This window comes from Cydia amplana, chromosome 1 (genome assembly GCF_948474715.1).
Source record: "Cydia amplana chromosome 1, ilCydAmpl1.1, whole genome shotgun sequence".
In the NCBI taxonomy this organism is placed as follows: domain Eukaryota; kingdom Metazoa; phylum Arthropoda; class Insecta; order Lepidoptera; family Tortricidae; genus Cydia; species Cydia amplana.
Genome location: NC_086069.1, coordinates 23,054,090 through 23,169,790, shown reverse-complemented (window position 1 = coordinate 23,169,790; position 115,701 = coordinate 23,054,090). Strand labels below are relative to the sequence as shown.

At 39.2% G+C, this 115,701-nt stretch overlaps 7 protein-coding genes across 7 annotated transcripts; 3 read left to right on the top strand and 4 right to left on the bottom strand.

The window, feature by feature from the left end:
- Positions 1–7,635: 7,635 nt before the first annotated feature.
- LOC134654497 (WW domain-binding protein 4) lies at positions 7,636–21,609 on the bottom strand. The gene is made up of 7 exons (XM_063509944.1): positions 21,606–21,609; positions 20,937–21,034; positions 20,387–20,578; positions 19,503–19,638; positions 18,947–19,046; positions 9,257–9,433; positions 7,636–7,886 (listed from the first exon to the last, which is right to left on the bottom strand). Exons 1-7 carry the CDS (start codon positions 21,607–21,609, stop codon positions 7,688–7,690), a joined length of 906 nt encoding a protein of 301 aa, XP_063366014.1. The 3' UTR covers positions 7,636–7,687.
- A 159-nt stretch (positions 21,610–21,768) lies between these two features.
- LOC134650610 (ATP-dependent RNA helicase me31b) lies at positions 21,769–29,639 on the top strand. Its single transcript, XM_063505564.1, has 8 exons — positions 21,769–21,900; positions 22,311–22,537; positions 22,623–22,704; positions 22,866–23,072; positions 23,818–23,989; positions 24,450–24,600; positions 25,677–25,872; positions 27,089–29,639. Exons 2-8 carry the CDS (start codon positions 22,470–22,472, stop codon positions 27,539–27,541), a joined length of 1,329 nt encoding a protein of 442 aa, XP_063361634.1. The 5' UTR covers positions 21,769–21,900; positions 22,311–22,469; the 3' UTR covers positions 27,542–29,639.
- Positions 29,640–33,798: 4,159 nt separating this feature from the next.
- On the bottom strand, positions 33,799–54,711 carry LOC134651823 (E3 ubiquitin-protein ligase TRIM9). Its single transcript, XM_063506941.1, has 10 exons — positions 53,673–54,711; positions 53,470–53,565; positions 52,518–52,751; positions 51,037–51,184; positions 48,852–48,878; positions 47,096–47,238; positions 42,122–42,260; positions 36,492–36,725; positions 34,558–34,730; positions 33,799–33,949 (listed from the first exon to the last, which is right to left on the bottom strand). Exons 1-10 carry the CDS (start codon positions 54,348–54,350, stop codon positions 33,815–33,817), a joined length of 2,007 nt encoding a protein of 668 aa, XP_063363011.1. The 5' UTR covers positions 54,351–54,711; the 3' UTR covers positions 33,799–33,814.
- Positions 54,712–55,205: 494 nt separating this feature from the next.
- On the top strand, positions 55,206–56,942 carry LOC134654004 (uncharacterized). The gene is made up of 3 exons (XM_063509376.1): positions 55,206–55,461; positions 55,765–55,874; positions 56,220–56,942. Exons 1-3 carry the CDS (start codon positions 55,395–55,397, stop codon positions 56,769–56,771), a joined length of 729 nt encoding a protein of 242 aa, XP_063365446.1. The 5' UTR covers positions 55,206–55,394; the 3' UTR covers positions 56,772–56,942.
- A 1,374-nt stretch (positions 56,943–58,316) lies between these two features.
- LOC134651585 (acyl-CoA Delta(11) desaturase) lies at positions 58,317–73,450 on the bottom strand. Its single transcript, XM_063506694.1, has 6 exons — positions 73,217–73,450; positions 66,060–66,432; positions 64,860–64,990; positions 63,005–63,210; positions 59,895–60,080; positions 58,317–58,569 (listed from the first exon to the last, which is right to left on the bottom strand). Exons 1-6 carry the CDS (start codon positions 73,223–73,225, stop codon positions 58,338–58,340), a joined length of 1,137 nt encoding a protein of 378 aa, XP_063362764.1. The 5' UTR covers positions 73,226–73,450; the 3' UTR covers positions 58,317–58,337.
- A 2,344-nt stretch (positions 73,451–75,794) lies between these two features.
- LOC134651391 (probable glutamate receptor) lies at positions 75,795–101,059 on the top strand. The gene is made up of 9 exons (XM_063506491.1): positions 75,795–76,392; positions 77,191–77,392; positions 77,653–77,823; positions 78,703–78,920; positions 79,460–79,671; positions 83,516–83,667; positions 86,712–86,831; positions 92,375–92,541; positions 100,946–101,059. Exons 1-9 carry the CDS (start codon positions 75,894–75,896, stop codon positions 101,038–101,040), a joined length of 1,836 nt encoding a protein of 611 aa, XP_063362561.1. The 5' UTR covers positions 75,795–75,893; the 3' UTR covers positions 101,041–101,059.
- A 2,309-nt stretch (positions 101,060–103,368) lies between these two features.
- On the bottom strand, positions 103,369–115,115 carry LOC134651886 (acyl-CoA Delta-9 desaturase). The gene is made up of 6 exons (XM_063506997.1): positions 114,930–115,115; positions 113,312–113,442; positions 111,891–112,096; positions 110,031–110,216; positions 104,614–104,720; positions 103,369–103,628 (listed from the first exon to the last, which is right to left on the bottom strand). Exons 1-6 carry the CDS (start codon positions 115,075–115,077, stop codon positions 103,432–103,434), a joined length of 975 nt encoding a protein of 324 aa, XP_063363067.1. The 5' UTR covers positions 115,078–115,115; the 3' UTR covers positions 103,369–103,431.
- Between the last annotated feature and the right edge of the window lie 586 nt (positions 115,116–115,701).

The following is a 115,701-nucleotide window of genomic DNA, read 5'->3' as shown; positions in this document are numbered from 1 at the left end:
AGATTTACCTACTATAAAAATATCTATTTAGTCATGTTTAAAAAGAAACACATGCATTTTACTTCACTCGTATTCGAAATAAAAAGTAGAGGTTTAACTCGGGTGAAAGGCATCATTTCAGCCTCCCTCGGACTATTGGCGCTGCCAGCGACCCGCTACGGACCCACCGTTCTGTCCGTAGGTGCTTCTCGCTACAAAGCGGAAAACACGTGTAATCGGCTACGCTCGTTGCGCGTAGCTCGCGCTGGCAGTGAATGTTTTAAGTGAGAAACACAATTTGCCCTTAAAAGACATGAACGATAATTTCGACTAAGTACCTATAGGTACGCATGCTACTTACTGATGTGCAATGAAGATACAATAAATCAGGTATATATATTAGAGTATAATCAAAGGCTCCCATTGGCATACTGATAAGGAGGAAAACCACAAGGCCTGAGACGAAAACATTGCGTCACCACTCAACACACCAGTCAACACCATACCATGCGGTCATGGGGCTGCCATCTCACGTAGGTACCTAACAGGTATGCATGCTAAACAGGTACCACAATATATCTGCTTATGATGTAAGTTGTAATAGAGTAACTAGTTGTAATAATAAATCATCCGCTTGTCATTCATTAAAACAACTTTATAATATTCTTATGCAAGTAGTTATCAACATATTAATTTAGATTTTTTTTTAATTTAGTAAGCAGAAACGTCTGCGATCGATGCTATATTAAGGTTAGAATAAATTTAAAAGTGGAAAAATAATTTAAAATTCCAATAAAAACTAGCAGGAGTGCTCTAGTACATGCGTCTTTTGAACATTAACTTATAGCACATATACCTACATACTTTTTCCAAAACTAGGTACCCAACACACTTTAATATTTAAATAATTAATTTTAATATAATTTTATTGTTAAATGCGACAGCGGAAGTAGAAATACAAACTGAGAAAACTTTAACTGTCTGCCAATTACGATTTTTGATAAGAGGCCGCTGACAATATAGCATATGTATCGTTTAAAATATATAAATAAATAAATATTATTAGGACATTCTTACACAGGTTGATTAAGTCCAACATATACCTACATATAAAACACCAAAGACTCAGGAACAAATATTATACCTATGAGATGACAAGGGCCAAATTGGTGGGGGTAGTAACTCTGACGTTAGAAAGTCGGCGGTAGGAAGTTTTTTTTTCTTTTAAACATACCCTTATTCGAGATGACATGAACGGAAAGTGACCTAAAATCTGATTTGCCACATGTTTGCCACCTTACTGAGACGGACGGATGACGGATAAACAGCGAAGGCTTATAGCCAATTAAAATTGGGGTCTATAAAATAAATATATACCTAATACCTACCTAATACCATATATCTCGTAAAAAATCAAGTTTAGTGTTGTAACCCAGTTAGTGCAGGTAAGTAGTAATAAAACGAAGTTTAATATTATGATAACAATGTATTAGCAATCATTTAACGCCATTACAGAGAAATAATGAATCAGTCAAGGCCCATGTTACATTAAGAACTAGACACAATATCTTGGTAGGTACCGTAAAATGGGGTGAGTAGGCTTCGCGGGGACAGTTGGGTTATGAATGGGGAGAGAAGGTTTGAAAGGGGGGTGAGATGGTTTTTTAAGGCTACTGCCACAAAAACAATGCATTCCAATTTAAATTGGAGCTATAGTAATACTCATAATAAAAAAAATCGATCCAACAATCTTCCAAAATCACCTTTGTATGAAAACCCAACTCACCCCAAATACGAGGGACTACGGGGTGATGTGGGTTTTCCTGTTTATCGTCAAAGTTATGAAATGGAACTACCCAAAATAAAATAAAAACGAAAATACAAACTTCCGGAACACTATTATATACACCATTCAGTTTGCATATGTAAAAATAAAATGTTATCGAGGTTTGAATGTCAGTTTTGCACCTACTCACCCCATTTTACGGTAACAACAATTCACAATTGAAAGTAAATTAGGTATTACTTACTGTTTTGTAAAAAAATACAACCACTAGTTATTAAGAGCTCTTACATTATGACCTAAGGGCTGAGTGTAACAAACAAGTACACTGGTTGTGAGGCCTAGACCGAAATTAAATAATATATTAGGTACATTACACTAGTTATAAATTGAATATAAAATTATTAGGTAGGTACATCACAGGTTACTTGAATATACATAACTTACATAAGTGTCTTCGCAACACAAATTTGTTTATGAGTAAGCATAAACTCTCGAGCCTGTTAACCGTCGATTATGTCATTCGCAAAAAGGAATTACAAAGTAGGTAGATACCTACTTCAATACGGATGTTTTCGTACAAAATGTTTTTTCATATTCGAATACCTAGTAAAATAGCGATAACTCATAACCCATTTGTCCGACGAAGCCCACTCAAGCTACTCGGTCTAGTAGTACGCGTAGGGGTAGGAATACGTGTAGGCGTAAGGGTAGGAGTAGGCGACAGCGCTGTAGGGAGAGACGTAAGCGGGCGCGTAGTAGCCGGAGTACCCGTAGTCGACCAGCACCTGTGGCTTCGCCTCTGCAGGGCTCAGCGCCAGCACCGCCAGAAGGCACACGACCAATGCCATCTGCTCAACAGAACAAATATGATAGAAATATAAAGGTATTATATTCTAGTCAGACGGGGTTCAGGCAGACCGAAAAGTTGATGGCGGGCAACTTGGACGCATTTTATCCGGATTGGCGGGAAAGTACAAACGACAGGGTTGAGTGGAGGAAACGAGGGGAGGCCTTTGCCCAGCAGTGGGACACTTAACTAGGCAAAAAAAAAACTAGTCAAACTATATAAGAGTACCTAACCTTGTCTGCCTATCTGTTTAGTTTATTATCTTTTCACAGCAAAACTACTAAAGCGGTTTTGATAAAATGTAATATTTATGTAGAATGATATTTTAATCTTAAGCTTACGGATGAACTATGACTAGGTACTTAATTTTATAGAACAGATCCCTTGGTTAGGTGGGCCCCAACAGACCAAATATGAAAATTACCTAATACTCAAACTGATTTATAGGTAGATGAAATTTCGTATTCAAATGCTTGAATACTGAAATAGACCGAGGATATTTTTATTCGCAAAATAAACCTATAGGAGGCAGCATAAAGATTAACATTTAACCCATTGAGGTATATAACAAGAGACGACATCTCGAACAAAATGTTTCCGCACCTCAGAGAAGTGCATGCATGCATGCGAAGCCGAAAATTGTTAATAAAGACGCCACGAGTATTTTTTGACTCAGTTAAACAACGTTGCATACAATACGACCAAACATTTACTTTGAAAACTAAATAATAGTAAATCAACAGTTATTCCATTGCTTACCGGTGAAATGTTATTCCATCCCTTTTATTATATTTTCTTGTGCTATTGTTGCAACTTTTTAACACGCACGAAGGCATTTTTTAATTATTATTTTTTTAATTTTCTGTACATGTGTGGCATCTCGTCAGTGGTCGGTGACGTACTAAAAGCAATGAAGTGCATGCACTTCTCTGAGGTGCGGAAACATTTTATTCGAGATGTCGTCTCTTGTATATACCTCAATGGATTAACCCCGTTATTTATAAACGCGCTAAGTACAACTACAAGCCTCAATTATAATCGTTTGTCTTAATCCGTCATTTCGATATATGTATATATAATTGTAAAAAGAGATAAAACATAAATTAACTAATCGAGGCTTGCAGAGCGTTTTTACGAATAAGGGAGATAATAATTTATACAAGCTGGCAAATGAATGAAAAGCAACTGCTTACGCTACTTGTAATGAAATGGTAATTTTATGCGCTCGTACTTACGTACATATCTACCTATACCTATTCAAAACTCGACCTCATTCATAAATTTCATAATTAAGGGTAGACAAACTATTTCGTGTTATTGTTTAATCTAAACCATTCTAAACATAACATGAACAACAGGTTAACATTATTATTATTAGGTAAAAAAACCTAATTACTAATTTTACCTATACATTTTACAATAGGTAGGTATAATTAACCGCCTGCGCCTCAGATACATACAAAATTACACACTCTCAGTCAGGTATAACGAGATAGCTTGCAAAAATCGTTAAAATTTAAATTAATGTTTTTTTTATAAACTCGTAATACCTAGTTAATAAGTATTTATAAAAATCGTCAAGCGTGTGTGTGCCGTCACGCCGACGCCGTGTATGTTTGTTTACATATACCTACAATACCTACGTGTAGAAATTACAATAATGTATAAAAATATAATACTATTCAAACTTTATGATATGATATTAAAATTGCTTTTGACATCTTTAAAATATTTAGGTAACTTTATATCGTAGGACTAAAGTTTAAAAACCATGAAATTGTTAAATTAAATTAATGATTTTAGTAATTTTAATTAAGTATTTAATAAATACATATGCTTACCAATTTCATCATCGTTAACGTGTGGTTTAAAAGCCACCAAAGCCTGCTCTAGCCTGCACTAGACGGGATTGCTGCTTGATATGTGTCAGTTCCTCCCGCCGTATCCTTATATACGCGACCGGGGTCCCTTCGTGCGCGGACCACTAATGCCCGCGTCCTCCGTTCAATGGTACCGGACTTAAACGCACACAATGCCACATTAAGATATAACCAACCCATAACATTGTAAAACAGGCGATAATACGCTTTATATCAAACGTGATAAGTGTTTCGTAGCATCTGTACCATCATCTCCATATAGGATCCGGATCGCGGTGACAATAGATCAGTGGACATTCGACACGCATTAATCGACACAAAAAATTATATAGAGATATCCATATAATTGATCTGTCATGAGCATTGAGACGTGGCCGTAGGCTCTTTTGTAATGAGATGTTAGATTAGATTTATAACGATGTTTTTATAGGGTCCAGTTTGAGAATCGTTTGTAAGTATTCAATCTAAAGGTACCTACCGCCAAACGATCGGTATACCTAAGCGGAGCTGAAATTCTTAGTCCACCGCGCCAAGTGAGGTATTCCCTAATGCCTATCTAAACCGAAAAATATGGCCACCATGCATTTGCCGTTTAGTTGATAAAGCAAATATTACCTAAGCAAGTTAAAACTATGTAACTAAAGACCAAAAGTTGGGGAATCAATCAATAGGACAACAATAGTAATACATATACTGATTAGTACCTACTTACATAAACACAAAGTGAAACATACTTACCTAGTCTATTTTAATCAGGGCAAGAGAAACCGTATGAGGAAATTCTTTCTACCTATGTGTAAGTATTTGAGTTAATTTTATATATGCATTCGTTTTACTTTTGTATTGTCATTTATTTTTAACCGACTTCCAAATCTAAAAGGAGGAGGTTATCAATTCAGTTGTATGTTTTTTAATAGGTATCTTTAAGTATCTCTGTTTATTTTCCCTACAAGTCGTCGTGTTTCTCTCGCCCCGTAGTTTCTTTTACCCCACCTAGCCTTACCTATGATCGCACAATGCTCCAAAAAGTTTACGAAAGTGGAACAATAAGGTACCTAATGAAAAACATTAGGTATTACTTAAATATTTTATTCTCAATATATTAGTGAAATTGGCACAGCTGGGCAAAATACTATATCATTTTTGTCTCTAAATATATATTAGATCTAAATTTAGACAAACAATATTGTGTATGAAAACTCTTGAACTGAATCTATTTTTCTAATTTTATTCTACTTTTAAACATATCAATCTAGAAATATCGTATTTACCTACACGCGTCATAGGCAATTGTGAATGCGTAACGCATCTCCAATACATACCTTACGATAATATATTCGTATCTTACTTATTCTGTGGGTTGAGCTCGTATCGAAATATTGGAAGTATGCGGATCTGGGGACACCCAAATGACAAATAAACTAAAATTGTAGGTATCTAATGAAACACATCCGCTTAAGGCGAAATATGCCCGGCTGAGTTGTGGTGTTTTTAATTCCCACTAGTTACCACCAAGTTGTTGCCACCATATATCAGTGGTAACAATAGAGAACATTTTCTCACCTTTTACTTCACTTCATCTTTTTCTCAATTGTTACCACAGAAAACAGATGAGAAAAAAATCTCAGTTGTTACCTCTGGTTGTTACCAGAGTTGTTACTTGGTGGTACCTAGTTGACCTGGTTACATCTAGGGAACATATCAAATTACTTATGAGTGGATCTGTCACACCGCGGGGCCCTCGGGGTCTAGGACGAATAACATGTATTTATCGAGAGTAATAAAATCATATTTGATAAAAAAAAATATTATATTTTTACTTAAAGCATAATTATTATGAGTGATCAATCATCATCTAGCTTCTGCCGCATATTCCGTTTGGGATTGTTGAGTTTCCTCTTCTTGAACTGTACCGGGCCGTGGCCGAGCGAGTCGACGCGCCGCTCACCGAACGTGGCGCGCGCCTCCGGCTCCATGATGACGGGCGGGGGCAGCACTTCCTTCTCGGGTTTCGGCAGCTGCAGGTCGATTTGCTTTTTTTTTTTTTTAATTTTTTTTTAATAAACACAAAGTGAAACATACTTACCTAGTCTATTTTAATCAGGGCAAGAGAAACCGTATGAGGAAATTCTTTCTACCTATGTGTAAGTATTTGAGTTAATTTTATATATGCATTCGTTTTACTTTTGTATTGTCATTTATTTTTAACCTACTTCCAAATCTAAAAGGAGGAGGTTATCAATTCAGTTGTATGTTTTTTAATAGGTATCTTTAAGTATCTCTGTTTATTTTCCCTACAAGTCGTCGTGTTTCTCTCGCCCCGTAGTTTCTTTTACCCCACCTAGCCTTACCTATGATCGCACAATGCTCCAAAAAGTTTACGAAAGTGGAACAATAAGGTACCTACCTAATGAAAAACATTAGGTATTACTTAAATATTTTATTCTCAATATATTAGTGAAATTGGCACAGCTGGGCAAAATACTATATCATTTTTGTCTCTAAATATATATTAGATCTAAATTTAGACAAACAATATTTTGTATGAAAACTCTTGAACTGAATCTATTTTTCTAATTTTATTCTACTTTTAAACATATCAATCTAGAAATATCGTATTTACCTACACGCGTCATAGGCAATTGTGAATGCGTAACGCATCTCCAATACATACCTTACGATAATATATTCGTATCTTACTTATTCTGTGGGTTGAGCTCGTATCGAAATATTGGAAGTATGCGGATCTGGGGACACCCAAATGACAAATAAACTAAAATTGTAGGTATCTAATGAAACACATCCGCTTAAGGCGAAATATGCCCGGCTGATTTGTGGTGTTTTTAATTCCCACTAGTTACCACCAAGTTGTTGCCACCATATATCAGTGGTAACAATAGAGAACATTTTCTCACCTTTTACTTCACTTCATCTTTTTCTCAATTGTTACCACAGAAAACAGATGAGAAAAAAATCTCAGTTGTTACCTCTGGTTGTTACCAGAGTTGTTACTTGGTGGTACCTAGTTGACCTGGTTACATCTAGGGAACATATCAAATTACTTATGAGTGGATCTGTCACACCGCGGGGCCCTCGGGGTCTAGGACGAATAACATGTATTTATCGAGAGTAATAAAATCATATTTGATAAAAAAAATATTATATTTTTACTTAAAGCATAATTATTATGAGTGATCAATCATCATCTAGCTTCTGCCGCATATTCCGTTTGGGATTGTTGAGTTTCCTCTTCTTGAACTGTACCGGGCCGTGGCCGAGCGAGTCGACGCGCCGCTCACCGAACGTGGCGCGCGCCTCCGGCTCCATGATGACGGGCGGGGGCAGCACTTCCTTCTCGGGTTTCGGCAGCTGCAGGTCGATTTGCTCCACTGGTCTGAAAATATTCGTGAGATCACGTTCTTGGCTTCACGATGTCACTATCTTCCTCGGCTTTTAACCACGGCTCGTGGGAGGGTCCGCTTAGCAACTAATTTCAAGAATTGACGATGGTTTTTACGAAAGCGACTGCTATCTGACCTTCCAACCCAGAGGGGAAGCTAAGCCTTATTGGGATTAGTCCGGGTTCTTCATACAAAGTATTGACAAGGTATGGGCAAGGTAATGCCTACAACTTCTGGTACAGTACCTGCGGCGGGGAAAGTTTTTTAAATGTCCGGTAATATTTCGCGAGGTAAAAATGTCGTTAGTAATACTCTCACTGACCCAGTAGGTAATCTAAAAGAAAAACCCTGAAATCGCGAAAAAACGTTCCAAGGGCAACATCGAGATCTTAATCAGTCAAAATGTAGGTATCTAAATTTGAAACAGACAAAGACATACAATGCGAGTTACACATTAATTTGTCGTTGCACTCCTTGAAGTATAACTATAAAGAAGACAAGGGGGGAGGGGGGAGATGACCGAACGGGATGGTCTTATAGAACTTTCAGTAGGAGTAGCAGTAAAAGGGCTATTATTGTTTGCCTTTTGTCATAGTCTCACTTGAAATTTTGCCTACTTCTAAAAAGTCCTAAGAATTGCGTCAAAACGTTAGACGTCTCGTTCCTCACCAAAGCTTGGTGGGCAAGAATGTACCCGACTAAATTACGTAGGTTGTTTTCGGTATGTTATCAGAAAATATTAAAACGTGTTTTTAATTTAGGTACCTATATGTAAACGCGAGGTATGTTCAGTCCCACATAGGGTTGCCAGATCGAAAGCCGCTATTATCGGGAAAAAATATAAATTTTTCGGGATTTTGGGCCTTAAGTCGGGAAAAAAACCTATCAAATTAAATGAATTGTATTAAAAACAACGATATTTTACATTATTGGCACTGCGTCAGCTGCTCTGCCCAATCTCGCCACGCGCGCCCCGCGCGCGCGCTGACGGGCTCGACGCGGGTCGCTTGCTCGCTCGACGACAGTTCGGAACTTGAAATGATTGTTTTATAACGTGAAGCTGTTTTTCGGGACAATTTTCACTTCGTCGGGAATCGGGAACACATGCTAAAAATCGGGAGAATCCCGCCGAATCCCGACCATCTGGCAACCCTAGTCCCACAGGAGCGCACCGCACGCGTATGGCAACTCTATAGTTCCTTAAGTATATTTTGGCCCAGGGCTGTCTCATTGCAAACATAGAGAAAATCATACTGTCTATGTCTGACGCTAATACTAGCACACGAAATAAAGGGATGAGTATATTTTTCCTTGCTCTTACTGACAGAATGTGTTTGCCAGCCTATAGTTTAGTTGCACTCACTTGTTTTGAACGGCCTGCCACGTGCCGTACGGGTTGGCGGCGCGGGGCTGGGGCCCGAAGTGCGCCGCCGCGGGGGCAGGCCGGGGCGGGCGCTCCTTCCTGACGGACAGCGCTCGCATGCTCTCGCGGGCGAGGTGCGCCTTCGCTTCCACTACGGCTTCTTTGTGTTTCTGTTCTCTAAAACAATATGGAGTGTATCATTTATTGTTATAAAATATACATGTCTTCATACCTGTGCAGTAAGTATGAATGATGCTTTGGAATAATTCCGAGTGATGCTTTTAAGTAAAATTAACCAGTAAAGTGCGTGTTAAGTACATCAAATAATGGAGCGAAGTAAATGTTTCTTGTACAGTCAGCTGCAATAGTTGCTAAGCGGGCCAAGTGTTCAAAATGATCTTGACGTGACTTTATTGTTAAGAGAATATGAGTGCGTCAAGGTAACTTTGAACACCTCGCCCGCTTAGCAACTTCTGCTGCTGACTGTAGGAATCCTGTTTACCAATTTTAAATTCACATTTTGTTTTTATTATTAATTCTCCTAGTTGCAGTAAAAGTACTCACTCTCTATAATTCCGATTGCATTCATATTGGAGACACTTTGAATGATTCATGAAATAGAGCCAGGACTGACAGATGAACATACAGACAGATTCAGCAGATCTCTTACTATACAGGGTGGATTTTCTTTTTGGGTCAGTGAGGGCAGCTACCAGATCCCGTGCTGCTACGAGAAAACGGTCTAAGAAGACCTTCCCTCGATTTCAAATTAATGAAGATTGGCTTTTACAGAATTTGGAAAAAACATACAGGGTGCGAGAAAAATGTCATTTTCGACAAACTTTTTTTTTGATGCCAATCGATCCCATTCCTATTAAGGATCAAAAGCTTGTATGGAACCAAAAAAAAATTCCGGCTAGAAAAGCCACAAATCGAGGAAAACTTTTCCCATACAATTTGTATGAAAATGAAAACTTTTATTTTTCAGATGCTGTTTTTGTATGCCAATCGATTCCATTCCTATCCAGTATCAATAGTTTCCTAGGGGTCAACTTACGGTAATGTACTAAAAAGCCACAAATTAATAAAAACTTTTTCCGTACATTTACTATGGGGAAAATGTGAAATGTTATTCTCAATTTTCTATCTCGCCCATCAGTCCTACAGCAATGTCTTCATACAGTATTATGGTCCCTAATGTAACAGAACTGATTGGCCAGATAGAAAAATGTGAATTTAATTTCACGTTTTCTCCATAGTAAATGTATGGAAAAGTTTTCTTTCATTTGTGGCTTTTTAATACATTACCGTAAGTTGACCCCAAAGAAACTATTGATACTGGATAGGAATGGAATCGATTGGCATACAAAAATAGCATGTGAAAAATAAAAGTTTTCATTTTCATACAAATTGTATGGGAAAAGTTTTCCTCGATTTGTGGCTTTTCCAGCCGGAAATTTTTTTTTGGTTCCATACAAGCTTTTGATCCTTAATCGGAATGGGATCGATTGGCATCAAAAAAAATGTTTGTCAAAAATGACCTTTTTCTCGCACCCTGTATGTTTTTCCCAAAATCTGTAAAAGCCAATCTTCATTAATTTGAAATCGAGGGAAGGTCTTCTTAGACCGTTTTATCGTAGCAGCACGGGATCTGGTAGCTGCCTTCACTGACCCAAAAAGAAAATCCACCCTGTATTTCTTATAATGTGTACCTAGTATTTTTCGTGTAAATATGGTTTTGATAAAATTATTCTCAGTATAAATTAGTCATCGTAAATAGGCTACATTGCTACTAGTCAAATCAGCTTCTTTTTTAGAACTGTCAAAACGATTTGCTAATATGGAATTTATATGAAAACGAATGTAGTGACTGTCGCGCCAAGCGCGATGTAAGCTGGTAAGTGGTATCAACCAGGTTACCTTGTCATGTGGCAACACTGACAGCCAGAGTGACAGTTCTGATGGCGGGAAATAAAGGTACGTGCAATACGTCAGTGGGCGTAGGACGGCGCTGGGTGTACTGAGTCGGTACATGGTGCGCCGCCACTCGGTAACGGGAGCCTGCCCCGGTGAGTGTTTACACACATATTTATGCTTATGTAATCGACATCCTAGCTACATGAGAGTGGAACAAGGGGTTAACCAACGGTCCTTGATTAACGTAGTTTCACTAAGACGTAATAGTCCAATCTCGACATTGGACTGGGAAGCCCGGGGTTTCCTGGAGTGTGCATCGGAAGCACACAGGCAAAGCATGTAGTATGGTCGGTTATGAGTTGGAGTACAAGGGTCGGGTCTAGGGGGCAGGCATATGGAGGACCCCGTGGGGGCAACGCCCCCACGTCCAGGTGGTGTGTAGGACACCAGGGTACTAGACGGTAGTACCTAGTCTGGAGGCGAACCGATCGTACGGGACGGGAGAGTCACTCTGGAATAGGCCAGTAGACTGCACTCTCATAATGATACGAAACGTGCGATGCCAACTCGGAAGTAAATTTACTTGTACATGTAACAGTGTGGTCGTAGGTGACCCCTTCTCCTACTCTCATGTAGCATGGTGTTATATGTATTTATGGTAATATTTTGTTGCCCACGCGAATCTATACCCAATTGGATTCAGGCCCGTGTATTATATACATAGCTGGGTATAGATGGCGCGACAAAAATGGTGGAGATGCTGGGATTTCTGATGATGATGGGAAGCCAGATTAGGTTTGGCTATTCCATCTGTAAATCCCTTTTGAAGGGCCTTGCAGCCGAGATTGTCAAATTAAGTTTTGAATTGGTTGAGCTCAAGGTACCCGGTTGACATATTTTGTTTTGAAAATATGTACGTAATTAATCATTATTTCTTTCACAGCTTTCAACGAAGTTTATTAAAGAAATAAACCCTGAATGTTGTTTTAATTTTATAGTACTAATTTAACCTTTGTTTCACTTTAGACGTAAAAGGGTGCACCCTAGGCTAGATTAAGTATAATGAAATATTACATTAATGTTATAATTATACATTCGTTCTTGTGTAATAATTTCTTTTAGGAATTTAGTCATAAGGTATTTTTTGTGTTATGTTGGCCATCATACCATTTATGTGATTGTGACATAATGGTTTTTATTCTTATCTATGCCCTTAAGGGTACGTTCGGATTTCATAATTTTATTTTCAGTGATAAATGAACGAGTTTGGTAAGGAATGTAGATGAAGGGCAATTTATAATTACCCTTTGTTAATTCGGTTACTTATAATAATCTTTAATTATTATTTACATTTAATTAGATTTATTACGTGGTAAATTTACCGATAAGTCGAAAAATCTTCCGGACGTGAATGAGAATTGGAACGCACCACCGCGCATTGGCAACTCCGGCAAGACCCAACAAGTTGAGAAAAAAAACGAAGAAAAAACGGAATTTTCGCGGTATTCAAAGTTACTTGAGCGAGTGGTGTCTTGAAGTTTCTTGTTAAGTTCATCATTTAGTGTGTTCGTGAATAAATCAGAGTGTTGTGAGGATTGCGATCTCAGTTCTGGTAAAAGGAATTATTCCCAAAGCGAGTTGCAGCAGAATTGCAGGTACGGATGAGTTGTGATGAACTTGGTTGAGTCGCCATGAAGCTGTCGGCTTCCCGGCGGCAAAGTTTATCTTCGAATTATCAGCAAATATGTTATATTCTTTTGTAAAATGTGGTATTATGTGTACATTACAGCTGCACAAAGAAGTAGGGAATGTACCTGGCCAGTTTGAGACGAGTTTTGTGACACGGACACGCGTATTCATTCCTCCGCCCGGAACGAAAAAAGAAAGAACTACGGCATCACGGTTTTCAGGGTGAGTTTTAAACAATAGATACGTAATGATCTATTTATTTTGATGGGAACATTCGACATGAAATCACCTTATAAGACAACATTACGCTGAAGAAAGTAAATGGATGCACGGTAGTGGCTCCGCCGAGACGAATACTACCTATATTTTTGAATTAGTTATCTTATAAAAATATAGCATTGACTAGCCATGGATGTAGCCATGATGGTTTTTTGCACCTTAGACTGCAGTGTAGGCTAACTGGCTGTGTTAATTAATTTCAGCTGTCACCATGGCAAGTTTGCACAGTCGGGTTAAGCTGCGCCATGAAAGACTACAAAAGGTGACTGCGGACTCTCAAGCACTCTGGAAGCAGTTGCAAGCGGAGGGAGCTGTCAGTGAAGAGGAGTTCACAGAAATCCACTTGAAACTGAAGCAATGCTTGGGGACCTTTGAGAAGGAGTTATTTCAGTACTTATGTGTTGTACCGGATGCAGATGTTGTTGGAATGACTCAAAATCAACTTAAGGCTGAAGATCTATTGACTGAATTGGAAATTGCATGGCAGATTAGCAAAAGGCGGAGTGAAACTGTCAAAAAATCCAAGCTACCTGAACTAAGCCTTCCAACGTTTTCGGGGGACAAGTTGAAATGGTGCGAATTTTGGGACCGGTTTGCTGCTAATGTACACAATAGAGAGTTACAGGAGTCTGAGAAGCTAATGTATCTTCTGACCTGCCTAAAGGGCACGGCGCTTGAAACAGTTTCAGGAATAGCGGCTACCAACGCGAACTACTCCATTGCGGTGGAAACTTTGAAGCTACGTTATGGGTCAACTGACACTGATCGACGCACATTATACGGCCCTCAACAACCTCCAAAAGGCAGACTATACTAGTGCCAGCTGTCGGAGTGTCCTGGACAGTGTTGAACGGAATATCAGAGTGTTGGAGAAACTCGGGGAACCGGTTGGAGGTAACCATTTAAGAGCATTAGTGTTGTCAAAATTCCCAGAAAAGGTGATACATGAGCACCACCTCATCGGTGAAGGTACTGACTTGATGGCAATCAGAAACAATTTAGATAGAATTATCACGGCAATGGAAAAGTCAGTACCAAGCCAAGAGTTCATTGCTGTGCCTGGCAGTAGCACAACTGAGGCGTTGCAAGTCCGTACAGAGGAGAGGTCTCAGAATAGCCGGAAGAGGAAACTTGCAGGAAATGCTGGAGCACCACCTTCTAAGCGAGCCAAGAGAGCATGCTTGTTCTGCAACCTGAAGGGACATCTTCTTCTTGTTAGGGGCTATATAAGGCTCCAAAGCCTATGTATCACTGCGACCATCGCTGATCTATTGTGATCCTGAAGGGACATGCTAGCAGGGACTGTCGAAAATACACTACAGTCGAAGCTCGGCAGAAGCAAGTAACGGGAAGGTGTCTCCACTGCCTCCGACGCAATCATATGGCATCGACCTGCAAGCGCAAGATTGCTTGCTTCCGCTGTAAAGGAGACCACCTACTTATATTCTGTCCCAATCCGGCCTCAGATGACCGCAGTGGCAACTCTTTAGAACCCTCACACTAAAAAAAGGAACAAAGGCAGAATCTACATTGACTGTGTTAGTCAGCGGTGTTATATTACTCTGGCAGCTGCAAAAAAGTTAGACCTGCCTACCCTCCAGGAAGACCTACTCATTTTCACCTTCGGAGCTTCTGAACCTATGGAGACGTCGACTCCCTCAACAACAGTCGACATCCAGACGAAACGTGATGTTAATTAAAGACAAAGTTCCGGTGACATCCGTCAAGTATCCTGGAGTGTCGACATTGTTGCTGATGATGATACAGTTGGAGAGGTTGTTGATGTACTCATTGGGAATGACTACTTTGGCGCTATCATCACAGGAAGAAAGATCCAGGTGTCCGAAGACTTTTGGTTATTGGATACGGATTTTGGATGGGTGCCTTCGGGGAAGCTTACTCCTGAAGAAAGAAGTGGAGAACTCTCAGTGGTCACATACTGTCAATGTCACACTCCCAGTTGCACATATTTCAGTGAGCCAGATCTGCCTTTAAGAAACATAGATGTAAGGTTCTTATGGTCATTAGAGAACCTAGGGATTACGGACTCTCCAAAGGCTACGAGACAAGAAGAAGCAGTCCGTCACTTCAACGAGACTGTGCAATATCAGGAAGGTCGGTACTTAGTGAAATGGCCCTGGATTGAGTACCCACCAGATTTGCCATCAAATTTTGGGTTGACCTTAGGTCGATTGAAGAGTAACCTGAAAAGACTACACCTCCAGTTGATTAAGGAGTATGACTTGATCTTTTTGACTGAGAACCACTTCAGCACAGATCCTCCGATAGACACAAAATGAAAAGTTCTACGGGCTCTAGCACATGTGTATGACCCAGGTGGCTTTGTATGCCCACTCATGTTGTCAATGAAGCTGATCTTCCAGAATATCTGTGAAAATAAATGTAGTGGGATACAGAACTACTTACGAAGATGACACAGTCTGTAAAGAATGTCATGGAAAGTCTGAAATCCATAGTAGACACAGAGGTGCCTAGGCACATCGGAACAAATGCCTCAAGGAGTGAGCTTAAGTACCACTTGCACTGCTTCACAGATGCCTCCAAAGATGCATATGCTGCCGTTATCTACCTTAAAGTGATTGAAGACGGTCAAGGAAAATCAGTCTCCATTTTGATGGCAAAATCACACGTGTCACAGACCAAAGACGAAGATGAATTGAAAATTCCCAAACTAGAACTACTAGGATTTCTGATTGGAAGCAGACTCCTGAAATACGTAAGAAACCATCTTGATCTTGACATAGAGAAAGAATATATGTGGTCAGATAGTTTGGTGCTACTTAGTTGGAGGTCATACAAACTGCTCCCACCCTTTGTTGCCAACAGGGTAAATGAAATAAAGCGTGACCATCCCAACACAGAGATGTTCTACGTACGATGAGGCACATCAGAACCTTCTTTCTGTTGGGGAGGTCCTGGGTGACGACCCAGGTGAGCCGACACAGGAAGTACCCATTGGTGATGACGCTGACCAGAGCGAGGCCCTGGAGCAAAGAAGTCCCAGTGATCCTGTTGAACCAATGGACGCCCAGGACTTGAGTATACCTACAGAGAATGGTGAATATCCTACTGATGAAAGCATGGAACTTGACAATCCTGACAATCACCATGAAGTAGGCATCCAGCAGCAGACCATCGTTGGCAAAAATATGTCAGAGATAAAAGATCTACAAAGCAAGCACTTCCAAGAAGAACTAGATGGTAATAGAACACACTTAGCACGAAACCTAGATCTCTTTGTCGATGTGGACGGCCTTCTTAGGTGCCGTGGGCGTATGGCGAACACCACCTGGAGCTATGACATGAAGTATCCGATACTACTGCCAAAGAATTCTGAGTTCACTGACAGAATCATGAAGGAGACGCATGAGAGTAACTACCACGTCGGGGCTCCATATACTTTGAGTATCATCAGGGAAAGGTATTGGATACCCCAAGAGAAAGCCCAGGTGATGAAGGTGTTGAAGCGATGTACCCAGTGTGTCAAACACGGCGGCGGGCCGTATCGTTTACCAGCCACACCGGCGCTGCCTTCAGAACGAGTCAATTACAACAGACCCTTCACTTACACTGGCGTTGACTATCTGGGACCGCTGTTTGTGAGTACCCAGACTGGTAAAGAGAAACGTTGGGTAGCCTTATTCACGTGTTTGACAGTAAGAGCGATACATCTGGAGATCGTGAAGGACCTTTCGGCTGAAGAATGTCTCCTAGCCCTGCGACGGTTCATAGCTGCTAGAAACAAGCCACAACGGATATACTCAGATAATGCGACTTGTTTTAAGTTAGTCGCTGAAATGGTACAACAGCCATACTGCGTTGAGAATAACATCCAATGGAAATTCATATGTCAACTAGCACCGTGGCATGGAGGGTTTTACGAGCGGCTGGTGGCATTGGTGAAGCATTGCCTTAAAAGAACCCTAGAAAAGCACCTTCTCAATGATACCAGGTTACTGACGGTGATAAAGGAAGTGGGAACAGTACTTAACTCAAGACCACTGACAAGAGTCGGTACAGAGGTGGAACATGTTCTCTGTCCGGCAGATTTCTTAAGCCTAGGACAATGTTTGACTATGAGACCATCTGCCGCGGATATTCCGACTTGTAACACTGCTACAAAGAGCGACCTGTTTGAGAGCTGGAAGAGAGGATGCAATATCCTAGCGGAATTCAAGAGAATGTTCGTCATGCAGTATCTTGCTAGTCTGAGAGAGAGGTACAACAACTCACCCAAGCAGCCTAGAGTTAAATCTCATCGATCACCACAAGTAGGCGACCTTGTACAGGTTAAATCGGATCTCAAGAACAGAAACCTCTGGAAAGTGGGGAAGATCCACGAGCTGATCAGGGGAAGTGATGGTGAATGTAGAGTAGCGAGGGTCAAGGTTGACGATTCTACTTTAACACGTTCCATTGGCCATCTCTACCCGCTGGAGGTAGATGACGAGACGCCTGAGGTAGAACCTGTAGCAACAGGCTCGACTGAGATTGAAGAGGACAGCAAGGAGTTGAAAGTTCCAAACAGCATGCCTGTGCCCGATGAACGATGAACAACCGGCGGTCGACGCGGATGATCTGGCTGAATGTGACGTGACCAGTCACATTGAAGTCCCAACACCAGAGGAGCAGCCAGAGGAAAGAGGCGTCGGCAGAAGCAAGCGGATCGCAGCCATTCGTGCCAGGGGTAAAATCCTGGAGTGGACGCGACACCTGCTCGCCTTGCTGCAGTAACCTTCATTGTCCTCGGGACTGTCGCGCCAAGCGCGATGTAAGCTGGTAAGTGGTATCAACCAGGTTACCTTGTCATGTGGCAACACTGACAGCCAGAGTGACAGTTCTGATGGCGGGAAATAAAGGTACGTGCAATACGTCAGTGGGCGTAGGACGGCGCTGGGTGTACTGAGTCGGTACATGGTGCGCCGCCACGCGGTAACGGGAGCCTGCCCCGGTGAGTGTTTACACACATATTTATGCTTATGTAATCGACATCCTAGCTACATGAGAGTGGAACAAGGGGTTAACCAACGGTCCTTGATTAACGTAGTTTCACTAAGACGTAATAGTCCAATCTCGACATTGGACTGGGAAGCCCGGGGCTTCCTGGAGTGTGCATCGGAAGCACACAGGCAAAGCATGTAGTATGGTCGGTTATGAGTTGGAGTACAAGGGTCGGGTCTAGGGGGCAGGCATATGGAGGACCCCGTGGGGGCAACGCCCCCACGTCCAGGTGGTGTGTAGGACACCAGGGTACTAGACGGTAGTACCTAGTCTGGAGGCGAACCGATCGTACGGGACGGGAGAGTCACTCTGGAATAGGCCAGTAGACTGCACTCTCATAATGATACGAAACGTGCGATGCCAACTCGGAAGTAAATTTACTTGTACATGTAACAGTGTGGTCGTAGGTGACCCCTTCTCCTACTCTCATGTAGCATGGTGTTATATGTATTTATGGTAATATTTTGTTGCCCACGCGAATCTATACCCAATTGGATTCAGGCCCGTGTATTATATACATAGCTGGGTATAGATGGCGCGACAGTGACGGCACGGTAAACTCACCTACTTTTTATATTTCAATCCGATTTATTAAATACAAATTGTGTTTAAAAATAGCTGCTGTGTCTGTTTTTCTAATAATTATCTGGTTCTTTATTTCGTGCACGATTTGAAATAATTTATTTTGAGTACAGGAAACATCCCTATTGACTATAGTTGTCTGAATTTTAGTTTAAGATAAAGATTATTTCCAGTATTATAATAAAGCCCATTAAAGCTTACTTTTGCTTTTTCTTAATCTTCTTTGCATCCTCTTCTTTCAGTTTCTCTTTTTCCTGATCAGCAAGTGATAAATAATGATCTGGGGGATCCCATGTAGTTTCTGAAATAAATATTAAAATATTTAGTACCATTTGCGTATAAAGTGGAATAATATTATGCTGCATAATGTCAAAATGTTCTTTACTAAGTTACCAAATATACTATGATTGCTTTAATGAAATTGCATTCATTCAATAAATTCATAGTACATTTCGCGTATAAAGTCCATGGATTTGGCGGCTGAGGGTGCAGAAAAGTAGGCACTGCACGGTGTAACCTGGCATATATGTAGTTGTAACTAGGAAGCAAGTAGGACCTCATTTTGCTTCCGTGAACTTCTTTGATCTAACTGGCAATTTGATATATAATTTACATGAATATTTAGAATTGTTTACAAGATGTTTAAGTAATATCCCAGCTAGCAAGTTTATCTTGCCTTCTCTTGCCACAAATACCTAGATGTTTGAATTTACTATTATAGCTATGTTAGTGAGACATCTATACTTATTTACCGTACCATTGGTTTCTGTGTTCCAAAAGTATGAACCATCATCAGTTTTGACCTCATGCCAAACTGGAGCGGGCCGAGCTTGTGGAACCACAACTGGTTCATTTTTGTCTGAGGAGCTTTCACCCAACATGTTGTTGATACTCTGAAATGTAAGACTAAATTTACCCAATCTAAGTGCACAATTAACACCTTTACTACGCTTCCAGTGACTCGCTAGTAGTTCACTGTTCGTAGGCGCTTTTCGCTACATACGGTTTTTCCCGTGTTATCGGCTACGCTCGTAGCGCGTAGCTCGCGCTGCCACTGAATGTGTTAAAATCAAAAGAAACAATGTCTTGCATGTTGAATATCTGAATGCATATTTCCATGCATATAGACAACATTTAAAACAGGAAGTCTTGATAATAAACCAGAAAGTAGTAGCAGAAGATAAGAATTTTAAGAAAAAAGGTAGGTAGGGTAGGCATAGGGGTTATCAGGTCAGTTTTTGTGTGGTTAGTCATTTATTAGGTTTTAATGCTCAATGATGGACAATGTACCTATTATTATTGGATTACTTAGTCTCTAAGATGTTGGCTATTATTGGCCATTATACTCTCCATCTCCGCACAAAACGGCTATGATGGTCTAATGAATTTATTAACTGTAGTAGTTTTTAGTCACATTAGACCAGTGGTAAAAAACTAAAATGTTTTCATACTTTTAGCCTAAAGTTTGGTCAAGTCATTTGTTTTCTGTACCATTTTGTACCTAGTCACAGTGACAATCATATGAGATGTATAGCAGCTTTTATATTGATAAGGCACAAAATGGTACGTACATAAATATTAATTCCTTAAATATACACTCCTTAAATAGGTTTATTTACCCAGGTAAACATAAAACAGTACCTGTGAGGTGAGGTCTGCGTTATTTTGTACATCCTTCAAGTAGGCAGCCATAGCAGCTGCCTCCATCTTTTTCATGTCATCATCAATTTTCTCTTTTTGTTTAAATTCTTTAGTGCTTTTCTTTGTGATCTGGGATATATGTTTTTGCACATTTTCTTTGTGACGTTTCCCTCCTTCATGAAAAGAAATTGACTGAAAATAATTCACATAAAAGTAAATAGGTATGGGTAGTAACTCTTAACTAACCAGTACGGTAATTTCTTAAACAACATGTTTTTATTATAATGATTGTCCAGTCTTACCTGTTAATATTATATGTAAGCGAATCTGTAAAAATGGGATAACCGCAGTGTAGCCTCGTAAGACACAGGGCAATTTTGACGCTTTTGAATTTGAAACTTTCTTTTGAGTTCAAAACTCGAATATAATTTGTACTTGTACTAGTACACGGGGACTTACGAGGATAGGATAGATAAGATAAGCGTTTTACGGTCCATACGGACTGAGCATTGGGAGCTTTGCTTAGTTTGAACTTTTAAGTATTACTTACAACTTTATTGTCAGCAAACCAACATTTACAAAATTCACAATATTTGCGAGCTTGAGATTTCCAGTATTCTGTCCTGGAATGAAGAAAAGGAGAGGTTACTTATTATTAAATACCACACTTTTATATAAGTAACATTTGGTTACGTACATTTTGCTTAAATACAGTTCACAGCGCAAACAATTACTGAACTTGTGTATTTTTAATAAATGTAACTGCAGGATTAAATGAAAATATGTTTAGTTAGATAAATCAAAATGTTTCATTACACTATTTACAATTTTACACTAGTTAGTTGTGTCAAATGTCATCTGTCAATGTAATATGTTCGTTCGAATATCAGCTCTTGTTATTTATTTATTTTGGCATGCAAAGTACAAAAAAAAGTAGACTTCATCATCTTCATAAATACGTGATAATAAAGGTTTTTTGTGGTTGTGAGGAAAAGCTAGTAAATTATTGCATATTTATCAGTCTTACTTATTTGGATTGATTTGGACTTTGGAGATGGTAAAAACAATAAATAAATATTATGGATGGTTTCCGAATGACGTGCCACAGACAAGAAAATAAATTATATGTTAAGGAGTCTACAGACGTTTCCACAAATGGCATGCGATTTTATAGCCATAACACACTACCGCACCGCACCAAGGTTACGGAGCGACGTACCCATAAGTGAGAGCGAGAAAGAGATATGTCGTTCTCGCCCTCACTTATGGGAGTGGCGCAACAAGGTCGCGGTGCGGTGCGGTAGTGTGGTATACATGAATAGGATAAAAAATCAGGTTGAGCACTACCCACTACGGTACAAGTTTTTAGAGCACAGGCAACCCTAGATGTCTATGGTAAACAGATTGTTGTCATTGTCAGTTTTCAAAAAAGAAAATCTTGTCTTTGGTGAATTGTTACTGTGATGTCGTCGTCGAGTATCGAGTGTCGTCGTCTTTTGTAAAGTTTTATCAAGGTAACGTTTGTTTATTATTAGTCACGAGAGAAAGCGTACTTTCTAATACATTATGATAATTAATCTAGTCTCCTTTAATTAAAGTCTACTGTAATAATTGTAATATTGGATGCCACTGGCGGGCGGCCATATTAAAAATTTAAGGCGAAATTTACAACTTGCACTATTGAATCGCTATAAATCTTCTTCATCGTAAGCCTAGGCTTTATTAGTGTTTTAGTAATTCGTTTTATGCATATAATACTATCCCTTTAATGTAATAGTTGTCCGTTAACGATTTGTATTGATATTTTGCGTCAATAACATTTAAATTGTATTTATAGGTATCTTGATTGTTGACGCGTCTTGTTCGGTTCTAATCTAATTTGAAGTACCGTTATGTAGTTGATAACGTTTATGTCTTGTTTCAGATATTCCTGGACTTAACTTGGTGAACGTGATAAACTTCTCAAATAGCTTATGTATCTAAAAGTGACTTGTAATAAATTTTGTTTAGTGTCGGACTTGGACAAAAAAAATTGTGATCTGTTTCTAATTTTAATTACCCCTAAGTGGGATAGTTTGGCAAAATGATGACCGAAAATAGAATTAGTTCAAGTAATCACGTCGGTAACAGTATGAGCAATCAGAATAAGGGGTCTGTACACTTTCCTTTGTTGGGTTCGTTGTCATATAACGGAAAATTTAGATGCTTATATTTATCCGTTTGTTTAAATTTTCAGAGATGTCGATAAAACTGTCGACGACATCGGTTGGAAATCAAAATTAAAAATACCCCCAAAAGATAGAAGAATAAGAACTAGTGTAAGTGATTTTCTTGATCTACCTACTACAAAATAAATAATCATGCGAGCACTTGGTGCTAATGTGACTAAGAAAATTACACTGTAACATTATCTTGTAATTAAAATGAACTAAAATTAGCCAAAATGTGTGTAGCTTGTTAATTGTATCTCTATTTTTAGGATGTCACTGATACTAGAGGTAATGAGTTTGAAGAGTTCTGCTTAAAACGAGAGCTGCTGATGGGCATTTTTGAGAAGGGATGGGAAAAACCGTCCCCCATTCAAGAGGCTTCAATCCCCATTGCACTTAGTGGTAAAGATGTGCTCGCTCGAGCCAAAAACGGTACAGGCAAGACTGGAGCTTATTGTATTCCAGTTTTAGAACAGGTAAATTTGTAATTATGATAAATTTATGTTTGGGTAGCCAGCCCTGAAATCACCCTACTTAATGTCTTTACCATAGGATGAGGCAAATATTAGAAAGGGTGACTGACTAATGTTAATTTTCTGTGTTTAATTTCATCTTAATTCAATACTTCACATATTTTTAGTTGCTACAGGTACTTGGATTTGTGCAGTATTTTTTATTGTTTTAGTCTATTGGGATATAAAAATTAATTACTGCCTGGAATCTGCGACGAGGGTTCTTTTTAAAAGTATTAGTATTAGTACTCATTGATTTATGAAGCTGACACTGATCAAAGAAGTGTCAGTTTTACAAGCTTTATTTTATTGAGTAAAACCTTTTTTATTTATCTCATCTCTAAAATATTCTGATAGTTCTTATATTTTTGCAGATTGATAGGACATTCTGTCACTTCTAAGGAAGTCATTTAATTCTTCTTAGCTTTGGTAAATTAGCATATATCTATGGTGTTTACAGGGTTCCATAGTTTTATATTATGTCCTATGTTATGTATGTAGTATGCAAAGAAATGAGAATTATTGCCTATTCCTACTATAGCATTTGTACTGTACCTGTGCAAATGTTTTATCCACTATTTTAAATGATGATACTTTTGGATTCCCCTTCATTTTCCATAAATGAGAAAAAACAGTTCTGATTCAAACAATATTTGTTAAGTTGTCATCATAATATACCTTTTCTAGTCTAATAGGTATTTTTTTTTAGGTTGATCCTAAAAAAGATGCTATTCAAGCTTTAATTGTGGTACCAACTAGAGAGTTAGCACTTCAGACATCACAAATTTGTATTGAACTGGCAAAACACACAGACATACGCGTAATGGTAACTACAGGAGGCACCAACCTCAGAGATGATATTATGCGTATTTATCAAAATGGTAAGAATTTCAACATTTTAAACTTACGTTTAAAATTTAAAAATTTTATAGATGTGTATATGTTTAGATTTTTTAGATGCTTGTTTGTAAAACTAAACAGAATTTATATAGGATCCTTTTATACCCAGAAACTGTCCTAGTAAGATGGGAAGGGAGTGGGATCAGTTTAAACATTTCTAAGCTTAGAAGTCACAGGCCTAGCCTACAAAGCATATTTTATGTTTATATATGTACATTTACCATCTGCATTTATTTATTTATTCGTATAGCAAAAATACACTCGTTCATAATAGGTAACAGGTGCATATTTGCATTAAAACTACTTTATTATGATGATATTTATTGGATTCCCCTTCACTTTCTATAAGTGAGAAAAAACAGTTCTGAAACTTAACTGTGGTAGGTTGGTATTTCATACTGAAGTAGTGATCATATTCTAATTGTTTTTTTACTATTCCAGTGCAAGTGATTATTGCCACGCCAGGCCGAATGATTGATCTCATGGACAAGCAGGTTGCTAAGATGGACCAGTGCCGGATGCTGGTCCTAGATGAAGCAGACAAACTTCTTTCTCAGGACTTCAAGGGCATGCTGGATATGGTTATTTCAAGGTCAGTATTTCATTTGATATACAGTACAATCTCACTAATGCAGACATGAGAGGAAAAGGTAGACTAATGGAAGTTAGAGCAAATCTGCATGTAAGATTATATAATCACTCATTTCGCTCTGTGCAACTGATTGAGTAGAGAGAGATGTCAATCAATCAGATCAGATACATACAGCTATAAGTGCGACCAAGATGGCGAGTCACGCGATACGATCCCGCCATGTTTTTCCGACACCCTCTGAATTATTCTGAACCTATTCGCAGTCTCACTCGCTCATCACGCTCGGCCGGCTCATTCGAATCATGTGGGAAAGAGCGAGCAAGGAACACTGAGACAGATGAGTTACTGAGCGAGTTAAATCATCAGTGAGTTGAAGAATGAGCAAGTTCAATCAAAAAGATACTAAGTTTATTTAAATCGCTCACTCGTGAACGACGTAAGTCTAATGCGGCTTTCTAACAAAAAAGGGTCCTAATGAAAAGCCACATATGCACATTTGTTTTTTTGTTAATCAAATCCTTGAAACCCTAGCATTTAAACATGTTAGCCTTTGTCATTTCAACCAGGGATGTTGCGAATATCCGCATCCGCAACCGCGGAACTTCCGCATTATTTTCAACATCCGCATCCGCATAAAATCGATGCGGATTTAATGCAGATGCGGATGTGGAACAGGTCAGTACAGGAACGTCTTGGCATCGGCGTAAGTGCTAGACTGCTAGGTATTTAGTTATTAACCAAAAAAACCTATTAGAAATGAGCAGTCAAGCGTGAGTGGGACTTAATGCACGGAACCCTTGGAACGCGAGTCCAACTCGCACTTGGCCGGTTTTTTGAAATAAAAATTACTAAAATGTAATATTTGACGTTTTTTATGGTACTATCTTGACATCCGCATCCGCGGATGTGAGCCTTTAAAAATCCGCATCCGCGGATGTCAAAAAATCGGCATCCCCAACATCCCTGATTTCAACAAGATATTTATTTGTTTAAATAAAAATGAAATGGAATATCTATTTAGTGATAGCCTAGGTTCTCTACTGTACAGCTGGTTACTAATAAAACACACTTCCCAGATTACCCAAAGAGCGGCAAATCTTGCTGTTCTCAGCCACGTTCCCATTGAGCGTGAAGCAGTTCATGGAGAAGCACTTGAGGGAGCCGTACGAAATTAACCTCATGGAGGAGCTCACGCTGAAGGGAGTCACACAATATTATGCATTTGTACAAGAGAGGCAGAAGGTGCATTGTTTAAATACCCTATTTTCAAAGGTGAGTTATTAATAACGAATTTTATTTTGTATGGTAGCATCGCCCACACTTTTAACTGTACGTCGGTCGCCTTTTGTAATAAGGTCCACCTATGTACAGTCTGTGCAACGACATATTCTTTAGTTTTTACTGTTACTGAACATGATTTTATTTTAGTTATTTTCACCCAATTTTTATTGGGATACTGCAAATAGGTATAAGTTTTTACAAACTGCCATTATAGTACATTACAGATAACATAATATAAATAATAAATCAGCAATATTCGATAACCCTACTAAATGTTATCTTTGCTATCAGAAAATCAATGAATGCATGTAACTTACATAAGTGTAGTTCCCTTTTAACTGTATTGAAAATCCATTACATTCGGTTTGCGCTGTCATGCTACTGCATTTCAAGTTGATCCAGGCGGTCTAGCATGAGTTGCGTTCTCGCGTGCGAGTCCATACTTCAAGTCGCGCCAGATGTATGGAGTCACGCGCGCGCCAGATCTCAAACTCGTCAAAAGGCTTCCTAAAGTCGCTAACTAAAATGCGGCGGGACATGAACGGGGTGGTAGCGAGGCCGTGGAGTCCTGCATCCAAGTGCTCGTGCAACATGCCGCGTTAGCGCTTTGCTCACGCCCCGTTGTAGTGTGAAGAAGCTTATACTTCACTTGCGACCCGCCCCGGCTTCGCACGGGTTAATAAATTATACATAAACCTTCCTCTTGAATCACTCTATTAAAAAAAATCGCATCAAAATCCGTTGCGTAGTTTTAAAGATCTAAGCATACATACAGACAGACAGACGGCGGGAAGCGACTTTGTTTTATACTATGTAGCGATTAGGCGTGCCTTGAGCGAGGCTCGTGCTGCTGCTACTAACGTCAAGATGCGACCGCACATGGGGTGTAAAACTTTGGGGTTCTATGTATATTAGGTCGCATAATAATTGATTGTCCTAATGTAATATTACATATTAATTGTTATTGTGTTGAAACTATTAACATTTCTGAAATATTATAAAAGAAACCTAACCTACCCCATTCTACACAACCTATGCAAAATATTTTCGAAAATACATTCTGTTCCAGCTGGAGAAAAATTATGCGAAAAGAGTTATATGCGTAACATTACATTAGGACAATCAATTATTATGCGACGAGATACGACCCCAAACTTTGGATTTAACTTTGATTTAACCTTAATTTTATTGCATCGTTTTGTTACAGTTACAAATAAACCAGTCCATCATTTTCTGCAATTCAACTCAGCGCGTGGAGCTGCTGGCCAAGAAGATCACGGAGCTGGGGTACTGCTGCTACTACATCCACGCGCGCATGGCGCAGGCGCACCGCAACCGCGTGTTCCACGACTTCCGCGCCGGCCTGTGCCGCAACCTGGTCTGCTCCGACCTGTTCACCCGCGGTATCGACGTGCAGGCCGTCAACGTCGTCATCAACTTCGACTTCCCGCGCATGGCCGAGACTTACCTGCACCGCATCGGCCGCTCGGGCCGCTTCGGCCACCTCGGCATCGCCATCAACCTCATCACGTACGAGGACCGCTTCGCCCTGCACCGCATCGAGCAGGAGCTGGGCACGGAGATCAAGCCGATCCCGAAGGTCATCGACCCGGCGCTGTACGTGGCGCGTACCTGCGAGGAGGAAGACACGGACAAGTAACCTGCGACGCGCTCGTGCCCGTCGCCACTCGCGTCGCTAGTGCCCGCGCCGCCGACTGACTGGTGAATGGATTACTATAAAAACATAAAACGAAAAACTTATTTGTAAAAAGTGTAATGAATTTATTGTAACGAAATGTGCGTGTAAATAGTTTATCGTGAAATAAGACTTTAAACCTGGAATGGGTTACTTTTTTAAAGTGTATATAAAACGAACATCGGGACTTGCGAGAGGCGTCTACGTTCTTTGTCCATATTGGATACTGTGCGTGAATTCCTATATTGTTAAAACGTAAAATATTTATCTGAATCTGTGGAAGTCTACCTAGATTTGTCAGTGAAATTAACATAAATTGTGGTAGACTTTGGACAGATGTTCATGAGGATACTTGCCCATATTTCGTACAGTAGAGCTAGCGCCGGTTTTCTTTTACAAATGAATTTCTAAAAACTTAATTCTGTAATATGGGCGAGTATGAAGTCTAGCTCTGCCGATCTGTCAAATTAATATTGTGATAAATGATTTTTTAAAACCAGTGTCAATGACATTGTCTTTGTCTGCTTGGGACAGTGTCTATAACATCAAGCCGTGTTTATATTTCATATTAATGTCGTTAAATTATTTTCGAGTGTAAAGCAGCTAAGTCACAGTAGGATAACTTAAGATAGTGTAAGGTTTGGTAGGCATGTCTAATGTAACAAATCAAATCTATTTTATAATTCTTTTTCTGGTTTCTGAGAGAAATGTTCACACAACACGGGCCAAGAAATGAAGTGATTCGAAGGACTTGTAATAAATTGGTGGAAATGATAGATGCAGCTGGCGCCTACCTTACCTTATGGGGATGATTTTTTTGTTGAATTAGATGAAACTGTGACTTCAACGAGGCTGGGCAATGAACAGTACCGCTGCGGCTTGCGGTCACGGTACATTGCTCGGTCTAGGGGAATTTTAATTTAGAGAGTATTTAGTTTTGATTATTAAAGTAACATGATATTTTGACTCTCTGGGGAAATTTATGGGGAATGTCAAGTGAAGAGTTAAAACGTTTGGTCTGTATTTTCAGTCAGTAAGTAGCTAAATGTAAAATTGTAAAAAAACTGTGTTCAGTATAACTTGGAATAAATAATTTCCTATAGTGTGGCACTGCCTTTCAACGACTTGTGCCCGAGGACACTTGACCAATTGGCTAGTACCTGATCTTAATTGTCAATATTGTTGCAGAATTCTGCGTAGGAATTATAGTAGTATTCGATGTTCACACTTGTAATTTGAAACTGTCACTGTAAGTTTTATTAACATAAATAATGCTGACTTGTGTAACACAGTGTAAAAGAATTGTGCTATGTTCATATCTTCAGTCGGAAGTTCGTAACATACTTTGATAAAATAGTCCACTGATGATTTTATACTTCACTGTGTTATTTTTTAAGGAACTTAAGAAAATGATGTATCTATTAGATTTAATATTTGCCTTTTTACTTTCGAAAACATAGTCAACAAATCTATTACAGTTAGCTCTGGCATGTGTTATAATAGTATGAAACAAGAGATTGTAATGAATGAAAGTGGTTTTTGTTGACATGAGTGTAAATGTTTATACCTACGGTAAAACCGTTACAAAGAGGCGAAACAATATAAGAAAGATGCAGCAATGGGAACTATTATTTGTCTGTGATAATCTTCATGCTGACTATGTTTTAGGTCTATCTGAATATGGGTTTGATTTGGTCTTCCGATATGCTAAGTTAAGTAATGCCGTGAATCAAGTGATGTATGTTTGATGGGGATATGTTACAGATAGACCAAATGATATATAGATCGTAAAGTACCTGTATCCTTGAAACAAACAAAAATATACTGAATTGAACATCCAGTGACAATTTGACAATTAACCATATCAATCTAGATTTTTTTATAACTCATGTAATTATTTACTTAAGAAATCATGCCTTTATTATTATCTATCTATACACTAGCATTTTGCAAATTTAGTGTTTTCCAGTGGCAGTGTCGTTAAAATTCTGTGATTTTGTTTTTGATATTAAAAAAATATATTATTGTTGAAAATTGGCCAAAATAAACTCTTCACGCCAAATGTTTGTTGTTTTGATTCACTTAGCCTTCGTATACTTGCTTTTGAACGCGAAGCCTGTACACATTTTGCGATAGAAGAGTGTTACGGCCATTGACATATAATTATCTCAGGACTAGCCTAAGTGTAAGGCCTGAGTGGACGCTCGGAGCGGAGCGTTCGGCGGGGCGTGCAGCGTGGCGTCGGGCTCACAAGGGATTTGAGCAGCGTGCACTAAGGCCGCTCCTATACGTTTGCATTTGTTTGACATGCACGCCGCACGCCCCGCCCCGCTGCACGCTCAACATGAGCGTCCTCTCAGGCCTTACACTCACGGGCAATAAGAATGGAGCATAAATGGGGCCAGTACAGCGGTGTGAAAACGCTGCAACGCGATTGGTTGATGAGTTCGCATCACGCGCGCGCGGCCGCGCGATTGGTTCCAATTCGTGAATGACCGCTGAAATAGTACCATTTTTAGTGCACGTAAGGCCAGTCCTGAGATATAAGTCAATGGTTACTTACGGCCAACCGCCGATGGTAAGGGGGCATGGGGCTGCGGAAGTTCGCTTAGCTTATATGTTAAAAAGCTTTTTAATTGAACGATTGAAATACGAGAATTATGATTCTCACGGATTCTCAACAAAATCGAGCATAACCAATTTCATTCATCGATATGTCGCAGTCAGATCGTATAATCCGCCGTGTTACGTTACGGCTAGCCGTTTTCAAAAACGGGCGTTTTGAAATGCGGCGGTTCGACGATTAGCCGGATTGTCATTGCGATACGTTCTTCAATAAGGCGGCCTACGTTTAGCCACATCGTATCTACTATTTAGATTGTAGAGTGACCAGACCAGCTATCATGCTCGTATTTTTATCACCTGTCATGCTATGCGTCACTTTCGCACTTACATATTTGTTAGAACGTGACAGCCATGGTGACAAATGATAAAGAGCCGGCCATCATAGCCCGCCAGTTCTTTCGGCCGCCTAGAGGCCGCCTACGTAACCGGAGTTTGACAATGTTTGCAATTTAATTTATTTTTACCATGGTCCCACCGCACTAAGTGTTTTTTTCCCAAAACATTTTCCTCACAACTTTAAATAGACGGAGCCCCGTTGCGGCCCTTTGCGGGGCTCCTATTTCTGGGCGGTTTGCCCTTCGGGGATCTGAAGCTACCTAACGAACCTACTTACCTACCTACTACCTACGCTTTTTTCCCCAAAGTGTAATGTTTTCACGGACGTCTCACTAAATCAATAGGTAGGTTCGTTAGGTAGTTTCAGATGCCCGAAGGGCAAACCGCTCAGAAATAGGAGCCCCGCGCCGTCTAGTTAAGTTGCGAAGGAAATGTTTTTTGAAAAGAAACAGTCCGACGAACGTCTAATGCTAAAAAAAAAACGAAGTTTATAATGACTCGCTGTATTACATTACGGCTAGCCGTGTTGAAGAACGTATGGCGCCGAATACATTCCGGCGGATTCTCATTCAATCCGGCTAATCGTTAAACCGCCGCATTTCAAAACGCCCGTTTTTGAAAACGGCTAGCCGTAATGTAATACGGCGGATTATACGATCCGACTGCGACATATGTCCATAGTTCGTTTTTTTTAGCATTAGAAAGAAGGTAAGCGATCTTGACGTCTTTTAATTGAAAAACGCTTTTTGAAAATCAGTAACTATTGTTTATGAAAGCTGAAGAATATAAATGATCGTATTAGATTGTTTACCTTTTTTCTAATGCTAAAAAAACAAACTATAGTAGGTACTACTGCAATTCTTTGTAGCATATCCGTCAAGTGGATGGAAGCTAGAACTAGACGGTAACTAGCTCACTAACCCACCCCTCTTTTTGCGTCGGGGGTTAAAAAGTAAATAAAAATAACGCAAGTGGTCAAACAAAATAGCCATCCAGTAAGGTTATTAAAATTTATTGTAAATCAGTCGCAATAATCATTAAGTACATTAACATAAGAACAACACACATTTCCGCTTAAATAACGCATTTACAATACATTAAAATTCAATCATTTAGGACCAAGGTACATGTTTTAAGAATTCAACAACACCAATTCTTTGATACTTATACAAAAGATTGTTGGTGTCTCATGACAATGGCACAGTTTTCTTTTATAGTAAGATAATAAATTATGGTTAAGTTTTAATTTAAAAGGCGGAAATAATACATTAAATTACACATTCATAAAATAAATAACCTGCACCAGAAGTAAGTACAAATAATGTATTGTAATTTCATTAGGTCGGTTGGACATGCACCTCTAAGTGTAAGGCCTGAGTAGACGCTCGGAGCGGAGCGTTCGGCGGGGCGTGCAGCGGGGCATCGGGCTCACAAGTGATTTGAGCAGCGTGCACTAAGGCCGCTCCTATACGTTTGCATTTGTTTAACATGCACGCCGCACGCCCCGCCCCGCTGCACGCCCAACTTGAGCGTCCACTCAGGCCTTACACTAAGTTTGTTTTATTAATTTTACATTATTTTCGGCTGACTATCTACTTCAAAACAATAAATGATTAGAACACACAAATTCAATTATTTCATTTTTTTTTCAAAAGTGTATATTGCGTTTAATTTAAATATTAATTGCATTAGGAACGTGACAAAATGAAATGCATTTGTACCTTCAGTAAAGAAATCGAATTGACAGAATTGTTTATCGATGTAAATGTAACTTGTGCTGTAACTACTGCTGACTATACAAAAAATACAATGTAGTAGCTATTCTAGAGATCATTATTAAAATAGAACAAAATAAATTATAAAAGTAAAAAAATAAGACGTGAGACATCGTTGGCTACGTTCAAACGGAATGCAGTAATAATTTAAGTATAGTACAAAAAATAAATAGTGATGAAAAAATCTCACCACGTGTCTGCAACACACATTAAAAAAAAAATTAATTAATACACAATACCAGGTGGTACTCAAAATTAATTGTAATTTTTACGGAGGCTCGCATAGTAAACAAGATACCTATATTTCAACACACCAAATTGTAAAAGCTCTCTTAACTCTTGGAAAACAGACAATTCTCGTGTTGGTGTGGTGAAAAAAATTAAATTGAATTTGGTAGCAGTTTTTATAACCCTCGCAACGCTCAAGAATCCACTTATCGAACCACTCGCTACGCTTGTGGTTCAATTTAAGAATGTTTCGCTTGATAGGGGATCAATATTACCGCGTGGGGTTAAACACTAACTTTGCTATTATTTTCTAATTGATTTATTGTTTGTCAGTGTCTAATTGATTAACTTACCTATCTGCAAATTGCAGTCAAATGGACCGACTATAACGGAACAGTTATATGTTTACATATATTATACGCACACGATAAACGTGATATTTTCGTGTACTCAACACTTACTTGCTATACCTGTGTAGGTAACAATATATATTATGAAAATTTACTTACTAATTAAGTTAGTGTTTTAACTATTGGGCGGGTATACATGTTCAAATAATGAAAATATAATAAATTCGATATCTAAGTACCTAAGTTAATTGTTCAATATGAATGATTAACCAAAAGAACACATTTTGTCGCGCTTCTTTAACCATGTACGCAGCCTGTGGTAGTCTATAATTATCTGAAAACGCTTTCTAGCGCCTTGACAATACAGACATGTTCAGATAATTGTGAGCACCTTGGCGGCTATATCTGATGGCGACTACTAGAATACACCACGGGTAAAATGTCTTCACTGCATGCATCATAAACGCGTGTTTCGACTAACTGCAGGCTACGGGATACGTGATTATTAACCTTTTGGACGCCAATGACCGATATATCCGCACCGTAGGTTCAACGCCAAAGACCGATTAATCGGTCACAGACCACAGAGCAACATAGACCTACGTGCATATGCATAAAGTTCAATTTCAGTTTTGACACTTCGGTGACGTGGCGTCAGCGTGCCAACTTTTGTGTTTGACACGGCGTCGAAAAGGTTAAAGGACTTATAGTCTGTCTCTTGAAACGTTGAAAGGTTTATAGTTTGCCTAAATTCTGTATAACAGACCATCAAATTTCGAGACACGGTTAGCAGTTGATGATCGGGATGGATGGTTCTCTTGTCGAAGGCGCCAGGTCGGCGGCACTCGTGGCGTCAACGTGTCGGATCCGTGTCGGGTCCGTGTCGGATCCGTGTCGGGTCCGTGTCGGATCCGTGTCGGAGTTCACTCGATAGCGAGCTGGTCCAGCAGCAGGTCTGGCGGCGGCGGCAGGCCGGGCTGCAGCGTCACGGCCACGCCGCGGTTGAGCGACACGGCCGGGTAGAACGCGCCGCGGAGGCCCGTGAACGCGATCTCGCCCTGCAAACGGTCATTAGCTTATCGAGTGGTCGGGACTGAGCTTTCAAAACGGTCGTTAGTAACCTGAAGATCACAAACCAAACCGGAACCCTGACGCAAAATACATTCTCCTTTGGAGAACAGAGTCGCAATAGGGTATTTGACACATGTTGAATTTTATAACTAAATCTAGTTAAATAGATAGAAAAGGAGCAATTTATTACAATACAGCCCATCCAAGAATGTACAGGATCATAAAGTAATATTAAAAAAATTGAAATAATACATCTCTGCGATTTTTTCGTAAAAGTATTGCAGAAACATATGAAACATCAATAAATAAACGCGATTTTAACTGGTAAAATATATCACGCGCTACTTTCAATGAATGTGCGTCCAGAAACGTGAAGTTACTACAGATTCTGAATATGAACATGTGTAGCTAGTAGCAGCACGTAGGTAGGTGCGTTACCTGCGGGGTTATTCCCACTAGTTACCACCAAGTTGTTACCAGTGGTAACTACTGAGAATTTTTTTCCCACCTTTTACCACTGGTAACTACTGGGAAAAATTATTCCCAGTAGTTACCAATGGTAATAACTTGGTGGTAACTAGTGGGAATAACCTACCTGCGGGGTGTCGTCGACGGTGAACCGCAGCGTGCCCCTGCCGAGGTCGAGCAGCACGCCGACGGCGGCGCCGCGCGCCACGCCGCCGGCCGCGCGGCCGCCGTGCGCGCCGCCGTGCACGAACCAAGAGCGCCGCGCGTCGATGTACATCGCCCAGCCTAGCGCGTCGCTTCCTGCACATACAACAAAATAGAAGCAAATGTGAACACCTACTTGTCAATGACAACTGTCAATGGTTACTGGATACAGGCAATATCAGCTGTCACAACTGCCTGCCTACTTATAGAATAATAATATGATGTTAATTAACATGATGTTAAAATATTTTCATTAAGGAAACTGTAAGTCTAGTTTTAAGAAAATTTCCAGTGTTATATATAACTATAAAAGACTGTTTGTTTCTTGAATAAATAAATAAAATAAAATAAATAAATAAAGCCGAAAGCCGAGAAGGACAAGTCCAGTAAGTACCTAGACTTGGCTCACGAGATAACCGCCATGTGGTATGTTGATTCGACGATCATTGTCCCGATAGTTGTTTCAGCGAACGGTCTAATAGCGAAGAGTCTCGACCAACATCTTGAGAGACTCTCGCTAGGTGGTTGGATCAAGGGCCAGATGCAGAAGGCGGTGATCTTGGACACGGCGCGGATAGTCCGCCGGTTCCTGTCTCTGCAGCCCTGACCACCGGTAGCTTGGGCCTTGCCCCGCTGCTGGCGGCACCCTAGGTTAGGTTTTTTATAATGTGTTTATATGTATTTTGTATTGTTTTTGTAAGTGTTTTTGTATTTTATTTTTATATCCATATTATAAAATAACCTAACCTAAGATCAGAAATAAATAAAGTGTATAATAATAAATAAGCAGCATAAAAAACTATGATGCACACTTGACACTCTAGATCAGGGATGATTTTGGTTAAATATCCAGATGTTATTAGTAACTTAGCGGGGTCCAGTTATTCCATAAACGAAGAAAAGTACATGTAATGGCGGCAATAATGCCACCAAGGCATTCTGTACCAGTCAAACATTGGGTCAAGCAGAGACGTGTCATCACTACGATTTGCCAATATGAATACGAAAAAGTATCTGAAAAATGCTCATACCGAGTAAGTTTAGCACGGAAAGAAGTCTAAGAAATAAGTTTTTGACAAAAAATTCATTTTTGGTACAAGCTTTTATCACTGACTGTACTTTTCTTACGACAGACAACTAATACTCATCGAGACAATTCTAAAAACCCCTAACACAATTAGGTTGCGTTGTTTCATCACAGAGTTCCTATGGCCACCTTCTGTCTCCATCATCAGATCAGGTCGATGGTACCATAATATTGCATCGTCACCCGACTTACATGTGTATGCAAAATTTCAGCTCAATCGGAAACCGGGAAGTGGATCAAATTTAACTTGCAAGATTTGATTACAGACAATGGGACAGGTTTTTTTTTTTCTCTTTTTATCTGCAATCGGCTGTTTTAGCCATAATCAGATGTTATGTCTTTTTTGAGGGTTTTGAGAGGTATTCCATTAAATACTCTCTCTTGACTTTGATAGTATTTATCTTCTAGTGCCACTTAGTGCCTCTGGTCTAGTCGCAGTATTTGCCACCTTTTCAGCCTACTCGGATTGTCATTGGCGTTTACCAAGTCCCTTGCAAGTTCGTTTGTATGTTTTTTTAGTCGTTCTTTGTACTTAACACAATATCTGTTAACTTCCTCTTTGATTGTTGGAATCTTTAGGTATTCATGTATCTCTGTATTCTTTGCAAACCATGGTGCACATGTTACAGCCCTTAGGACGTTATTCTGAAACCTTTGCAGAATCTCGAGGTTTGAGTTACTGGCCGTTCCCCAGAGTTCAATCCCATATGTCCATATGGGATAACGGGACAGGTGAAACAAAATAAAAGCTTGTAAAAAAGATTAGTTACCGAGCATCTTGTCTTTAGCGACGTCGGCGCGCGCCACGCCGAAGGCGGGGTCGGCGTCGCCGTCGTAGTGGTCGAGCACGAGCCGCCAGTAGTGCACGCCGCGCGCCAGCGGCTGGTCGGCGAGCGCCACGCGCGGCTGCCAGCCCGCCGCGCGCGCCGACAGCCCGTCCGCCGACAGCGCCAGCCCCTCGCCCGCGCCGGCCGCGCAGCGCAGGTCCCACGTGAACCACGCCACTGGACAATACGGATGATGACACATGTTGAATTTTATAACAAAATCTAGTAAAATAGATAGCAAACGAGGAGTTTATCACAATAATGTGGATATTGAAAAATTACAGGACCAGGAGGAAGACCGTGACGAAAAACGAAAAAGACTTGTTAAGAAAGAGACAGGTTACATAATTGTACTTAAGACGATAGGGACATATAGCGATCGAGACGAATAAAGAATGAGTGACGAACACAGAATGAGACGGACATAAGAAATGAACGAAAAACGAATGGGACGAATTACGCTGATACCGTTTTTTTTAACTTCCAAAAACGATAAAAGTAAGGGTACCATTCGATTCCTTACATTTCATCCAAAAAAAATTGTATAGTAACTATATACATAAACGCATTATTTCACCGACAAAAACGCAATTTTCTTGTTTTGTCCATACTACAAGATGGGCGATGACGTCAAAGCCTCTGGCCGTTTTATATAGGGCGTTTCGCAAGTGAAGTGGGACTGTCGGACTTTGACTACAATTTCTGACTTTTGTGTTACTTTAATGTCCCATATAGACATTTGATCCTAAAAACAAACCCGATCGATTGATACCATAAAAAAAAAATTAGTCATGTAGCCTATTTCACGCATGTTTATATCGCTAAGGCCCACTTGCACCATCCTACAAACCCGGGGTTAAGCGATTAAACCGTTAACCAAGTGTCAAATTGTACTGGTAACCATGGTAACTCCAGGTTTAACCGGTTAACCCCGGGTTAGTGAAATGGTGCATGTGGCCCTAAACTAAGCGTATAAAATTAGGGAAAGGAGGCAAAACGATGACAATCAAATTTGAAATATATATTCAGTTCAGGCTTAAGCAAACAGGCCCCTGGGTGTTGCAGCGTTAGCAGAACTCGGCGATATGGTTTCGTTCTCGGAGTAATAATCCAATATGGAGTGGTGACACGCACTAATTTCTATGTGAAAAATTCTGCCGTTTTCGGCGCGGGGGGCGAGGAACGCACACAAATAATGTAAACACTAATGCATTTTTTGCATGCGTCGCTACACACGCACACGACAAAATTTACAAACATTAGCATAAACTATATTCACACAAATACAAGAACAAACACAGACAACCCTGTCCGTGAACGAGATGATGTCAGTTCTAAGTAAACGTAGAAGTGCGAGGGACTTGTCGATAATATTGTCGATATTTTATTGGCTGAATTTTAACTGTCTGCTTTAGTCAATTATAACCATTAAAAACATTACATGTAAAAAGGTGCAAGTCTCGCAACGCTTCTACTACAAAAAAGTTTTGAGATGTAATGCTAATTTGAAACCAAGTCGGTTATTTTAATCAGTGCCAGGGGGTGTTAAAACCGTATCAATAAGATATCTTTAATTTGTAATACGTATAATGACTTGGCCATCGCACGGCTGCATAATGACAAAAGGATCATCGTCACCTATTAAAAATAATTCTAATTGAACATAACGCTAGCGCTAATTGCAGTTTGAGCATTACACATATTTACGAGTACGGTACGAGTAAAGCATTATGTGCGATTGTCAAGTCATTGTATGTATTACAAATTAAAGATATCTTATTGATACGGTTTTAACACCCCCTGGCACTGATTAAAATAACCGACTTGGTTTCACATTACATCTCAAAACTTTTTTGTAGTAAAAGCGTTGCGAGACTTGCGCCTTTTTACATTAATGACCTGCCTAAAATATTTAATGAAACGTGTGTAATGTTTGCAGATGATATCTCTATTATAACATCTTGTAATGACAATGAAAACCTATGCGCTGACCTAAATAACATACTCACAAAACTCACACAGTGGATAAAAGAGCACAATTTAGAAATAAACTACACAAAAACTAAGATGATGCAATTTAGACCCAGACAAAAAGATCCCTTGCAAATATCATTCTCATTTATGGGAACCCAAATCGAGTGTGTCGATACTTTCACGCTCCTCGGATTAGACATCGACTCGCACCTGAATTGGAAGGCACATGTGATAAAAATTAAAAACAAACTGTCAACATTCATATACGCCTTAAGAGAACTAAAGAAATGCACCGACCTAAGAACAGCCCTCAATGCTTATTACGCATATGCCTACTCGTGGTTAAAATACGGTATTATACATTGGGGTGATGCTACAAACATTGAAGATTTGTTCATCCTTCAAAAAAAATGCGTACGTATTCTTGCCAACATCAAAAGCCCAGAGAGTTGTAAGCCGCTCTTTGTAAAACACAATCTACTGACCTTAACATCAATCTATATCATGTAAATTTGTTCGGAAATACCCTCAATTTTTCACAAAAGTCGATGAACAACCACGACGATACCCCGCGAGATACAAAAATAATTTGGCAATTACAACAAATACTAATTTAAAATTGTACCAAGCAAGTCCAAACATGATGGCTATAAAGATATATAACAAGCTCCCAGATAAATTAAAGAACGAAACATCTGAAAATAAATTTATACATAAACTTAAACAATTTCTATTAAATAAGAACTACTATAGCCTTCAACAATTTATTGATGATACCGAAGAAAAATGACAAAATAACGTCGGTCTGCCTCTATTCACAGCATTGTAATGCCCCTCTGGCCCTACGCATAATAATTTCCATTTACAATAAATTTATTCATTATATTTATATTTTAGCTTTATAACATTATTGAAATCAGGATCTTAAATTGCAAGTTGACAATTTTTTAGCATTAGCCTATTATTACAACCTACACAATAAGAAACGACCTCAATGAATTAAAATAATAGCTATTAATAATAAATTGACAAATTAGTACAAATAACCATTTGGCAATATATTGTGGACGCTATGTACTTAGACTTAGTTTTAAGCTTTGACGTCATTTATTTTTAATTTTTAATTTAATTTATTACTAATAAGTAAATGGTATTAATGTTATTATGCTGCCTTATAGACTAGCTTAGAATAGAATAGAATAATAATACTATTGTGTGCCCTAACAGGGTGTCATGATCTGACCATATACAATGTAACATCTAATGTACATGATAATACAATATGAAATAAATGAAATAATGTTTTTGATGGGATCTCATCTCTTTTTGTAGACAGTCCTTCTTTCGGGTACTCATACCCATACTATGTATACACATATCATAGCTAAACACATCTTTATTCGTACTCACATCGTACATACATCGTAGTGTACCTTTACCTACTATTTGTAGGAACTGCAACAGTAACTTTGTAATAGCATATATTTATATGGAATTACAAACTTACTTATGCAGTTCTTAGATATTTAAAACGTGACTGATATTGCAATATTTTTAGGTTTTCGATGGCTTGGTAAGCTGAAAACTACTTATGTTTAAAATGTATTGCATCTTTTGGAAATCTAAAAAAATAAATCAAAAAAACAATATATTTATAATGTTCATATAGATTTTATCGATATTGGTTTTTATGGTGCCCCATCACTAACTATGGTAGAGTGATACCAGAGTAATAAATTAAAAGTGCCTATTTATGGAAAATGACGGCAGTAAATACCTTAAAATAAATAAATTACAATACAAACATTGGACATGTCAAATAAAAAATATACGATAGAAACTAAGACAAAAATGAATTTTCAAACAGTAGTAGGGTAGGTGCGTTAGTTTTCGTCCAGCTCTAGTTTTCGTCCACTTGACGAAATTGAATATAAATCTACATTGCTGGGCCACTGGGTCACTGACACACTGTCTGACAACGAGGACATCGAGCGGGAGCGCCGAGCGCTGTGTGTCCGCTGTAACATGTTATCCCGCAGGTTCGCACGTGGCAGTAAAGAAGTAAAGTTAATTTTGTTCAAAGCTTTTTGTCAAACTTTCTACACGTGCGGTCTGTGGGCTAATTTTACGCAGCGGGCGTATGGCGCTCTGCGTGTCCAGTACAATGATGCATTTAGGATGCTGTTTAGGTTGCCGCGGTATTGTAGTGCCTCGGCAATGTTTGCTGAGGCTCGAACAGACTGTTTTTTCACCATAATGAGAAAGCGATGCGCGTCACTCCTCAATCGCAGCCGAAGCAGCACGAACAGCATCCTAAGTACGCTGGCGCAGCGTTGGGACTCGCCCCTGGTCAAGCGGTGTGTGCAGCTACACTCACCTGTTGCTGTTCCGCCGCGAAAGCTATAAATGTTTTGTTTTGTTTGTTTGTTTTGTCGTAATTATAATACTAACTATAGATATAAGTTATTGTAATACCTAACCCTATATATGGACTACATGTTCGAAATAAAAATATTTCATTTCATTTCATTTCATAACAATAACTATCTACATACCAAATTTCAACTAAATCGGTTCCGCCGTTATCGATTTCCCATACAAAATTCCACCCCCCTTTTCACCCCCTTAGGGGCTAATAATTTCAAGTTTTTGAATTTTTTTGTTGTTTGTGGACTAATACTATCTCACATACCAAATTTCAGCTTCGTAGGACTTCAGGAAGTACCCTAGAGGTTTTGATGATCAACAATGAGTGAATGACTCAGTGACGAAATCGGGGTTTTTTAGACATTAATAAAATCCAAAGTATAAGAGCTATGCAATTGAACATTTTTATGCTTAATAAGTCCACTATTGACATCATATCCCGAGAGTTTTGTTCATCTGGTATAATCCAAACCCAAGTTAAGAGGGTTCAAAAAAAATGACGAAGCGCTTCGAGAAAAGGTAGGTAGTGCCCTTGCGCTTCGCTTTGCTCGTCTTGGCGGGGGCACTACCGTGCCCCCAGATTCAGTTCAGGCTTAAACAAACAGGCCCCTGGGTGTTGCAGTGTTAGCAGAACTCGGCGATATGGTTTCGTTAGTGGAAGAGCAGCGCCACATTAACATTGAATGCAACCTTCCACAACAGACCAATTTCACGTATTTTCACGTAAAATAACCGTACGTAAGTGCATGTTTATAACGAAGAAGGATAAAGCTAAAAAAAACCGGCCAAGTGCGAGTCGGACTCGTGCACGGAGGGTTCCGCACCATCAACAAAAAATAGAGCAAAACAAGCAAAAAAACGGTCACCCATCCAAGTACTGACCCCGCCCGACGTTGCTTAACTTCGGTCAAAAATCACGTTTGTTGTATGGGAGCCCCACTTAAATCTTTATTTTATTCTATTTTTAGTATTTGTTGTTATAGCGGCAACAGAAATACATCATCTGTGAAAATTTCAACTGTCTAGCTATCACGGTTCGTGAGATACAGCCTGGTGACAGACGGACGGATGGACGGACGGATGGACGGACGGACGGACAGCGGAGTCTTAGTAATAGGGTCCCGTTTTTACCCTTTGGGTACGGAACCCTAAAAAGGAAATAGTTTATATACCTGATGAGGTCTGAAGGCCGATAATCTCGCTGTAAGGGCCCTCGCCGGCGCCGTTGAAGGCTTTAACTCGCGCGCTGTAGAGCGAGGCGTAGTGCAGCCCGTCCACCGTGCATATCGTCTCGCGCCCGCAGTACACCTCCTGTATCGTAAATTCGTAACATTGATTAATATAGATGGTCAAATGAGTTAGTCGGCAAAGCTTAGGGCCTTAGACTTTAGAGCTATTTCAATTTTTTTTTATTAGAACAAAAAAAAGGGTTTTAGAGCTTAACGTAAATTACTCTGAAAGAGTACTTCTGTTTAAAATTTTGCTCGTGGCTAATAGATATCCACAAAAGCGGCCAAGTGCGAGTCGGACTCGCCCATGAACGGTTCCGTATTTGGGGATTCATGACGTATTAAAAAAAAACTACTTACTAGATCTCGTTCAAACCAATTTTCGGTGGAAGTTTGCATGGTAATGTACATCAAATATTTTTTTAGTTTTTTCATTCTCTTATTTTAGAAGTTACAGGGGGGGGGGGGACACACACAATTTACCACTTTGGAAGTGTCTCTCGCGCAAACTATTCAGTTTAGAAAAAAATTATATTAGAAACCTCAAAAAAATGATATTAGAAACCTCAATATCATTTTTGAAGACCTATCCATAAATACCCCACATGGTATGGGTTTGATGAAAAAAAATTTTTGGGTTTCAGTTCTAAGCAGTGAAAGCATATAACTGGAAACCGCCTTTGGGAACATTACCGTTCAAATTCTCGGGCCAAATTAGCACACATACACAATTACGCCTACATTTAAATAAGACGATACGTTTACAGAGCCTGTCTCTATTACACTAACGTACACAGCTAAGTGTAGATGAAATGCATATAATGTCAATAACTACCAATCAGCGACATTAATCCGCTAATAACCTTCTTGCTGTACGTACTGGCCGCTGAGAATTCGCGGTTCATATTTGATTAGAATATGACTTGGACAGGGATAGGTTTATGCCATACATTGAAGAACCAGTCAAATAATTCACGTATAATAATTTAATGCAGATTAAAAGATAACTAGTTAAAATGTTGTTATGAAATTAAATGACAGACTAACTCAACATAATTAAATATTCATTGTTGTAGGTATAAATGTATTCCGCTATAATAAGTATTTTGTATATTTTATTATCAATCTGTATGGCAGTGCGAAGTCACGTTCAGAGCCCGTACCATGAGTCACTGACAGTGTCAAAACTGACATTTACGCTATCGAGAACGTAATTTACTTTCTATACATCTCGTTTGCACTAATATGCGAGTACGAGCGAGATGTATAGAAAGTAAATTACGTTCTCGACGGCGTTTGTCAGTGCCAAACTGATGGTAGCCGTACTGGTATAGTCTGTCCGTTTTTCTAAGATCAAGTACGCCATAGTAAATGTATGGCGAACTTGATCTTAGAAATCGGACAGGCTATACAGCCTGCAAAATTTACATGGGTAGGTACACGAATCGGGTCAAAAACATTTGAACAGGCGGAGTCACAATAAATCCCCACTTTCAGTTCCAATGGAAATATTTTATATGTATATAGCCGGTCAAGCAAGTTTGTCAGTAGAAAAAGGCGCATAATTACAATTTTGTATGGGACCATAACCGTTCGCGCGCTTACATTTTCTAAATTCGCCGCTCTTTTCTACTGACGGAAATGGCTTGAGAGAGAACCTACATATATGTGACAGTAGAGGGTGGATTAAAATGATCAACATTTTGAGATAATGTGTGTATTTGTTAAATTAATTCAGTGAAAGCGTGATAGAAAAAATGTATCTACATATAGGAGACCGGATATGATTATCTCACGGGTTATCTCATAAATAGAACATTATATATCTTGCCAGGCATCCACTCAATTTCATGTCTCTCTAATTGGACAGCTTTTTTCCATAGTTCTCTGCGAATAGCATATTGTGGGAATTTGAATGGAAAGTAATGTAAAATGACAATACCAAATTTGATTATTAATTTGAAATAACTAGGTAGTTTTTTTATAGCTCCATCTCATGAAATAAAAAAGGAAAATACTAATCTGTAAGAAGGAATTTATTACTACATTTATAATTACAGTGGAATCCGTTTATTATGACTCCGCTTATACTGACCAACCGCTTACTATGACGCAATTACTGTGCGAAGTTTGGTTTTCATATGAAATTCTTTGTGACAAAGTCGGATAAGATAACTTCGACCTATAAATACTATTTTTATGGAATTATGTCCGGTTATACTGACAAATTCGCTGGTTTTCGTGGCCGGCCCCACATCTTTCCCTGCGAGGACGTCTGTGGCGTTTAAATTGTTTTAGTTTTTACTCTCGGTGAAAGTTGATAATTGGTATAAGGTTAATAAAACTCATCTCTCACAAAATTGTTTGAGATTAATTTGGAAAAAATAAAATAAAAAGTTTATCAACTATGCTTTATATGACATCCGCTTAGGATTCTACTGTATATAGAAAATACCTAAACCAATCATAAGTTAATAAAATAGTCTACTTCATTTGGCATAAAACCATCCCTATTATCCTCGCAATTTAAAAAGTCGTATGTTGTTATGAAAGTCGTATGCAGTTGTTACGTTTTAGCTTAGCACGGTAGTATTGAAAAAATGTCGTCATGTTTATTCCAAATTTTACTGAAGTTATCTGTTTACTACAAGTGAAAAGTGATTCCACTGTCCTTGATATGAACTAAAACAACTTCTGCACCACTTCACGACACATGAAGACATTTTTAATTACAAAAAAACGTAGTTTTTATAAACCAATTTAGCCATCCGTCACTGACTGTCATCTCGGCCGCACTGAAGTTGCCAATCGAACACTCTGTAAGCACTGCCTACAATCGAATACTTTACGTTGGGTCATAATTGAGCGGACAGAATACTTCCATGGTTTATATGCGTTCACTGGTTCTAAGTATGGGGAACCCCCAAAAAAAATTTTTATTTTTATTTTTGTGTGAAAATCTTAATGCGGTTCCCAGAATACATCTACTTACCAAGTTTCAACAGTATAGGTCTTATAGTTTCGGAAAAAAGTGGCTGTGACATACGGACGGACGGACAGACAGACAGACAGATAGACAGACATGACGAATCTATAAGGGTTCCGTTTTTTGCCATATGGCTACGGAACTCTAAAAACTAGAATGAATGCAAGCTTGCAGGACCAAGCGTCGCTGTACACTCCCCTATTCTAAAACCGGTTTAAATTCATAATGAGTTAATGACAGGTCACGAGGTTATCTCTATTATAATTTAGCCCCTCGTTTTGTAAAATTTGAATTTGGATCCTGCAATCTGAACCTAATCCTTGCATTAAGTACACCTACTTATTTCACTAGACTTATATCGACCGGGATATGAACTATATACCGGGTTCATCTCCCGGTCGATATAAGTCTAGTGAAACTAACCGTGAATCATTCAAAACTGTCACCTACATTTTTATTTAAGTACAGAACTTATTTCACAATGTTACCTGATTAGTCCGTTATGGTTTAGTTTAGGTCAAACCTTGCAAGCAATCCAAATCCCGTGTTCGATTGAGCCTAAACTTAGCATAGGTACGTAGGTAAGGTATGCTCTCTACAGTCTACATGTCATACGAGGGGCGTTCAAAATATTCTCGGTATTGATATCTTACGACCTCTTCTAAAATTTCTTTCGTTACTGGCCGCTAAGGTTTATTCATTGACATTAAAAAAAAGTATAATTCGAACCGAGATGGTCTTTTGTTTTTCTGCAATTGCTGAACAAACATGAACATCATGTGCGAATTGACAATGTTAACTAAATTAGAACATCGATGCGTGATAAAATTCTTGACAAAACAGGGTAAAAATCAAAAAACCATAAAAGAGGAAATGGATTGTGTTTACCGTGAGTCTGCTCCTTCTTTATCTACCATTCAAAAGTGGTCAAGCGAGTTTAAACGCGGAAGGGAGAGTATTGAAGATGACCCTAGACCTGGCCGGCCTGTAGTAGCTACTTCACAAGAAAATATTGATAAAGTGGAAAAACTTATATTGGAAGATGGTCGAGTGAAGGTAAAATCTATAGCACAAGTAACCAATCTCTCTATTGGTACCGTACATGATATTATACATGACCATCTTAATATGTCAAAAGTAAGTGCAAGATGGGTTCCGCGAATGCTGACTCGGCTTCAAAAAGACATGCGTGTAGCTTGTTGTTCCGATTTTATTGACCTGTGCGGTGAAAATCCTGATGAGGTGCTGCAAAGAATAGTTACTGGAGATGAAACCTGGGTTCATCATTATGACCCAGAGGGTAAACAAGAGTCCATGCAGTGGCACATTAAGGGTTCAGCTCATCCCAAGAAGTTCAAGGTCATCCCTTCAGCTGGCAAGGTCATGGCCACGATATTTTGGGATTGTGAAGGAGTATTACTAATCGATTATAAAGAAAAAGGTGTAAATATCACAGGACAGTACTACGCTAACATTCTACGTCAATTAAAGGATGTAATTAAAGAAAAGAGGCGAGGAAAGTTAACCAAAGGTATTCTGCTTCTGCATGACAACGCCCCCGTCCATACTGCTCATATTGCCAAGGCAGCTATTGTTGAATGTGGGTTTAAAACTGTTACTCACCCACCGTATAGTCCGGACTTAGCCCTCAGCGACTTCTTTTTGCTCCCCAATCTTAAAAAGGATCTGCGTGGAAATAAATTTTCTGACGATGAAGCATTGAAGGCGGCAGTGGAGGAGCATTTTTACACGAAAGATAAAAAATATTTTTACGAGGGATTAAAAAAAATAATTGATCGATCTTTTAAGTGTATGAACATAGGGGGGGAGTATATTGAAAAATAAAAATATCAAACTTTTCGTACTTGTTTGTTTTCATTCTCATACCGAGAATATTTTGAATACCCCTCGTATGTGTATAGTGCACTCACCCGGAAGGGCCCGCCGCGGCCGTCGTCCAGCTCGAGCACGTACCCGCGCACGGCGGCGGGCGCGGGCGGCGCGCGCCACGCCAGCGTGCACGAGCACCCGCGCGCCGCGCACGCCTCCACCGCCATCGTCGGCGCGCCCGGGGCTGCAACACGACCATAGACTAGGAATCCTCTAGACTGAGTTTAGAGCAATTATTTCATGAAACCGATGCTGCCAAAAATACGGGGGTGCGGGGGGACGAGGTGAGCGAATCCCGTGCCGTGATTGGTCCGTTCAAAGACACGGACCAATCACGACACGGGATTGACTCGAAGATGGAGTAAAACTACCGTATGAGTGGCAGAGGGGGTAGCGTTACTATGCTCAGTCTAGAGGATGTCTTGTCTGTGAACACGACACTTCATTTACCCTTTCAACGCCAAGAACACCCAAGTCCGTGGCGTAGGTAACCTTCACACTTTCAAGGTTAACATTAGCTCGCTTGCGCCTGGGACCTTGGCGTGTCAGTGACGTTTTATGTTTAAGTATAACGTAAATTGTTTAAAAGGGTTAACGAAGGACTCTTACATGGTACAAGACTATACCTTAGGATAAAAATCCTTCCAATCATCAAATGTCGTTTTCTCCTGGGCGCTTTATCAGTTCATGATCATCCTATACATGAGTTCCAATTCCAAGCAAAGAGTAATAATCTGTATTTCTTATTAAAATCGACGACGAAGAAGCGCTGGTGGCCTAGCGGTAAGAGCGTGCGACTTGCAATCCAGAGGTCGCGGGTTCGAACCTCGGCTCGTACCTCGTACCAATGACCACGTACCAGTCGCTTTTCGGTGAAGGAAAACATCGTGAGGAAACCAGACTAATCCCAATACGGGCTTAGTTTACCCTCGGGGTTATAAGGTCAGATGGCAGTCGCTTTCGTAAAAACTAGTGCCCACGCCAATTACTGGGATTAGTTGCCAAGCGGACCCCAGACTCCCATGAGCCGTGGCAAAATGCTGAGACAACGCGAGGAAGATGATAATTAAAATCGACGGCTCGACGCTTTGTATACGAGCACTGATCCGGAGTGACGATATTCGCTCATTACATCGTATCAAATTGCAAACATTAAATCTTCCAAAACCGATTAATCATCAAATCCGCTAATCAAACTCGTGAGAGTAATACATAATATAATAAACATGACACTGATACTTGTACGCGCGGGCTGTAATATGAGATCAGTTACGTATAGGTACGTATGTTGAGTGTGGCCGAAAGCCAGCCGCGCGCGGTTATTTCGCGCACTTCGACCTATTTACCTAATTTCAGTTCACAAATGAGCACAAACCACAGGTATTCCTCTGTAGATTGTATAAACAAGATCGTTCGTAATAATATTTCTATTAGCTTTATTTATTTTCGATTTGAGGTGCGTTAAAATGAAAAACCGTTGACTCGTATCTTCTGAATGAAATCTTTGCTTGAATTATTTTCCATTAATACATTTTCATGAAGTAGGAGAATATAGATTATTCAGATATCAATGCGAAAATAACGGTCTGTCTGTTTGTTGTTACTTCTTCACGCCTAAACCGCTGAACAGATTTAGATGATATTTGGTGTGGAGATAAGTTTGAGGAAGGGCATAGGATAGTTGTTTATTAATCATTATTTCACGCAGACGAAGTTGTGGGCAAAAACTAGTTATTTATATACAATTTAATCGGAAAATACAGAACACATATTGTTCTATTCTGCATATCGCCATACCTGAGGATCCCATTTCCTTTTCGTCCGCTGCATTCCAAATGTGAGCATTAAAATAGCACAAAGTTATATTCGGCAACCGTTTTATGAACAGTTTGTTGTTAAAACGGGTTCATCTTATTTATAAACCAGATTACGGAGTTTCCTGTTAAACAGACTTTGACGACTGTTTATAATCGTATGTAAACTTCGCCCACCAATAATTTCTCACACTAGCTGTGACCATAATTAGTGTGATTATTTTGTCAGATATGCCAAAAATGCAACAGTATGCACCCCTGTTTAACAGCTTGAAAATGTACATGCTAAAAAAATATTATAATTAGTGTCCAACTAAAACGTGATTTTTTGCGGACCGATCAAACTTTGCATGGGATTTTTTTGTTTCAGTGAAACCAAAACTGGAGGTTCGGCTTTGACTTACTTTCGGCCGAAACCGGAACATTAGACGTGTTAAAATCGTTAAAAAAAGACGTTTTTATTTGAGACATACACAATATGAACAATGAAACACTTAAGTCGTACCTAAATTACGGCGCGGCCGAATGGTTCGGCAGTTTTTTGGCCGAAACCGAACCTTCGGCCGAAACATGATTATTATGCCGAAACCTGCTAAACTCCTCCTAAACTAATTATAATGTAATTTGTAATTACAAACCTTGTTCTCAACGCAGGCTTAGTTAATGGAAGTGACTTTTCTCTGAGGCCGCTCCATTGATGCTGCTGACGCAGATGGCGGTGGCCTCAGCAACTTGCACAGCGTGCTGCTCGTCTCTCGCGTCCGTGCTGACAGCTGCCGTCTCTCTCACACACACGGGGGGGACTCACGGATGCACTCGACGAAGTTCATGGCGCGCACGGTGCGCAGCACGGGCTCGATGTCCAGCGTGAGCTCGGGCGGCTGCGGCGGCGGCTCCAGCGCCGCGCACAGCGTGCCGCTCGTCTCTTGTGCTCGTGCTGACAGCTGCCGTCTCTCTCACACACACGGGGGGACTCACGGATGCACTCGACGAAGTTCATGGCGCGCACGGTGCGCAGCACGGGCTCGATGTCCAGCGTGAGCTCGGGCGGCTGCGGCGGCGGCTCCAGCGCCGCGCACAGCGTGCCGCTCGTCTCTTGTGCTCGTGCTGACAGCTGCCGTCTCTCTCTCACACACGGGGGGACTCACGGATGCACTCGACGAAGTTCATGGCGCGCACGGTGCGCAGCACGGGCTCGATGTCCAGCGTGAGCTCGGGCGGCTGCGGCGGCGGCTCCAGCGCCGCGCACAGCGTGCCGCTCGTCTCTTGTGCTCGTGCTGACAGCTGCCGTCTCTCTCACACACACGGGGGGACTCACGGATGCACTCGACGAAGTTCATGGCGCGCACGGTGCGCAGCACGGGCTCGATGTCCAGCGTGAGCTCGGGCGGCTGCGGCGGCGGCTCCAGCGCCGCGCACAGCGTGCCGCTCGTCTCTTGTGCTCGTGCTGACAGCTGCCGTCTCTCTCACACACACGGGGGGACTCACGGATGCACTCGACGAAGTTCATGGCGCGCACGGTGCGCAGCACGGGCTCGATGTCCAGCGTGAGCTCGGGCGGCTGCGGCGGCGGCTCCAGCGCCGCGCACAGCGTGCCGCTCGTCTCTTGTGCTCGTGCTGACAGCTGCCGTCTCTCTCACACACACGGGGGGACTCACGGATGCACTCGACGAAGTTCATGGCGCGCACGGTGCGCAGCACGGGCTCGATGTCCAGCGTGAGCTCGGGCGGCTGCGGCGGCGGCTCCAGCGCCGCGCACAGCGTGCCGCTCGTCTCTTGTGCTCGTGCTGACAGCTGCCGTCTCTCTCTCACACACGGGGGGACTCACGGATGCACTCGACGAAGTTCATGGCGCGCACGGTGCGCAGCACGGGCTCGATGTCCAGCGTGAGCTCGGGCGGCTGCGGCGGCGGCTCCAGCGCCGCGCACAGCGTGCCGCTCGTCTCTTGTGCTCGTGCTGACAGCTGCCGTCTCTCTCACACACACGGGGGGACTCACGGATGCACTCGACGAAGTTCATGGCGCGCACGGTGCGCAGCACGGGCTCGATGTCCAGCGTGAGCTCGGGCGGCTGCGGCGGCGGCTCCAGCGCCGCGCACAGCGTGCCGCTCGTCTCTTGTGCTCGTGCTGACAGCTGCCGTCTCTCTCACACACACGGGGGGACTCACGGATGCACTCGACGAAGTTCATGGCGCGCACGGTGCGCAGCACGGGCTCGATGTCCAGCGTGAGCTCGGGCGGCTGCGGCGGCGGCTCCAGCGCCGCGCACAGCGTGCCGCTCGTCTCTTGCGCGCGCGCTGACAGGATGCTGCCCACCTGTGTACAATTATCGCTATGTTAGGGGGCAGTTGCCCTAACCTTTTTAGTGCTATCAAAAATATTATGGTAGTTATCCATACTGCTATGTCTCAACAAATATAAAGAGTTCTAGGAATATACACACGGCTGTTGAAGTCTATATTGGTGCAGGATGCTATTTCGGTAATGTAGCTCATAACAAAGTATTTTTAAAATAAAAAAGGTTCATAAGGGGCCCTAGCTAAGATGAAATTTGTCATTATTGTTAATAGAAAACGCCAATCGTAACATAAATAATGTACGAAAATAGTCACGTTACGTTACGTATCCCGATTTTCTTGGCTAGGCCCCCTGGTCTGCCTTAAGAAACACTTTTAAGGTAATCATCTTTTAACCTTAAGACTTAATTCTCTTTGCCTTAAGTCACTGGGACACATGATGGTATCATTTTGATGCACTATACATAAGCAAAACAAGGCTCGATTGTGGTAAACCTCGCCTTTTAAGTACAGATATATATGTATTGTACCTAATTGATATATGACTCACTTAGCTTATTTTAATCTGTCTAATCTAAACAAGAAATATTTGTTTATGTACCTTTTCCAACATAACAAATATCTATCTAATACATTATTCGTCAAAAACAACTTTGATAATATTGAATAAACAATAAAACATAATAATAATAACCTATACAGTGATACATTATATTCAATACATTACATCCATATAATTCGTAGCAAAGCATAGCTTTATTGATTAGCCTGAATAGTGATTTGATATTAGATATCAGTGACACATATTGATAAACAATCGCTACACTACACACGCGCCTTCAGATATCAGACTATAAATTTAGCTATGACTAGTATTCTAGGCTAATGTTTACTTTATCTGTTATGTAAAGATCTGTTAGAGAATTCCTTTATACTGATGACATAACACGGCTTTGTATCAAAGATGGCCTACTTATTACAAATACCTAATACATTATGATACACAGTATCCTTTATAAATGTTTTGCATGGTCGTTATTAGTTTATTTTATTCTATTCTATTTTTAGTTTGTTTAAATTTTAATAATATATTTTATTCTCATAAAATTCTATGTAAATTTTCTATAAGTGTCACTTACCTAACCGAATTTATTTATTAGTTATTGCGTTCAAAAGTTACTGGACTACTTTAATCTTTTGTAATGGTGTATGTGTAGCACCTGTCAGCATCTCAATGTACAAATGTTGCAGCACTTAAGCTTGTCTATTCAAAGCCTGGGCGAATTCGGTACGTACGCTTACCAAATTCGCGTAGTGGCACGGTTTTCAAGTCTGTTAATTCTGATAATTACCTGTAGGAAGGCAGCATGGTCAGCCTCCTTAAGTGCCTCAATGGAGAAGTGCAGCAGCGCCGTGGCCTCCCTGAGCTTGTGCGAGGCCTGCGCGGACCTGGCCCGCGCGTCGGCCGCGGCCTGGGCGCGGGTCGCCCTCGCTGCCCGGACCAGCTCCTCACGCCGCTGACCCAGGGCGCGGGATACCTCCGCGCATGCTTGTTCTATCTGCCGCTCTAGCTCGGAGCATGATTCCTATGAAACATACATGATATAATGCATTATACTATGTATTTATTTAGCTAGCTAGGTTATGACCTATGAACAAGTTTATATTTAGTGTATCAACAAAATATTGCCTCAATCTCCATTATAATATAAGATCTATGATGCAGTTCCTTTTCCCTAGAAAAATGTCTTAATGTAATTTGGCAGACCTATATATAAAAAGGTTTGTTTTTTTTATTTATTTTGACTTTGGTCCACAGATGAGATCAACAATTGCTAAGCACATACAAATAATTATGTAAATTTATTTAGATGGGTACTAATATATATTAAGTGAATTGTATTCCACTTTAAGGCTCATTTTAATTCCATTAAATCAGAGGCTTAATGGCACCCAGACTAGTTATGAAATCGATCTAATAAGAATTTATCACCACACCAGCTTGCAAAGGATCAGTTTATTCTTCAAAAACAGAGTTACATTTTATTTGTTGGTTTGCTTGCTCAATATTAGAATGAGGGGTTAAACAACAATTATGCCCCCTTGTAAAAAAAAATGTAGTCTATATTAGATATAGATGTATATTTAATATTTACCCATACCCATAATGATTTATGATAAAAATTCTATTTTTGTTAGACAAGTTTGGTTCATAATTATGGTGTTATTTAAATGCTTGAATACCCACAGTCTACACAATTGCAAGGAAATACATTAAACCATGGATAACTGTAGAATACTTACACCTACTTGTTCACTTGAGCCTTTTACTACTTGGATATATTCAGTCATAGCCTTGGCCTTCTCTGAAAGCTGTTGTAATACTTGTGAGAGTTCAGTCTGAAAAAAATAATCTGTTATAGGATATGAGGTAAAGGTACTGAACAACACAGAGCACAAAAACATTACATTGTAATGAATGTTAAATACAATATAATGTAGATTACCTTATGTGCTCTAGCAGCACTTGATAGGGGCTGTGTGACATGTGAAGAGTGCCTTTCAGCCACACATCGCTGGCACACAGGGACTAGACAGCTGTTGCAGTACAGCACCGGTGGTGAGCCATGGTCAGAGCATGTTGTGCCCAGAGTTCTCAGCTCGTGTTGAGCAAGAGGGCCACGGGTGGGATGCCATGCATCCCTGCAGCCAGCGCAATACCGGACCGAGCACTGCTCACACCGCACAACTGCCGCTCGGCGCTCCCCCTCGCACATCTGACAGGCCTCCTCTGCCGGCGGGGCTCCGGCCACGCCACCGAAACGCTCAACAATAGTTCGCATAACGCGAAACGGCGGAAGACCTTCAGCCCCATTGTCATCTAGAAACACTTGCTTGTTGCATGTAGGACATGATAAAGTGAATGCGGCGCTCTGGTACGCAGCGGCGGCGGGCGTGCCCGCGAAGCTGTTAGGCCGCGAGCCGCAGACCACACCGCTGTCCGTCTCACTCGACACCGACGCCTTGTCCGCCTCCTGATAGTCAGTCGATGAAGCACCGTCATTCTCATGTACCGGACTTTGCAGATTCACCCCACATAAACGACAAAGAGCATGCCCGCAGGGCAGTAGCACTGGTTCTCGGTAAAATTCCTTACAAACGAAGCACCGTAATTCTTCTTCCATTATTGGGCCTAGTACAAAACGTGTTTCCTGAGCACTGCACCCATCAAATTCCGCTTATTATAGGTTTGTTAACGAATTGCTTATTATTTTTTCTAGTGTTGCAAAATAGTAGTAATAAAAACCAGGGTCACTGGTAAATGCCGCGGCCCTCATGGACGTGATCATGTTGCACAAAACTTTGTGTTCCCTAACTAATAATTATATTAAGACGTGTAGATTAAGTAACTAGTATGCTGTAAGTACTAAGTCAAATTCTTCTTTCGTTTATTTTATCTTAATCAATTGTTACACCTGTCATGAACTAAATACTTTTATAAAAATAAACAATGGTTACAACATAATAACCCAAATGTAAGTCGTTGAATGAATTTGAATGAAATTACTGATTGACTGAACTGAACGGTTTGTAGTCTATGGTCTGTAGGGATGTGAAATGGTTGGGATGGGAATTGAATGGAACGATTGAAATGAGCGCTTTATTGAATGTGAAAGTAAGCCCCCTCATACTCGTGCGCGAATCGAGTCGAGTTCGCAGATATAGTTTGTCAAAGGACTGTCTCATTTCAAACATAGACAGAAAGAATCATACTATCTTTGTCTTACACTAGTACGAGCACCCAAAAGAAAAGGATGAGTATAGTTTTCCTGGTTCTTACTGACTGACAAATTAGTTTGACCAACTATAGTTTTGACGTCTGTGAATAATGGAATCTACAGACGTAACATTATCAAATTTTCCGGGACACCGGACAAGAACAAAGTCGCGTATATTGCTATCTCACACTGACTCGCTATGGCACATTGGCATGTTTTTTGGGTGTTTGTTTGTTATTAACCTTTATTGTTGTTTTGACACTGACGTTCGAAGGAGTTGCGGCTTGATAAAATTATGTTTTTACTACTTTTCACTTGTTATACGGTAACTGTATAACGTATTTCATTAGTTAAAATATACCTTACTTTTAAGAATTCATTGTTAAGTTAAATTGTATTGCGACCACATTAAAAAGTAATAGGATTTCAACAACTTCAAAACCAGGAACAATGGAAGCCCTATCATCAGATGATAGTTGCGATTCCGAAATGAAGAATATGAAAAGTCAGCTAACCGGTAATCATCCGTCCATTTTGCTAAATATAAAGTAGGATTATTCTTTCTACCTCAGAAATGCGTTGTTACTATCTGACGGGTTGTTTCGAACATGCTGTAGGTATATAATATATAAAGCCTTTTGTACATATAACTCATCTAATATTTTCATAGAATTGATTTTCTTAGTGAAAAAAAAAAAAACTAGCGTTGACATCCTTTTTAATTTTTTTAAAACAACTGATTCTGGGTCTCGGGGGGGGGGGGGGGGTTGAAACAAATTTCCTATTGACAACTTAAAAATTAACAATTTTATTTTTGCAGAGTTTGGATTAGAGGATGAAAACCTAAGCAAAGAAGAAATGAGTGATTTATTAAAAGCTTTGAAAAATTCTAAGTCAACTGCTGTGGAGGATGAAATCTCTCGACAAAAGGTGACAACGGCAAACAAGCTTGGTCTACCTCATATTAGCTAACACTGTGTCACACAGCAGTTGCTTTCCCTGTATACATAAATAAGCAATTTACTGTGTAACTGGAGCTACCTAATTATCAATTACAATCAGGAACATCTAGTTGCTATACTATGACTTGATCAATTTAAATTATTTTTCTACTGATAAACTCCACTTCAATTCCCTGTTAGGAAGCAGTACTAATCATTCAGGATGCCAGCTGTAGTTGCATTTATTTAGTAAATATTTTTGTCATAGGTATTTAATTACATAATTAACTACTGGTTTATCATTGGCCTCTTTACCCTACTTGTATACTTACAGGATGAAGTGATGGAATGCGATGCAGCACCTAGGAAGCAGATGAAGAGGAGGTATTTAAATGTAAAGGACAGAAGAATGCCATGGAGTGTGCTACCCAGCAACATCACGCAGGCCGAGAAGGCCCAGGCCCTGGCTGTTTACATCAAAATGATGTCCATAAACAACTACCGCCAAGCTAGACTCTCTGCTAATTTTACAGTGTGGCCTCCTCCAATTCAGATTGTGGAGGAAACGACCAGAGTTCAGCCTGTCCGGTCAACAAGAAGCGGACGCTCTGTGCCTGTCTACGCAGGTTTTGACGATGACTCTTCCGATCTAGATTTTGTTATTACTAAGACTAAAAAGAGAAAGATCTCCAACAGTGATACAAACGATAAAGATGGAGTATATTCTAATAAAGTGATTAGTTTAAAACGTAAACCTTCCAAAGATGAGAACATGAGGCCAGTAAAAGAGCAGAAAATGAATGCAGTCCAGGAGTGCAATAATGAAACTGTTGCAGGAAATAGTTTAAAGCCTAAAAAGGAACTTTTCACTTTAATTGAAGACTGAACTTGCAACTTTGGTCCCTCAATATAGTTATTGCTAGTTGCAACTAATTTAATTTACCCAATTGTTGTAAGTGTGGTGCATAGAGACATACAATACCTATATGTTATTATTTTATTAGCTTATATAATAAAGAACTTAGTTTGCGAAAATAAAAGTTCAAAATTTGCTAAATGGTTTGTTATTCTACAGGTTTACAGACCAAAGATGAGAAATAAATAGTTTGTAACTCCAGAAGGTAGCTCCTATGTGTATGTCCTTAGTCAGATTATATTTGGATGGATAAAAATTATAATTGGGCATGATACCATTATTAGAAAAGGATGCAGAATAATATTATATCAGTAAGTAAACACTTTACTTGATATCATTTTCGATGACACTTTATTTGACATTCATTGCCAATTTGCCAGCAACCCGCAAGGCTGGTTCTTTGTTCGTAGGCGTTAGTAGTTCGTAGGAGTTATTTACTGAGAGAAGATGGCATGTGCAACTGTTCTTAACTAGGTATCGGGAATCGGGAACTCTTATAAACAAGTTTAAATACCTACTCTTACCTCGGTACCTATTACTTCGTTTTTTTAGCATTAGAAAAAAGGTAAACAATCTGTTGTTAAACGCTTTGGGTTATTCCCACTAGTTACCACCAAGTTGTTACCAGTGGTAACTACTGGGAATTTTTTTCCCACCTTTTACCACTGGTAACTACTGGGAAAAATTATTCCCAGTAGTAACCACCAACTCGGTTTAGACTTTAGTGGTAACTACTGGGAATTTTTAATCCCAGTAGTTACCACCAAAACTTTGTTAAAGTTAAATACTAATAAAAACAGTATAAATATCGAGTGATTTAATAAATAATTGTTAGTCGATTAGTATTTTAGTAAACTGCCTTAAAAGTGACCAAAAATATTGTTAAATAGTTTAACCGGTACTAGTACAAAAACTATAATATATGTAAGAATAAATTTAATAATCCGCTTAGATTATTTTTTAACTGATTTTATTAGGTAATTCAAAATCACTCTGTATTTATACTCTTACTATTTATACTGTTTTTATTAGTATTTAACTCTAACAAAATTTTGGTGGTAACTACTGGGAATAAAAATTCCCAGTAGTTACCACTAAACCGAGTTGGTGGTAACTACTGGGAATAAATTTTCCCAGTAGTTACCAGTGGTAAAAGGTGGGAAAAAAATTCCCTGTAGTTACCACTGGTAACAACTTGGTAGTAACTAGTGGGAATAACCCAACGCTTTTTAATAACGTGCGTAACTGCTACTTAAAGCAAAATAATGTAAAATGATCGTACCTATACGATTTATTGGTAGACAATACATAATTATTAAATTTTTTGCAGGATCATACATTTAGTTTTAATTTCACTAAAAAGAAACAAAGGAATGTTTAAAATAAATAGGTAAGTATATTTATAAAAAATAATTCAAATAAAAGTAGAAAAACTTAAGTTGCGTTTTCATTATGATCGGACAGCTTAGGTAATCTATGCGGACATTGAGGGGGGGGGGGGGTGTACTCTTGTATGGGCAAGCGGTCGCACACTAGTTATTGTTTGTGTTTTCTCTCGACCACCGCCTTTATAAGTTGTGGCGAGGCTTGTTTGAGGTTGTGCGCCCAACCGATCTTCGCGAAGCCGTCCAGCAGCAGCGTGGTGAGGTTCAGGGAGTAGGCCAGCTCGGCGGCCTTGTAGTCCCACGGGAACGTGTGGTGGTAGTTGTGCCAGCCCTCGCCCAGCGCGACGGCAGACACGCCCCAGTTTTCAACTGGCGTGATATTCCTAGATATTTATTTTTAAACTTAAATAAATAAAGCATGGCACCTAAAACGCTAAAATTTCAATAGGTGCAATATTGCTTGTTAAATGCTATATGCTGCGGGCATTACTGAATTGCATTTAATACTATTTTATCTTGGAGGATACAACTAAACGGAGTAGCCATTAACGGGCTTTCCCCTCTGTCGAAAATAGGCGGCCAACGGTCAAACACAATGTATGGACTGACGTTTATCTGACATGGCTATTTTTACGTTACGCATACATTTGACGTTCCCCTTCCCCGCAAAAATCGGTAGACTGTTTTGTACAGAAAATTACAGACATGGCGTCTCCGTTTGATTATATCCTCCAAGTATTTTATACTACAACAACCTATGTTCATCTTAGAACTATTTTTTTTAGATAGGTAGGGGAGACCCGAGGTGAGTTAACTCAGAGGTAAGGTGAAATAACGTCAATTTTGCGGTATTTATAATCGTCTTGGGCAAGGATGCATAATCATTGAGGGACCAGTGGACGGTGAGACGTTACTAAACATCGTTTTTTCCAGCTCCATAGCAGTTATAGATAGATGTCTCAAAATTGACGTTGTTTCTGCTTGACTGTCATGTCGGGACTGTCTCCCCTACCTATTTTTAATTTATACCGATACCTACATCACCTACACGTAGGTACCTAATAAATAGTAATGTACATACCTACCTACCTAGTCTACTGTCACTACTCTCAGTGACGTGAATCGTCAGATGTCTTGTACATACCTATTATGGGCCCGACACTATCATGAATAATGACATTACTTTGAAAAAATGACATTTTTAGTGATAGTGTAGTGATTGGCATGAAGGAATGACGGTAAGAAATGAAGTTATTTTAATATCTTGCTTCAGTATTTGAGTTATGTCAAAGTAATGATACTAGAAATGACAAATATTAAATGTGTACAACACGCGAGAGTTTAAAGTGTTATATGACAAATATGTTACTATTGACAGTGAATTGATTAAATATATTGCTTAATAACGGGTTAGGCCCACTTGCACCATCCCACTATTAGTGGGATTAAGCGGAAAAACCGTTAACCCAGTGTAAAATTGTACTGGTAACCATGGTAACTCCAGGTTTAACCGGTTAACCCCGGAGTGGTGCAAGCGGGCCTTAGCAGGCATTACCCCTTTGATAGCCAAAGTGTCAACTGACGCGGCTACAGACCAATGTCAACCTTCGTGCATTCCAACAAGGTTCACGATGACGTGCCGTGAACGATAGGCCTGGCGTTCACAGCGTTATACAAGAACTATTATATAATCTGTGGTTATACTCACGGGTCGTAAGGCTTATTGCCCCACAGGTGCGCGAAGCTGTTAACCGCCCACGTGAAGTTCAGGCTCATCATGTAACGCAGAAAGACCTGCGAGAGGATCGCGTACTCCCAGCTCTCGGCCCAGCCCCACACGGGCACCAGCGTCGGCAGTACGAAGCAGAACGCTGTCTTAAACAACTTGAAGTGTCTGGAACAAAGAGATTCGTCGGACAAATTTAACATTTACTGACGGCCCTAAATGTCTGTACTTACAACAAAAAGGTTTAAGGCCATTTGACTCAAATAATGAAATGCGACGTGGCTACCATATTATGTCTAGGTACTTTTATTAACTCTAAAGGATGGTCTTTTCTATGGAAATGACATGTCGGACGCCTCGCGGTCCGGACCAGCCTGGTCTAGCGTGAGTCATCCTTAACTTGTAGGAGTTGTAGGTAACTAAAATTGTCGAATTAAAATGTTTAAGAGTACCTAATAATAAAATACTATCTTAAATAAGTATCATAAATAAATCTATACCTATCTTAAACTAAGCAAAGCTTGTAGAAATAAACCGTTTATTAAATGCGCATATAAAAAAGGCGTCGCTAGAACGAATGGTGAATTGCAAAAAAGTAAGTAGGTACAAAGTTAAGAACTGTAATTAATCTTAATTTAATTGATTTCAATCCCAGGTAGCAAATTGACGTCAGCGACGCACAGGCGACGTCATTTATAGGTCATAATAAGGTCGGTCATTTATTCGTCGAGAATAGACGTTTTACTGACGTCCATTTGGGGTCACTATCAGGACGTACCTTTTTGTCACAAAATTGACGTTTTAATGACGTCTATTTAGGGTCACTATCAGGACGTACTATTTTAGTCACAAAGTTGACGTTTCACTGACGTCTATTAGGGGTCACTATCAGGACGTACCTTTTTGGTCACAAACAAGACGTTTCAGTGACGTCTATTTGGGGTCACTATCAGGACGTACCTTTTTGTTCACAAATACGACGTATCACTGACGTCTATTTGGGGTCACTATCAGGACGTACTATTTTAGTCACAAAGTTGACGTTTCACTTACGTGTATTTGGGGTCACTATCAGGACGTACCTTTTTGGTCACAAATACGACGTTTCACTGACGTCTATTTGGGGTCACTATCAGGACGTACCATTTTAGTCTAAAGTTGACGTTTCACTGACGTCTATTTGGGGTCACTGTCAGGATGTACATTTTTGGTCACAAACATGACGTTTCAGTGACGTCTATTTGGAGTCACTATCAGGACGTACCTTTCACATAATTCATTTATAGATTATGGTTATTTTTGTTGGCAATTAACTCTAAAATATTTGTAAAATTATTTGGAATAACATGTTTGTAATATTTTGCATTAAAATTCACAATTTAGCAAATGTAAAATTTTGTTGTTATAGAAAATTTATTACCAAATAAGTCAAGAGATGGCGCTTTGTTCCCAACGCGTCTGTTCTACAACGCGGTGTTAAGATTTTTCCGGGCTTATATATAAGGTTCGAGGAACCATAGGTCGTCAATTCAAAAGCATTAGTGAGTGTTGTACAGTGTACAGTAGTGTAAATAGTAAATGAAGTGGTAGTTTTATACAGTGTTATTTTTGAACCTCGTACATGGTCCTTCGAACCGGATAGTTGGCTATTCGGTCCTAGGATTCGACAGCAGAGCGCGTTACTCCAATTTCTTGGCTGCCCTAATACGTACGGCCCAGTAACGTCCCTATGAATCCAGTATATGACGTCACTCCAACGTCAGTGGCTGCCCTAATATGTACGGCCCAGTAACGTCCCTATGAAGTCAGTATATGACGTCAGTATTACGTCTGTAAACTGACGTCTTGAGGCTGTGACAAATTGACGTCATCTGCTGGGACCCCCCGACGTCAAGAAATGACGTCTCTTACGTCGAGCAGTACCGTAAACGGACGTCATAATGACGTATAAATGCTACCTGGGATGTGTTAACAAAAAAATGGCAGTCTTAATTTAAGTTACATACTTAGATGAAGTTTTGGCGTATAGGTACCTAATAAGCTGTACTTAAACTCTATGTGTATAAAATAAATATCAACATCAACACTTCCTAGTTCCTACATGTACCTAATCTTTGTTTGTTAGTTTAACTGCCGACCTGGGGGCCGATTTTTGAAATTCGACCGCTGGATTTCGTGTATTTCGTTCAGTAATATCTCCACTACTAGCCATGTAAATTCTACTAATAGAATTGAAAACGAGTGGTTAATACCAATTTCTATCGCTCGTATTTCAAAAATCAGCATTTCGCCGTTTTCCTCCGATTTTCGAGTGACGAAATCGAGCTATCGAAATTCAAAAATCGGCCCCCTGTAGGTAACTTGATCTGGGTTCCGGCAGAATACCTATATCAGTGCTTTGCTCGAAATAGCGAAGCGCATAGCTCAAATGCACTCACCAAAGCGTACCTAGGTTGGTATACTGCAACGAAATATTTGTTGATTACTTCTGATTACGATTTATCCATTCAGTATTTGTTTCCGGGCGAAGTTCGGACGTGACAGGTACAAATGAGGAATTAAGTAGTTGATTTCAGCACCGACGCCATCATTAGTTCCTAATTGATTCGTCAAGTCGTCCTATTTCCCTTTGGGTGTCCATTTTTGATTGAACTTTCTTTGTGTGGAACAATTCAAGGGTGACGGTATGGATAATAGTTTCTTTAGTCGAGAAAACTTTCATTCATTAGTCATTACCTCATTACATATAAGTAAGCCGATATGAGCAAAAAAGATAATAAAGGTAGCCACTACGTTTGTACGCAGGTACCTACATACTTACATATACCTCTAGGCTAGGAGTTTCTTATTAACTAATTCCCTTACAAAATTATTGTTCGGATACAGAATAAGAATATACCTACTCTATATATTTTTATCAAATTATGGAGGCAAAACTCAATGATTTTCTGAAACTACATATTAATTTTCGCTGAACACAATTCAGTATTTCGGGTCATATCGCTATGTATCGCTATCATTGGGCTTAATTTGCCCCGTACGTACTGATTGCGATATCTTGTATTCCTATTGGTTCCTACCAATGAACTTACTTCGTATGAAACTGCACAAGCGGGTCTTGGGTGACGTCACTCATGTCGATCTTGCGCCCCTCGCGGACGACGTCCGGGTGCTTCCTCATCATGAGCCACCCGACGTGCGCGAAGAGGAACCCGCGCCGCGCGTCGTGCGGGTCCGCTGACGTCTCCGAGAACTTGTGGTGCACGCGGTGGTCGCGCACCCAGTCGGGGATGGGGTTCTGCCGACATTACATTCATTTAGGTAAATGGGTTAGCCCTTTCAAGCGCTAAAATAGCCAAGGTAGTGAGTTTGAGCCTCCTTGAAGCTAAATTGTACTAATTTTATTATTCTGGTTATAAAAAAAATGCAGAAAGAGGGAGGGAAAGTTGTGTTGTTTTTAACTTTTTAACCTAAATTGCTTAATAAATGGTAATAAATTAAATGTAAAAAAAACTTAACTTAAAACAAGCTTTTATTTAAATGCGCTAAAAAGAATAAAATAAACTTTTGCTTTAAAAATTTTACTATCAAGTTTTAACGTCATTACTTACGTAATTTATATGATATAAAAGCTTGTCGCGAGATTTAAGTACCTACCTACTTAGTATTTATTTAGTATGAAAATTTTAAAAATTGTTATCCATCAGATCAAGTTATTTATTTTAGGGTAATTCCGGGGTAGATGGCCATAAGGGGGAGATTGCCCATCCAAATATTTCATGGTTTTGATGGCTAGATGTCGCTAGTTCTTGTTTAGTCCGCTTCACGTCATGCTTGGGAGCAAAGATATGGCCAAAATTTTGGGGGAAAAACTTGTTAAAGTACGTAAAATCCTTGTTGATTGTTTTGACTAATGCAAATATTTCTTAGAGGGTTCATATTTTACATGGTGGTGATGCTAGTGTCTTATTCTAATGGTGTTATTTGCTTTTGGTGCAAAGTATACGGTTGCAGTTACGTTCTAACCTAAATAAGAATGAAGCTCGAGTCTCAACTTGTTTTGATTTTAGGCGTGGTCTTCTCTCCCGGACGAAAAGGAGAGATGGCCAGTTCAATTTAGGGTATTATGGCCATATGGCCGTGAAGGCACACAGTGATGAAGATGTATCTATCACGAATTAGGTATCCCAAAGGTTATCAGATATCAGTGACAACGTCCCCCTATGCATGATAACGATTAAAAAAGGAAAATGGAGTTCATTCAGAAAGATAACTATTGCAGGTGTGGGAAAAAATATCACGTGCCTTTTCTCCTCCGTAATTGCGTTGAGTGCGCTGTTTGCTGGTATTAGGTGGCCTAAACGGGGTTTTGAGAAGAAAAGGGACTTGGGAAATAAAAATGAAAAATAAATTATACTTAAATGAAGAGTTATGTTATGGCCATCTCTCCTGTAATGGTATGATCATCACTCCCGGATACCTCGGGAGAGATGACCAATTGTAAAAAAAAATTGAAACATTTTTTCAAGCTGTTCGCAATAGAAATATTTTTTGTTTCTTTCATTTTCGAAAGTCAATTAATCAAAGTTTATGAAGAAGTAAATATTTCTTTAATTACATGTCCTAAAAAACTATGGCCAACTACCCCGGAATTACCCTACTTGTTTGTCTACAAAGGTTAATCTCGTGACAAAAAAAAGACAGGAGATGAATACGAAAAAACCTGTAGACTAAATTAATTTTGTATTAAGCAGAAACGTCTGCAAACGATGCTATTAAGCTTAGAAATAAATTAAAAGTACGTAGAAAAATTCACTGTCTCAGGCGGGGCTCAAACCAGAGACACTGGATCACTAGTCCATGCTCTGCCAACTGAGCTACTGAGGCCACACCCGAGGACAGCGAATATTTCCACCATATGAGCCTTAGGGAGGCCCCTATGTTTACCTGTCCGGCCACAGAGTAACATATAATGAGGATCCACTGCAATGGCAGCGTGGCTTTGTAGGAGCGATGACACCAATACCGGTGCACGCCGGCCGTTACGCCGAACCCGGCCACGTTGCCTACGAAGTAACCTGAAATTGACACAAATTATGTATAAATTCAGCTCTACTTTGATCTACAAAAACATTCTAATTAAGTAACTGAGAAACCACCTTTTTTTGAAAGTTATTTGAACTAATAAACGAATAGCCCTTATAGAAGAAGAAATCCCTTATGTCGTTATGCCTTTTGGAAGCGATCCCTTATAGGCATAAGTTCGCCTTTGTACCTTTATTTCTGTAAATTTTATGTAAATCTGTGTTGCGTACAATAAAGTGATTACTATTACTACTACTATTAATAGCCTATCCAATAACTGACACGGCTGACGGAGTCCATCCGATTCAGAATCTAATACTCGTACTTAAAATAGCAGCAATTTGCGTTGTCGCTTCAGATAAATTCGCTTCAATTTATATACGAACTCCTCTCGAATGAGCTTTCTCCGAAATTTCGGTTCGGTTGAGTTCTCGAGGGAGGTATGATGATGGAGGGATTTATATTACAGTGTTCAATACTGTGGCCCCACTTGCCAAATGTCGCAATCGTATTTAACGGCAGAGATGAATACTGTGGAGTAAGTACTATAGGTACTTTTATCGCACTTTAAAATAGTTATTTGTACAACAAGAGATCAAAGTTTGATATTTCTTCGAGTGCTTATATTGAGTCCCGTGCAAGCGAAAGATTCTATACTATCATTATATTATATTATATTACATTATATTATACTCGCTACGCTCGTGAATCTAATTTAGAATCTTGAGCGTAGTAAGGGACTCAAAAGCGCACGAGATGTAAATAACTTTGATCTCGTGTAGTTCACAAAACTTTTCATCTCAGCAGTGAGAACATATTAGAGAATCCGAAAATGTATTCCTTCTTCATCACTTACCTATTCACTCATGTTTTCTTAAGATATACCAACAATTAAGTTTTCACCTCAGCAGTTCGAACAGGGGTACTTTGCTCACTGAGTGAGCAAAATCGCATTTTGCTCATTTTGTCTCATTCAGTGAGCAAAATGCGATTTTGCTCACTGTTTTTAAGTAGCAAAGTACCCTTGTTCGGGCTGCTGAGGTGAAAAATCTTTTTACTCACCATAGACTGCACTTTGCCACTTCGGGAAGTGACCGATCATTAAATTGTAAGCGAACCATACAACTGTGATGACATGTAACAAGGATATGGATATAATGTTCAACCAGATAAGTTCAGTTTCGAAACCCATCCGTTGCTCCCATCCTCGGAGCCAGGAGAGTTCCGGTATTCTTCTTAAACATTTCTCGGAGCCGAAGTGCTCATTTATTAGTGTATCTGTAGTTTCTACATTATTATTGTTGTTATCGCACTCGATCCCATCAATAGACTTATGTATTACATGGCAAACTCTGCATTGTGTAAGATTTTTCACGAATTCGGGTGGTTCTAAATGAGTTGTGTTCGTTTTCGTCGCCGGAGACATTATGTGGATCTGTAAATAGAAAAATACTTAAATATTAACTCAATAGATTATTCTGTATATATTTACATAATATATTTATATGTATATTCTGAAAAAAAAAACCCTGACAAAAAAGTAATTTCCACGGTCCCGAGCTTAAGTAGGTACCGTACAGGAGAGATAACATTAGAAAAAGGAAATATTCCCCAATTATCTGAACGTGGCTGACAGTGTACATTTTACAACCTTTGAATCAGAATTGACCAGCCTTAGGGTAAATTTTGCTACTAACTCAGTATAGTTCATAATCAAAAAACATTATAAATATAAAATTATTCCTGTGTTCCCCGTTTCCCCACTGTCATCTTGTCACCGAGATATTAATATGTACTTATTAATGTAGGCTTAAACCAATATATGTATATGTATTCATTTATAATGACTGTATAAAAACCGGTCAATTGCGACACGGACTTGCACTCTGGGTGGAGCGAAAAACAGTTTTATTCATTTTTTATTGCTGCCTGTGTCATCATGTGTCACCAACGGTTACAAATGTTTTTCTACAAAATTTCAGCAATATAAATCGACATCTTCAGGTGCCGTTTTAAGTTTGATATTTAGACACCTGAAAAAAAAAAACTGAAAAGTGGAATTGACTTTTAACTAGATTTATCTACTTATCCCTTGTTGATATTTTAAATAGACACTAGCTAAAGACATGTGTCTATATAGTACTTAGATACTCGTTTAGGGTGGGTCACATATTGCACTCTATCGCTATAACTAAACTAACCCATTCAGCGCGAATCACGCCTCGTTGACATTTTGCCTCTAGGCAAGCATTTTCGCTAAATACCGGGAAATCCATGTTATCGGCTACGACGTAGCGCTACGACTGTAGCTCAGCGTTGAGTGTGCTAAGGTAATCAAGGTCCCTAGCTCCCTGGCTACGCGATCTGCCCCCGGTTACCGGTCAAAAAGGGAAAGATTAACGATGTAGCTATTAGGGTAGTTTGGCATCATTTTCGTAAACAAAAGTAGTGGGATTTTTTAATACCCCTATTCATTTTAGAATGGCGTGTCGTTGAATAGATCTATTCAACGACACGTCACCCCACATCATAGGACTAAAGCGAAAAATAAATCAAGAAAAGAAATGTAAGCTGGATTAATATTTAAAAAATATTTATATACCGTAAAATGGGGTGAGTAGGGTTCGCGGGGAGAGCTGGGTTATGAATGGGGAGAGAAGGGATGAAAGGGGGGTGAGATGGATTTTTAAGGCTCCTGCTACAAAAATAATGTATTCCAATTTAAAATGGAGCTATAGTAATACTCATAAAAAAAATCGATCCAACAATCTTCCAAAATCACCTTTGTATGAAAACCCAACTCACCCCAAATACGAGAGACTACGGGGTGAGGTGAGATTTCCTGTTTATCGTCAAAGTTATGAAATGGAACTACCCAAAATAAAATAAAAACTAAAATACAAACGTCCGGAACACTTATTATATACTTACACCATTCAGTTTGCATGTGTAAAAATAAAATGTTATCGAGGTTTGAATGTCAGTTTTGCACCTACTCACCCCATTTTACGGTACCTATGTCACCGTGAAACCCCGTTTTTTGACGTTTTAAAACAAGTTTTTAGAGTGTGTTTAGTAAAACAGTAAGGTGAAAATTCGTTACCTATAGCAAAGAGCAGTTTTCCGAATGTATTGACGAAAACAAGTTATAACTGAGGATTTTCAGTACTAAATATTTTTTTTCTCGTTTTTTTTAGATTCGTTTCCAAGGCACTGAATTTTTTTATACCTAGTCGTTTTCAATATACCTACATATCTCAATTCGACTGTACGTACCTATATGTATTTATATGTTACTCAGTCATACCTATATTTGTATTGTAAGAGACCACACGCGACCTTTATTTTATTAATTGATTCAAGTAGGTAATAAATGGATTGGTAGACTGTCACGACTGAACCTGACATACCTATCCTTACATTCACGCCATGAACTTAATTATAAACCAATGAATAGAAGCTAGATTGATGAGGAATAAAATATTTGTCAACTTTATGATCTGGCAGCTCGTGATAACACTGATAACGCCGCTATGTATATCACCTAATGAGAAATATGATATGGGGCATTATCTATGAAAATGGACCTTATTGTCGATGGCGCTTACGCCACACTGCGGCGCCGGGGGTTTTATTTATATCGGAGCATCGTTAATAATGTCGGAAGCGCCATCGACAATAAGGTCCCTTTTCATAGATAACGTCACATATATTTAGATTTAGTGTAACCAATGTAATGCTTTTCTCTACACAACCTTCTATGATACCTACGCTCAAAAACCGAAAATTACGAGCAGCATAAAAATAAACTCTTTTGTTACAACAAATTTCTTATCTGCGAAAATTTTATTATTTATTTTTATTTTATTTTTATTTTATTATCTATTCATTATTATTTAGTACACCATTCCCTATAACTATGCCAAAATTCGCTAGTGCACGAATTATTTTCCCCGATTGGCAATTTTTGGTCTTCGTTTCGTGCAAGCTCCGTGACAGAGAAACGATGCTCCTCCGTCGATTCCAGGAACACGTAATAGAAAGCTTTTAATTTGTGTGTAGTCTATTTTTTTATTCGGTAGACTGAAATGACAGTTCTTAGTATGAACATAAAATGTAATTTCATACTATAAAATGTCATTTTAGTCTACCGAATAAAAAAATAGACTTTAGATAAATAGTGTATGTAACAGTAGGTACATAATTAGTCTCTCACTCACTTCGTTCGTTTCATAAACCCATACTTTACACGTATTTTAATGCCTTTCATTATGAAGCAGTAACATAAAACACTAGAGTTAGGCCAAGAAAAGTCTGCAACGATTTTGTTAGCACACGCAGTGCAAGTGTTATTTATACGTCATAATTTCATAGAAGTTTGACGTTTAAAACATGGTTACGTTAAAGCAGCGGTCGGCAACCCGCGGCCCGCGGGCCGCATGCGGCCCGTGAATCTGTCACTTGCGGCCCGCGAGCCTCCCTGTCTATTTTGTATGTAATATTGACAAACGACAATGTCTAGTCTAGTCATCAATATTAACAAAGTGCGGCCCGCGTCAACTTCGTTACCTACTATGTGGCCCTTGGCTGCTAAAAGGTTGCCGACCACTGCGTTAAAGTATGGCCTAAATATTATATTCATCGCCAATATTGCCGGGATTTAAAATAGTAGTTTATGCAACAGTGATATAATAAGGGTTCTTAAAATTCAAGGGTCGAAGTTACAAAACGAGACGTAGTCGAGTTTTGTAAAAAAAGACCCGAGAATTTTAAGAACCAATTATGAGCTGTTGCATACATTACTTTTTCTATGACAGCTGCAGCAAAAAAAAAAAAAAACTATATATATATATATATAAAAAGAGTTATTATTAAAAAAAAGAGTTATTATTTAAAAAAAATTGGGTTATTATTTAAAAAAAAAAGAGTTATTATTAAAAAAAAAAAAAGAGTTATTATTGTAAATGAAAACATACCTCTTTCAATCAAGATGATCGGAACTTGTATCTTTAAAAAAAATAAAGCAGTTGTATTATACTCATAAGATAACTGCTAGCAGTCATCTTATGAGCCTATAGACAAAGCATTCAAATGACATTGCTTTAGATATCACTGTCAGTCATTTAATTGACACATTTAAGTGCTGGAGTAGAAAAAATACATTAATCATAAATATTCATTACCCAAACTATAAACTGAAATAGATGTCATATATTAAAGAAAAAGTGACGCAGCCCTCCAATGGTGAAGGCCGATAATTTGATTTGTTCCCAAAGTTGTGTATTCATTAAAGTTGTAAAGCACTCGGGGCTATTCAGTTATTCGAACAACGCCGGCACACCCTTTGTTCAATCCGAATAATACTGGAGCCTGAAGCGTAAATACCTATGTTTGATTTAATTACACTACTGCCGGCTTAGAGGTAAGTTGTTCGTCCAGTAAGTAAAATAATAGATAGTTCACCCTGTTCACCTCGATCTTTGAACTAGCGGTTTGCAAAGTGAGGCTTGGTGAATTTCAAGCATTTACTATCTAATGGCAAGATATAATATTATGTACCTACATTATATAACCAATATAGTCATAACTCATATACTACGATATCGATATATACGATATTTTTTATCAAAATATGTAAACGCCAATTGCTTTTAATTAAAAAGTTAGAGATCTCATAAGACCTAAGACCATTCTTGCAAAGCAGAACCATCTGGTAGCGGCCCTTACTGGCCATTTACAAAACCCATCCCGTATAAAAATTCGAAATTTAGAATCAACCTCTTAAAAAACCCCGGTGATCTTTGTCATAGATGCGGTGGGTAATAGTGGGCCTCGTGTTATGTACCCTCTGGTGCATAGGAGTCCAGGCGCGTTGCCCCGCGTCGGCGCTTGCATCCTTTCCCCTCGTTTTGGAGTACGCGGTGTGGAGGGGCTGGCATCAGGCCATCATTTACACGCCAGAGCTGGAGCACGGTGAGTTCATTTCACGTTGATTGTGGTGTAGTATGGAATGCGGTTTATCATTTAGGCATAGAATAAGGAGATATTTAGTAAAGGCGTTTCGATCCGCGCAACTTAATCAATGGTTACATAATGACGGAACCACCTAAGGAGGCAAGCCCAACCCAGAGCGCATAATAACGGGCAGTTGAGATAATATAAACATACGTATTACGAGCGGAAGCTTCTATCTAATAAAAAAAGAGGCGTTCGCTTATAAGTCTACACGAGTAAGGATTATTAGTTTTAGCCCTTTGAAGCTTTCATTTCATTGGTGGATTTTACTATTTTTACTCATTACATCCAGAGGGCAATGAAAATACGTTCCGAGCTCGGATTTTATTCGAAGCGTCCTCTTCATGACCGGCAGTTGCGCTTTTGCTTGACATACATCGAAAAACATGTTGCTTCTGTTCACAAGGGTTTAAAATTTTTAATGTTATTATACCTAGTCATGTAAGGCTTCCTTAAGGATGACACACGTTAGACCGGGCCGTGACCGGGCCGGGGCTTCCGGCACTTACTTTTCTGATGACAGATCATCGCGTGATGCTTTCAATAGAAAACGAAGCTCCGGAAGCTTCGGCCCGGACACGGCTCGGTCTAACGTGAGTCATCTTATATTGTCTTAATCAGAGATGTGACTTATTTGAAATACTTGTATTTAAAATGCAAATACTAAATGCAAAATACCTATTTTGTATTTTGTATTTAAATACCTTTTGAAGAAAACTATTTTGTATTTTATTTGAAATAGTTTTTGGGACCTATTTTCTATTTTCAAAATACAAAATACTTTATAGTAGGTAATGTAGGTAGGAGTTACAATCTCTTCTGATGTTACAATCCTGGCAACTCTCTCATACTGTTGAATCTGTTTAGTAACGTCGCACATGACCACAAGCGTAGCGAGTGGTTAAAAAAGTGGAATCTTGAGTGTTGCGAGGGTTTCAAGGTACGAGAGGAGAACAAACTTTTCTGCCCTGATGAAACTTTTCTGCACAAACGAGACGTTTTCATCACACTAACCAGAGGCATTATACTAGCTGTAAAACATTACAAATCTAAATTAATGCTTTTAAAAATTGTCCGTTATAAACCATCATCCATCCATCCCTCCGGTTAATATGAGCAAACAACTAGAAATTTGCACTTTAGATAGAGGACTGATTGACACACTGTTTTCAAAGAATGAAGAGAGTCTTTTCAATTCGGATATTCTGAGTAATACTTTTTAATTCAGACTAGGTATTCACTATTCAGAGTACCTTTTATCGCAAAGTATTTGTATTTTTAAAAAGTATTTTGAAAATACCTATTTTGTATTTTGTATTTTAAATACAAATTCAAAAACTATTTTGTATTTTGCATTTGAAATAGTATATCAAGGAAGTATTTGTATTTTGTATTTAAATACTTTTTATAAAGTATTTTTCACATCTCTGGTCTTATTACAGTAAATATCTGGGCGACCGAGCTTTGCTCGGAACACATATAAAAACTTAAAAATGCGCGTTTCCCCAGATATAAGACCTATTAGCTAGATCGATTTTTCGCCCCCGAAAGCCCCCATATAGCAAATTTCATCGAAATCGTTAGAGCCATTTCCGAGATCCCCGAAATATATATATAAATAAGTAAATAAATAAATATATATATATATATATACAAGAATTGCTCGTTTAAAGGTATTAAATGAACACCTTGGTATGGTGGCGGTGGAGTCTTAAACATTTTTAGACATCTATTACTTATATTTTGAACCTAAACGGCATGCTAATAATTCAGGATACTACCCGTCATAACACCAATTAAAGAAAAATATTCCTAAGTACCTACATTAAATGATTGCTTTAGTTTCTAGGAAAATATAAACAGAGAGTTCTAACACTTAGCTATAGGTACCTACTTATGAAGACTTAGGGACACTGTGTAACTTTATCTATTATTAACTTTATCTAGGTATTCCGTAACAGTAGTCTTTTATAATGACCCTCGTTCGAGAAAATGGCTCAAAGTAGTTTGTTTTCCCACTTAGACACTAATGGGTGTTGCGCACGTGTTGCGTTTTTATTATAATGGAACGGGTAACAAAGTCGACCGTTAACTACCCTCAAACATGTTAAACAACTATTAATAAATAAACAAAAGTGAAACCCCACCAACCAATCAATAATCTCTAAAATCCTGGTTAAAATATTGTAACATCACTTTCTTACCTGTTTCATGTATTAAAACAATCACTTGCACATTTTTGTCCATTCGCACTTCACATGTAGTCGGCAGCCGGACGCGGACTGGTCTGCCTGAAGATCTGCAACGTTGCACTCCGAAGCACGTTTGTTTATGATACACGAGACTCGACGTGTCTCTGACGGTGCATCAGCACGTTCGACCATGCCTCATTCATGAGGAATTAACTTATTTCGAAAATTCCGATAATAGTCGATTGTGCAAGAGAAGAGATACGCGTCTGCCAAAACTGCAAATCTTTTTATTCGACATAAAGCGAATAGCGCTGGCGGTACACCGAGAAATTCAGTAAAATGCTGCAAATGATGTTAAAGGTATGAAAATCGGTACGATTGATCTTTAGGACATTTGAAACAATTTGACCCGAAGCACCAACAAATAAAAAAGAAACAACGGGTTGCACTCCGGGAGCGCCGACAGAAGTGAAAACTCAATGACTAGTCCAAAATGTCTGCAGCACTATGTATAATTGACCCATCCTCCTTTCTATTGAAAAACTTTAGTTCCGAAATTGCTGTCCAGTAGCTTAAATTTGTAGCGTTAATTGTTTAAAATTCGAATAGAAATTGTAAAGTCTAAATATATTTGGTCATGATATTTTGAGTTTTATTCACCAGTACTAGAGTTCACTTTTATTAGCGATTTCATCAAGATGTAGCTTTATTGAATTATATTTGAGTGATATAAAGATTATAAAGTTAGAATGTAACTGTGAGATCCTCGTATTTCAGCCCGTACAAGATTAGAACCTTAATTTTTCATGTAATGTCATTGAGTTTTTCTTTATTGGTTTAAATGCCATCTAAATGAGTGGCCATTTAAACCACTCACTCACTCACTCACTCACGTGTGGTCACGTGATCGCCTTACGCTGTCTCGAGTTTATCATTTTTTCCCCACCTCAAAAAAGGGCCCAGCGCAAAAAGTGCAAATTGAGAGATTCATAGAACACACTTTGTAAAATTGAAAAAAAAAACTAAATGTAAATATTTTAAAAATTGCTTTATTTGCGTTAGATATGAGGATATTAGGTATAATTTGAGGTATATTTCACAAAAAAATATTAAACGGTATTGTATCTGGAGAAGCCCAAACTTGGTATGTTTTGAAAAATATTTTTATTATAATTTAAAAAAAAAGACTCAAATGTAATGATGATATATATTTTTGGAATCGACTCAGAAAGACCTTTCGTTAAATACCACACACTATAGGTTTATAAACAATTTTTTTTCATTCCAAAAAAAGAGATGACCTCATAACTCCTCTCGTTTTTTTTATTTGTTGGTGCTTCGGGTCAAATTGTTTCATATGTCCTAAAGATCAATCGTACCGATTTTCATACCTTTTAACACCATTTGCAGCGTTTTTTGGCGAACCGCTATCGCTAGAAGGATACCTATTTATTATAGGCAGCTTTGACAATCTGCTATGGCATTCGTCATATTGCTCCCAAACGAATAAAACGATTGTTTTGTCTATTTTGTTATGTTTAGCTTAAAATACCGTAAAATGGTCCTACTTTGCTCCCGGGTAGGTAAATTCAATAAAAGGACTTAACATCTAATATATTCAAGGATTTCTAAATTATTATTTATACATACCCTATGGCCAGGTTAAAAGGTACCTTGAGGAGAAGAAATGACTTTCAGTTATTGTTCCAAAGTATCTATTTTTTTAAAGTTTAGTTGTAAATAGTTTAAATTTTTGTATCAAGATTAAAAATGGGTGTAATAGTAGGTATATGTAATGTCTTTGTGTTTATACAGATTGCCAGTGGGCTACAGTGCGTCTAATGAAATGTTTGAGCGTGAACGGAATCGCAGCGGCGGCAGATGTGGTTGACCGCGTTCACGTACGAATCGGTGTGGGGATTATCATCCTGGCACCACGGATGGAGCGAAATGCCAGCGCGGCACTGGCTAAACTTATAACACAGGTATGGCGAGTCTCTATGCAAGCGTAATCTGTTTTTCCTCCCTTGCAGTATGACACTGTATCTCGATTTCTGTTTTTCTTCAATTAATTAGCTTTTCTCATCCTTATACCATACCACAGATGCACCCTTTACATTGAAAAAATACCTGTAAGTAACTAGTTTTAGCTAAGCACAGCATTTGTAAAATACGAGTATACATTATTTTTCGGTCAAGTCTTCTAGCGAGCCAATAAAATACAACTTGTACCTAGAAACTACGCGATTTTACTACTTTTCACACTTGTATCGTAATGTACCTATCTACTATTATTGAGTGGGTATATAGGTATGGGTAAATAATACATTTTATTAAAACTTTAGATTCAGACTCAGAGATCCAATTTATATCCGAAACGCTAAAGCGAAGCGGATGTAAATCGAGGAAAAAATTGGTAGGTACCTATTGTCTGCCTTTATTAAATCTGCTTGAAAAATCAACAAAAAACATTCGAATCCTTTGTCAACGTAGGTAATATGTTTTATTCTATGCACTAGGTAGGTATTTTATCCTTCATTCGCATCATTCCTGGTAGCTTTAGTGATCAAAGCTTTTATTAGCGTTATCGTTGTTATTACAGCTCCACTCAAAGGACTTGAACACGGCGTCCTTCGATTGGCTTGTAGTTAGCAGATCCACCGAGGACATCCACCACATCAACGGAATAATGAATGCGACTTCTATACGATTCGACCAGACTATCGTAGCTTCCTTTCCAAATGCGAATTATAGGCCTAGATTGCGATCGCTACAAATTTGTGATGGCAATTTCCTATACAAGTCGGCAACTAAACCTACTAATCGGAGACGTAACTTTTTACCGAGAAAGCAATATTACTACAACAATTGCCGACATCGCTATGATCAAAACTGCAACAAGACGGAGTATGAGAGAAATTATTATCGAACATCGGAAAGGTTCAGAAATTTGACCCGAAACCAAACTTACAAGAAACAGGGGAGCGTTTACCCGCTGTTCCAATCAGGAGTTTTAAATTACAATTTCTCTCGGACATTTGATATGGTGAACATAAGTAAATTCTTTGTCACTAAAGAATTTAACAAGTGGATCAGAGCGAACAATGTTCATCGTGGGATTGAAGGAATACACTTGATCCAGTACTTCAAAGTGCGGACCAATTCAACTCTGTACGCTTTCTATTTAGGTGGGTAAGATATTTTATCGAATACCTTTTGCTGTGAATCAGTTGAGCACGAAAGCTTATAAAAGTTTTCCTTCTCAAATACCAATACCCCGTCTGTCAGTCTTCAAAGTTAGGTAGTAAGGTAGGTACTTTGTTGTTTCTGCAATCTGTGTATTAGGCTTCCAAAGAAATAAGATTAACTTTGATACAGAAATCAGGAAGAAAGAGAACGGTCATTCATGATCGGGTAAAGGCCGAAATCGGAACAAAGGTAGCTAATGCTATTTTGTTTTGTACACAGGTGGATAACACTGAAAGTTTATAGAATAGAGATAAAACGCTCAAGAACATGGCCATGGAACACCTATGGCATGCTCTGTGCAAGATTCTGAAGGGACATTGTGTATGGCCCGACATGTTTTCCGGATCTTCTAGAAACTTTCTGTTACCATTTATTTCTAACGCAAATTGAGTGATTTAAGAATAACTTACGGTTAGGGTTTCCAATCCGGATCCAGAATGTATGAAATTATCCGGATCTGGATCCGGATCCGCGGATCTTGCCATACATTTCGGGTCCGTCGTGCAAACCCTACTTACGGTAGACCGTTCCGGTGGCCGGCATTGGTCCGGCATGAAACGTCCGATTTTTTAATTAATTTTACAGTATTTATTCAGCATGTCTCGCTTTTTTGGTTGTGAGTGAGTGTTATCAGATAGAACAATGTATGAACAAGTTTTCGTTCAAGTTCTTATTGGATTTAAAACTTATGTCCTGAGTTAGTATTAAGTACACACTTATTAACTTATTTTGTTCAGGCGACTGGGATCGTGACCACTCGATGTCCCGTGTGGAGTCTCCATACCCCGTGGAGGCGCGTAACTTTCAAGGCGAAGAGTTAGTTGTTGGTCGGTGCAACTCGAGCGGCGACGGCGCGGCGGCTGGCGATGACGACGGACCCTCGGCGCCAGCATTGCTTGATGATGTTCTGCATTTCCTTATATTCAGGATAAACGCTTCGTAAGATTTTATCATTATGAGTCTCCCCGAGTAAGTACCTGCCCTAATTCAACAGTTCCTAGCAAATTTAACCAGATACGGGGGAAAGGTGCCACTCAAGAATCTTTCACCCCGGCGGCGGCCAACGCTTTTTTGAGTGATGTGGTGCAAATTAAGTCTAGCAAGGACTGTAATACGGTGGTGTCAGAACTAATATGTTTTTGCGCCTTATTATTTATCCATCTACCTATCAGTATATAGTCGCATGTTATTTTCCGCAGGTGTTCAACGAGATATTACGGCAAGCTAGGGTTCCGAAGCTACGAAGGCGCGTGGACGGGCCTCCTCGGCGCGCTGACTGAGCGCTCGGTAGACATCGCTCTAGAACCGGTCACGGTCCACGCGCCACGCTACCAAGATATGGACTTTATCTTCCCTATTGCCGAAACCATGTGAGTTTTATAACCAAAAGGTAGGAATATAGAAATTAGTTACATTGGCGCATCGTATAGGCTCGCTCGAGGATCACGGTCGATTTTACAATCATATCAATCACTTTGCTTTTTAATCTTCCTCAAAATGTTAGCAGGTACAACCTCCCTCCAATTATTATTCGTGCCTTTAATGTACTGAAAGATATTTATCGACGCTTACCGTAAACTCAGGTAACTATACCTACTTAAGGACGTATAACTATAGTCCAGTTTTTAAAGATGATTCTTAAAGAGCCTTTATGATTTGTACCCGTTACATTTATTTTGGAGATTAGATACACTAATGCTCTTTCTATATTATATATTCAACATCATTTGAAAAATACTTGTAAGTTGTGGACTAAAGTTACCTGATTTTACGGTATCGAAGAAACTAACGCAGAAGCCCTATGAAGATATACCACAAACTAGTGAAGGTGTACAAGGTATTAGGTACGTGGAATCGTAAGGAACAGTTGATAAAGTTAGGAACAAACTTTGTCTATCGATAAGCGGGCTTTATCTCAAGAATTATTATTATTATTTGTTTGTCCTTTCCACATCTCGGGATTATGTTGTCTCGGACTTTTGGGAGGCGTGCGTGGGGCCGAATCTCACAGCGCAGAGGCCTTTTAAGACAATTTAATCTCAAAGTAAGGCGACGTGGCGGATACCATACCGGAGCGCACAATATGATACATCTGGAGATGGTCCCATTTCCTGAAGTAAGAGACAGAAATGCCAATGAGAATAAACTTTTGCCTCTTTATTCGTCGCGCCATCCTGACGAGTGAGCTTTGGGTGCAAGGGCAACAACTCTTAAATTCGGCAATTTTGCGTGAACTTGTGTATCGGCAGGTGCAACATTTACATCCGGCATCAGGAAACATCAACGGTGCGGGACATCTTCTTGGCTCCGTTCAGTGCGCGCCTCTTAGCCTGTGTGCTGGCGGTGGCGGTGGCGGCTTCGATCGTCGTCGTACTTATTAGCAGAGCGACCCCCAACCCGAACGACTCTCGGCCTATGGAGTATACTGAGGCCTTTGTGTGGACTACGGGGATTCTTTGTCAACAAGGTGCTATCTCTTATATACGCATAAAAAAACCGCAAATCGATGTACAGTTTAGCCATTAGAGCTGAGTCTTTTTTTGACAGCGTAAGACGATCACTTGACCGTAAGATTTAGATGGCCACTCATTTAGATGGCATATATTTAAATCAATAAAGAAAAACTCAATGACATTACATGAAAAACTGTTAAGTTTATTCGGGTAATTCCGGAAATCTGGTAATCCCGAAAATCATTGTAAAATCACTCATATTCCGTTGTAGTAAGAGTCAGCTTTGGGAATTATGCGCCACTATTCGTCATTCGGAAATACCCGAATACACCTTACATGGAATGTCATTGAGTTTTTCTTTATTGATTTAAATGCCATCTAGTGAGTTTCGCTCTAACTGGTATTAATATAACTCGAGTACTAACAGTGATGTGTTTAGGGGTTTCAAGTAATTAACGCTAACGCTAGATGGCGTTAACCTCAATTATACATAGTGCATTTTGCACTAGTCATTCATACATACATATAGGTACATACAATATCTCCATTTCAGGTGGCTCATGGACCCCGCCCGCGCCGGCGGCCAGCGTGCTCCTCATCGTCTGCCTCCTGTTCGCCGTGGTGACGTACAACGCGTACGCGGCGTTCATCACGTCCGTGCTGTCCGTGCGCGTCGCCAGCGTCGACACCGTGGCCGCCGTCTTACACTCGCCTAACTTCAAAATCGGATATATAAAGAATGGAGCGGATCAGGCATATCTCATGGTAGGTACTTCAAAATTACTAAGTCGAGTGGGGGGTATTATTTTAAAGTTCCGTACCTCAAAAGGAAAAAAAAGCGGCCAAGTGCGAGTCGGACTCGCCCATGAAGGGTTCCGTATTTAGGCGATTTATAACGTATTAAAAAAAACTACTTACTAGATCTCGTTCAAACCAATTTTCGGTGGAAGTTTACACGGTAATGTACATCATATATTTTTTTAGTTTTATCATTCTGTTATTTTAGAAGTTACAGGGGGGGGGGGGGCACATTTTACCACTTTGGAAGTGTCTCTCGCGCAAACTATTCAGTTTAGAAAAAAATGATATTAGAAACCTCAATATCATTTTTGAAGACCTATCCATAGATACCCCACACGTATAGGTTTGATGAAAAAAAAATTTGAGTTTCAGTTCTAAGTATATGAAATGAAATGAAAAATATTTATTTCGAGCAACTATGGACTCATACAGATTTGTTAGTAGACTTACGTTCCTAATGTTAGTACCTAATTAACTATTAAAATATTTACAATATATATACACTGCTGGAAACATGCATTTCGCAGCAGTGTCTCATATACGGGCAGTCAAGTCTGTCCGCTATCACACACAGGATAGGGTTGGGGCTGGCCCGCACCCGGCGCACCAGGGATGTGCATCGTTTGCGCATAGTCGCATAAAAGCAGTCCACGCGCGCTTCTGCGAACATCCCTGATGCGCTGCAGAAACGAGGCAGCCCCATCAATACCCGGAACGCGTTATTGTATTGGATCCGGAGGGCCCCGTAGGACCGCTGCGTATAGAACCTCCATAGGCTGCACGTATACAGGGAGGTACAGTACGTTTTAAATAAGGTAAGTTTTACCTCCCTCGTACATCGCGCAAACCTACGGGAAATCATATTTGCCCTAACCGACAGAGCCCTCCGTTCTCGTTCTACATCCAGATTGTCCTTTAAGTCAGACGCAACAATATGACCCAAATATTTGAAGCTTCCCACTCTCTCTAGTGGAATATCATTTAGATATATGGGAGGAACCTCATTAACCCTATTTTTGCCGGGCTCAAATACCATAAAATTACTTTTAGTTACATTGTATTTAAGTCCATGTTCAAAGGCATATTTCTCACATACATGTAACAATTGTCGTAAGCCACAAGCCGATGCGCTGAGCAAAACCATGTCGTCTGCATAGCTTATATTGTTTACGCACACTGCGTCTATATAACAGCCGACATGCATCTTACCCAGCGCCTCGAGTAATCCATTTACGTACAGATTGAAGAGTGTGGGCGAGGTCAATCCGCCCTGCCTCACTCCACACTCCAACCTGTACGGGTCCGACAGTGTACCAGCCCATCTAACGCTATTGACCTGGCCCCCATACCAGTACTTAAGTATGCGAACTGTCTCAGAGGGTAGTTCAATAGCTTCCAGCTTCTTCCATAAGACATCGTAGGAGACCAGGTCAAAAGCCCTAGAAAGGTCTAGGAAGGCAGCATAGACTGGCGTTTTCCTATCCACGTAATATTTGACAGTATACTTAAGGCACAGTATCGCACTCTCAGTGGATAGCCCAGGTCTAAATCCAAACTGATTATGGTTAAGGTGCACGTACTTATTTAACTGTGCGTTAAGCAAACTGTCAAATACCTTTGCTACAATGGTCGCAAGGGAAATAGGTCTATAGTTAGTGGAGTCGGATAAGTCACCAGTTTTATTTTTAACGACCGGCACTACAATAGTCTTCATTAAGTCCTCAGGTAGGTAGCAGTGTCTAACGCACAACGTATAAAACATCGCTAGCGTCCTTGAGATATGAGGACCCGCATATTGAAGATGCTCAATGCTGAGGCCATCATGCCCCGGGGACTTGCCTCGGGAAATCGAGCGAATAGCTTTAGCTACTTCCTTAGCCGTATAACGAGGTCCAACCGGTTCCGTGATGGCCTCAGCACTGTTCATCTCCTGCGATGGTCCAAGAGGCGATTTTACAACGAACTGTTCCCTAAAGTTGTTAGCGATGTCTTTTAAATCGCTTTTGCCTCCAACGCTTACAGGACAGCCAGGCCGAAGCTTTGTGTTATTGGTAGCCTTCCAAAAAGCTCGGAAATCTTTTTTGGAGTGTTGCGACGCTATGTAATCCATTTTAATTTGAGTTTCGTGATCTTGACACCATTTAAGGCGAGATTTGAAGATTTTACGCGTTTCACACATCTCGTTAAATAAATTTCCATGTGAGGGTCTACCGTTAATAATCCACTCTTGAAACTTCAGTCTCGCTGCCCCATGAGCGCCCTTGACATGTCGATTCCATCCCACCACCCGATTTTTAGACTTTCGTTTCCTACTTTTACAACTGGCAATAGCCGCCGCGCATAACACTGACACAATATTCTTGTATAATTGATTAATTATTGTTCTATGGCTAGTTTCATTGCAGTACTTATCTACGCAAAGTCTAAACTCTGATGGAAAGTCAATACATTTTAATCCATTACTACATTCGTCACTGTAGCGAGCTACCTGATCCGCCCCTCTCTCCCCCCACACCACACGTTGATTATGAATACTAGGTAAATTTACTAATCTAGGTGTTATTAAGCATAGATCACATTCTAGCATAAGGGAACCCCATATAGGGAACCCCAAAAATTTATTGTTTTTTTTCTATTTTTGTGTGAAAATCTTAATGCGGTTCACAGAATACATCTACTTACCAAGTTTCAACAGTATAGTTCTTATAGTTTCGGAGAAAAGTGACTGTGACATACACGGACAGACGGACAGACAGACAGACAGACAGACAGACATGACGAATCTATAAGGGTTCCGTTTTTTGCCATTTGGCTACGGAACCCTAAAAACGGAACCCTTTTAAGAAACACTTGTGATACTGAACTGATTAGGTTTGACATAAAAAACGGGAGGGACCGTTTTTCCCCGAGCAGTCTATTATTCAATATGCGAACTTATTGATCACTGGATATCAGTTCAAACTTATATGTATCCAAATATATATATTCTTATACTTTTTCAATGGTATGCTTGACCTTTTGGGTTTGCAGTGTCGAGAGAGTTCGGGGGTTGTGCTACTAAATCCAATTACTTGTTTCTGCCTTTTAAAAATGTTTGGCGAAAGAATGGAATGGCAGGATAAAATGTGTCAAAGGCAATATGCTGGATAACGGGCAACGGAATGCTTGAAGGAAAATTCATACCGTAAAATGTGCCTATTCTGCTCCTCACTTGTTGATTGTGCTCCAGCAGTTTTTATATTATGTACATGAAAACTATATCACAACCTCATTAGTGTTAAAGCCTGACCAGGAATAGGTATATGATCACACACCATTTTGCGGAATATCACTGGAACTAATTTTTTCATACTATTACTGAACTGTCACCCTATACATGAGAATAACAGCGCCCTCTTGACAATGATCATATATTACTGGTCCGGCTTTACATCAGTCATATTTTTGAGTGTCGTTGGCGTATGTGTCGTCTCATAGTTTTAAGTCAGGTCCCCACTGAAAACCAGCGCCACGGATTGCCGCGGCATTATGCTGAGTGGGGGTCCTATTTTAGCGTCCAATGTTTTTTTTATGCCTGTATGTTTTAATTTCAATTATGTAATATGTTGTGGCGTTAAATAAATGTATTTTCTTTCTTTCTTTCTTTCTATATAGTAGGTATATCAACATAACCTACCTACCACAATATAAAATACATACTTAATCTTAGAATTTTAATTTTTCGAATTTTGTAGCAATGTAGGCTCATTTTACGGAACTTCGATGATCGGCATAAGGGCAAGTGAATGATGACATTTTATTGTTCCAGTCGACCAAAGACTCCCAATTGAATGCGTTTTACATCCGGGGGTATTCGGACGCTGAGAACCTGGTGTCTTCGGCAGAGGAGGGACTCGCGCGCGCCGCGCGGCTCGACTACGCGTTCTTCGCCGGGCAGCGCGCCGCGCGGTCCACACTCAAGTTTGTATTGGCACACAAACTCCTTACGTGATAGTAAACCAGTAGAGAGGATCCCTCCCCCCACCCCTCAGGGGGAGATAAATACCTACACTGGTCCAGAACTCTCATATCCTCCCTACTTAAATCTTTCCACTTGGCACGTTCGGCAAATGCTGGATCTTTTTATTCACAAACAAAATTGACAACTATACGTGCCGCCCATTCGTAAGAAGCTTGAAAACAATATTGAATGAAAAACAGATATCTCAACCACAAACTAAAGGTAGGTATGCTATCGTGTTGTACTTACTAAATATTTTCGTACCAAATACATATTTGTATTGTTTCACGTTTAAATAAAGGTTGACTGGTAGAGAATGCCTTATGGCATTAAGTTCGCCTTTTGTACAGTGTGTTTTCTTATGTGCAATAAAAATTAAATAAATAAATATTTGCGTTTACCGGAATGCCGTTTCGAACTCCCTACCGCGAATCACGTTCGACGTGTTGCCTCTCTGTCGGACCTGTGAATTCGTACGTAAGTGTGACAGGGAGGCAACACGTCGAACGTGGTTCGCAGTAGGCCCTCTGGGTCGTGTCGTGTCCTCGCATCATAGGTACCTTCTCAAGTTCTCACCCTAACCACACAAGCTCACCACGTTGCCATAGTTATAATAATGTTAGGTATAGGTACCTAACTAACAATATTTATCAGATAACTTCAGATACAACGATCGTGCCTGAATGTTCAAATAGAATATTCACTGACGCTTTAAATTTCGAACAAAGAAATATTAACCTTCAAGGTCCTTTTTTTGGTGGTTTTTCTCATAAATGAAAAATATATACCTACAAGCAAATAGAAAACCAAAAAGCCCTATTCAATATTCACTTATTTTACCCACTGACTTAATATAAAAGAAATAGACACACAAAGCAGAACAAAAACGTCAAGAAATGTGGATCCCAATGACGTTTCGCACCATTTGCATTGATGATAAAAACGCTTACGTAAATTTTGAGCCAAGATAAATGTTTCGTACAGAAAAGAGCTTAATGTCGTAAGCATTAAGTGTCAAATTTGCAAACATAAGTACCAACACTGTTAAAAAATTTAGTCCGATGGCACTAAACGTAACGTATTTACGTCAAACAACGTCAAACGAGAATAATGAACGAATGGAGTCACTTTGGTACACTTTAATATGTATTACTGTACAGGAAAACCAATTGAAGTAATAAATAAAACAAATTTAATTTAATCGGGAGCTCAAATAAAATTAATTCGTGGTTCAAATTCAAACAAATTAAATTTTTAATTCGTAAGTATACGTCTTTAAATACTAATTTCCTTGAAATAAATTCTACTTATTAAATAACTGTGTATTTAAGATCTATATTTACTCATAGCACGGGTGCACGGGGACATTTAGATACTGATTGGATTTTTTTTATAAAGTCTACCTATACTTTATAAAAAAAATCCTGTGGTTGTCACTGTGTTCCGACAGGTTTAGCATTTACAGTTAGTCGATATAAGCCCTTATTGGTGGTGTATATGTCGGAAACAGAGAAATGGGCCGAACACACAAGTGCCGTTTTGCCTTGTTTAAAACTGCATCACCCCTATCTCTTGCTATAATTAAATAGCAGTCCACTTTGCACGTCGCATAGGTTTTCTTGGAAATCTTGAATTTAAACATAATATTATTTCTTATGAATTCCATATAAAAATATAAAAAAATATTGACCTCACATCGACTCATTAGAGTTTTGTTCCTTGACATCCCTTCTTTGGTACTAACAAATTAATTTATTCAAAACCATAAAATTACCACCAGATTACATAAATTATGTAATGCTATCCAAAGAACTAACCGAAAGAAATACATTCCATCCTTGTTTTATCATTGTTATTTTTACATATTTTAACGGCACATTTCGTAATTGTTGACAACTTCACATTTGAGCGTTTCAAACAAGACTAAACGAAAAAGTAATGCATGATCTGTTTTGACATCACTTTTGTGGGGCCATTTTTGGCGGCTGATTGAGTATCCAGTTCTTTATACTATATCAATGATTTTACCTAATACCTACGTACCTCGCATTTTATGTTAGATATATTACTATCATAATTATATGATACAAACTTGTAAATAAGTACTTTTGAAATATTATTAAGTACCTAATATCGTAAATTATTACTAGGTCATAACATAACCCGAATACCTATATACGAATCTGCCAACATATCGCGGACATAAAATGGAATATAAACATTTTATCGTCATCGATATTAAATCCTGCATTGGTTGTTAAAGCATCGCTGAAGGTAAGATTGCAGCCATTTAATTTACAAACTTAGGATGCCGTTACAGTTACACAGTATGAACCCGAAATTAAATTCTGAATTCTGGTAGGTACTTTGTCTCACACATATGTCATAAAAAATCTGATTAATCAGCAAAGTTGTCTCATATCAACGTCTGGCTCACTCTGTCTACCGCTAAAACCGAAACCCGAAATTTCGTTATCGTCTCTCTAACGGATGGATAAATCTACGCTGACCGATATAGACACAAAACAAAGAAGCTGGAAGTACTTTTACTGGATGAGCTAGTATTTTAGTTATTATCAGGTATTGGCTCGCGAGAAAAAGTGCCGTTCGGATTTAGACACAACCATTGTACTGCTAAATACTGCACCAGCATTACTGCTGCAGTATTGCAGCGCGATATTACTGCCGACTGCATTGCTGCCGCATGTGTCAAATTCCGGGTAGCAGCTCCTTAATCTAATAAATCTGATAGCTGATGCTAAATCTATTAAACGAATAACTGAGGCCAGTGAGGCCTGAATTAGATGCATTTGACATCAATTGCTTTATATTAACCGCTGATTTAGGAATTTGATGTTGTGTACAGTACGGATAATATATGATGGTCGTTCTTGTCTACGTGACAGCGTGATAGATAAAACGGTGTCCGTCACTTTTTAACACCGCGGGATAGAAAGTGACGGACACGCTATCACGTTATCACGTGGAATAAATACGCTCGCAGGTCGTTGAGCCAGGCCCGAGGGCGCTGCGCGCTGCGTGAGCTAGCGGTGCCGTCGACGCGGGCCCATCTTGCGTTCCCTCTGCCTCGTCGCTCGCCCTACGCGCGCCCTACGCTCGTCAGGTAAAGCATGTCGTTGTAAATGTTGTAATATGAGAGAGTAACTTAGATTGTACGCGACTGGCGTGGGCGGCAGCGACAACCATAGGTGGGAACGAAAGGTCCGATCGCTGTGTCTCGCTCCAACCTATGGTTATCGCTGCCGCTATCGCAAGTCGCTCAATGTCGTGGCCGATCCGTATGGGGGCACCTTCTTAGCGGCAGGTTCGCGAGTGCGCGAGCTGCCGGTACCGTTGCGATGGATCGACACATAAAGTCAATACGGGATCCTAAAAAGACCGGTCAAGTGCGAGTCGGACTCGCGTTTCAAGAGTTTCGTACCTCATACAAGGTTTTACGTGAAAAGTATATACAAGCTTGCTTGCTGCTTAAGAAAGGAAAGTTTACTCTTACTTGGTATCTGAATATTTTAGCTGATTTTAGCACAGAACTGTGAGTTTGAACCACAGAACAAGTAGAATGGCGATGCGAGCAGGGTACGTGTCGCCGCCGGTTATGAGCAAACGCTCGCATGCTAGTACTCGCCCGCGCTGACCGAAAAACGTAAACATGCCTTTTGCGCCACAATAACGTTCAGATTAAGAAGCTAGACATCAAATCTGTCTAAAGGAGGCGTATCCATTCACCAGGCACACAAGTTTTTACTACCGTTGCGCCGCGCGTTTTTGCGCGAGAAATGTGGAAATGTGGAGAGGAACGAGCGGCGACACCGGTTCCGATACTAACTGGGCGCGATAGCCGTTCTAACATCTTTAATAATGTTCTGTGGTTTGAACTGTGAAATTATCTGAATTTATTAATCACCAGAACTTTATTGTCTACCTATATGGTTCATCATTCACACGGATCATATTTTGAATTAGACCACGCTAAGTGCAGCAAATGCTTGTCCTTCGCTTGTTTTTTAGGGTTCTCTTATAGTTTCGTAATGTCCGTCAGTGACGTCAGCTTGGTTATTTGTCCGATTATCCGGTTATCTAAAATGTCATTCAATAGAACTTGCTAACTATGTATAGTTTGTAGGTTTCTAATAGACCCCGAAGGCTAATCCTATTGTCTATTGTTAAGAAAAACCGCTCGTGCCACGTGCCACAACCACCTGCATAAAAAATCGGTACTTCGGTTACTGAGTGCCGGCGAGTCGAACGCTACAGAACCTCTAAAATGTGTCATCGAGATGCGTAACAAAGGCGCGTTATCGGAGAGCGCACCTACACTGGTTTTTTGAGCGTTGGACTAGCCCGCGCTCATGTGCCAAATAGAATAATTAGGACCCTTTTTTGCAGGTAAGTAGCACGTGCGGTTTTACTGAACAATAGACAATAGGATTAGCCTTCGGGGTCTATTAGAAAGCTACAAACTATAAACAAACTGCCATACTAACTGTTGTAACTAAGAGTAAAATAAATAAATAAGTAAAATCAACGTGTAGCACACCATTCGATAGCTATAGATCTAAATACTTTTGGAAGAAATAATTGCTCGTAAAGTCAAATTGAATAGCTATCTACTAGATAGCTACTACATTTTGAACCGGGAGTGTAAACAAGTAAATAGGTATATCACTGTACACCTCCGTATATGTGTAGGTATATGTATAATAGTATATATATGTCGGCGACGGATGGTCCCGATGGCGGTAGGCGCGTGGGGGTAGTACCTAGATGTATTACTTCACAGCCAAAATAGTAGGTATGCTACCTACGCATGAAATAAACATTCAGACTTGTTAACCATACTAGTGCCTACTATATTTCAGTACTAAATTATCAAAACGACCAATCACTATTCTAAAATGATTTTATTTAAAATAAAAAGATCACTTGAAATCGTTCAAATCTTTATTTTACAAAAGTAAGCTTCTAATGGCACATAAGAAATCAAAATAACACTTGGAATAAAACACTTAGATAAACGGTTAAAGAACGTGAGAATCTATAAACTTTCAGAATAATCCTTCAGGTATAAGCCTTCAGGAACGTAGCGAATTAGGCACGAGCTTGGCTAACGTCCGATCTCTAGCGCGGTCCGATCAAGAAGAAAGAAGCCAGTCCCAGCCGCGGAGCCAACCGCTCCCGCCTCCAATTCAAGTTGGTAAACCTGCCTGACCAGTCTACCAACATAACGACAAAAATGCCTGCCCGTGCCTACGTTCACTCAAGATAGGTACACATCTTGACGTTCCAAAGCCTTCTACCTGTCATTTTAGTTCAACAATACGCCAAACATTGCTAATCGATTTTATACAGGCGTCTAACTATGAACTGTAATTTTGTAATTTTAATAATTTCTGGTATCTCGCTCCGACATATATATATATATATATATATATATATTAATTTATGCTGCAGTTTTGGTTGTCAAAATTTGGCGTTGGATCATTCAGTTACTTAATTTACTTCTTGTTTTGACAAGTGGCGCCTGGTGCCGTTTTGCGCCATCTAGTTCAGCCGTCAAACTCGGGCAAGATTTTTGTTATACTTTACATCTCTTCTACAATAAATTACTCTTCAGCTCTGTCATGACTTGAATGCAAATATATGAGCTTTGAAACCTTCTAAATAAACCAGTACCTATTATTGATTAATCCAGCGCGTTTTCATTGCAGTCCTAACAATTTCAGTCTATGGTCTGTGGCTATTACGTGCTCTGTCAACGACGTGCGAACTCAGCCATGCGAGTTTGTGATACGCTATACTAGCAGATTGACAAAACTTCGTCTTTCTAAGTGTTACCAAGAACTTGATCGTTCACTACGAGTAGAGGTCTGCTTTTAGGAAAGTTACGGCACTGTGTGTAGGTGTAGGTACCTACTGTGTACTAACCACGTACTTACGGAGTGGAGCCAGTGGAGGCTTCTTTACGAATTCTCGGACTTGCTGCGCGAACTTTAGCTGTTTCTTCCTAATACATATCTATCTATTCTATCTAGTAATCAACGTAATACGACTTCTACTAGATTTCATTAGCAGTGCTAATTTAATTTAATTTTAATGCTCAACTGCTCACCAACCTAGCACGTGCTACTCGTGCTAATGCAACCTAGTTAGTAACTTATGTTGATTGACGAAACTTATGTTGTTTTGATCTGGTTTTGATAGGCTGTATGTTTACTAAAGTCTATTTTTTTATTCGGTAGACTGAAATGACAGTTAATAGTATGAACATGAAATGTCATTTCATACTATTAACTGTCATTTCAGTCTACCGAATAAAAAAATAGACTTTAGGAACTTATATAGTCCGTCAACCAAATCTTGTCAGTAGCAATGTAAAGCAAACTAAAGTAGGGCAACACTCAAAGAGCAGTATTGCGCTAAGAAAAGCAGCAATGTACATCGAACCAAAATATTTTTTTTCCGCTGAGCGCGCCCTGCGTACGTCAATTCAAATTGTCACTCGCGGTTTATTGAAAAAATTTGAAACATGGACGGACAATTTAAAAGCGATGTTAAAACAATGTTAATCAAAATGATGAACAAATTTGAAGATATCAAAAAACAACTCCCTATCGTAGTGCTTATATTCTCTTTGTTCCCTATCTATGTCTTCTAAAGTTTACTAAAATAAAATCATATCAAAATGCAGATAATTAGATAGTGCATATATTTGTTATTTACAATATAATATGCCACTTGTTAATGAAAATTAGTGTACTCTTCTGGATGAATATGACATACCTGTGTAATTTTTTTTTGATTGGTATATATTGTACAATAGTATTACATATTAAAAATAAAACAACTGATACTTGGGTGTTTATTTAATTTAAAGGTAAATAAGATAAGGGTCACTTTAGCTTACACTATAATTCAGGTCATTAATTGAAAAAATATAATGAAGTTACCAATGTTACCGGGTCACTTACAACCAAGCATAATACTCTGTAGTATTCTATTGCATCTTTGTAAATAGTCACAACTGATTGCTGAAAATATTAGACATGTGGGCCTATGGACGGTTTCCAGGACACAATTTATGGTCTTGTTTGGATAGAGTTAGGCATACGTTTTAATTTTATTTATGCCTTTTAACCCTAAAACAAAAAAACTGAACATAATCTTAAAAGTTCGAAAGAGTTCTTCTAGTATGTACTTGTCATAACCTCAATTTTTAGTAATGTTTACCATCAACGAGCATGATTGTACATTGCAGGCCCCTTAGCTTTGCTTATTCTTATTTAATGTATTGGTATTTAATGGTGACAGCAGAAATATCTCTTGAAACAGAAACGATTCAGAATGAAAACCAAATGAAAACAAATAAGGTGACGGCTGTCATTCATCAATCCACATTCCACAGATAAAACACAGATGACACGCATTTTGGAATCATTCGAACACAGTGTTGCTAACCCGCGATTTTTCAAATTTGCCGCCTTTTACTACTGACAAGATTTGGTTGACGGACTTTATATAATTTATAAAATTTATGACGTGTGACGGTGGGTATCTTTAGTATCTTTACCTTTAGGGTTTCATCACCTATTTTGTTAGCAAAGAAGTATTTATTAACAACTATGAGAAATCAAAGTTAAGAGACAACAGTATCGAAAAACCTTTTGGAATTCTCCTGCCGTATAAGTATCCACTAAGCGACCCGTTAATGGCTTCGTTGTACTGATCTCTCAATCAATGTCATACTAAGACCGCCTCTTCCATAACGTTTTTGGGGATACCTATTGAGTGTCGAACTGTCGATCGATAAAGGAGACATGAAGGAAAGAGCAAACATCCAACATCTATTAATCATGATACGAGTATGTTAAGGTAAATATGACTGTCTTTCTGAAAAGTCATTGCGTCGCGTCGGCTTAACTCGTAAACCTCTTATCGCCATTTCAAGGATATTAGGGAGTTCCTTTAGCTAGCGATGAGTAAAGCTGCAAACCTCTTTAATAACTAATTTCAGGGGAGATAAGAGGTTTGTGATTCTAGCCGACAATAATATATGCCAATTTCCAAAAGTGGCCTTCAATGTTCTAGAAAATTAAAAACATTGGTAATAAAAATTCGATCCCAAAAATTACATATGGGCTGGTTTTAGTCGATGTACCTTCTTAATTCACAATCATAAATAAGGCTCTAGTATCCAGTATCCTAACTTTCGGGTATAAAAGAGACAACTTTTGTGTACCTATCCCAAAAAAGACCTAAGCAAGTAGTACTGACTACGAGTAGAAACCTACTACGTAAGTACACGAACGACGACTACACGACCACACGACTATACTCGTATACGAAGGCGAAGCTACTTCGTAGTAGAAACTCTTGAATGATATATATGATAAAGATAAGATAAGATAAGATAAAAGATAGTTTATTCAAGTAGGCATAATTACAATGCGCTTATGAACGTCAAATAAAGCTAGGTAGACCGGCTCCAACCCTACACCTCTGCTCCGAGAAGATTTAAATCCCCCCTCAATTGGAGGAGGGTATCCCAATATGGGACCGGCAACAAACTTGGCGGGACACATCTTTTCAAAAATAATTACATTATGTAACTATTTAATTGTATACAATTGCATGATGATGATAATTTAGTTTGCTGTTGTTGCGGAGCGGCGGAGCAATGGCGCGGTTGCAGGCGGCGCTGGTGCCGGGCATGCCGCGCTGTGCGCCACCACCCGGGTTCGCTTCCGCGCGCGCCGCCGATGTGCGTTCCGCGCTCATCCTCCTCGTCATTGGACTCGTCACTGCCCTTTTATTAGGTAAGTGCGCAAATTCAGTGGTCAGTGTGGCGCGGCGCCCATCTTTAAACAAATGCAAGCGGCCTCAGTGCACGTTGCTCAGATCTCTTGGAAGCTTGATATGATACCACACTGCACGCCCCACCAACAGCGCCGATGAACGCACTATAACGCGCTAATTATTTTCATCAAATAGGGAAGTTGACAATTTTTTGGAACTGGTTATTAGTAGTATGCGGAGTCGATGGTAAACACAGTTGGATAGAAGTGAAATATTTAATGTATATTATTATAAAATTACATGTGACATAATGTTTACAATGAGAAAATTGTTGCCGAGTGACAAGTAAAACAAACACAGGCCTAGACATATTAAAATTTAAACTAGATTCTAAAAATGGCCAGCGTTATACTTCAACACCCCCCCATAACGTGGGCATCATCATGGCTTCATGCCACACCAAGCTGACGAGTGAACACCTCGTGCTTGACACAGCCCAGGGGCTTAGTGAACACATCTGCTAACATTTCACCCGTAGGGATGTATACAATTTCAACGTTAAACCTATCTATCATATCTCTAACGTAATGAAATCTTATTTCTATATGCTTGCTCCGTCTGTGATGAGTGTGATTGGTAGCAAGCTGTATAGCAGATTGATTATCACAATACATTACTATTTTACAACTAGTCGTCATTAACAATTCCTTAATTAAAGCTTGTAGGAACACCGCTTCTCTACTCGCTTCGCTCAAGCTGCAATACTCCGCCTCGGTCGACGAAAGCGATATGCACGACTGTTTGTAGCTACCCCAAGATACCGAATTACCGGCGTATTTAAACACATACCCCGTGTACGACTTTCGATCAGGATCAGCCGCCCAATCTGCATCAGAATAACCCTCAAGAACGGGATCTACATTCGACTTCTTAAATATCAAAGCCTTTTGCTTAGTGCCTTTAAGATATCGCAGTATACGCTTGGCTTGATTCCAATGGAATTCCGTATAACAACTGTTAAATTTACTTAAAAATGACACGGCAAACGAAATGTCAGGTCGCGTAGTTACGCATAAATACATAAGACTACCAATCAACTCTTGATACGGAAACTTCGTTACAATGTTATTCGTAGCATTATTAGAACTCTCAACGACAGAACTAACATTAGTTATCATGGGAGACTTTACAGGCTTACAGTCTGTCATGCCAAAACGATCTAACATATTGTCAATCCGCTTTTCCTGACTTAGTTTGATGGAAGTTGCATCACGTTCTACCTTTATACCTAACATGTTTCGTACCGGGCCTAAGTCTTTGAGTTTAAAAAACTTTGACAAAGAACTTTTTAACGTCTCAGCCAGACGTTTGTCATTATAAAACACGAAAAAATCGTCAACATACAGAGCGATAAAAACAATCGACTCACCTGATCTCTTAGTGAAGATGCAGTCCTCTTGTTTACACTGTCTGTATCCCAAAGAAAGTAAGACATGTTTTACCTTTTGGTACCAGGATCGCGATGCTTGCTTCAACCCATAAACAGCCTTTCGTAATCTATATACTTTGTTCTCATTGCCAGGACATATGAAACCTTCCGGTTGTTGCATAAAGATCTCCTCCTGCAAATCTCCATTCAGGAATGCTGTCTGCACGTCTAAATGATCAATCTTAAGATTCATTTCCACAGCCAGAGATAACAACAATCTTATAGAACAGTGACGAACGACCGGCGAAAAAGTTTCTTGGAAATCTTCACCATATTTTTGAGTAAAGCCTTTAGCTACCAACCTTGCCTTATAACGTGTAATATTCCCATCTGAGTCTCGTTTAAGGGTAAAAATCCATTTATTTTTAACGACGTTCTTGTCAACCGGTTTATCAGTAAGTTCCCAAGCTCCGTGTAAGACAAAAGAATCGATTTCCTCTTTCATGGCCTTCTGCCATAACTCTTTATCTTCACAACTCAAAGCTTCTTTGACAGTACGCGGCTCTATGGGCTCTGTCACATTACACACGTTAGTTATGTTACAAGTTGTCTTAGGCATACGTGGGCGTAGGTTATATCGTTGACCAGTAGACTCTGGAGCCAATTCAGGCAATCTTACCGAATCTTCACTAGCCTCGCGTTCACACTCCAACTCAACAGGATGATGTGGTGATTCGGCAGGAACTTTATCTGGCTCCGCCTCAAGAGGATGATCTGATGACTCAGCCAATAGGTACTCTGGCTCCGCCTCAAGTGGATGATCTGACGACTCAGCCAACGGGTACTCTGGCTCCGCCTCAACCGACGTAGTCTCCAGCATCTCCCTCTCATTATCACCTCCTGTAAGATAAATAGGTTCAAACACACGTTTTGGCCCTATTTTAGAATGTCTCCCTGGAAACACAGATTCGTTGAACACCACATCACGTGACACAACGATCTTATTATCATCAGGATTGAACAAACGATATCCTTTCACGTTATCATAGTAACCTAAAAAGATTAGCCTTCTACTTTTGGGGTCTAACTTTTTACGTTTACAGTCATCTACATGAGCAAATGCCTCGCAACCAAAGACACGCAGATTTTTAAGGCTCACTTTCTTACCACTCCATACCTCTTCAGGTAACCTACCAGAAAGTCTCGAGCTTGGCGATCTGTTGATCAGAAACGCCGCTGTGTTTACAGCCTCTGCCCACATCTTGTCATCGAGATTTGCGTTATACAGTAGACATCTGACCTTGTCAAGTAAAGAACGATTCAGGCGCTCCGCGGATCCATTCTGCTGACTAGAATAGGGTACCGTCAGCTGATGTACAATGCCTTTCTTCTTAAAGAAGTCCGTCAACTCAGCATTTACGTACTCAGAGCCATTATCTGTTCTCAGTACCTTGACTTTAGCACTACACTGATTCTCTACCAGTCTAATAAAATCTTTAGTGTACTTACACACTTCACTCTTCTTTGCAATGGGATAGGCGAACACCTTCCTGGAGTAGTCGTCTAGGAACGTGAGGACGTAGCGCTTGCCTCCGAGAGAAGTAGTCGGCATCGGCCCCATGACGTCACTGTGAATGAGCGCCAGCCGCGCCTCGGCCACCTGTTTGTTATGATCGGTCACAAAGGGAGCGCGGGATTGCTTACCCTTAAGACACACATCACAAACTTTCTTCTGAGTAGTAACCTGAAAGTCAATGTCATTAGCAACCTTCCTAAGTGATGCCAAGCTGTCAAAATTTATATGAGCTAAACGTTGATGCCATAACATCATATCCTTAGACGTAGATGACGTTGTCAGATTGACTTTACCCACAGAATTAAGCCTGTAAACTCTCCCAATTTTCCTAGCATGTAAAACTACTTTACCAGCTTTAAGTATGTCACATCCATTATTATCAAAAATAAATTTAAATCCCTTTTCAGCAAGAGTAGACACAGATATTAAATTAACAGTAAGGTCAGGTACAAGCATTACATCTTTCAAAGTTGTATCTATCGTTTGTCCACGAGAGTTAACCGTAAAATGTACGTCACCTTTCCCATTCACTTCTAACTTCTTACCGTTAGCAACACACACCTCCTTAGTCGACGACTCATCAAGAGCTTGAAACCATTCTTGGCGTCCTGACATATTATCTGTCGCTCCAGAATCAATAATCCACGAACTGTCCGTGTTAAGTGCAGACAGCACCATAGAAGTCGTCATCGCTCCATTACGGTCCGATTGAGGACAATCCTTCTTGGTATGTCCTTTAGAACGACACTTCCAACACCACAACTTGTTCGTACTTGACGAGGTACTAGCGTGTTTTGATGTACTTGAGGCATTTTTCTTCTGGCCTCGGGAGCTAGCTTTTTCATTACTACGATTCCTTGTAAATAAGCAGCCATCGCTATTGCTACCACCAGCGACGCTCCCTTTCCATCTCTTATCTTGAAGAAGTTTTGTTTTTACCATATCTGTAGTTATATCTATACTAGAATGCTCCAGAGCCATTATCATTGGCTCATAGTCTTGAGGTAACCCTTGAAGCATAATAGCAGCCAGAAATTCATCATCAAGAGGTTTCTTCATGCTACTCAGTTGTTCAGCAAGTGACAAGATCTCGTTGACATAAATCTCCATGTTATCGAACTGTTCCAACTTAATGGAGCATAAAGTTCGCAGACACGACAATCTCCTGTGCAACCCGGTGTCATCGTATGCCTTCTTCAAGGCATTCCACACATCTTTAGCAGTTTTCGCCTGCGTGATGTGAGGATAGCACGATTTTTCCACGCTCAAACAAAGCCTCGCTCGAGCCCTCTCCTCTTTACGAGCTAATTTGGTAGCGTCGTTCTCACCTGCGGTTTCTTGTTTTCCCGTAATGCATTGCCATAGATCCTCGAATACGAGTATATTCTCTATCTGGAATGCCCAATCGCGATAGTTAATGGTACCTTTCAGCTTTTCCAAAGTAACTTTCGAATTAGTATACTCATCCATATTTCGAGTTATATAATAATATTTTCACAAAATATTTTACACTTCACATGTAGCACATAACCTATTAGTAGTATGCGGAGTCGATGGTAAACACAGTTGGATAGAAGTGAAATATTTAATGTATATTATTATAAAATTACATGTGACATAATGTTTACAATGAGAAAATTGTTGCCGAGTGACAAGTAAAACAAACACAGGCCTAGACATATTAAAATTTAAACTAGATTCTAAAAATGGCCAGCGTTATACTTCAACACTGGTTTCATTTTGTAGATAGACACGTAATAATTACAGAAAAAAATATTAAAAAAATATATTCATTAATTTTGAATAAAAAAAACATGTATAATAAGTTTCGTGTTTAAATTTCGCGCCTAAACGCTCCAAACTGTCACGTGACCTTGATGACGTAACGGCGTTTTAAACAAACTGCTGTCAGTAATTTTTTTAAATTCTTTATATGGCAACTGTCAATTTTTTTTAAAGCCTTAACACACTACCGCATCGGACAGCGACCTTCTTTCTCGCTCTAACTTATAGCTGCGTCCTTAACGCACCACCTTACACACTATCGATTCGTGCGCCGCACCGCACCAAGATCGCGTTTCGGTACGATAATCTGTAGACACTTAGGCAGGTTTTATAACTTGTCTTTGGTGATTCCACTGTGATTACGTCACGCGCTCTGATTGGCGTTTGCAGTCACGTGATACTGGGCATTATTTAAAATACTTTTGATTATTTTTAATTAATTTATTACGCCTATTTACACTTGCAAAATATGATTTTCCGCGTTCTAATATTCCCTGCTATGGTAAAAACATAACATATTATATATTCGCGATTCATGTCAACATCCCTATTGCGGCTTAAATATCAAAATATCCTTTCCACTGATTCCGGGAATGCCGCACGACGAAGTGACTCCGCCATGTGTATGAAACGTATTTTATGAAATAGCATATCATACACGTGGCCTCCGACAAATTAAATAGGTAGTACTTTTAGGCCTCTTGCATCATTCTACTAACCCGGGGTTAACCGGTTAAACCTGGAGTTACCATGGTTTTGGTTACCAGTACAATTTGACACTGGGTTAACGGCTCCACCGCTTAACATCGGGTTAGTGGGATAGTGCAAGTGAGCCTTACTGTGTAAGCCAACGAACGTAACGTTAAGTTTAAATTCTGTTATTCCCTCTAGTTATAACCAAGTCTTACAAGAGACTTTTTTTTCTTACAGTAGTAACAACAGAGGAAAAAAAATGTTCGTAGTTACCACCAACTCACCTTAGTGGTGGTAATTATTAGTGGGAAAAAATAGCTATTTTATTAACCGCCTTCAAAAAAAAAAAAAAAGCAGGTTCTCAGTTTGACCCGTATGTATGTATGTATGTATGTATGTATGTATGTATGTATATTTGTTCGCGATTATCTCGCGTTTGGCTGAACCGATTTTGATGCGGTTTTCAGAAAAGTGTTTCTTACATTCTGGAGAAGGTTTTTAGTATACATAAATCTGAGCCGATGCTGAACCCTGGCTGTAGCTAGTGGAACTCAGGTTTGGTGCAACATAGGCTCACGCTGTTTTGGTCATCCGACACGCCTTGATGAGCACTTGGGAGAGCAGTACCCAAGATAGAGCTGATGCTGAACCCTGGCTGTACCTAGTGGAACTCAGGTTTGGTGCAACATAGGCCAACGCTATTTTGGCCATCTGTCACATCTTGATGAGCACTTGGGAGAGCAGTACCCAAGATAGAGCTGATGCACCAAACCACCCTGGCTGGCAGGGTTCACCCTGGCTGTACCTAGTGGAACTCAAGTTTGGTGCAACATAGGCCCACGCTATTTTGGTCATCCGTCACATCTTGATGAGCACTTGGGAGAGCAGTACCCAAGATAGAGCTGATGCTGAACCCTGGCTGTACCTAGTGGAACTCAGGTTTGGTGCAACATAGGCCCACGCTATTTTAGTCATCCATCACATCATGATCAGCACTTGGGAGAGCAGTACCCAAGATAGAGCTGATGCTGAACCCTGGCTGTACCTAGTGGAACTCAGGTTTGGTGCAACATAGGCCCACGCTATTTTGGTCATCCGTCACATCTTGATGAGCACTTGGGAGAGCAGTACCCAAGATAGAGCTGATGCTGAACCCTTGCTGTACCTAGTGGAACTCAGGTTTGGTGCAACATAGGCCCACGCTATTTTGGTAATCTGTCACATCTTGATGAGCACTTGGGAGAGCAGTACCCAAGATAGAGCTGATGCTGAACCCTTGCTGTACCTAGTGGAACTTAGGTTTGGTGCAACATAGGCACACTTTGTTTTGGTTAACCGACTTGTCGTCGTGTGCCTATGTTGCGGAGTTCCACTAGGTGGGTCGATGAACTTTTTTCTAACTGCCTTTAAAAAAAGGACGTTCTCAGTTTGACCCGTATGTATGTACGTATGTATGTGTGTATGTTTCTTCGTGATTATCTCGCGTTTGGCTGAACCGATTTTGATGCGGTTTTCAGAAAAGTGTTTGTTACATTCTGGAGAAGGTTTTAGTGTACAGTTCATGGATGGTTTGAAAAACCAATTGGACCCGGTAGCTATTAGCCATGCTATCGGTATACCTACCAACTTTATGTTGCTAAAACCGATTTAGATAAAATAGTGGGAGTGGGAGTCGGACTCGGACTGGGACTGGGAATGGGAGTGGAAGTGGGAGCAATATACATACAAATCGTTTAGCACCAAAACGTCATATTATGTTGTGTCGCGATTATCATCGAGTTAGGCCATCACCAACATTAGTAGACTAAATGGAGAGCCTAACAAACTAGTATTTTAGCCCAAAACCTATCACTAAAAAGTAAAAAATAAAATAAAATAAATAAAAAATAATTAAAAAATTGAAAATAAACAAAAATAAAACCAAAATAAAATAACTTAATATAATATCTTTTTTAAAAAAAGGGAACCGCCTTCAAAAACCCAAACCCACTGAAAAGTACAAAATAATTTTTATATGGCACCCCTTTACGTGTCCAGTCCCTATCCCACGGCGTAAAGCAATTTTTTGCCAAAAAGTAATTAATACGTAATAATAAGAAAATTAATAATCATCCGGGTAATTACTTAGTTTTTGAAGGCGGTGCTAAACCAACAAAAACAGTCATTATTACCAATCAGAAAAACAATACGAGTACGTAGTACCTACAAGAACTAAATTAATGAGTAAACTAAGTATGTCTTTATAATGCAAGTAAGTACAGCGTTCTTCGTTGTCTAAAATATCGGTTCTCAAAAATTTTGGTTTGGCACCGACTTCAAAAACTAAGTAATTACCCGGATGATTATTAATTTTCTTATTATTAGGTATTAATTACTTTTTGGCAAAAAATTGCTTTACGCCGTGGGATAGGGACTGGACACGTAAAGGGGTGCCATATAAAAATTATTTTGTACTTTTCAGTGGGTTTGGGTTTTTGAACGCGGTTCCCTTTTTTTAAAAAAGATATTATATTAAGTTATTTTATTTTGGTTTTATTTTTGTTTATTTTCAATTTTTTAATTATTTTTTATTTATTTTATTTTTTTATTTATATTTCTCAGTGTACTTAGTCAATTTTGTTTACGTTTACAGATCTAATCTGAAAGGAATTCCGTTATTGCACTGTTCTGTCAAGTGCTCAGTAACTTAAGTAACTTGTCTGGAGTTTCATTTTATGTTTTCATTTTAACAAATGGCTTTCCGTATTTGTTGGTTGACAAGTTAAGACTTAAGACCCTTGTATAGAATGGGAACAGACTTAACAGATAAATATCTATAGATATAGTAACCACACTATACACTAATAGGCACATGCATTAAATTGATTAAAATTACATAAATACCTACACTTTCTATTTTGAATGTCATTATAGTTGCCAATATATTGAAAAACTTTTTCAGGTATGGGTGAATACTTTTGGAAATTTCGCAAACAGTTCCAAAAGCTTACGGCTCGCAGCTTCGGGCTAGTACTAAATCGGATCAGATTTGATTAGTTTGGTGGTTTAGAAAATATATGTAGGAATTGTACGCTGTATGAAAATATATTATGTTAGTTGTTCATAATTGAAGTCAATAAATTAGGACATTGGTTGACTAGTAGGAATAGCCTGTGTATTGTAACGTTATGCAAGCAAGTAATCAAGCATCGCAATCGTTATGAAACGGAATCCGAAATGGTGTTGCGGGAAGCCTCTAGGACTAAGAATTTGACTCCAAAATTAGCTCCGAGACTGGAGGTTGTAGAACACAGCGCCAGAGTTCAAGCGGTCAGATTGTTTAACAAGATGCCTACAGATTTTAAAGTTTTAAAATGCGCCGCAACTTTTAGAGATAAGTTAATAGTAGTTTATGCAACAGTGGTATAATAAGGGTTCTTAAAATTCAAGGGTCGAAGTTACAAAACGAGACGTAGTCGAGTTTTGTAAAAAAAGACCCGAGAATTTTAAGAACCAATTATGAGCTGTTGCATACATTACTTTTTCTATGACAACTGCAGCAAAAAAAAAAAAAAGAGTTATTATTAAAAAAAAAGAGTTATTATTAAAAAAAAAGAGTTATTATTTAAAAAAAATTGAGTTATTATTTAAAAAAAAAAGAGTTATTATTGTAAATGAAAACATACCTCTTTCAATCAAGATGATCGGAACTTGTATCTTTAAAAAAAATAAAGCAGTTGTATTATACTCATAAGATGACTGCTAGCAGTCATCTTATGAGCCTATAGACAAAGCATTCAAATGACATTGCTTTAGATATCACTGTCAGTCATTTAATTGACACATTTAAGTGCTGGAGTAGAAAAAAGTATATTTGTTAGAAAAATGCTGTTATGACATTAGTGATTTTTAATGTAACACTTATTATTTATTGTTGCTGACATAAACTTAAGTATATAATTGATTATTATTTATTTATTTTCTTACTTTATGATGAATTTGCTGTGGTTGTTTGTTGAAACGCTTAATGTCATAATAGAATTTATTTATTGAATAATCATGTATGTTTTGCATGCTTTTTTGTTTTGTCCACTAGGCTAATCACAGACAATCCAACCTCTAGACATAGCATAGTCGCGCTACCCCCTCTGCCACACATACGGTAGCGTTACTCCATCTTCGAGTCAATCCCGTGCCGTGATTGGTCCGTGTCTTTGAACGGACCAATCACGGCACGGGATTCGCTCACCTCATCCCCCCGCACCCCCGTATTTTTGGCAGCATCGGTTTCATGAAGGAATTGGCCTAAGCTCAGTCTAGAGGTTGGATTGTCAGTGAGGCTAATCATAACTGTATATATATTGAATATTCAAACACGATGTAAATTGTTCTTGAATAAATAAACTGAAACTGAAACTGAAACTAAGTAACTATATGTCCCTACTAATACCTATAATGATAATACCTATTATAAATGCGAAAGTATTTCAACTGAACCGATTTAGATGAAATTTGGCATGGGGTTAGTTTGAGGCGTGGGAAAGGACTTAGGATAGTTTTTTTCACGCAGGCGAAGTCGCGGGCAGAAACTAGTAGGTACTGCGTAATTTTAATTTTATTCGTCTACCGTCCATTGCTCTACAATAGGTAGACGTGTGAAATGTAACTTTCAAGCGGCTTTCAAAAGAATATGCTATTGCCAGAAAATGATGAAATTCTTGCGCAACTGAGCAATTTATTCATCTGCAACGACTGCAACACAGTGAAGTAATGCTGACTAAGAACCGTCGAAATAATTAAATACAGTATAACCTCTCCCATTTCTAAATGAACTCACAGAAAACTCTATCAGTTTTCATCATCTTAAGCACGTATCTTGTCACATTATAATGGAGTATGTATTGTTGTATTTAGGTACATGTTGTTGGGTTTTCGCTTCCGTCCTTTGAGGGCTTCACCGCGGTGACATTTTAAGAATGATTAATCAATTACTTTCCTTATTTTATCTAGCTCTATCTTCTATTATACAAGGGAACTTTTATATGTTTCATTTAGTTTGCTATATATTATAAGTGTATATTATATTATTATTCACTTTGTTACTTCGGGTTTTTATATACAATCAAAATACTCATGGAGGCGTATTCCGATTGTAATAGCAGGTTATGAATTTGATCTGGATTTGTTATGGATATGATCTATCATTGTCAAAAGTGATGTTTCGGGTTGGTAAGAAGTTGTTAATAGTTAAGTCATATACAAACAAACATACGCGGTTAAACTTAATAAAAGTGTGAAACTGAATAAAACGTACGCCTTTATTGCTAACTGTAGAATTTTTCCCTAAAATGTTGTGTCGTGTAGGTATATTAATTGATACAGCTGTTTGGTGTCATATAATTTATTAATAAATTAGTATGTAAATTATCTTAATTACACTTATTATTTCTAACCTCTCCTCAAAAAGTGATCTTCTGGGAGCGTTTGATGTTTGACGGCGTCTGCGATGCAAGTCTTCAAAGGGCGCTTGGACTGGGCGGCGGCTTTCAGGGCCTGCTGCATGGTGGCCTGTTCTATAGTGTTTAGGTCCGTGGCTAGCCCTAGCGCCGCCCACACTCGGATGAAGGCCGTCGAGCAGCCACAATCTGACAAAATGCAGTTTTTGTAAGATATTTGAGTGATTTGGGATTCAGAGTTAATAATGCAATGCATGTGATAGATAAAATAGTCGCATGATAGCTGTAGACAATATGTTAGAGTCGGTTCGGAATTAAAAGAGTCGTGGAATGTATGGGGCCCAATACATTCTTACGACTCTTCTCTTTCCGAACAGACAATACATTTCTACGATTCTACGACTCTTCTCTTTCCGAACTGACAATACATTTCTACGATTCTACGACTCTTCCCTTTCCGAACAGACAATACATTTCTACGATTCTACGACTCTTCTCTTTCTGAACAGACAATACATTTCTACGATTCTACGACTCTTCTCTTTCCGAACAGACAGTACATTTCTACGATTCTACGACTCTTCTCTTTCCGAAGGCTCTACAATGTTTGATGGATGAAATGTGTTTGGCAATACACATGGGAGATTTTAATTTGAAAAAAAAGAAAGAAAAGTAATTTAGTTTGTATACAGGGTGCCATTTGAGTCGTGATCAGTAATATGTTTTTCTAACTCCATAAACAACGAGCAATTTAATGCCCCTACTCTTACTAAAATCAAACAAGATTTATTTTTTATTTTTTTGTTTATTTTTTGTCGTTTATTTTACTTTTACAAGTAGCAATGTGGTATTTAAACAGCTTTGTAAGATATTTCAAATGAAAAATTAAGTAAATTTTATTTCTAACTGGGACAAATAACAAAATTGATGTCAATGACAGTTTCGATTCAAAGAGGCGATTCAATTTACTTATTTAAATATCTTAATAAGCCGTTGTAATAACCTAAATCCACTTATAAAAGTAAAATAAACGACAAAAAATAAACAAAAAAATAAAAAATAAATCTTGTTTGATTTTAGTAAGAGTAGGGGTATTCAATTGCTCGTTGTTTATGGAGTTAGAAAAACATATTACTGATCACGACTCAAATGGCACCCTGTATACATATCTTACCATATGTGCCGTATTCGCCAGATTTGTAGTCGTTCGGGATGAGGTAGTGGTATTGAGGCCAAAATGTTTTCGCCAACACAAATACCGAATTTGAATCATGGGGGTATCTGTAAAATCAATTGTTAAATATTTATATTGTCAAGCGTAAACAATGCATTTAAGTATAATACCATGCTTAAATAGGTATCCCAGTTCCTTTTCCACCTTCGATTTTAACTATTTAAGGCTCGCATTAAGGCTCGCAGTCTTGCCCACACTAGGTACTAATTACTTCAATATTTTGTACGTCACCATTTTCAGTTGGAACAGATTAGCATTTTTTTCAAAACTAAGGAACTACAGCCATATTTCCTACACTGTTGAATAAAATAGCATTCAAATTAAACTGCCAATAATAATTCTTGTGTAGGTTTCTGTGATTGAAGCGTTTAGATAGGTAGTGGAACGTAGTAACGTATATTTTCCTAAATACTTGAATATAAAAATAATTTTGAATAAACACAAATATAAAATGAAAAACCCTTCGTTCTTTAGTTTTAAGGTGGTTCGATTTTCATACAAAATTCAATCGACTTTCATTAAGTAACTACACACTATTACTACATAAATATTTCCGCATTTATCTTCTTTCGAATATTCATTTTCGCTAAATGAATAGGAAAACAATGTTTCATACAGAAATCATGCAAAAATCATAGTTAACTTTTCATCAATTTTACGTATGTGTGCGTCACAAATGTCGTGTACGGATACATTTGCGACGTTGCCATACCATTTCCGACGTTGCCGGGCTGACCACGGCGTGAATTTGAAGTGCCGTCATGTTTAGTGCAATTTTGTTGACCTACCCGATTTTGTTGAATAAGTACCCGAAGTTCGTCAGCTTAGCTAAGAACTATCATGGCGCGTTTTGTAAACAGTCGCTTTTTTGCTTACAAACGGAAGGTTCCCGGTTCAAACCCCAGTCATTGTATGCTGGGACATAACTTTTTGTATTTTTTTTTACACCTAAATTTCGTGTTGTTTTTTATTTTTATTTAATTTTTCTTATTTTCAAAAATCGATGGATAAATATGGGCTAAGCGTATTCGTTTAATTTTTACAAAGATAATTAGAAATTATACTCTACCTAATCTCTTTGATTTTTACAATCAGGACATCCTCACAGCAATAAAAAAGAAATGTATAAAATTTCCTGTGGTTGAAAATAATGGAATTTTGTCTATGAATGAAAAACACAATTATTACTAGTTACTACCAGGTATGTAAATTATAACTTGATTATAACTTTATTAGAATCCATATTGTTGCATCATCTTTCTTCCTATTACATTAGATATTTTTTTCTATCATGATTCATGATATTATATTTCTTTCAGGTACAGGGACTACTACGGATAACAAATATGAAAAAATGTACTGTAGGTACTAGAATTAAAAAAAAAATGTTTTCCTTTTATTTTATTTTACAATTACCTACTACTTTATTAGAGGCTGGGCAGTAAGGGATTGCTTTACAAAAAACTGATACCTGACACTTACAAACTGGACTTCCTTGGGCTTATTCTACTAAGAATCGTCAGTAGGTATTCTCCATCCTAGCATAAAAAGATATCCTAAAATGTCGGTCATCACGTCAGGTTTTAGTATCAAAAATGTTTCCCAGCCTGCGTGACGTAGCGGAAACTAAAACTTCTATACAAATATTTGGGACATAGTTTTTATATTAGCTTCAGGATTCAACAAGAATATGCTAGTGATTCTGAGTTGGAAGAACCCAAAAAGATCATAATCTGTGAAAATCAGGTATTGTTTTTTTTTTGAAAACGTTGATAATGTAATTTATTGATAATAGCTACCCACCCCGGCTTCGCACGGGTTAACAAATTATACATAAACCTTCCTCTTGAATCACTCTATCTATTAAAAAAACCGCATCAAAATCCGTTGCGTAGTTTTAAAGATCTAAGCATACAGACAGACAGACAGAAAAGCGACTTTGTTTTATACTATGTAGTGATAGTGATGATGATGATACTAAATATCTGGGGGAAGCGCTGGTGGCCTAGCGGAAAGAGCGTGCGACTTGCAATCCGGAGGTCGCGGGTTCTAACCCCGGCTCGTACCGTCGTACCAATGATTTTTCGGAACTTTTGTACGAAATATCATTTGATACCTATTTACGTAGAACTCTTAGTCGTAACCGCTAATAGTAACCAAAATCCTTTTCGCATATAAGGAAAGAGTTATGAATATTACGCCTATAAATCCCAATAATGTCAAATAATAATAATTAACCCGTGAACTATGTCAAAGTAACACATGTCCGAGATGTAAGAAATATCATTACAAATTTATAAACAAATTGAAAAATATGTTATTCAGTTGAAATCGTTAATAAATTGTAATCATTTAATCAATTTGATGAATAAATAATAAATATTTATTTATTTATTACATTAAAATCAACTATAGGTACCTACTCTTAAAACTAAACACTACTACTAAATATTAATCTAAACTAACAACTAACAAGTACTAAACCTATCCACCAAACTCGCCCCGCGCCCCTCCAGACGCAAAGGAGCCCATCACGCCTATTTACCGGAACCTATTTATATACCGATACCTATTTTTCGGTGAAAGAAACCAATGTGAGGAAACCGGACTAATCCCAATAAGTTTACTCTCTGGGTTGGAAGGTCAGGGCAGTCGCTTTCGTAAAAACTAGTGCCCATGCCAATTCTGGGATTAGTTGCCAAGCGGACCCCACGCGAGGAAGAAGAGATTGAATATCGTGCAAAAATGCGCGTTTTCTCACAGATCAGACCTAGCTAAGAGATCAAACCCCTTATAGCAAATTTCATCGAAATCGTTAGAGCCGTTTCTGATATCATCCAAATATATAAATAAATATATATATAATAATTGCTCGTTTAAAGGTAAGATAACACAAAAAGGACAAAAATAAACAAAAAGAAATTACCTACTCGCGCCAGTCTTGAACCCCAATCCTCTTGCACGTATTTCCACGAACATACCGTAACGCTATTGCAGTATACTTACGTTGTGTGAAATTGTCTACTATAAGCATCACGGAAACACTGTTTGCATGTGTGAGTTATAGTAGGAAAAAGCATGACAGCAACACTCCGTCGACTTTAAAGGGTGGTTTTTGCACAATGAAGTATTCAATGTTTATTTTAATAGTTCAATATTTACTTAAAGAGTTCGCTAAACATACTTTTAAGTATACAAATACCAAGACCATTCCATAAAAAAATAAAATATGAAATTTTGCGAACGTGGCATCATCTAGCGAGGGTTAAGCTTTGAGTAACCTAGTCGAACCACCTTAACAATTGTCCCGAACGAACTACATCCTCATCCTGCACAATGTGCAGTTATCTGTGTCATCGGCGTTGTCACGTATTAATTATAGTTTGGCAATTAACCCATTTCCGTGAACATATTTGGGGTGGAAAAGCGCAAATAACACGCTAGACTTACCAAAACAAATAACATCCAATTAATGAAAACAAACGAAATATTTTCCGAATAAAATTGCTCACGTTGTTTTGAGTTCAGCCAGCCTATTATGGATAGCTTTATCCATCTTTATCCACGTGATAAAATAACTGTCACTGTTTAACACCGTGGGAAAGAAAGTGACGGACACCGTTTTATCACGCTGTCACGTAGACAAGAACGACCATCATATCCGTACTGCTCTGGTTTATTCTGTTATGCCAAAATATTTTTGAGCTATTTATTTACTGAATGCAGCTAATCGGCTATATATGGGGCATTATCTAAGAAAAGGGACCTTATTGTCGATGGCGCTTACGCCGCACAGCGTCGCGCGGCATTGTGTTTATATCGGAGCATCGTTAATAATGGCGTAAGCGCCATCAACAATAAGGTCCCTTTTCATAAATAACGTAACATTATTAAAAACGGCACCGGGCACAGTGAAAATGTTTTCGAGGGTAATTAACAAATAACAAGTTCCTCTCGTAAAGCGGGATTTACATTACGAAATTGGTGGCGTGACAGTGACTTCGTGACATTACTTTTACCAACAGTTTAACGTGTAATTTAATATCTTCGTAATGCATGCATTAATATAATGAAAACTAATTAAGTAATTTCGTGTTCTACGCGATTTTTTGGTGAAATTAGTGTTGATTATGCAACTAATTTCGTAGTGCAAATGGGACGTGAAATCTTATTGTCGCTCTGTGCGGATATGTAGCTTCACTGACGTCACTGCGATACTGTGAATTTAACGACACTAATTATTTCACGAAATTAAGTCCTATATTTTATTCATAAGACAACTTCGGCACTTCTCAAGTACTTTAGAGTCCCTTTTCCCAACTGAAAAGTTTTGTCATGTCACTCTGACCCTACCGATAAACAGCTGCCTATCGCCAGAATAAGTGATAAGCATACCCGCAACCGAGCCAGCAAAAATTTAAGGACCTATAATTATTTGCTTCTTTGTTTTCAAACACACCAATATAATACAGCAATAAAAATTCCATATTAAATACTTGAAAAAAAATGCGAAAAAAAACGTGATTTCATAAACATATTCACAGACACATTAAAACGCATTAAATATTGACAGTGACCTGTTCATTTATTTTCTTTGATTGCAAATTAAACTGAGTTATATCAGAAGAGGTCAATAAGGTTCTCGTAAAAATTAATCTTAAATATAATAACGTTCAAGTAAAATAGTTTATCATAATCGCCAACTCTGACATAAACCTGTCATATGCCGTAGCATAACCGCAGTTTTGCTGGTTCGGTTGCGGGGTTTGGTAATAAGGATAGGCTGGCTTTTATTCCAAATAGAAACAGTAGGACTTACTTCTCACCGGGCTTGAGCCCCCACACGCAGACGGCGCTCTCGACGAGCCACGAGGCGTGCAGTACGAGCAAGTAGCGTAGGAAACCGATCACGAAGATGGAGCTCAGCACCGAGTCCTCCCAGTACTCGAGCGGCAGCAGCAGGAACAGCACGCAGTAAAGGATCGAGTAGAACTTACTTCTCGCCGGGCTTGAGCCCCCACACGCAGACGGCGCTCTCAACGAGCCACGACGCGTGCAGTACGAGCAAGTAGCGCAGGAAACCGATCACGAAGATGGAGCTCAGCACCGAGTCCTCCCAGTAAGTACTCGAGCGGCAGCAGCAGGAACAGCACGCAGTAAAGGATCGAGTAGAACTTACTTCTCGCCGGGCTTGAGCCCCCACACGCAGACGGCGCTCTCGACGAGCCACGAGGCGTGCAGTACGAGCAAGTAGCGCAGGAAGCCGATCACGAAGATGGAGCTCAGCACTGAGTCCTCCCAGTACTCGAGCGGCAGCAGCAGGAACAGCACGCAGTAAAGGATCGAGCAGAACTTACTTCTCGCCGGGCTTGAGCCCCCACACGCAGACGGCGCTCTCGACGAGCCACGAGGCGTGCAGTACGAGCAAGTAGCGCAGGAAGCCGATCACGAAGATGGAGCTCAGCACCGAGTCCTCCCAGTACTCGAGCGGCGCGTTGAGCGGCAGCAGTAGGAACAACACGCCGTAAAGGACCCAGTAGAACCTGAAAGGCAACCGTATTAGATGAGCAGTGTTCTGATATCGGTTGAAAAATATCATATCATTTATTTCGTTAATTTCGATATATACCTATGTATATTTTTTTGGATACTCAAACGTGATATATGATCTAAAAGTTTGGTTCAAGGTACTTATTGACTTTTTACAATTAAGGCACAGTGAAACTCGTTTTTCTTTCTACCTTCCTTTCCTATCGTAAACTCGGTCAAAGCTAAGGTCAGGTGACAGCCGTTTGATAGAAGGTCGCATTCTAACCTAACCTAATCCACTTTTCTGATAGGTGTTCGTTGCTGTAGAAGATCGCAGATTCGCAGTTCTAACCTAACCCACTTTTCTGACAGCCGTTCGATTTGTAGAAGGTCGCAATTCTAACCTAACCTAACCCACTTTTATGACAACCGTTCGTTTTTGTAGCAGTAATCGTAGCAGCTATCGTAAACGGCTACTCATGCACTGCTATTTAGTGCTTGAAAATGGAGGCCTATTAGGCTCTCCGAAATATGTTGCTCAAGTGACATGAGATACGTGATACCGTATAATTAGCTTAATGCTGCAGGATTATTATGGTACACAAAATTATGCTAAACGAAAGTCGGTAAAAGTAATTTTCTGCAAAATATATATATGGTGCAAAATATATTATATGCGTAGTAATAGTAAAGCCAATTATATTTACCTTTATGCAAAATTATCATTGGACTATTTAAGTGTTTCTGCGATATATGTTACCTACGCGAAGTGTGTTTCTGACAAATCCGATTAGGTAATATTATGCCAGATGAGGGTAACACACAAATAAAAACAAGATATTTTAAGTACCCTTATCAAACGTATCGATATGCATCAATCCTATTTGATTACATCATAAAGACATCCCCTCGACCTACTTATTATTCAATAGGATCATAAAATGTTAACCCTTCCGAGTCCGCGGGATATAATTTGATTTATGTCCTAGTGTCGAACATGGCTGAAGTCGTGCTGTCAATCAAGCTCTCGATGAGAAGGAACTTGAAGAGGAGACGTCAATCTAGGTAACTTTCATTGGTTTACTACTTGGAGGATATAACCAAACGGAGACACCTTGCCTTTAATTTTCTGTACATTTTTGGGGGGGAGGGGCACGTCAAATGTATACGTAACGTAAATATAGTCATGTCAGATCAACGTCAGTCCATACATTGTGTATGACCATTGACCGCCTATTTTCGACAGAGGGGAACGCCTGCTAATGGATACTCCGTTTAGTTATATGTATCCTCTAAGGTTTACTACGTAAGCAATCCATAACGATTAACGGTAATCGTCGCGATTGCTATGATTTGCAACGGTCTTGCATAGGTAGTATAGACTGTACATTGTAAGTATATTGCCTTTCATTGAATGCCCTCATTATTTACGGTTGAAGAGTTAAGTATCTAACATACGCCCACGTTTCCCGACAATACTGAAGTTCATATGAAAATGTCTAAGGAATAACTTGATTGAGTTACCTACTAATTTGTACCGTTGTTGTCGACGTAGACCACCAACTGTAAATAGGTAAGTTTGTAAACTCTTTTTCTACGTGTTTACGGTTTCTCTCTAGTAGTGTAGTCTCTGGTAGTGTGTATAACGACTTATAACGACTTTAAGTATGATAATTACTTATGCTTACTTTTTCTGAAACATGACAACGGGATCATCGTGCAGATCCGACACGTCGATGGATTGTTTAAGCTTCTCTTGGTAGGGGCTGAGTTTGCGCATGCGCGTGAGCACGTGCGCGTACAGGAAGCCCTTCTTGTGGTTGTACGGGTCGTCGTCAGTATCGAACGTGGCGTGGTGCAGGCGGTGGTTCTGCACCCAGTAGTATATCGAGCCCTGGAAATTTATAATTTGAAATAGATGTCATATATTAAAGATAAAGATGAAGCCCACCAGTGGTGAAGGCCGGATTCGAACCGGCGTCTTAATTAGTTATCGCGGCTAACGCCCAGAGGGGCTAGCCAAGATGACAATTGTTTGCAGAAAACTCTTCAATTTTAAACTCTCGACTGAATTATAGGTGCCTATTAGGTAATTTGTTCATTAGGTGTTATGAGCTTAGGTTCATTGATCATTAGTTATTTAAGAAAATAGGTGATTCAACATTAGGTAAATCGTAAATCGATTTGTATGCGTAGACGCTAGATGAGATTGACGTTAATTTAATTTCAAATGATCAAATTGTCTATTTGAATGTCCCGCCTAGACGCCCACAAGATAAATTGATTTGTTAGAATAAATTTCTTATCTGAGCAAATGTAATTATTGCGTAATAATAACATCAAATTCGACTTTTAGTGACATTCAAATTGTTTAACATCTCTGAGAAGGAATTTGATTTGACCTCAATTCTAATATCAGTCGTGATGAGTTGATGACGTTTTATTCCAAAATTACGCCCTAATTTTAATGACTTTCATTATGTAGCAGTCACATAAATTACTTACTTATGTATTTAACCTATGTATTTAATTGTCTGATATCATGTCTAGCAGATTAACCCTGTTGAAAGGATAAAATGGATTTCATGTCCAATATCGAGTGTTGTACTTAGTACTACTATACTGTAGTACTGGCGTTAGTACTTAGTGTAATCAGTAGATTTGTAATTATTAAACTTTTATCGAAGTGTAATCAGACCGAACAGTTCAATTTCAAACAGTTCCGGACCGTGAATCAAATTATAAGGGCGGAAAAATTGATTTCTATTGAAAATTTCGAATTCATGTCATTTTAAATACTAGAAAGTCAGTAGGTAGGTATATTTAAGCATATTATTTTACAACAACAATTTAAAATAATACTTACATAATTTCTTATGAGTTTTACCTACTTAATTTTATAGTATGCACGGGTTAAGTCAGAAATTGCAAATATACGGCCCTCCAAACTATCACGCGCAGGTGTCTCTCTGAGGTTTGTGCTCAAGATAGGGTAGCTCAGGCACTCTCAGGCATAGGTACATTGATTTTATCTGTCCTGCGAAGGTTTGAAATACGACGAGCATGATTTTGTAGCTCGGTGTTGACTCACTGATCACTCCCTGCTTACCTGTCCCGCGAGGGTTTGGAACACCATGAGTGTGATCCTCAGGCCGGTGTTGGCCTTATACGAGCGGTGCGCCCACAACCGGTGGGCTCCTGTCGTCACACCCAGGATCGCGCAGGATGTCAGGGCGAGCACTGCCAGGGAAAACAGTACAATACAGTAATAATATAATAATAGAAACTCAATATATTATATTTCAATTTATTTTGAAATATTTTAATAGAGAACTCCCTTCTAAAACTAAATCTCATACTTATAAAACAAAATAATTTAATAATTTATTTATTATTATTATTATTTATTTAACTGTGAAAAATTCACTCGCTACTTACTAATAGGTAGGTATATTTAGTCGCTAAGGTACTTGACGGTCCTTTGAATTTCGAACTTGCCTTGCCTAGGTCTAGAATTGCGCTATTTACCTACTCACTAAATTACCTTCCACCGCAAATCTCAAAGAATCGTGGTAATTTTACCGCAATCTTGAATTTCTACTTCACAGTGGAAAACAAAAATAACCTTTATGTTTTTGCAATATCTCGGTCCTTTCCCGGTTGCATTTATTTTTATACTTTCAGTGCCAAGCGCCCTATTACATTTCCATTTTCTATCATTGATTTCATCTAGATAATCGTTCGTCGTAAAAAGACGGACTTTGAGGTTAAGTGGACCGTCTTTTTAGGATTAGGCTGGCTCTCTCAGGATGGCTCTCTGGCAGGATGTTTTAATATCTGGAAGACCGAACTTTGCTCAAAAAACATAAAAACTCAATAGTACGCGTTTTCCCAGAGATAAGACGAATCGACGACGAGCTAGATCGAATACCCCCCAAAATCCCCATACAGCAAATTTCATCGAAATCGTTAGAGCCGTTTTGAAATCCCCGAAATATATATATATAAATAAATATACAAGAGTTGCTCGTTTAAAGGTATTAGATAGATTGGCTAAGGCCAACTAAATACCAACACATCCTTCCAGTAGGAATCCGACGTACTGTTAAGGTTCAGTTGACAAATAAAATTATACTGAGAATGTAAATTATATTAATAAAGTTTGCGTATACAAGGAAATCCACTTACAATATGATATTGTCTCGCGGCACAAACAATCTAGAAAATGGAATATAAAAGAGTTTATTTCCCAGTCTATGGAATATTCGAAACAAGTCATGCCCTAATGAAATTACATACTTAGGTATTATCTTGATTAAAAAAGTGAGTAAAAGAAAAGTAGGCAGGTAGAAAAGCATACAATGCTTTAAATTCTTACTCGTACCGTACCGTACTCGTATGTGTACTGCTCAAACTGCATAATGATTAGGGCTAGTGTTATGTTTAATTAGAATTATTTTTAATAACTTACCTAGTTGAAGATCAAACCTTATGTCATTATGCAGCGGTGCGATGGCCAAGTCATTATATGTATTGAAAAATAAAGATAACACCCCCTGACACTAACTAAAGTTACCGACTTTCCGGTCATTATCATTGATTTATAGAAGTCTATAAAGTGTCATTATTGGACCTTTCGTCTGTTGCTGACGATTTATGGTGTATATGTATTATCTGGTAGATATGTGGTGGTTGAAAATACCGACGCCAGAAGTGTAGGTACTCACAGAATAAAATGGTGAACAGTTTGACTTCGAACAGCAGCAGCCATAGCCCGTAGAGCGAGAGCAGATGTATGTGGATGAAGAAAAGGACGAATGGCCAGTCGGCCTCGCGGCTTCTGTCTTGCGCGGGCGCCTCGCTGATGCCCACCATGCTGCACGCCGGGCGCACGCTGCAATTATAAAATTTGGTTAAGTACTTGAAGAATGGAGGGTAGACGGCAACATCGGATGGGAATAATAATTGCCAAGGAGACATAGAGTGAGTGAGAGGTTAAGTCCTTGAAGCGTGATCCCTTTTATTTTGTGTGTGTGGTAGGAAGAAGTAACAAAGTTTTGCTAAATGTTCATCACTGCTTCGCGTAGGTACCTATTTTATATAATTCGTACCTTATTGCCTCTTTGAGTTGTATCTTGCGCTCCACAACTGTTCCGCCATTTTGGGTCCTAGCTAAATTGGTTGTCAATACTTACGCTATTAGAATTTCCAATTGAGCAAGAAAGACAAATGGCAAGTAACTGAGCAAAGTTGTTGTTTAACCGCTCGTACTAGTATTGATACCCGAGCAAGCGAAAGATCGTAAAATTTAACCACGAGCGTAGCGAGTGGTTCGAAAAATGGAATCTTAAGCGTTGCGAGGGTTTCAAAGCACGAGGGTTAAACAAAATTTCCCCCCGAGTGAAATACTATTATATTAAAAATAATATTTTACCACACCAACCGGAAGAAAATATTACCTTTTAACTGTAAGATATCAAAGAAAAACAAACCAAATCA

What these genes read in the sequence shown, in the direction of transcription:
- LOC134654497 (XM_063509944.1), bottom strand. An exon ending in GGTTTGCTGACAATAAAGTT is followed by an intron (nt 20,579 to 20,936) that starts GTAAGTAATACT and finishes AATTATTTTCAG; the next exon opens with TCAATTTCTTTTCATGAAGG. An exon ending in TGGCAGGCCGTTCAAAACAA is followed by an intron (nt 7,887 to 9,256) that starts GTGAGTGCAACT and finishes GAATATTTTCAG; the next exon opens with ACCAGTGGAGCAAATCGACC.
- LOC134650610 (XM_063505564.1), top strand. Translation starts at nt 22,470, where the DNA reads ATGATGACCGAAAATAGAATTAGTTCAAGTAATCACGTCGGTAACAGT. An exon ending in TATGCGTATTTATCAAAATG is followed by an intron (nt 23,990 to 24,449) that starts GTAAGAATTTCA and finishes TTACTATTCCAG; the next exon opens with TGCAAGTGATTATTGCCACG. An exon ending in TAAATACCCTATTTTCAAAG is followed by an intron (nt 25,873 to 27,088) that starts GTGAGTTATTAA and finishes GTTTTGTTACAG; the next exon opens with TTACAAATAAACCAGTCCAT.
- LOC134651823 (XM_063506941.1), bottom strand. Translation starts at nt 54,350, where the DNA reads ATGGAAGAAGAATTACGGTGCTTCGTTTGTAAGGAATTTTACCGAGAA. An exon ending in ACCATGCTGCCTTCCTACAG is followed by an intron (nt 51,185 to 52,517) that starts GTAATTATCAGA and finishes AATTGTACACAG; the next exon opens with GTGGGCAGCATCCTGTCAGC. An exon ending in CCGTCGACGACACCCCGCAG is followed by an intron (nt 33,950 to 34,557) that starts GTAGGTTATTCC and finishes GACCGTTTGCAG; the next exon opens with GGCGAGATCGCGTTCACGGG.
- LOC134654004 (XM_063509376.1), top strand. Translation starts at nt 55,395, where the DNA reads ATGGAAGCCCTATCATCAGATGATAGTTGCGATTCCGAAATGAAGAAT. An exon ending in TATGAAAAGTCAGCTAACCG is followed by an intron (nt 55,462 to 55,764) that starts GTAATCATCCGT and finishes TTATTTTTGCAG; the next exon opens with AGTTTGGATTAGAGGATGAA. An exon ending in ATGAAATCTCTCGACAAAAG is followed by an intron (nt 55,875 to 56,219) that starts GTGACAACGGCA and finishes GTATACTTACAG; the next exon opens with GATGAAGTGATGGAATGCGA.
- LOC134651585 (XM_063506694.1), bottom strand. An exon ending in GTTACTCTGTGGCCGGACAG is followed by an intron (nt 63,211 to 64,859) that starts GTAAACATAGGG and finishes TAATGTCGGCAG; the next exon opens with AACCCCATCCCCGACTGGGT. An exon ending in GGCAATAAGCCTTACGACCC is followed by an intron (nt 58,570 to 59,894) that starts GTGAGTATAACC and finishes ATAAATATCTAG; the next exon opens with GAATATCACGCCAGTTGAAA.
- LOC134651391 (XM_063506491.1), top strand. Translation starts at nt 75,894, where the DNA reads ATGAATGCGACTTCTATACGATTCGACCAGACTATCGTAGCTTCCTTT. An exon ending in TTCCCTATTGCCGAAACCAT is followed by an intron (nt 77,824 to 78,702) that starts GTGAGTTTTATA and finishes GTGTATCGGCAG; the next exon opens with GTGCAACATTTACATCCGGC. An exon ending in CGTCACTGCCCTTTTATTAG is followed by an intron (nt 92,542 to 100,945) that starts GTAAGTGCGCAA and finishes AAACTTTTTCAG; the next exon opens with GTATGGGTGAATACTTTTGG.
- LOC134651886 (XM_063506997.1), bottom strand. Translation starts at nt 115,077, where the DNA reads ATGGTGGGCATCAGCGAGGCGCCCGCGCAAGACAGAAGCCGCGAGGCC. An exon ending in TCCAAACCCTCGCGGGACAG is followed by an intron (nt 112,097 to 113,311) that starts GTAAGCAGGGAG and finishes ATAAATTTCCAG; the next exon opens with GGCTCGATATACTACTGGGT. An exon ending in GTTGTCATGTTTCAGAAAAA is followed by an intron (nt 110,217 to 111,890) that starts GTAAGCATAAGT and finishes GTTGCCTTTCAG; the next exon opens with GTTCTACTGGGTCCTTTACG.